The 123,383-nt window shown below is 34.6% G+C and overlaps 6 protein-coding genes across 8 annotated transcripts; 1 reads left to right on the top strand and 5 right to left on the bottom strand.

The window, feature by feature from the left end:
- Positions 1-22,126: 22,126 nt before the first annotated feature.
- LOC125825182 (uncharacterized) lies at positions 22,127-22,924 on the bottom strand. The gene has a single exon (XM_049504516.1). The coding sequence runs from the start codon at positions 22,922-22,924 to the stop codon at positions 22,127-22,129; it is 798 nt and encodes a 265-aa protein (XP_049360473.1).
- A 2,293-nt stretch (positions 22,925-25,217) lies between these two features.
- LOC125825221 (protein RTE1-HOMOLOG) lies at positions 25,218-105,973 on the bottom strand. Of its 2 annotated transcripts, none has more exons than XM_049504561.1 (3): positions 105,969-105,973; positions 26,591-26,877; positions 25,218-25,717 (listed from the first exon to the last, which is right to left on the bottom strand). In XM_049504561.1, the coding sequence occupies exons 2-3, from the start codon at positions 26,858-26,860 to the stop codon at positions 25,292-25,294; spliced, it is 696 nt and encodes a 231-aa protein (XP_049360518.1). In that variant the 5' UTR covers positions 26,861-26,877; positions 105,969-105,973; the 3' UTR covers positions 25,218-25,291. The 2 variants fall into 2 exon arrangements, with proteins under 2 accessions (XP_049360518.1, XP_049360516.1); XM_049504559.1 differs by lacking the exon at positions 105,969-105,973 and adding an exon at positions 29,297-29,351.
- LOC125825214 (protein EXPRESSION OF TERPENOIDS 1) lies at positions 67,097-70,034 on the bottom strand. The gene is made up of 3 exons (XM_049504553.1): positions 69,559-70,034; positions 68,576-68,929; positions 67,097-67,552 (listed from the first exon to the last, which is right to left on the bottom strand). The coding sequence occupies exons 1-3, from the start codon at positions 69,872-69,874 to the stop codon at positions 67,155-67,157; spliced, it is 1,068 nt and encodes a 355-aa protein (XP_049360510.1). The 5' UTR covers positions 69,875-70,034; the 3' UTR covers positions 67,097-67,154.
- On the bottom strand, positions 78,633-79,941 carry LOC125825224 (desiccation-related protein clone PCC27-04-like). The gene is made up of 2 exons (XM_049504564.1): positions 79,639-79,941; positions 78,633-78,891 (listed from the first exon to the last, which is right to left on the bottom strand). Exons 1-2 carry the CDS (start codon positions 79,843-79,845, stop codon positions 78,676-78,678), a joined length of 423 nt encoding a protein of 140 aa, XP_049360521.1. The 5' UTR covers positions 79,846-79,941; the 3' UTR covers positions 78,633-78,675.
- LOC125825220 (GATA transcription factor 5-like) lies at positions 90,195-91,523 on the top strand. The gene is made up of 2 exons (XM_049504558.1): positions 90,195-90,534; positions 90,623-91,523. The coding sequence occupies exons 1-2, from the start codon at positions 90,307-90,309 to the stop codon at positions 91,190-91,192; spliced, it is 798 nt and encodes a 265-aa protein (XP_049360515.1). The 5' UTR covers positions 90,195-90,306; the 3' UTR covers positions 91,193-91,523.
- On the bottom strand, positions 92,139-104,154 carry LOC125825207 (zinc finger CCCH domain-containing protein 44-like). Of its 2 annotated transcripts, XM_049504541.1 has the most exons (12): positions 103,574-104,154; positions 103,260-103,339; positions 100,694-100,881; positions 97,976-98,996; positions 97,752-97,879; positions 97,007-97,066; positions 96,871-96,921; positions 95,960-96,030; positions 94,968-95,122; positions 94,791-94,862; positions 93,434-94,708; positions 92,139-93,373 (listed from the first exon to the last, which is right to left on the bottom strand). In XM_049504541.1, the coding sequence occupies exons 1-12, from the start codon at positions 103,942-103,944 to the stop codon at positions 92,526-92,528; spliced, it is 4,320 nt and encodes a 1,439-aa protein (XP_049360498.1). In that variant the 5' UTR covers positions 103,945-104,154; the 3' UTR covers positions 92,139-92,525. The 2 variants fall into 2 exon arrangements, with proteins under 2 accessions (XP_049360498.1, XP_049360496.1); XM_049504539.1 differs by having other exon boundaries at positions 92,139-94,708.
- Positions 105,974-123,383: the final 17,410 nt, after the last annotated feature.

Genomic DNA, 123,383 nt, shown 5'->3' with positions numbered 1-123,383 from the left:
TTTTACAATTTTCGAATAATACTAAGTTTTTTTCTTGGGTTAATGAACAATAAATCGTTTTATAGATGTGAAAATTGAATAATGGTGTAATGGTAGCTATTATTTATTGTTTTTGAAAGAAAATCAACAAACCCAAAAAAACCCTAATTTTGAGGAAATGTATATGTATTGTTAACATTCAGTGAAAATTCATTTTTTTGTTGCTTTTGTTGTTCATTTTGTAACCATTTTGTTCATATGATTTTAGAAATATAGTCTTGTTCAGTTGTCCAACATATATTTCATTTGTTGAAAGATGTGTCGTATGTTGCTACATTTTAGTGATATGTTGGTATATATTCCAACAGAGTTGTCATATGTTGAAACATATCACCTATGTGTTAGGGCAACAAAATGGTCATCTGTAGTAATAGAAGATTAATCTGTGGCATATGAAGATTCATTTGTGGCCATAGAAGATTCATTCGTGGCAACAAAAGGTACATATGTGGCAACATAATATCCATCTGTGTCAACATAAGTATAAATTGCTATCCATTATTATTTTATAATCAATTGTAAACTCTCAACCTTTTTTTATTTACCTTGTGGATGAAATGATACAAGAAGTTTCATTCATGACAACAGCTCAATCTTTTATTAGTGTTGCTTCCTCTTCTAACATCAAATGCTCTTTTTGTCTATGCGAAGAATGTGAGCAGCAACATGATTATTTTATTAGTCGTGTTAAAGAACTGACTGATATTTTTAAGGAAATGACTTATAATATTGATGTCCATACATCCAAGAAGATTTCACAACCTTTGAAGTGTAGGAGGTTGAAAAAATCTATTTCCCAATCACTATCTATAATTAATGAAAGAAAAAAATCAATGTCTATTGCTCCAATATCATACTCAAACCCAAAAGGCAATGAGAAGGAGAAGGAGAAGGAGAAGGGGAAGGTGAAGGAGGAGGAAGAGAAGGAGAAGGAGAAGGGGAAGGTTAAGGAGGAGGAAGAGAGTGAAAGAGAAAGAGAGAAAGAAAAAGAAAGAGAAGAAAGTTGAAGTCGTCAGTGATGTGAAGCAACAATATCCATTTGAAGGTTTTAACATTGACGGCGAGGGTCCAACTAAACTAATGTCATCCATCTCGCAATGGATAAACGAGGGTCTTACAAGCATCATGCAAAAAAGTAAAGTCGTTCAACTATTATTAGTATTTTTTCTTGTTGTCCACTAAATATTTATTTATAATAATTACAAAATTGCAGAAGAGACAAGGACGATCACTACTTAGCCAATTACTCGGATCTTAAGTTCAAACAACTTGATTTTGTATTTGCATTTCCAAAGAAGAAAGACTGGTTCTACGTAATGTCTCAACCCAATAAGTGCTGGACTGATGAGGTAAATTCATGTCCATTTTTATCTTTTGATTAAGACATGAATACATACAAATAAATTGATGCATAAATACACTTGTTGATGCATCTGTGCAGTATGTGGATGTCATTTTATACTATTTGCGGAAGAAGTTGAAGCAACAGAGTCATTCTAAATATCGATATACCACTACTAATTGTTTTTTCAAATCATATATTGACAATACCAGTGTTGTTCCTGAATATGAGAATAAAATCGTTGGCACTATCAAAGGGTTTGGTATACCTGCTGGACTGCCTTGGCACCTCACAGATGAGGTTATGTCCCTGTAAATTGTAATGGGGAGTTTCATTGGGTCTTGGCAGTCGTTGTATTGAAGAAACGACGCATAAAGGTGTATGATTCGATGTCCTCATCTAAGACTAACAGAAAATTGTGCACCGAGATTCAAAAGTTATCTACAATGTTGCCAAAGTACCTTGAATCCAGGGGATTTTATGAGCAAAAAAACCGAACCAACTGGTCAGTTCTTGAATCTTACCAGGGCAAGAAAAAATCTCACACATTCGAAGTCATACATGTTACTGGTATTGCCCAACAAGCAAGCAATAGTCTGTAAGTAGTATCACGTTATTTTTTGTCTTACCACTATCGAAATATGATGTTAATATTAGGCTTATTATATTTTCTAATTGATGATATACCATGCAGTGATTGTGGAGTTTTTGTAACTGCATACACTGAGTTTTTTAGTGATGGAATACAAATACCATCTGATGGAATTATTTCTCAATCCCTTCGCTTGAGATATGCTTCACTCCTATGGAATTATGGAATTTTAAAGCCTCGGAGTGGCTATGTTAGTAACAATGAAGACTCACAGAGGACTAGACCTAAAAAGGCAAAGTTCGATAAAAATGTTGTGGTTACCACCATTGATTAGATTGATGGTTATGTATACCATTGTGAATTACTTTTTTGTTGATAAGTTGTATAAAATAATTGGTGAAGTGATCATTTTTGCTGATAATATTAATATTAATGATTATTATTATTATTTTATTTTGTTGGAACAAATGTCAATTATGATGAAAAGGAAGAATGTGGTGTATGTGGCAACATATATAACCTCGGTTGTAAAAAACACCACAGAATTATCTGCATGTTCCCCAACAGAAAGGATACATGCGGTAACATATTCCATAGAAAGAAGATATGTGGTAACATATGTCACAAAAAGGATATATGTGGCAACATTATATTGTCATCAATTGTTCATTTTTGCTGATAATATTAATATTAATAATTATTAATAATATTTTTATTTTGTTGAAACAAATGTCAATTATGATGGAAAGGAAGAAATGTGGTGTTTGTGGCAATATATATAACCTCTGTTGTAAAAAAACACCACAGAATTATCTGCATGTGCCCCAACAGAAAAGTATATGTGGCAACATATGTCACACTTTGAATTGTCAAAAAAAAATTTAAAAAATGAAAAGGTTTAAAACAATCGTTCCTTCATTTTTCTCTCTCTCCTCTCATCTATAAAAGATAAAAGGTCGTTTCATATTCCAAATTTAATTTAATTTTACTAATTTCCGTTTTCTTTTCTCTATTTTCCTTCATTTCTCTCGTTCCATTATTCCTTCACAGATCAAGGTTGTTGTTGCGATATTTTCTACAACATTAGTGGTAATCTGTTGCGATCCTCTTCTACAACAAGACATCGTTGCCCTCATCATTTTTAGTTTATCGTTGATATCTTGTCAGGTAAAATTTAATTAGAGTTTTGAGAAATACTTACTGGTATTAAATCAGGACGTTTTTAGTGGTTTTATCACTTGTATGGTTGGATAGTTATTCCTTAATTTGTAGTTCGTTGGTTAGGGTTTAGGGAGGGTTTTGTGGTTTGTTGGTTGGTTCATGTGTGGTATTGAATCGTATTTGTTGTTTGTGTTGTTATATTTGGTTGTTGTTATTTTTGTTAAGAAATATTTGATTTTTGTGATTGCAGATACAAATATAATGGCTCCTATCAAAAGAAAAATTGTGTTAATAAAAAAAACAACTGACACAAAGATCCAGAAGAGGCCTAGGACTAGAACTTGTAGGAAGAAGAATGAAAATTCGACTACCACTCTTTTAGAAGAACTAGAATCTGAAGCAGTTTCTTCTTCTCAAGTAAAAGCAGAATTTTCTCAAAAAGAATATGAAGAAAGAGAAAAAGAAAAAAATGAAGTAGATGATGATGGAGAAAGAGCAGAAGAAGTTGAGGAAGAAGAGGGAAATAAAAAAGAAGTTGAGGAAGATAAAGGAAACCAAAAAGAAGTTGAGGAAGAAGAAGGAAAAAATAAAGAAATAGTTGAGGAGGAAGAAGAAAAAATAAATGAAGTTGACGAAGACAAAGGAAAACAAAAAGAAGTTGAAGAAGATGGGATCAAAACTATCAATGCACACACTTTTGTGCATTTGCATCCTAATGCTACTGGTGATAGCATTATGAGGTCAGCAATGGGAAAACCTTTTGATACCTTCAGGATCACCCTCAAGCAGAATGGTTTGGAAGATTTTTTTGGAATAGTTGTTTTGGTCATTTTCTTGATTTGCCAGAGAATAATAATGCATGTTTTCAAATGACCATGGTCTATGAACTTTTGAAAAGAAGGTTCATTTTTCAGAATCCTGAAAAGAATGATGAGGTTTTGATTAATTATGTGGCATGCCACTCTTCTTTGGCAGAAGAGAGTTTGCCATAGTTTCAAAGTTAAAATGTCATCCTCCTTCTGAGCTAGTCCCTGAATTCATAGTAAAAAAAGAACCACAGAGACGAAAGAAAGGAGGAAAAGAAGAAACAAGACAGTCAACTGAGGAGCAGGACTTGATGTCCCTTGTTGGCACAAGCGTCAAAAATCCCGATTTGATATATTTGTTGAAGGTCGATGATACACCAAGGAAGCACAAGGAGTCATTGTGCTTACTTTGGTTTGTACATAGTGTACTTTTGGCCAAAGATCTCAACAACAACATATCCCTTAAATGGGTGAATTTATCTCAGGATATTGAGGCTTTCAACAACTATCATTGGGGTCATGAGAGCTTTGAATTAACTCTTGTTGAAACCTTTAGGACCAAAGACCAATAACTTATTTGGCTTTCCATGGGCTTTCATGGTAAACATAAATGTTCTTAATCTTTTTATATTATATTGAATAATTCAACATTTGATTTGTGACATGTTTTTCTTTTTTATAGGCTTGGGCATTTGAAGTCATTCCTCATTTGACCCATCAAGTAAATGCAGAAGAAGAGATCTTATCTGTAAGGATATTAAGATGGTTGAGATAAAAAAACAAAAGCTGCCAAAAATATTCCAGATCTTTATAACCCTCCTCATGATGCAGTAAGTTATTATTATATTACACCCATATATGTAGCAACATGTGACACAAATGTTGCTACATATGATCCATCTATCGCAACATATGATACAAATATTGCTACAGATGACTCATATGTTGCTACAGATGACTCATATGTTGCTACAGATGATCCCTATGTTGCAACATGTGACACAAATGTTGCTACAGATACCCATATGTGTCAACATATCACCCATCTGTAGCGACATATGACACATATGTGGCAACATTTGACCCAAATATTCCTAAAGATGACTCTGTTTATAAATTTAGGTTGTGCATCTATGTCTTGTCCCAACAGAAAAGGAATTGCAAATGCCATATCTAATTACTCTAAGGTTGGTTGAAACCTTATTTGATCCTGTTATGGATAGAGTTAAAATGGAATTGGTTGAAGCAAGAACCATCAAAAGAGACAGAGTTGTTAATGAATTAGTTGTTTTTTATGGGGGTGATGGTCGTGCTATTGATGCTAATGTTGGTGCTGGTGCTGGACAAGACCAAGGGGATACCTTTTGTAGAAGATGCTCTGGCTTTCTCTGTGAGAAGTGCAAGAAACAAGGTGAAGATTTTATCATGTATCTTCAAACATTGAGTCAGGCTATCAATAATTTAAAAACAAGAGGGGTGTCAAGGTCATTCCATCAAAGAATGTTCGGCATCCATATACTCCACAGGCCAAGAAGAGGAAAAAATCCTTTATCAAGGCAATACAAAATTTGAAGAAGAAGATCTTTGGAGAATTGCCAATGGCCGTAGGAGAGGAAGTGCTGGAGTTCAAGCATGTGAATGTTTATTATCGTGTGACTATAGCTGAAAAGAACAAACTGGTGGACCTGGCGAGAGCAAAGGATCTGCGTGCAGAAAACGACATGTATTGTTTTCGTGGAGAAGATTTCAGGATCATGACAAGCATGGACATTTGGTGGGAAGACTGGGTAATGTTTCTCTTCTAGTACCTTTAATTTATAATGTTCATTTTTTTTATCTTTTCAATGATTACTCTTCTTTACTCTTTGATATTATTTTTTATTTTAGTATGTTGATGAAATCCTTAGCCTCATGGGAGAGAGGCATGTGAGATACCCTGAGTACTATGATTCCACAGATAGAATCCTGGATCTCAACTTCTATTTCAACTTCAAACTAAGATATGAAGAAATGAGCGAGGAGGCAACAACAATTGGTGGCAGAAGCTTTACGCAGTTAATTATTGAGTTTGAATGGGATGAAGATATGATTAACTATGTCAGGGGAATTAGAAAATATCATGGAGGCATGGATTGGATTGGTGCAAAAAGGCTTTTGGTAGTCATGAACATTAACAAAACTCATTTTGTGACCCTTGAGATCCTCTTGCACGAGGGTCACATGAATGTTTATGACTGCCTGCTGATGGGTATGGAACATGCCAAGTTTTTGACATTCATACAACCTGTCTTCGAGTTGCTGCCAAAATTGTTGAAGCAAAGTGGAATAATGAAGCATTTGCCAAATAAGTTCCTCAATGAACCATGGAAATTTAAAGGTCGATTGGAACCCATGGTAACAAATGATAGCAAATTCACGTGCGCGTCATATTCGCTTGCATTTATTGAGCATTTGATTACCAGGACAATAATTCAACCTCCCAAAACCCCGTTGTGTGACAATGCAGTTCGTCGAATGCAATGGGTTTGGGCTGTTGGGATAGTATCTAGGAGCTTGGAGCTTGGAGCTTGGAGCCTTGATAATGTGTTTGTAATTAAAGACAATGTTTTATTTTATCACTTATGTTATTTTATCTTATATTGAGAGCAAGTACATAGTATGTGATGTTATATTGAGAGCAAGTACTTGATCAAATGTTGTTACATTTGACTTATATGTTATGTTAAGAACAAGTAAAAATGTTGGAACATGAGTGCAAAACTACGTTTATTTATTTTATTTCCACAACTATGATAATTTTAACGGTTGTACACAACTACATATGAATTTTCTATCCTCCACAGTGTTCTTCTTGGTAGTGCTTAAAAATAGAAAAAAACCACAACAAACAACACGAAATTTAGCTTCCAGTTGTTACAACATTTGGTCTTCTTCTCCTTCATCACACATTTGTTACTTCTTTTAATATGATTTTCATCATCAATTTCTAACTCCTTAATTCTACTCGCCAATCTCAGAATAACGAACTTGGATCGAATATCAACATCTTCACGATCCCTCCATCTAAAGAAGTTGCATGCATTATCCTAAAATACACACCACAAAGAAATTTAAATTTTAAAAAAATAAAAAATAAAGAGAAGTCTCCAGACTAAGATGTAGAAATATACATACACAATAGCGTGTACAAGACCAAAATTTTTGACCTGGATTGTCCTTCGACCATGAAGTTTGCATTGAAAGTAAGTCTCCATGTTTGCAACAGATTTTCACACCCAACATGGGATCATTTTCATCATTACAAATTCGATTCAATATTGCATTTGACATTATATCGAAAGTAACAAAAACAAACAAAACTCATTCATTAGATCTAGATATAGAGTACTGATCTATATTTAAAGAACTCAGAAATTCTTACCCAACCACTATATTTCAAAATTAATAATTTTATTGATTTGACAATACACGATAGTGCTGAGATTTAGTTTAATCAAAGGCCAATCAAATTAGTTGCGTGTTAAAAAACAAAGAGCAGAAAAGACTGATGAAATAAAAAACATCATTATATCCCATGCACTCCAGAGATCCGAGATCCATGCGAAGAGAGAGGAGAGAGAGAGAGAAAGTGCGAAGAGGAACCGAAGTGACAGGGAAGAAAATGAAAACCCTATTTTTGAAATGAAAATGGAAACCCTAGTTTATATATATATATATCCCTTCTAGAAATGAAATAATGGCCGATTGGGCCAGTTTTAAAGATTAGGCTTGCCTATTTTTAATCGGATTCCCCGAAGGGACAGGGACAAGTTGGGCTTGCTTATGACTTTTATAAAGTACTTACGTTTTTTAAGTTGTTGCAACATATGTCAATTATGTGTACATGCAAGTAGTATCACCATCAATAGAGAGGAGTTCAAGCACATAAACTTGGGAAACATTAAACATAAACATAAACATGTCATTGATAGTTGTTAGTTGAACTAGTGACATGCAAAGGCTAGGCTAGACTACATATCCATATTTACAAGGCACTAACGCCGACAAAAATAACAAAATTTACATCTAAAATGCTTTAGCCCTATACTTCTACTTCAGCCAGCAAAAAAAGACTTGACTGGAGGATCTAGAGTCAACATTGAGCGATTAAACCTAGAGGGGCATCACCATTCTTTCTTGAAGGGTGGTGGATCAGAGCTACCCATGCACTCTGTCACAAGACCACCTACAGAAAAACAAACAACCATAGTTAACTACCCAATACACGCCGTTACAGTAGACATGATGTTATATATAAAGTAAAAAGACTTACCAAATGATGAAGCTACCCTCCATTAAACAAGATCCGACAAAAACAAACAACGAACATCACCCATGCACTGAGAACACACATGAAAAAGATATCATATTAACTGAGAACAACATAATTATGTTGGTCACCCACAACAAGAGCATGCAGAGACTTAAATTTGTCCAAGGTGGTAGCATCTTCTCAGGGAAATTTGAGTGTGATGAGAGGAGGAGAGGAGAAAGAATAAAGGAAAGAAAATATAAAATGAGAGCTCATTTTTGTGAATTAAGGGAACCCTAATTAACCCTTTTATAATGAGTAAGAGTGAGTGTAGTGTGTGTTAGTGGAGTATTCTAGAATGATCTGTTACATTACATGTTGAATTAACCCCAAAAGACCCTTTTACGATATATACATGTTGCCACATGTCTGTTGCGATTTATTAAACAGAAAGTGCATATGTTGCCACAAATGACACTTCAATGATTGGTTAATCGATAAATTGAGCGATTTAGGAATGGGAAAATGTCAAATTGGACCAAATTTTAGTATTTTGAACCATAATTAAGCAATAAAAATATGTTATAACACTTGGAACAATGATTTACAAGGGTGTTATAGAACTATCATATGGAGTTACCTGGTCATTGTATGATGAACTAGTGAGAATATAGTCTTTGTAAAAATAATTGATAAAATTGAATGAAGGTTGTTGTATTAGATCATAATTCTGTACTTAGACATGTTGTAGGACTATATATTAGTGTTACATGTTGAATTAGGTGACAATTTAATTGAATTAACCCCAAAAAGACCCTTTTACGATATACACATGTTGCCACATATTACATGTCTGTTGCGATTTATCAAACAGAACGTGAATATGTTGCCACACATGACACTTCAAGGATCGATTAATCGATAAATTGAGCGATTTAGGAATGGAAAAATGTCAATTTTTTTTAAATTAAACATTTTATAAATAGCAAATTCAAAAACAGAACGTGCATATGTTGCCACACATGAAAATTTAACTAATACAAAAATTTAACTACTTCATCTATTTCTAAATCACACCTACATAATTCACAACGAAAGTGGAGGCTTTGAACAGTGCAACAAATTGATCTTTTTCCCAACAAATGAGGTTCTGACACCCATCCATATAAAGTATATCGCAACTTCTCTCGACATCTTCTGAGTTTTAGTGAAGTCATGTTGGCAATGAACATTAAGCCTTCTCTCATGGATTCAGCACCATTGAAGATTAAAATTATGGCAAGAACATAGGATGCACCAATGTGGCCACCATCTGCTGTTTGACTAAGAATTCCCAATCCATTTGAATCGCTACGTTTGAAAAAATCATACTACAGGAAAAATAACACATTTAAAATGCAAAATACATTGATAAAAACGTGAATACATTCGAAAAACATTAAAAAATTTCACGCCTTTTCTGTATAAGGCTTCTAAATTCCCCGCTGCTCTGCACATTTTCAGGAAAGAAGTGCATCTTTGAACAACTGAACACGGCCATATAAAAACAGGAATGCTGAGCAATATTACCTTCTGATATATAGAAGGTTCATTAGCGACTTGATTGAGTACACTTGAACTGAGAAATCAAATCAAATGGTTAGGAAATCAAATTAAAGAGCGAAAATTGTTCAATACACACTTACCTTAATTTAACCCTCATTAAATTTTTAAGGGAGTAGGAAGCAATCCTTTCAACGATATCAATTAGTAGTTCCCTCGGAAGGGATTCAATGTAGTTTATTTACTCATAGTCATTTTTGAAGATTTCTTATTCTTCCTTTCCATCTTGGAGAAAATTAAATGAAAGGACCTTCTATTGTTGTGTTCTTCTTATATAATATAATCCCAATGCAATGAATGTGAAAAGTCGCAACTTCTGAAGACGAAGAGGCACTTCTGACTTTTCAAATGCAAGTACTTAATTTTTTGAAAAAAAGGTAAAACATGAAGAGTTGTAATTAATGAAGGAGATTGTTATATTAGACCGTAATTCAATTGAATTAACCCCAAAAAACACATTTTAAGATAAACACATGTTGCCACATATGACATATTTATTGAAGTTTAAACTGTTAAATACAACATTTTATACCACAGAACGTACATATGTTGCCACAGATGATATTTCAAGGATGGTCAAATGAGAACACTATGGAAAAAAATAAATATTTTTTGAATTAAACAGTTTATAAAGAACAAATTCAAAAATAAGTACAAAACACAAAAAGACAACCTTTTTCACCATGAATTTGGTTTGCAAGTTATGTACATATGTTGCCACAGATGGCAAATTAATTAATACCACACAGTGGTATAAGGCAGAAATTTAATTACATAATCTAGTTCTAAATCACAACGAATATCATCTTCATTGTCGTTTCCATAGGCTAACCATTCCTGCGTCTGATTTGCTCAAATTGATGAACAGTGCAACAAATGGGTCTTCCTCCCAACAAATGAGGTTCTAGCACCCACATTCCACCTAAAATATTTCGCAAATTATGTCGACATCTTCTAACTTTTAGTGGCTCCGATTTTTTCATGTTGGCAATGAACATTAAACCTTATCTCATGGATTCATCGCCACTGAAGATTGAAATTATGGCAAACACATAGGATGCACCAAAGTGGCCACCGTCTGCTGCTTGACTAATCATTCCCAATGCAGTTGGATCGTTAAGGTTGAAAAAATCAAACTACAGAAGAAATAACACATTTAAAAGGCAAAATACATTGATAAAAACGTGAATACATACGAAAAACATAAAAATTACCACGCCTTTTCTGCATAAGGCTTCTAAATTCCTCGATGCTCTGCACATTTCCAGGAAAGAAATGGCTTCTTGAACTATCGACCATTTACGATAAGGAATGTTGACCAATGTTACCTTTTGATTGAGGACCCTGGAACTGAGAAATCAAATCAGATGGTTAGGAAGTCAAATTAAAGAGCGAAAATTGTTTAATACATACATACCTTAATTTAACCCTCATTAAATCTTTGAGGGAGTAGGAAGCAATCATTTCAACGATATCAATTAGTAGTTCCCTCGGAAGAGATTCAATGTAGTTTTTTTTACTCATAGTCATTTTTGAAGATTTCTTATTCTTTCAAGATTTCTTATATAATGCCAGGAAAATGAAATGTGTGAAAAGCTGTAACTTCTGAAGACGAACAGAAGAGAAGAGACACAACTTTTGACTTTTCAAATGAAGGTACTTATTTTTTTTGGAAAAAGGATAAAATATGAAGAGTTGTAATTAATTTTTTTCTTGAAAGTTGTTCTAATGACAGTAATTATTGATTGATGGTTCACACACCTTACACGTAATTATTTATTAGAAATATATTGGAACAAATGTGTTTTCTGTGGTACTTGTAACACATAATTGACATATGTTGGAGCATATGCAATATTATGTTGTAAGATCTAACACATAATTAATATATGTTGGAACAAATGCGTTATTCTGTAGTACATATAACACCTAATTGACATATGTTGGAACATATGCAATATTATGTTGTAAGTAGCAACACATAATTAAATAAATCACTCATTTTATATAAATAACATAACATAAGTTGATTCAAATTAAGATAAGAAGATAGGGAACATCATCCTCAAATAAAAAAGAACATTTATTAAAATTCAACAACACTTATGGAGCATTTCGATATGGGCATGTAGTTCTTTTATGGCCAAAGTCCCTACATACGGAACACTTATGTTTTCTTGTTGGAAATGATTCACCAACTCCACGCCGTCTCTTATATCTCCTTCTTCCAGGTTTGCTTTGATCAACATATGAAAGAGGTTTTTCTCTCTCTATGACATCCAAAGGGACAATCCAAGAATCTTCAGGTGGCACCGGGTGAATTTCTTCACAATATGTCATTATGTATTTTTCCACTGAATAATATAAAGAGGAGTACTCATAAATCTGATTTCCAAAATCGGCACCATATTGGGCTCGAAATGCTGCCATGCCATGTGGACAAGGTATTTTGTCCAAGTCAAAAATTCTACAAGTACAAGTTCTTCTTTGTAGATCCACCGTAGCAACATCACCTTGACCAGTGACACTGAACTTGTAGTTAGCGATTTGATGAGCCAACAACTTGTTGCCCACGTTGACATACTTTGATATGTCTTTGTCAATTGAAGGAACAAATCCATTTCTAGAGTTCACTAGCTCCATACGCCTCTAGTGAAATAAAAGTGCACAAATCTCCTGTTTATTTCATCAAATAGAGCGACAATGGGAAATTCTCTTTCAACATCAAACATATAATTCACCGACTTTGCGATGTTTGACGTCATAACGTTATATCTACACAACAAAAAATAAAAATCAATCAAAACACATAAAATTACAATAAAATCAAACGAGATGGTATAGACAATAATGTACCTATTTCTCGGGAAAAAAACCCTGCTCCATGTATGGAATCCAATACGTTCAAGAGTTTCTGCCGCCTTTGGTACCAAATCTCTTATTTGATTGAAATGGTCATTGAACTCACATCTATTGTATGCCTTTGCTGCTTTATAAAAATGGGTCACTACCTTTGAATTGTGAAAGTTATTTCGATTATTTTCCCCAAGGTGTCTCATGCAACAATCATAATGAGATGCAGGGTATATAGTCGAAACCATCTTTCGAATACTTGGATGCCTATCAGAAATAATGCACAACTCATCAGTATCATCTACAAAGCTTTTCATATTTTGAAAAAAATATTCATATGAGACATCGCATTCCTTGTCCACAATACAAAAGCCACTGGAAATATATGATTCTCAGCATCTTGTGCCACTGTCGATAGCAAAACTCCTTTATACTTGCTCCTCAGGAATGTTCCATCAACGGCTATTACTTTTCTCATTTCTTGAAGACCAGTTATGCAAGCGGCATATGATACAAAGAAGTACTTGAACCTCTCATTTTCATCAAGTGACAATGTCGTCTTGCTTCTTGGATTTGCAACTTCAAGCATATAACGATACGCATTAAGCACTGCATATCTGTGCTCATGTGTTCCCCTAACATTAGACTTATCATGTTCCATGCCCTTATAAATCTTCAAATAGCTTACCTTACAACCCAATTTTGTGTGGAGTTGATTTGACATGTCTCTTGTGGATGGGCCTTTACCATTGGGAAACCTATTTTCAAAGTCCTTACCTATGACTTTTGGCGTGGCATGGGGATTATGGCTTGTAAGATGCTCTGAAGCACATGTATGGTACTTTTCATATTTTCTAATGACAAACCTGTCGCTATTCGTAAATTTCACAACCCTCAGCCACCAATTGAACTCTGGATATGAACATTTAAAAGAAAACACATTACGAGAATTGATCACCTTTTTCAGTCTAAAATCTTTTTTTCAAGCAAGCAATTTTCAATGAATTTGTCAGTTCTTCATTGTTCTTGAATGTCATTCCATTTTAAAAATCGGTTTCATCATCTTGAACATTATTTACACGTGATGATTGAGAAGAACATGGAATGTTGCTGCCAACAATAGGTATAGGAGGATTGTGGCTCTCAAAGTTTGGCACGTCATCCTTTCCAATTTCAGCATCGTGATTATTCATGTCCACATCATCAAATTCATCATTTAACATATCTTGTTGGTCTTCTTCTAGATTATGATCCTCCTCGATAGGATTTTCATCCACGTAGACTCTTAATATGGGCGGTCTCTCTGCTCCTCCCAAATAAACAACCAAACTAGGCTGATCAGTTATTTTAAAAGGTAAGATCTTCTCATTATGAAAAAAAAAAGGAATGTAACTCATGACAAGATCTTTCAGTTGACAATTGTATCCATATTTTTTCATGACTAAATTCACAAAATCATCATACAAAAAATTTCTTTCGACAGTCATCCCTACCGACCCTCCCCGTTTCTTACCATCCTTCCAACGCCAAATGTATCGATTTTTCTTCTCGACTCATTCACCACGACAATCAATCCCTACAAGTAATCCCTCCATTTATTGTACCTGAAGAAATTAATTAAAAAAACAATTAGTACTAATGAAGAAATGTGTAAGTCATATATTGCAACATATGACTATTATGTGGCGACATGTAAGTCATATGTTGCTACATATAACTGATATGTTGTGACAAATAAATCACATATGGCAACATGTGTAAGTTATATGTAGCAACATATGGTTATCATGTTGCGAAATGCAAGTCATATGTTGCTACATATAACTATTCTGTTGCGAAACATAAATCACATGTTGTGACAAAATGTACAAGTCATATGTTGCAACATATATAGCTATTTGTTGGAAACACGAATGCAAATTATTGAAAAAATTGCAGCTACCCAGATGATGATGAATGATTTCAAAGAACTATTAATTTTACCTACCAAAACAATGGTGTGTGCACCCAATCACTTATAAAGTAATTCCAATTGATACAGAACGAAATCTGGTCCACTGATTAGATTAGCTAAATCTGATTCATGAAGATGAAAAGAGCTCAACAAGGACCAGTAGCTAAGACCAACAATGTACGAAAACTAGAAGAAGAAGATGAAGAGAATGGGAAGAAGAAATGCAAGCAACCAAGCAAGAACATAGCAGAAGAAGAATAAGAAGAGGAATACAGGGGGGGAAATGTTTTATTTCACCCCTTTTGGTACAGCTGGTGGCTTCCCTCCAATTTTGGTTCCCACCAAAATTGGTTAAATTAGGTTTTAGTCATTACCCTTTTACCCCTCATTTAATTCAATGGACCAAACTGTCAACTTATAAACTTGAGGGCAACTCCACAATCCTTAATCATTAATCACATAATTGTCACCTACACTCAATAATTAAGACTTATGTCACCGCCCCTTTATTTTGACACCTTAATGTCACCTTTAATTCAAAACCCCTTTTTACTTGTACAATTATTCTTTTTATTTGTTAATTTTTTTTTACGAATCATGAAAAAGCATTTTTTTTACTTATTATATTTTTAATTTAGTAATTGTTATATAATAAAGTATTAGAAATTAAATAACAAAGAAATGGAGAGAAAGAGTAGTAATGTTCTTCTTCCAATCTTTCAATGCATTTATGTCTACATATAAGATGAATACATATAGAAAGTAAAAGTATATCTATAATCCTTCAAAGTCATGAAGGAGATCTCCAAAGTCATGAAGTGTGGATTTGCCACATGACATCCACATTTCATTATTTACCACACTCCCCCTTGGATGTCCATGTACAAAAAAAATCTAGAAGAAGAAAAGAGAGTGTACATAGTTATTCTTAATACGCATTATTTGTTGCCTCATTAAAAACCTTATCAAGAAAAAATTCAGTGGGACAAAAATCTTGATTAAGGAAAATATCATTTAATATCTCGAAGACGACGCATTCCAATTTTGTATCTCAATTTCTCACAGGTTGAAATTGGCAATGCCTTAGTAAACATATCTGATAAATTATCACTTTAGCGAACTTGTTGAACATCTATATCACCCATCTTTTGAAGATCATGAGTGAAAAAGAATTTTGGTGAAATGTGTTTTGTTCTATCTCCTCTAATGTATCCCCCTTTAGTTGAGTTATACATGTAGCATTGTCTTCATACAATATTGTTGGAACATCTCTTTTCATAGAAAGGCCACATGTTTCTTGAATGTGTTGAGTTATTGATATCAACCAAACATATTCTCGACTTGCTTCATGGATGGCTATTAACTCAACATGATTTGAAGAAGTGACAACCATAGTTTGTTTTGATGAACGTCATGATATAGTTGTACCACCACATGTAAATAAATAGCATGTCTGCAATCGACCTTTATGGGGATCAGACAAATATCATGCATCTGCATAACCAATCAATTGTGACTTGAATTCATTTAAGTAAAACAATATCATATCAATAGTCCCTCTGAGGTATCTGAATGTATGTTTAATCATATTTCAGTGTCTTCGTGTTGGAGAAGAACTAAACATTGCTAACAAACATACCGAAAAAGCTATATCAGGTCTAGAATTATTAGCAATATGCATTAATGCATCAATTGCACTACGATATGATATTTCAGCACCAACAAGTTTTCATTCATTTTCATGAGGTCGAAATGGATCTTTATTAATATCAAGAGATCTCACAATCATCGGACTACTCAATGGATGTGTTTTATCCATGTAAAATAACTTTAATATATTCTCAGTATATGTTGATTGATGATCAAATATCCCATTTTCAAAATGTTCAATTTGTAGTCCAAGACAAAATTTTGTCTTTTCGAGGTCTTTCATTTCAAATTCATTTTTCAGACATTTTAATGCCTTTGAAAGCTCCTCAGGAGTCCCAATGATATTCAAATCATCAACATATACAACTATTATGACAAATTCAGATCCAGACCTTTTCATGAAGGCACAAGGAAAAATTGGATAATTTTTAAATCCTTTTTTCAACAAATATTCGCTAAGGCGATTATACCACATTCTCTCTGACTGTTTCAATTCGTATAAGGATTTTTTAAGCTTTATTGAACAAGTTTCTCGATAATCATTGTAATCTTCAAGCACTTTGAGTCCTTCAGGAATTTTCATAAAAATATCGTGGTCCAGTGAGCCATATAAATAGGCAGTGATCACGTCCATTAGGTGTATTTTAAGATTTTCATGAACTACCAAGTTCATTAAATACCTGAAAGTAATTGTATCTACCACAGGAGAATATGTTTCTACATAGTCAATGTTAGGCCTTTGTGAAAATTTCTGAGCCACAAGTCGTGTTTGATATCTAACGACTTCATCTTTTTCATTTCGTTTTCGCACAAAAACACATTTGTACCCCACTGGCTTGACACCTTCAGGTGTTCGAATTATTAATCCAGAAACTTCACATTTTTCAAGTGAAGTTAACTCTGTTTGAATTGCATCCTTCCATTTTGGTCAATCATTTCTCTGTCTACATTTATCGACAAATTTTCGTTCATGATCCTCATCTTGTTGCATTATTTCAGTAGCAACATTTTAAGCGAAAATGTTATCAAACATAACATCATTTCGATTCCACATTTTTCCTGTCAAGACATAACTTATTGAGATCTTTTCATTTTCATTATTTTCAGATATGTCAACATTTGTAGTTGTCTCATCATTTGTTATGTCTTGAGGCTCTCCTTGAGCACTCACTTTTATATTATGATCATTTTCTTTTTCGAGAATTTTTATCCTTAGAACCAATTGGTCTATCACGTTTCAGATGTGGTTTGGACTCATTTGCATTAACAGTTTGTTCTATCAGAGTATCAATTCGAACTGGAGCATTTGCAGCTGGAACATGAGATTTAGTAACCCTTGAAAGGTTAGTAAATGCATTTGACAGTTGATTTGCAATATTTTGCAAATAAATTATCTTTTGAACCTCTTGTTCACATTGATTTGTTCGAGGATCTAACTGAGATAGTGATATTGCATTCCAATCTATCTCATTTTTCAATTGCTTATGTTTCTCCCCTAATGTTGGGTATTCAGATTCATCAAAATGACAATCAGCAAATATTTCTGTAAATAAATCTTCAGTCATAGGTTCCAAATATTTTATAATAGAATGAGATTCATACCTAACATATAATTTCAACCTTCTTTGGGGATCTATCTTTGTGCGTTACGGTGGAGAAATTGAAACATATACCGCACATCCAAAAAATTTAAGATGAGAAATATTTGGCTCATTTCCAAAAGCCAACTGTAATGGGGTGAAATCACGAAAATTGATTGGCCTTATATGCACAAGTGCTGCTACATGCAAAATAGCATGCCCCATACTGAAAGAGGAAGTTTTGTCCTCATTAGTAATGATCTAGTTATCATCTGAAGACGTTTAATCAATGATTCTGTTAGACCATTTTAAGTATGAACATGAGCAACCGAATGTTCAACTGTTATTCCAATGGATATACAATAATCATTAAAGGATTGAGATGTAAATTTACCAACATTATCAAGATGAATTGTCTTTATAATATAATCTTGAAATTATGCTCTCAACCTTATAATTTGAGCCAACAATCTTGCAAAAATCATGTTGTAAGTTGATAATAAGCACACATGTGACCATCTTGTAGATGCATCTATTAAGACCATAAAATATTTAAATGGTCCTCATGAAGGGTGAATTGGTCCACATATATCACCATATATACGTTCCAGAAATGTAGGGAATTCAATCCCAACCATAGTTGTTGATGGTTTAATAATCAGTTTCCATTGGAAACAAGCAACACAAGAGATTTCTTTAGATTGATTTTTTTTTATTCTTCAAAGTGTGCCCATGTGAATTTTCAATAATTTTGTGCATCATATTATAATCGGGATGGCCCAATCGGTCATGCCAAATGATGAAATCATTCTGATTAATAAACCTTTTATTCATCATGACATGTGATGCAACCACATCAATACTTGTGTGGTACAACCTAGAAGAAGGTGCAAATAATTTTTCATGCACAAATCTTTTTCCTTCTTTTATTGTTGTAATATAAATGTAACATCTCGCAATTTGAAATAACTAGGAAGAAGCTTATAATTGGAAATAGTCATTTTTGGAAAGACTTAAAATCTGGAAATTTGTTTGAGTTAGGAAAAGTTGAGTTTTGGTCAACTTCAAACGACAATAATTCCTAGATCAGGATGAGTTAGGTGTACTTCCAGATATGGTTGCAAATCTCTTGGAAGGGTCTTTCCAACGCCGCCGAGTTTGCACAAATCCGAGTTCATATGAGTGAGTTATGCCCTTTAGAAGTTGGGATGTTGGAATAAGGAAAGTCCAATCCGGATTTTTAAAGGGTAGTTTGGTCTTTTCCTTAACCTCTTATTTAATTCGTTTTTGGGTAATTAATTAGGGGTCTAAGCTGAATTAGATCGGTTTACACTTTTACCAAAAGAGTTAAGGTTTGGAGAGAAAAGAAAAGAAAAGGAGAAAGGAGAAGAGGAAACAAGAACGTTCAAGATTCGTCGATTTCTTGGAGCTTTGCTTGTGGATTTCGTCAGGGGGGATCCCTACAAGGTATGCGAGATCACATAGCGTTGGGTTAGTTCACCCACGCGCCAACCATGTTTAATTCAACATATTTTCTTCCTAAAAAGATTGAGAATTTAATGTTCTTAATAGTTGTTCTTGAATTGATTTCGTTCTTGAACATGAGTTGGGATGAAGAAGTTTCTTGATGATTAAGTGTTGTATCTTTAAGTTTTTGGGTTAGATTTTGTGTATATGATTTGGGTACAGGAATCTAAAGTGAATTTGAGAAAAAGAATCGAATTAAAATGATTTAGGATCAGAAAACGAGATCAATAGCTTGTTAGAATTTTGCCTAAAGGGAGGCTGGCGCGACGCTCCCCCATAGCGCTAGGCAGGCTGGGGAGGTGTGCCAGCAGTGCGTTAAATTTGAGCCCCAGTAAGTTGGGGCTGGCGTAGCGTGTCTGGGTTGCGCTTAAATCGTCATTTTTCACCAGTTTTCGTCGTTTAGCCTATTTAAGTCCTTCTAAAGTGTATTAACACTTCCTACTGATTCTAACTACCTTAAATGACTTCTAAACATCTAGAAATCATCCAAAAACATGAATCATAACCTTGAATCAATAAATTCAAATTCAAGGAAAGTTAAAGAGCCAAGTTTAGGAAGTTCTTCGAGTCTTTTCAAGAAGTCTTTTGCAAATGTTTTTAACTTTGTTTTAAGACTTACAGTTCAAGTTGAGTAAAGAGTAAAGATTGAAGTTCATTTCTTCAAAAGTATATGGGGACTAAGTATTCCCAAAGAGATTTAAAGTATTTTCACATTTAAATAAGAACAGAAATTGAGATTTTCAAAGAGCCTTCGGGCTAGTTTTCAGAAAAGAGAAATAGCTTTCTAAATGAAGCAAGCAGGGAAACTGAGATTTCTGAGATAGCCTTTGAGCTAAGTTTTTGAGCACTAATCTCAAATTATAGAAGAAGTATGTTTTTAAACATAAAGAACTAAGTATTTTTAGGAGTAGTATTGAGCACCGATATGGGGATACGAGTTCATATTAACTCAAGTCTCCATAAACCATGTAGCTATCATGGGTAGAAAAGGGTCATACTTTTTAGATGAATCCTTTTCGCATAGACTAGTGGATCCACTTAGTGAGTTAGCTTCCTATATCACGGCAAGGTATAGGATGGGCCTCAGCAACGTGAGGTAAAGCGTTGTATCATCACTATAGTTCCTAAGTGATGGTTGTCGGTTAGAGAAACTCCCACAACAGTAGTAGCATAGTTCCTCGAGGGGTTCTGCTTAGTGTGAATGGGGGTATGGGACTTCATTCATGCATTGCACAAGTAGACTTTGAGAGGGAGCATGGTTTGTCATTTTATGATATTATGATTATGAATTGACAGCATGTTTTCAACAGTTTTTCTTTATATTGCACTTGTTTTAAACTGCTTTATAATGAAATGAGTTTATTTAAGTATTCAAGAGTTGAGAAGAGCCAAGGTAAGTGTTTCTTTGATAATCTCTTTCGAGCCTATATTGTTTTAGCATTCCAACTCGCATACTCGTACATTCAATGTACTGATGCCAATTGGCCTGCATCATCTTATGATACAGACATAGGTAACTAGGATCGGCATCCGGCGCATTCGTTGATCCAGTGAGCAGTTCAGAGTCTGTTGGTGAGCCTCTTTGCATTCTAGAGGACTCCTTCACATTACTTTCAGTTTTAGTATTAGTTCATTAGGATGTCGCGGGCCTGTACCGACATCCATTTTAGTTGTTTAGAGGCTTCATAGATAGTCAGACAGTCAGTTAGTGAATTCAATTGTCTTTACTTTTCATTTCATATGTTAAGACTTGAGTTGCCATTTTGGCCAAGTTGAATGTTGACTATTAAACATTCTAAGTTATTTCATTAGTTAAGTTGAGTAGTGTGTTGTTGATCTTTATAAATATGCATATAGTTTTCCGCTGAGTTAATAAGTCAAGCCAACGGTTCGCTTGAGGTTAGCAATGGTCTTCGAGTGCCAGTCCCACCCAGGGTGTAGGCTCAGGGCGTGACAATAAAGGTATTCAACATTTCCTTCATTAGCAGTCTCAATATGATAGCCATTTTGGCGAATAACCTTGAAACTTAACATGTTTTTTTGAGACTTGCTACAATACAAAGCATTATTAATTGGCAATATTGTTTTCCCAGGTAATAATAATAATGCTCTACTAGAGCCCACAATTATTTTTGTACTATCGGATATTGTATTAACATTGACCCCTTTCATAATTAAATGAGAGAAATATTTATTTTCTCTTAATATAGTAAGAGTTGTAGCACTACCCAGAAGACAGATATCTCCATTACTCATCTTGGATCCAATTGAAGATTGAGAAATTTTATTTATCTTCATTAAATAAAAGTACATCATAAGAGATAAGATAACTAGCAACATTGCAAGAAAACTTAGGTCTTTATATTATTTTATTTTTAAAATTTTTAAATAAGAGTAACATAAAAAATTGATAATCAAAAGTACAAAAAAACAACAACATATTGTACATCATAAAATAACATCAAACATCAGATACGATCTCCAAAGAAGTCTTCAACCTCTAAATGAGTAATATCATTGAGGTCATTAAAATCATCATTCTTCAAAGTCAAATTCGCTTCAATATTATCATTGTACATTTGCGAAGGTCTTTCCTCAACATTATTTTCAAATGTCAAGTGTGATTATATCCGAGTATTAGAAGAAGATGTACCATCTCTATTTGCCTTTCTTTTAAAGGAATTTTGATAAAGTCTGACAAAATGTCCAGGCTTCCGACATTCATTCTTTCAATGGTCTTTCATGTCACAACGATGACAGTTGCCTCTTAAAGGATTACTTTGAGAACTCATATTGTTCTCTCTTTTATAATGACCACTACCACGATGATTATTATATCGTTTCCTGCCATTGTCACGTTCACGCACATTATTATGACCCCGATTTTTATTTTGTCTTCTTTCAGACTGGCCATGTGCTTCTACCACATTTGCTTCTGATAATGGAGCAGTTTCAGTGGGATGGACTTCATGATTTTTCAACAAAAGGGTATTATGTTGCTCAGCTAGAAGAAGGCATGAGAACAAATTAGAGTACTTTTTAAATCCCCTTTCACGGTATTTTTGTTGTAACACCAGATTTGAGGCATGAAAAGTAGTAAGAGTCTTTTCCAACACATCCTCATCTTTTATATTTTCCTTACATAATTTTAATTGGGAAGTTATTTTATAAACATCAGAATTATATTCACATACAGTTTTAAAGTCTTGTAATTGTAAGTGTATCCATTCATAACGACCCCTTGGCAATACTGTTGTCTTAAGGTGGTCATACTTTTCCTTTAAATCAGTCCACAATTCAAGTGGATCTTTCATTGTCAAATATTCGGCCTTTAATCCTTCATCCAAATGATGATGAAGAAAAATCATAGTCTTCGCTTTGTCCTGACTCGATGCTGCATTACCCTCAGTAATGGTGGTACCAAGACCTTTCACATCTAGGTGAATTTCAACATCGAGTACCCATGACAAATATTTTTTGCCAGAAATATCAAGTGCCACGAACTCCAATTTTGACAAATTTGACATGATGAAAACTATCATAAAAATAGTCAAACTAGATTAAAATAATAAACTTTTAACCATTGAAAATTAAGAATATCATATGTAGTATTCTTTAATAAGAAATTTTATTTTAATTAATTAATAAAATTCACTATCATCTTATATTATTTAGAGAACATAAAAACTGAAAATATTCTGATGTATACTTGTGTTTAGATTATGAAAATAAAAATAGTTATATCACTGAAACATATCTTATAAGAGACTTCGTGATGATAACGTGTTATAAAATAATGTATTAGAAACTAAATAACAAAGAAATGGAGAGAAAGAGCAGTAATGTTTTTCTTCCAATCTTTCAATGCATTTATGTCTACATACAAGATGAGTAAATATAGAAAGTAGAAGTATATCTCAAATCGCCGAGAGGGAGTTGCTCGGATGGTAAGCACCTCTCACTTTCAACCCAAAAGTTGCGAGTTCAAGTCACCATGGGAGCAAAAGAGGTGACAGCTCCTAGGGAGGGATAAAAAAAAAAGAAGTATATCTCAAATCCTTCAAAGTCATGAAGGAGATCTCCAAAGTCATGAAGTGTGAATTTGCTGCATGGCATCCACATTTCATTATTTACAACAATAATATAAAATTAATATCTTTAGAAAATATAGTGAATAAAGCTATTTAAAATTATATCAATTAATAAGAGTAAAATAACAAATTCACTATAATAATCAATACTTTATTGATAGGTGTGCTAACAAATAAAAAGGACTAAAAGAATAGTATTAGTTGCTACCAAAATATCAATTAAAATAAGAAAATGCTTCCACTAATAATTTTAAATATAGAGTTTTGGTTTCGTATTCTGATTTATATCAATTTTCCTAACGTGTCAAGTATATCTATTTGTGCACGTAGCTCTATGTTAGATGCTCATACTTATCTGATTTCGTACCTTATCAATATCATATAATTATAATTATAATTATCAAATTATCCAATTTGATGATTTATTCCTTATTAATTTTATCAAAATCAAAAATAAATCTCTCGTCAATATCAACTCATTTCTCTGAGGTGTTCATGATTTCGATAAAAATTGAATTAAATTAATAAAATAAATCGATTTTATTTGGATTTGGTTTTAGATTTTAAAAAACCGATAGTATTTGGTTTGGTTATGATTTTGTTCGAAAAAGCCGAAGAAATAACCGAATCGAACCGATAAATTATATACATATATTTTATTATTATACATACTTAATATATTGTTTTTTATAAACAATTTTAAAGATATTATATATGTTTTCATAAAAAAAATCTTTGTAATTTACTTATTGAAAGCAAAAATGTCCGAGAACATTTATCTTATTGATTTCATGTATATGTGTGTCTATGACAATTCTTTGTGAGACTGAAAATGTTATTGTCTTTTCCTTCTAGATCAAAATAGTAAATTTTAAAGCTTTATTCATAGTAAATTTAGTGATAGAAAGTTCAATATTGTCACTCATTCTAATTATTTTTGGCTTTGAATAAATTGTTTCTTTTATTTTTGTGTATGGTTAATAACCGAACCAAACCAAACCGTAATCGATAACAACCAAATCGATAAATGTATATTATATTTGATATGGTTTGATTTTGATATTTTTAAAACCAATTAAGTTAGTTTGATTTTGATTTTGACTAATAACCAATCCAAATCGACCCGTGAACACCCCTCTACGGCTGTGAGAATGCTTCTTGGTAGCTCTATGGCTGCAGTCTGATGCCACGATAACAATATGATAAACAAGTAAAAAAATATTAACAGAATTCCAGATTAAAAGCACCACAAAATTTACAATTTTTACATTTACTTTTCCTTCCCTGGACAAAAAATCAAACTTCTTGTCTCTGCTGGGACATCCCATATGTTCAAGCCTCTCCGACATCACATCTCAATGGAACAAGAAACAGCTGCACTTTCAAATATCTTTTAAGTGAAACTGAAGCCAGGGTTGTGGTGGAGTGGTAACTCCATCATGACCGGTCTCAGGTTCGAGCCATTTTGGATATGGAGTCGCCTTTGTTAGGAAACACTTTACCCCTCCCAATGTGGGACTTTTCGGCGCGAATCCAAATTTAGTCAGGCTCCGATGTGGATACCTGACGGCTGACACAGGGTGGGAAACCAAAAAAAAAGAAGCCAGCTTTTTCAACGATCTTTGACACATACAGAACTTGAAGTAACCAGCTCTAAGTTATTTGCAGTGTTTCAAAAGACGCGAATTAGGCAAGACGTTTTATGCCGTACGGGAGTATATTAACTAAAAAAAGAAGTTACTTGTATCATGTCCAAAATTACAAGTGTTAGACTACAGGAATCAAATAATCTCGAGCGACTGACTACACATGGATCAACTTCTTGAAACAATATGTGCCAAGGAGAAACCAACCGATAAGAACAAACATGAAAATCAACAGGTAAGTAAGGAAAGTCCCTCCTCCAAAGATTAGTCCAAATCCAAGCACAACGAGAGGCGGTAAATAGGTTTTAACCATAGCTGTTTTATTTACCCAACGTCCCTTGAGATAAATGAAAATAGCCAGGTTGACTACATTCCATCCACCAGCCTGAAACCCCAGCCTGTTCAAACCATTAGCTACAAAAGAGTGGCAGTTGCAAGTGAAAATGCTGTAAGATTGGTGTTGGAATTCTTGAATGCTCTTTCTTATGGCAGATTCCCATGTGTCAACATCGCTTCCAGATTCATCATGGTTCTTGACATATTCACCCGTAGGTTCAGCTGAATAAGGGGAAAGGCAGCAGCACTGTCGGCCATAAAAGCGATGAAAACAAAGTAAAGATGCATTAGGATTTAGGACCAACCAACCAAATAGCAAAATCAATGAATCCTACTCAATCACATAATAAAAGTTACTACATCTGCTTGGATGGAAAATCTGCAGGAAGAACCAAGAGCAAGGGCACAACAAGCCAGTGACAGCTTGATTAGAGTAAGCAAGTCCTTAACAGAAACAAACCCAGTTAGAACTAGGGATGCCAATGGGGCGGGGCGGTTGCAAAGCGGGGCGGGTTATAGTGTTTGCGGGGCAGTGCAGGTTAATGTTTTTGCGGGGGCGGAGCGGATACAAAATACTTTTTTAGGAAAACATGTGGGGCAGGGCGGGTATGGGTAGGGTTTATTTTTCTTTTGAAGTTCAACTAAATTGGGTGAATAGCAGATGCAAATCAGTGGACAGTTGACACTGAATTTCTAAGCTTATTATGCCTATCTTTTGTCTCTAGTATTTATACAATATTTTATCAAGTAAAATGATGCATCACTTGTGATGAATTCTGATTCTAATTAATTTGTGTACTGACTAGGCTATATATTTTATTATTTACCTTCATAATCATGGTGTTAGAAAGTAATGTAGCAGATTCTTAAATGAGAAACTAAAGTGTATGAAAAACTTAATAAATTACAGCATTGTTTTACTTAAGTTAAGTGTCAAAATTAAGCACATGTACTGTTATGTTGAAGTTTTGCAGGGTGGGTATATGCGGAGCGGGTATATGCAGGGCGGGGAAAAATAAAAAATTATGCTATGTGGGGCGGAGCGGGGCAGAGAAAAGTCATTGCGGGTTTGCCCCCCACCCGCACCATTGCCATCCCTAGTTAGAACCAGCAGACATACCTGCTCTGTGCTTACTTGGAAATAGCGAGTTGGTGCGCCAAATGTAAAATTGTCAACAGAAACAAAGTTTGGCCCTGCAAAGTCCAAGATCACGCCATCCTCCCTGCAAATCCCTATATGCCCAATAAAGGGGATAAACCAAGACAAGACAGGAAGTGGTGACCATACAATGCAGCACGGAAAGCGGTCTCTTTTTGGATCAATTAGCATTGGATTCGGATAATTTTCTTCAATCATCAGAGCATGTTCTGGATCTACTTCAGGAACCATGACCAGAGCATAAATAACTAGCATAAGAACAAAACATCCAAAACTATTATGATTCATATACGATTGCATTAATGTATGTCCAGTTTCAACTTATGGTCTACATTATCCAAAAACAAATCTCTCACAGAAAAAATCAGTTTCCCTCTCAAAAACAAATCAACACTGGCTCAAGCCAGAAAAGACAAACAGCTTCAACATTTCATCAGCTTAATAAATACATTTCCCCACATTCCCAGCAACAAAAGATGTAAATTGCTCAAAGAGTTGCCTATGTTCATGGAAGTCTTCAGCTAATTATCTCAAATAAGTCAAAACAGCCTGCAAGGCATCACTAGCACTAGACTGAAGCACCAAATGAGTTCCCAATTCAGTTATTCCATGGTACCCTCTTTTTGATCTAGCAAAGGTAAAAATGTAATACTGGTCTAGCTGGAACCTGATAAGAGAATGTGCACTAAGGGACTTACAGGGGCGGAGCTCTATAGAGCCAAGGGGGTTCAACTGAATCCTCTTTGTGGGAAAACTATACTGTGCAAATAGGGGAAAAACATTTTTTTGGGGGAATTATATAAATCTCCTTGACATAAGGCCTCAAACAGGGCCATCTCAATGTCGGAATGATAATTGTTGTTGTATGCAAACTCCGTCAAAGGCAAAAATTGGTCCCAACGAGGCAACGACTACCAAAATCAATAACACATGCCCTCAACATATCCTCCAGAACCTGAATAGTCTGCTTAGTTATAATTCATATTAGAGGGTGGATTAGTCTTTATTGAAAGCTTCTTCTTTGTTCCTATAGCCATGAGAGCTTATGTATTTGACACTGTTTATGGCTTTATGCTACTTCTTATGTTGTTATGTATGTGTCTTTAAATTGTGCAATATAATTGAATACCTCTCTTGCCTTCCTATATACAGTAAGCTGCTAATATTTTTTAATTCTATGTTTGGCTTTATTTCTTTACTCATCTTGCTCTTTTTCTCTCATCTGGAAAGTTTAAGTTTCAATGTTCAATGGTCTTCTCGGTTGGCATTACACAGTTCAGGTTAGCTAGTTTTGGTTCTTGGATATGGAGACATGGGGTAGGAAGTTGGTTAACAGTGACAAGAGCATAACATCATACTTGAGAATAAGGAGCTGTAAAAAATGACATACACAGTAGGAAAATCTGGGGAACATCAAGAAGCATCTGAAAGAAGGAGCAGGCCCACTAGAGATCATTCTCAAGTTCCAGTGAACAAGGGAAGGAGGATCTGGTGTTTAGCTAACACGGTTTCTTTTTTTGCAGGAATTATAACCAAGGTATATTCACTATCAATGTATGGTAATCTGCATCCTTGGATGCTCATTTTGTTGTATGGAAAGAAAGTAAAATATACACTTTAGAAAGGAGAGGAAAATAGACACCGCAGGAACTTATGGTGCTTCGGTCATACAAGGAAATCATGCTGGTGAAACGTATAACAGCAGAACCTCATCAACAACACAGAACAGCAAGTACAATTACTCAGAACCATAAATGCACAGATGGATATACAAGTATAAATGTATAATCCATAGGACAATAGCTACTACCCAAAGACACTATGGAAAGTACTTGTCACACAGAAGAAATATATCAGTAAAAGGCAAGGCAAACATCAACAACAAACAGAAATCCATTTCGCAGGCAAGCAACACGATATCATTGAGCACTTAACAAGGAATAGTAGAAACAAAATGGAAGAGATATTGAAACAGTATATACCAAGAGACACAAACAGGAAGAGATAGTTAACCCAACAGAACCTACACAAACAAAGCCCAATTTGGGGCTTATATAGTTAAGGTTGGAGAAATTACTGTCTACTCTCTTCTCCACCTACTCTACATACTCTTTCTCCAGCCGTCCAGCACAATCGAGTCTCTCTCACTGGAGCTCTTATCCCCTCCCCTCCATTAAATAAATTTGGCATCACGAAAGGATTTTAGTTCTGATTTGGCTGATATTAAGTTTGTGGAAACTGGCAACGGTTACAATTCTAAGAATTCTTATTAAAAGGTTCACTGTTTGCTCGAATTCGCCTTGAAGATCTTCTTCTTCGAGTACATTCCCCTAAACTGCAATTTGAGTTTAGTTGTTAAATCTTATAGAACTCAAATGGTTGGATCATTAATTTCTCAATATACGCCTATTTTGGGTATGAAGATACATAAAGTTAGCATCTCTATAGAAATTGGATTTTCATAGTTTTGCATTGAACAAGAGTTAGCTTTTGACTTCATTTGATTTTGAAAGGAAAAATTAAGTTAAATCCCTTAACCCTAAAACACATGAACTCAATCTCAATTTGCTGAAAAAAAAATAACTTCTAAATCGAAGAAGAAAGATCATCATTCATCACACAGCTATGAAGTAGTTTTGGCGAAAAATTGAAGAAGAAGAAGCTGACCTGCAAATTGGAAGAGAAGCCGAGAAATACAAAATGAAGCTGAAAAGAGAAAAAGTAATTGGAGGAGGAACTACTACCGTGGGCTAATAAAACTGTGCCTTGGCACAACATGCAACAGATACTTGCAATGACTGAAACACCCTTTTAAAATGATTTTTAATGACACTTACTGTTGGTTTTCATGTCTTAATTACTTCTATGTCCCTCGCACGTTTCTTCAATTTGTGTGTATTACTTTTTCTTATAAATATATTTAAAAATTAATAGTTGTTCTCGTTTTTTGATTATTTTTTAGTTTTGTACTTTTCACCTGATATGTTTAAGAAATAAGACCACAAAGATTTCGGACATTTTAATACATTTTTTTATATATTTTTAATTTAAAATTATAAAAATTTCACTATGCCAAATCAAAATAAGCTTAAAATGTAATGTTTTAAACTTTAGTACTGATAATATTTATTGATTATTTACTTTTAGGAAGGTAATTTATGTATTTAATAAGAAAAAGTCAATTGTTTGAAGGTTAAATGTATAACTGATTTGTATCTCATGATAATTTTTAACACTATTGCATTGCTCATACTTGTAAGAATATACTAGATATTTTATTTTTTTAATGAAGTTTCTATACTTTTTGTGTCATCATAATACTTTGTTGAACTATAATTAAAAAATTAAAGATCCAATATGACTTACATCTTATGTTTTAATGCTTATGCAAGTCTATACTAAGTAGACGTTTGGTCATGCGATATCATATCACGATATGGTATCGTGAGATGGAAATGCGTTTGGACATGCGATTTTACGTTGATTTAAACTCATGATTTCATATCATGAGATGTGATTCGATATTCTCCAAAAACCATGATATGGAATTATATGGGAATTTCATATCATGATTTGAGATATTTTAATACAAAAATTAATCCACAAGTTTATATTTTGTTAAAACAATCCCACATTTATATCTACTAACCATTTATTTCATATGTAAATAAAATTTATAATCACATCATTACTTTTTAAAATTTATTATTCTCACCGACATAAAATTTATTATTCTCACCAACATATAGTCACTTTAACTCACACCAGCCGATTGTTAAAGTGATGAAATATTTATGGTCTATAAGCATGAAAATATAGTTGCGGATGATATTGACCAACAAATGGCTCAAAGTAACAATGTTGGTTCATCTTCTCGATCACATGATCGAGAAATGCAAGTTCAATGTGAGGAAATTGTATGTACTATGTGGGAGGATTATATTAAAGACTAGTACACAACAATTTATGTTCAATTTTTTTTATTAACTTAAAGTTAGATGAAACAATTATTTAAGTGGAGAACAAATAACTTTGTAATAATTTATTATGTGATTTTATAAATTTTTGTTTATTTGATAAGATTGAATAAACAATTGGACTATTTTAATAATTTTACAACTTATGGGATTTTTATGTTTATGAGAAAATATACAACACAAAAATTTCATATCTCATGTCCAAACAAAACTTCAATTTCATCTCATAATACCATATCATATGGCCAAACGGGCCCTAAATAAAATGTCTCGGTTTCTATCTCTGCCTTTTAAACTATTAATTTGAATCTTAAAAAATGGAAGTATCAATAAATTAAGACGTAAAAAATACATATATATTGAACATAGTCAAACCACAAGAGAGAAAAATGAATTGATTGAAAATGAAAAAGGAAGAAAAAGAAAAGTAATATAGAGATGAGGCAAGAACTAAGAAGGCCTAAAAAGTCACATGACAGTTCTTCCTAGATTGAAGATTCAAAAACTACAAAGCACGTGTACTCACATCACTGCACGGTCGAAGCTATCTTTGTTCGAGGGGTATCGACTGATATTCAATTCATCAAAAAGTTATATTATATATAGGTTAAATTTTAATCTTTTATATATATACAGTAAAATTTCTCTAAATTAATATAGGCGGGATCATAAAATATTATTATTTAATCGATAAATTAATATTTATTAATTTAAAAAGTGTTTCGAGACTGAAAAAAATGTCCAGGGATGAAATCTCAAAGAATTTGAAAGAACCCACTTGTGAAAAACTTCATTCATGAACTTGAGGTCATGATTAATGATTTCGGTTACCGCAATAAAATGGACGTTAATAACATATTTGATGGGTGAAAATGATACAGGTTCAAAGGTCCAAAGCTTAGAACAAATTGTGGATATCATTGGAAAAACAATGTTGATGATAAAGTTGAAGATGATACAATACTTTTGGAACCAGTTACGCGTAAGGAAACACTTGCATCTTGTCACGACCTAGACCGTCGCGAGTGGCACCCACACTAACCCCTCATGTGGGAGAATCATTACTACAACCTCAAACTACAAATCAACCAAAATACTAAGACATTTAAAGATACGGAAACGGGTTTAAATGTTAAGGAAAAGAAATATGGAGTTCCCATAAACCCCAAATAAAAGTCTAACAACCAAACAAACTAACATTGCGGAAAATAATACCTAGAACCTGAAAGTCAATGTAACAAAACATCTAAAGTTCAACAAGTCTAAGAAAATGGATGCAACCCCCAAACTAAACATAAGAAATCTAAAGAATTAGATGGTTCTTGCCCATGCTAAGCACGGGCCCAACAATTTTAAATTCTGATACAATTTTATTGTGTTTGATCTACCTAGGAAATATGTTCAAGACCTAACGTAGCAATAAACACTTTTAAATAACCATAGTTTCAAAAACACAACATGCATTATCTAGTAACAGATTATATTTCTTAACTTGCACAATAAAAATAAAAGAATCTAAGTCAAATACGAAACAAGCGTGTGGTGTCATTTTTCTTTCAAGGTTCAACAATTAATTCAACAGTATGTTGATCAAACATTCACAATTTAATATCCGCGCTCAAGGCTTATCGAACATATAATGAGCAATCAAATATCATTGCATAGATATTAAAATTGCACTTCAAAAAATCTACTTGTAAAGCACATTTAGTCGCTATTCTTTATGTACTGATAATTTATTTTATATATGCTACATAATCGCGAATTAATACATCATCAAGTAACTAATACTACTACAAAAATGACTTTTGTTACCATCTCAATCAAAATTCAAAAAATATTGGAACAAATAATGGAGTGTGGTTGTACTCCACAAGATGTGATTAACTTTTGGAGCAGTAGAACTCTCCAAACATACCTTGAACGACCACTTCCATCTTCCCTCTCCAAATAACCCTTGCAAACCACTTACATCTTCCCTTGCTCAAGCTCATCACAGAAGACCTTACTTTCTTTCTCATTATCAAAATGATTGGAAAATACCATGTATTGAGCTTTTTCTCTCAAAGATCGAAGTGAAGGTCATAAAATATTAATACGACATAACAAACTTCACAACATCAACTCCAATGAAAATACAAATAAGTCGGACCTTCAACTTTATATTTTTTGCATAATTGGGTAATGTGAAATGATAGCAGTAAAATAAACATGTGCATAACACTTCTTTTCAATTTTAAGACAACAAACATGTACATTATAAACATCTTCATTCCAGACATATGCAGCTAGCGTCAGATTACTCCACTCATGCTAGATAATCAATCCGCTTGCGAAGGAAATTATATATAAAATTGTGCATGCAGATTAGGCCCTTACCCATTACCTGGTACAAAATATCAATGTTTCACAACAAAGAGTAAGTAATATGTAGCTTTCTAATGCAAATATACGTTGATATCAAATGATATTTTGGTAATGAATGAGAAGCTAAATGCAAGTGCAGATAGAGAGCCAATTAAACACATCTATTATCTATGAACAAATTACATCAGGTAGCTTTTCTGCTTTATTTTCTCCTTTGTCTTGGAGAGGCAGATATACGTATGAGGAATTTTCGACGAAATTCTAAATAATACATACCTTGAGTGTGATTGCATTAGCATGAAGAATTTTATAAATATACTCCCAGCAACAAACTTCAATTTTTTAGTTACCTTTCGATCACCTATGACATGAGGGAGATCAAGCATGCACAATGCATTACAAGCTCAGAAAAGCTTCAACAACAACCATCACCACGGCGTTGCTGCCACCTCCAATGTCCACCAATGACGTCAAACCCTCAAAGATACCTGCAAAACAATAAGACATCAACAAATTGGAGATCAATCTCGAATCGCCAGCCATTGCACCATTGAAGACACTATTGAATTCTAGATCTTCATCAGTATCTTTTTTGGTGAATATTTTATATATCCTATATCTTCTCAAAATTATCAAGAACAACAACTTATAAGATTACAACCAATCCGTTGTGATTTTCTTAAAAATAGACATTAAGAATATTCCGCTTCTCCTAAGCAATAAAAAATAAGACAAAACATGATCTAATTGAATCTCTTCTTTAAGAAAATATGAACTCTCTCTTTCAAATGAGGACATATCAAATACACAAGAATAAAGAGAGCTTTTGTTTACAACCAACAAGTGTTATTAGTCTTAAATTATAAGCAAAGTGAATACTTGAAACATGTGATATGACATGGACAGAAAATGAATGCAAACACACATATTATATACTTGTCACTAAATACTTCCATTGCCTTTTCCTATACTCCAGTAATAGTCCTCTAGTTTTCCGCGCAATGTAAGTCGAATCTATGGATGAATATTTTACATTAGGGGCTTTAAATCTCAATGATCAGAGCATATATCATTATGGGCAGAATTAAATATACCAAGTGGAAAGAAAACAACAAAATGTTATTTATATTTAAAAAGTAAATAAATTAAGTTGTAAGAAAATATAGATATCTAGTGAGCTTAGAGCAATGAGAAAAAAAACAATGCATACATAGGAAAAATAGTTTTTCACTCAAATTGAAAATTTTAAATTTAGCGAATATGCTTAGTGGGAAAACATCTATGGATAAACTATTCGAGAACATTCACCAAAGGAGAGAGCCTATCACTCTTAAAAGAAGTACTAAACTTTCATTCAAATCTGGAGTACAAGTCACTTTTTAGAAGAAAAAAACTAAAAGAAAATTGAAACGCTAGAACAGAGGCACAATCCAACTTTAACAATTCTCATGATTATGCTTCCTCACCAGCCGTGACAGAGTTTTCTTCACTACAATATGAGACATATAAGAATCATAACAAAATGAGCAAACTTTGCAGCAACAGTGTTTCAAAAAGACCAAAATCATGTAGTCTTTTTCTATACGACTTGTTGAGACAAGTTTAATTTCAGCTATTAATTTGCCTATTTACTTTTGCTGACCAATCTAGAGAAAATAAATAGAAAGCGATAGACCAAACTAGCAGGAGAAAGCTCACAAAAATTGGGAAAACATGGTAGTTCATTTGGCGGAATGCTAACACCACGATGAAAATAATGCTCGAACAACAAACTCAACCTCCTTCTCCCTAAAGGAAACAAAAAGAATTATTAAATAAATTGTAGGAGGAGAAAAATAAATAAATGGAAGTGACAACCTTTAGCGAAAAAAAACCTTTTTTCCAGCTTATAATTCTTCATTAGCATCGAGACATTACAGATACTTCATAGCGAGTAGTACCAATCTTAATAAGATTTTTTTTGTCAGGTAAAATCTCCATGGTGCAGCAATCTAATGTGCTACTTTTAGTGAATTAAGAGAAACAGGGGGAAATGTACAAGCAAATCAACTAAAGTTACACTACACATATGTTGATGCCTTAAGTGGTCACAGTTGTTTTGTTAAGCTGCAAAAGTGGACATGCATATTGGATAAGCAAAGTAACATCACAAGTGTCATCATAACCACATTATATATTGATGTCAAGTGAGATGAAAAAAAAAATGAATGGAGTTATTTGGGTTATTTAGGAGTAAATTATGGTATTCATATTTGTCACAGATGGGAGAACCAGAGAAGAAGTACTTCTGCAAACCTCAAGCATAGAAATTCATAAAGACAATGTTGATATATAGAGAACTAAATTATGAAATTCTTTCAGGTGTCTTCTTTTCATTTTTATAGACAAAATAAAATTCTTTAAATAATAAAAAGAATTAGAAGAGGCACAAAGAGAAACAAAGCACCAACTGTATATACAAGCAAAGTAGTAGTAGAAGCAGCTTAACAAAAATTGAAAACATTTCTTAGATATTCTCATAGTGTTTAAAACTGAACAAAAAGGTCTTGTACCACAAGAAAAAAACAATACTCATAAGATTATTCTTGTTCAATTGAGAGTATTTCCATATTCATATAAGAAAAACAAAGTAACAAATATCAAAGAATACTCTGATTGCCTTATAGATAGAGATGTATGGGAATCAAAGTAAATTTCTGAGCTAAAAATTAACAAGAACATACCCAGTATAATCCACAAAATGGGGTTTGGGGAGGGTAGGGTAGGGTATATAAAGACCTTACCCCTAAGGTAGAGAGACTATTTCCGATAGACCCTCGGCTTGAAAAAACATTAGATACAAAATTGCAAATATATCAAGAAGATACAAAATCAATCTGAGACGTCTAGCCAACCTAAATACTATAAATCAAAAGATAAGTTGCCTCATTATATTCAGTTTTAAATAGTTACGATCATTACTTTCATTACACATTTTGATTATATAGTTAATTTAAGAGAGAGTATGCTTGATGGAAGATGTATGTATAGATGTTGTAAGTATCTGTCATCAGTAGATGTAATAGTTCCTTTCTCATAAGCACGTATTTTAGTATTTGAGAGGAAGAGAGCTCAATAAATCATTATTCTTAATGATAGCGTGTATTTTATTTTAGGAGAATCAAGTAGAAGAAGAGATATGATGTGCAAGTTAGAAGGAATAGTTAATTGTCTAATTATTGAAAAGTAACACCACAACCAGATAGTCACAACGGACTATTTCAAATTGTGTCCAAGGAAAAAAAACATACACAATTTTTTTCTGGCAGGATATATTCCATATTATTTTTGTAAAAACAACAACTACATATTGTTTTCTTACATTATAAGAAAAGTGAAATCAACCGGTTAACTCTAACAATAAAAATCACGCCAATAAGAAGATTTGTTAAAAGGTTCAGATGTATAAACTACCAACCTGATTAGACCGCATTGAGAAGGTCATTTGCTACATAAATTTTAGTCTTCAATCACAAGTTTCATCCGTCATTGGAGGATCTCGATCCCTGAAAATATAATGAAATGTCACAAATAACTTTTTGAAGTAAGACTTTCTAACAAACATTTGATAATGTTCTTTACACTAATATAAGAAATTATATAACTTTCCATAATTTTATGAGATGTAAGATTGATTATGGTTGGAACATAGAAAAAAGAACTTGTGGTACTCAATAGCCCTCACCTATTGTATGACATAGTAAGAAAATCACATAACTGAATTTTGCTTGCTCAAACAAAATACACAACCTATTCTTTCCCGTTTCATTTCAATAAATTTCTGAAAGTATACAGAAAGATGTCTTATTTTCTCAAACGTGATCCCTGCTTCGACTTGAATGACCATGTAATTGTGCCACAAAGATGCAGACTAGCTGGAGCAAGTGAACCAGGTCAGTAAAATCATTTAGCAGTGTTAATCTCCACAGATCTGAACTACAACAACATGAACATCAATAAGTTACAAAGTATTTGACACAAAGAGGCAAGATTGAAAAATTAGAAGGTAAACATATTCATAAACAACTTGTTATTGACGACAAAAAATAAAGGTTTTTGTCTATCAACATTAATGTATCAAGATCAAGTCTTTACCATATTTCATTTCAAAAAAAAAGATCACATCATCAACGAATTATTAATATAAAAATAAAAGAAATAAAAAGATAAGAACCCAAAAACGCAGCTCTCAAGAAAAATAAAAGAAACGTTACCAAAGAAATAGTGGTGAAACACATCCCTTGCTAAGAAAACAAAGGAAAAGAAATAAGGTGTCCATTTTTCCGCTGGTTAGTAGCTACAAACTGGAAAGTCACTGCTACATATAAATGTTGTCCCATGATTTCTGTCAAATTTAAATTGTGGACTCTTTACACACTCATATAGTTAAAGCTCTAAAAATCGTTCGTCACCTCTATATAACCATAAGAAAAGTAGAACAGAATGAGTTAGAATAAGCTAAGTGTATCTAATCGTCTAAATACATATATTATTAGTTTGTAATGTACAATATTATAGAAAAAAATAATCACCTCTGTCAAATTAGTACACTTATAATCACCTCCAATGTTCATGCATTCAACATTTGTTAGACAGCTTCATACAACCAATCATCTATTGTGAGGTGTCATTTATTTGCCTTAAGACCAACACTGATGCAACGAGGAAAGAATTTAAAAACTAAAGATATGTGGGATTCCATACGGTGAAAACTGGTGTACATCAGGGTCACTAAACAACTGCTGGTGTACTATAATATCACCGATTCAAAAAAAAACTTAATTACAATAATTGAAAATCTATATAAAAAAAACATTTATGAAAAGTTCATGACAATTGAAAACATACCATGTTTCAGTGAATGCAAGCATATGCAAAAAGTCGCATATTAGCGAAAAATTTAAGTCGTTAAGCAATAAAAATTCATCTCGCACTTGGAGGAGCTGTGCGGATATACAAAGATTGGTGTTGGCTATGAGAACTCAATGTACTATGTACAATAAATAAAATTCAATAAGTAAAAACATATATTAAAAATCAAATACTCAAATGTCAAATCTAAACTCAGAACTCTAAGGATGCATACTAATTAAATAAGAAGTCACATTATGATTCGCATAGAAAAAGGTAATAAACAGAAATATAACGAAGATTTTAACTAAGAGGAATTAGTATGAAGAATTTCTAAGTAAAATATAAGAAGAGAGAGGAAAACATGGTACAGAAAGACCTTAATACCATGGCAGCAGAATGAAGTCGTGAAGCTATCCTTCATATTAGAGGCTATTTCATTTGCGTTTGGAGCTATCTTATTATATTCTTTTTGTCTTCTCCAATGGCCATTGAGTTCGTCTCAGAAGTAGTTGTTGCAGTTGAAGGTCGTATGGTATGGGTCTCGTTCAGTTGCCAAAGTTGCTTGACCTTAGCCTTCATCTCTTAGGTTAGAGAGTAAAGAAGAGGAATCAGAGAGGAAGAATGATCGAGAAGCGTGTAGAAGAAAAGATCTGATATAAAGACGAAAATACCCTCACTTTTACATTTAAATAACTAAAAAGTATAAATTTGTCCAACTTTTGCTGTGAAATGTACAATATGGTTATAATGGACCTAGTGTTGACAATGGTGAACATTACGAAAAACATTCGGGTCCAACAGTGAAGACAATACAAGGCGGCTAAATAAGTTTGAACTTCGGGCTTCACAAACTTGGGCCTCCCTCAGAGAATTGGTCTAATTATTCTTCAGCCCACCTGATAATTTCCTTTTCTTATTTTTGTACAGATTTTCTTTCCTTTTATTCTTGTAATTATCCCTTTGTTTGTTAGCCATAAACAAATAGAAAGATGACAGTTGTAGAAGTTTGTTATAGCTAGATTCCTTTTTGCTTATATAAATATATATAATGTAGAGATGATTCTCATTCAAGTTTATACAGAGAAAGGAAAATTCCCAAAATTTGTTCTTTTAATTCCTCATGGAATCAGAGCAGGTTTAATCTGCTATAACAATTTCTTTATTTTTTTCGTTTTCCTTTAGTCTTGTTGTTTTTTTTTTAAGATGAGTATTAGTGCTTCTTCTGATTCAACAATTGGGGCAGTGTCAAGCACTCAAAATAATGGTGCCCTTGATGCTGCTCATCCCTACTACATTCACCCTTCAGATTACCCAGGTATGAACCTGATTTCAACTGTTTTCGATGGAAAGGGTTACGGTGGGTGGAGAAGAGCTGCTGTCATAGCTCTATCTGCTAAAAACAAGCTGGGATTTACTGATGGATCCTTGCTTATTCCCACTGATCCCATACTTCAGAAATCATGGGCACGATGTAATTACATGGTGCTCTCATGGTTGCTCAACTATTTATCAAAAGAAATTGCTGAGAGTGTGTTTTATTCTAACAGTGTTAAAGACCTCTAGAAAGATTTGGAGGAAAGGTTTGGCCAAGCCAATGGGGCTAAGCTTTTTCAATTACAAAAAAAGCTTGGTGCTTTGGTTCAAGGTAATTCTAGCGTGTCTGGGTATTTCACTAAAATGAAAAGTCTCTGGGATGAGCTTGATGCTCTCAACACGTTTTCTGCTTGCATTTGTAACTGTGAATGTAGGGCTAAAATCAAGAATCTCAAAGTACATCAAGATGAGAGACTTCTTCAATTCTTGATGGGCTTGAATGACATCTTCATCGGCGTAAGAAGCAACATTCTCATATCCTCTCCCTTACCATCTATTGGACAAGCCTATTCTCTTGTGATGCAGGATGAGAAGCAAAGGGAGATCAAATTATCCCCTGTTTATCCGACAAACTTGGCTTTCTTCACTGCAGCTAATCAGCCACCTGTAACAGAAAGTCTGGTGAATATAAGGGACAAAAGGGAATTTATACTCCAAAGAAGAACACAGACATCTGTAACTACTGTAAGAAGGTTGGGCATAACATAAGCCAGTGATACAAAATCCATGGATTTCCTCTTGATTTCAAGTTCACAAAAGGAAAAAGGACTCAAACTGCAGCTCTTGCAAGCAGCAGAGTTGACCCTGAGCAGGCAAGGCCTAATGTAGCTGATCTATTAAACCTCACACAGGAGAATATAGGACAACTATTGTCTTTACTTCATCAATTCAAGCAAGGGGGAAACATTTCTGAGGATATGGCAACTGCCAACTGTGATGGTATAGATAATTTTTTTAACTTCTATGCATGTTTTGCTCATATAGATAATTCTTGGATTATAGACAGTGGTGCTTCTGAGCATATGTCCTTTAATAAATCTTTTCTTTCTAATTTAAAACCTCTACCTAGATCTGTTATGATCACTCTTGCTAATTCTCACAAAGTTCGAGTCACTCACTATGGATCTGTTTCCCTTTTTTCTAATATTGTTCTTGAACATGTTCTTTATATACCATCTTTCAGATTCAATCTTCTGTCTGTAAATAAATTGTCTCAACAATTATCTCACTCTGTTCTATTCACTTCTACATCTTGTTTTTTGCAGGGCCCTTCACTGAAGAGCCCTCTGGAGATTGGTAAAGCAACAGGAGGTCTTTACATTGCCAAGCCAAGTCTTGCCGTTTTTCCTTCCAAATCTAGTACTAAGTTAGGCAAAAATCTTGTCACGGGAAAGAGTAATACTATAAACTCTATTCCTGCTTTAGTTTCTAGTTTCAGTCTTTTTAGTTTCAATGTAAAAGAAAATTTGTGGCACTACAGATTAGGCCACATGCCTTTGCGCAATATGAAAAAAGTTTCCTCTATTCTTGTAACTTCTAAATCCAATTTTATTGTTCCTTGTGAGATGTGTTCCATGGCTAGGCAACATAAGCTTCATTTTCCTTCTAGCTGCATTTCCACCAAATCTGTTTTTGAATTAATCCATGTGGATACTTGGGGTCCTTCTAAGCATCACACATATGATGGTTTCAAATACTTCCTCACTATAGTCAACGATTTCAGTCGAGGTACTTGGACACATTTATTGACCAACAAATCCAATGCTTTCACAGTTCTCAAATATTTCCTAAACATGGTTGAAAGACAATTTCAAGTAAAAGTAAAGACCATTAGGACAGACAATGCTTTTAAATTAGGATCAGGAAAGGTTCATTCTGAATATTTTTCTGCCAAGGGCATCATCCACCAAACCATTTGTGTCTCTTGCCAATAACAAAATGGCGTCGTCGAAAGAAAACATAAACACTTGTTGGAAACCTCCAGGGCCCTCCTTTTCCATTCTAACTTGCCTATAAAATTTTGGGGTGATTGTCTCTTAACGGCAACTTACTTGATCAATCGATTTCCTTCTAAGGTTCTTTCCTACAAAACCCCTTATGAGTTGTTGTTTCACACTGTGCCCACTTACACCAATTTGAAGAGTTTTGGGTGTCTTTGTTTTGCTTCTACTTTATCAACTCATAGGATAAAGTTTGATCCAAGAAGCGTCTCTTGTGCTTTCCTAGGGTATCCTCATGGCAAAAAGGGGTATAAATTACTTAATCTCAAAACTATGAGACCTTTCGTTTCAAGGGACGTCGTTTTTCGTGAAACTATTTTCCCATTTTCCTCCATCAAGCCTACTGTTTCAGATTACTTTTTGCCTCAACTTTCTTCTCCACATCACATGGAGCAGTCCCTTGAGGTTCCTCCTTCTATTACTCCTACTCTGCCTTTAACTGATCCTTCGATTCCTTCCCCTCATTCTGTGTCTTTGGACAGCCCTTCTTCTCCTACTTCAGCTTCTCACAGCCCCTCAAATATTTCCCCTGCTCCATCTTCTGATTTTATTCTTGATACACTCATTCGAAAATCTTCCAGACCAAACACTGAACCTTCTTACTTAAAGGACTATATTTGTAATGCCCTCCAACTCACTGATCTCACTGCCTCTTGTTTTCTTTCTCCTGTCACTCCTTCCCTTTTCTCTTTCGCTGCTCTATCATCTTCCAACCAACATTTGTTAAACACTCTTTCTCATTTACACGAACCTACTAGCTATACTCAGGCGGTTTTACACCCAGGATGGCACGATGTCATGGCCAAGGAAATGACAACACTTGAATTGAATAACACATGGGACGTCGTAGAGCCTCCTCCTGGAAAGAAAGCCCTACCTAATAAGTGTGTATACAAAGTCAAACACCATTTTGATGGAAGTGTGGAAAGATTGAAGGTGTGATTGGTGATTCGAGGGGATATTCAACGAGAAGGGATCGACCTTACTGAAACATTTTCACCGGTTGTCAAGATGACCACAGTGAGGTGTATTTTGTCCATCGCAGTTAAGAAAGGTTGGGGTCTATTTCAATTAGACGTGGACAATGTTTTTTTACATGGTGATCTAGAGGAGGAAGTTTACATGAAATTTCCAGCAGGTGTCACTCCTCCCTCCTCAAATCATGTTTGTCTCTTAAAGAAATCCCTATATGGTCTTCGGCAAGCCTCTCGACAATGGTATGCGAAACTGACAACTGCTCTCACTTTCAAAGGATATACACTCTCCCTCAACGACTACTCTCTGTTTTACAAAAAGACAGACTCCTATGTTTCTATTGTCGCCATCTATGTCGATGACATTTTAATGACGGGAAATGACATGAATGAGCTTAACAATCTCAAAGCTTTCTTGCACAATGAATTCAGGATTAAGGATTTAGGCAGTTTACATTACTTCCTTGGAATGAAGGTCCTGCGTGAATCTCAGGGTCTTATTCTTAGCCAACAAAAATTCACCCTGGATTTACTGGAGGAGTTTCATTCTTCACATCTTACCCCTGTTTCTTCACCTCTTAATACTTCCACCAAACTTCTTGCCAAAACAGGGGATCCTATTCCTAATCCTACGATTTATCAACATCTATTGGGTAAGCTAAATTATATCACCCATACACGACTAGATTTGGCTTTCACTGTCCAACATTTAAGCCAATTTATGCAAGATCCTCGTCTTCCTCACATGCAAGCTGCTCTTCGAGTTCTTCGTTATCTCCTTTGCGACCCTAGTCTAGGTTTATTCATGTCTTCTACTCCTGATTTCAAATTATTAGCCTTTTGCGACTGATTGGGCGTCTTGTCCCAATTCGCGCAAGTCGGTGAGTGGTTTCTACATTTCCCTAGGTTCTTCTCCAATTTCTTGGAAGTCCAAGAAACAGACCTCTATTTCCTTCAGTTCTGCTGAGGCTGAATATCGCTCCATGAGATGGGTTGTGGGTGAATTGACTTGGTTGGTTCGTTTGTTCTCTGATCTAACAATTCCTATCGAGCTTCATGTTCCTCTTCTTTCATATAGCCAAGCTGCTATTCATATAGCGAAAAATCCCATTTTTCACGAACACACCAAACACGTTGAACTAGACTGTCACTTTGTGCATCAACAATTTCAAGCTGGTCTGATTTCCCTCTCTTTTGTTCGTTCCTCTTCTCAATTGGCTGACCTTTTCACAAAACCTTTGACTGACCCTCTTCATCACACTCTATTGGGCAAGTTGGGTGTTCTTTTATCCCCTCCAACTTGAGAAGGGGTATTGGAACCAGTGTTGACAATGGTGAACATTACGAAAAACATTCGGGTCCAACAGTGAAGACAATACAAGGCGGCTAAATAAGTTTGAACTTCGGGCTTCACAAACTTGGGCCTCTCTCAGAGAATTGGTCTAATTATTCTTCAGCTCACCTGATAATTTCCTTTTCTTATTTTTGTACAGATTTTCTTTCCTTTATTCTTATAATTATCCCTTAGTTTGTTAGCCGTAAACAAATAGAAAGATGACAGTTGTAGGAGTTTGTTATAGCTAGATTCTTTTTTGCTTATATAAATATGTATACTGTAGAGATGGTTCTCATTCAAGTTTATACAAAGAAAGGAAAATTCCCAAAATTTGTTCTTTTAATTCCTCAGGTTAAGTTGTGGTCGTCCTACTCTTCATGCTTCTATATAGTAGAAACTAGTCTAAGTTCAAAATGTGGACATAGACGGAAAGAGAACTCATGGCAACCTGGAAGAACTGACTCACTCTTGAATTTGATAACAATCACTGATCTTCTAAACGAGGTCGGTTAATAGCCACTTGAAGATGACATGTACTCAATACGGAAAAAGCAAGTGCAGTATCAGTACACAACCACATTGTACTGGTAGGATCACGCGGCTATCCCACTAAGTGCACTATAAGCAAGTAATTATAACAGCATAAACATGCATACACTGAACATATACAATATCAATATCACTTACAAACAATGTACAATATCATGATATACAATTACGTCAAGTTAATGGTCCTCTCATGGAACCCACACCCAAACTGTTAGCGTACCGGTACGTGGTACCCGTTCCAAGTTAGTGTGTCGGATCGTGACTACCCGTTCCAATAGTTATGCCGGTATGTGGAAACCGATCTCAGTTAGTGTGTCGGAACGCAACACCCGATCCATTCAACAAGCCACAATCACAATCACACGGTACATTCTCATAATCATACATTTAAGTCATGATACATGGCATGCAATCATTTATCTATCATCAGTTATGATTAGTTTGATCAATAATGCAACATTCGTATACATAAATGTATCATAATGAAGCAAGAACGAATATATATCACACAACATGAAATCACAACTATCACCTACCTCAAACAAAGCTTGAATCCCCTAAGAAACTTGATTCTTCCCTTTTTGGATTCATTCCGCTTGTTCTTGGTCTACAAACAATTAATATAACACGAGAATCAATAAACGAGGTCTAATTACCCGGATTGCAATCAACTATATCAACCCTAGATTTAACCCATAATCCCCATATCTAAATTAAGGCTTTTCCCACCATCCAAACAGTTCCAAAACCCTTCCCCAACAATAATCACCCAAGAAACTAAGTTTTATGATCGAGAAAACGGATTCGGGGAGTGAAAACCTTACATTTAGCCTCAAGAATGGTGGAAAACTAACAAGAAAACACATGGGGTCGTCTCCTAGCTCTCAAAGTCGAAAAGTGCAGAATAAAACATTTTTGGGATTTATTTCCGACTTAAGTCACGACTGCTCCGCCATAGCGGGTCTAATCCCGCTACAACGGACCCTTCCTGGCGGGAATAATTCTGCCAAAGCATCTTGCACGGAACCAGTAAGCAATTTTAAGAATTCCAAAACCCCTATTTCACAACACACCTTCAACCAATGACACTCAGAAACTACCCGTTCACACTAAGATTAGTTTCGGGAGTTCTACTCACCCGAATTCAATTCTGTAAAGTCGTATGGGTTCCTTAACGTCTTAGCTATCTACTCATGTGATCAAAATCATAATTAGATCACTCAATTGTTACCAGATTTCTCTAGACCTTACTGACTCTGATTTCGTCCAAATTTGGACTAGGTTGAGAAATTCCAAGTTACTACGAAAAAACTTTCTAGCCCAAAATTTTCGCCCATTGGATTTTCTATAAAGACGGGAACAGGTCGTTTCACATCTACAACTCTTCACAATTTTATGGTGCAATTAGAAAAGATGCAATAAGAAAAGTTAGAGATGAGCTTCAACTAGATTTAAATTTAACAAAAAAAGAACATAATAGAATCATATTTCGCTAAATTTTCTTAGATATATTTGTACTTTTAAAAAAACATTAATGGGACCATATATTTATACATGGGTCTTCTGGAAATATATTATCTTATTAACTTATCGAAATGAGTGATTTTTCCATTGGCTCAAGTCGGGACTGGAGGAAATTATTATTTTAGAGAGATTATTAATTAACCGAGTATTAATTTAGTGAGATTTTACTGTAAATGAATATTAACACCTTTTAACACAAGGTGAAGATTTAATATTATATATAGTTAAGGTGCTGTGAAATTTCCTTACCTAGTTGCCTTATAATATTACTTTTTGACTATAATTATTGATATTCTTTAATGAAAATTCTAAATCTCTCATTTATTGGGAAAAAAAACATCTCACTCTCCCAGTTATATTGAAAATATATACATATATGACTATAATATATATGATATGGTTCATTTACTCTCATATGGTCCCAAAATTATCATGATAAAAATGGCAACAACCATTTACTCTCATATGGTCCCAAAATTATCATGATAAAAATGGCTACTTTTAGTTGAAAGGGTGCTTGTCATATAGTATCTAATAAAAAATCTACGTGCATTATTGGACCAAGCCAATACTAGTAGATGTAGCTCTTGAATTACGAATTCAATCCATCCTAATATTTTTATTTTTCTATATATAAAATACAGATATATACATGAAAGTTTACAAAACTTCAATAATAACAAATTTAATTTTTCAAAAGTATGATGAAATTTATTTTGAAGGAATATGCCTAGTTGAAAATTTTAAAAGTAGAAATTTAAGTCATTGTAGCACTTAATGCCCTTCCAACGAATAATTTTTTTAAAAAAATAATATTTAAGATCCATCAAATATCATTACATAAATTAAGACAAATTAAATAGTGACATTCGAGTGCTGTTGAATTGGTTGTCCAATGTACTAAGCTTTCACCATTCCTAGTTTCGAATATATCTTACTTTGCTCAATATGTGTTTAATGTTGGTTCATTTTTTATGTTTTTAAAGCAAATGAGTCATTGCAACAACGCCAAAGTTTTATTAACAACTTGATTTATGTCCTCAATCAAGAAGATGATGCCGAAAATTTTCACTTTTGGGGTAAACTGTTCTCTTTAAACACGGCTTTTTAAAAAAAATTTAAATCTGAAAACTCTAATTAAAGACCAAAAAATACTTACAGTCCATCACAAACTTTTAGTATATATAAATATCACTACTAAAAAACTACCAAAAAATGACGAACAGAAAAGCGACGGACTGCGTCGCTCCCAAAATCGACGTCATTTGCCACACTGTCCGTCGCTTTTTAATAAAAATAATTTTTTTTAAAATTATTTTACAAAAGCGACGGACGGCATCTCTTAGTCCGTCGCTTTTTTTCGAGGATTTTTGCGCTAAATATATATATAATTAATAATTATTTAATTAATATATATAGAGACGTCGTCCGTCGCTTTTTAATAATAATAATTATTTATAAATTAAACAATAACCACGCTGTCCGTCATTTTTAATTTATTTTATTTTATTAATTCGTTTTTTTAAAAGCGACGGACGGCATCTCTTAGTCCTTCGCTTTTTGGTCAAAATATCTAGTCAAACATTTTTAAAAAGCGACGGACAACATCTCTTAGTCCATCGCTTTTTAGTCAAAATTTTGTTCAAAAATTTTTAAAAAAGCGACGAGCAAAGAGACGTCGTCCGTCGCTTTTTTAAAATTATGTTGAACCAAAAAACGAATTTTCCCACCATTTTCCCATCTCTCTTTCTCTCTCTTCTCTCCCTTCTCTCTAAAACTTAAATGTTGCACCGCTGCCCCACGCCGCCGTCACCATTTTCTCCTTGAGCATTAGTCCCCCTGCTACCTCGCCCCGTCGGAGCCACCACCCGTCGTTCCCACTGCCTCTTTTCCTTAGCTTGTTTAAGGTTAGGGTATAATTTTAGTTTTTTTCAATTCTAGTAATATTTGATTTGTTATAAATTAGTATATTGTTTTAGTTTGATGAATTGTGTTATTCAATTGTTAATTTGTATATTTGATTATTGTTAGTTAGGTAGAGAATTGGGGATTTTTGATTTTAGGGTTTTCTTCTAAATTGTTTTTTTTTAAAATATGATTGTGAATTGAGTATTAGAAGATAGAACTAACAAATAATTAGAAGTTATAAGTTAGATTAGTTGCATTTTCCAACTTTGAAATTCTTGAATTTAGTATGTTTGACGGTTGAAGTTAGAAAGACATTCAATTGTATATGAAAGTTAGATTACTTTGAAGTTAGAAAAATATTAAATAGTATATGAAAGTTGAAATTAGATTAGTTGAATTTTCCAACTTAGAAGTTCTTGAATTTAGTAAGTTTGAAAGTTGAAGTTAGAAAAATTGGGGATTTTTAAATATGACTGTAAATTAAGTATTAGAAGTGAGAACTAACAAATAATTAGAAGGTAAAAGTTAGAGATTAGTTGAATTTTTCAATTTACCATTGTATTTGTGCTTATATGTATTATATTGTTGTTGAAAATTGGGTTACTTGAATTATATTCTTGAACTTAGAAATTCTTGAACTTGGAAATTCTTGAACTTACAAATTCTAGAAATTAGATATGAACTTGAATTTTTGTAGGATTTTAGAACTTTAATTAGGTTGTGAACTTTAGAAATCTTGAATTATTGTAGGATTTTAGAACTTTAGGTTGTGAACTTTAGAATTGAATTATTGTGAGATTTTAGAACCTTAAGTTGTGAACTTTAGAAGTCTTGAATTATTGTAGGATTTTAAACTTTAGGTTGTGAACTTTAGAAATCTTGAATTATTGTAGAATTTCAGAACTTCAGGTTGTGAACTTTAGAAATCTTGTATTATTGTAGGATATCAGAACTTCAGGTTGTGAACTTTAGAAATCCTGTATTATTGTAGGATTTTAGAACTTAAAGGTATGAACTTTAGAGAACTTGAATTTTTGTAGGATTTTAGAACTTCATAAGGTTGTGAACGTTAGGAATCTTGAATTATTCTAGGATTTTAGAACTTTAGGTTGTGAAACGTTAGAAATCTTGAATTATTCTAGAATTTTAGAACTTTAAGTTGTGAATTTTAGAGAACTTGAATTTTTGTAGGATTTTATAACTTTAAATTGTGAACTTTAGAGAACTTGAATTTTGTACGATTTTAGAACTTTAGGTTGTGAACTTTAGAGAACTTGAATTTTTGTAGGGTTAGAACTTTAGGTTGTGAAGTTTAGAAATCTTGAATTATTGTAGGATTTTAGAACTTCAGGCTGTGAACTTTAGAAATCTTAAAGTATTGTAGGATTTTAGAACTTAAAGTTGTGAACTTTAGAGAGCTTGAATTTTTGTAGGATTTTAGAACTTTATAAGATTGTGAACGTTAGAAATCTTGATTATTGTAGGATTTTAGAACTTTAAGTTGTGAACTTTAGAGAACTTGAATTTATGTAGGATTTTAGAACTTTAGGTTGTGAAACGTTAGAAATCTTGAATTATTGTAGAATTTTAGAACTTTAAGTTATGAATTTTAGAAAACTTGAATTTTTGTAGGATTTTAGAACTTTAAGTTGTGAACTTTAGAAAACTTGAATTATTGTGGGATTTTAGAATTTTAGGTTGTGAACTCTAGAAATCTTGAATTATTTTAGGATTTTAGAAGTTTAGGTTGTGAACTTTAGAAATCTTGAATTATTGTGGGATTTTAGAACTTTAAGTTGTGAACTTTAGAAATCTTGAATTATTGTAGGGTTTTAAACTTTAGGTTGTGAACTTTAAATATCTTGATTTATAGAATTTATGAAATAATTATTAGGTTGAACTTTAGAAATCTTGATAAAATATAGTCTTTATGAACTATTTGTAATTTTGAAAGACTTTATAAGTCTTTAAATTGTGATTAAGATATTTTTGAATGTTAATTTATGTTTGTTGTTTTATATTTTGTGTAGCTTCTTTATAATGTTTTGTGTTTGATTGGGGGCTGAACTGAATTGAATTGCTTTTGTAGGTGGGCAGCAGAAACTGCCAGTTTCTGCTGTCAAAAAAATTGCAGAAAAAGCGACGGACAGGGTGGTTTTGTCCGTCGCTTTTTTGGATTTTATTTTTTTTTAAACCCAGAAAAGCGACGGATAGAGTCCTTTAGTCCGTCGCTTTTTTTAATTTTTAATTTTTTAAAAACCCAAAAAAGCGACGGACGGCGTCTCATTGTCCGTCGCTTTTGAAGATTCTAAAAAATAAAAAATTAATTAAAGCGACAGACTTCGTCTCTTTTTTAAATTTTTTTTAAAAATAAAAAATAAAAAAAGCGACGGAAGGCGTCGCATTCTTCAAAAAAACTATTTTTTTTAAAAACGACGCAGTCCGTCGCTTTTGGAAAAGTGTCGAGCCAAAAAGCGACGAGATTGACTGCGTCGCTTTTGGCCAAAAAAGTGACGCAGTCAATCGCTTTTTTCCGTCTTTTTTTGACAGTTTTTTAGTAGTGTATATATGAAGCATGATGAACAGAATACCAAATTTACTAATTCAAGAACATATGTAACTAAAAAAGACATAACATACTGGGACAATATATCCTCAGAAAAACATATGCCTTGTTTAATTCTGATTAGAGAGTAACATGCATTAGGTAAGCAAAAAAAATAATATGAAGATTAAGCATGGTATTAAATGATGCATCAACCATGGTTATAATAACCTACAAATTGAATTGGACTCTCTTGTTATTACAATTATATTGAGGAACAAATCGACCAACAATATGAAGATTAAGCACATTGTGGACAGAATTGATGTAAACTTTAAGCTTTTATGATAGAAGCCATGGAAGCTACTCTTCCATGGAAGCAGTTATGGAAGGAACAGATGAATTGAAGAAGAGAGGAAAGAAGATTTTTATTTCTAATGATTTATAATAAAGGAGAATGTGCTCCTTATATAGATCACACATTGTACATTCTCTAACAAACTAATACAGATGGTAGAGTTAGTTACATAACAGAAACTTAACTAACAAACTAACTACTTATTCTCAATATTCCCCTTTAGTCTGAGTATATGTTGAAGACTCCAACCTTGGATAGTAGCATGTGATGAGAAGTTGCTCCTAGACCCTTTGTCAATATGTCTGTTGGTTGTTGTTTGGTATTGACATAAGTAGGTTGTATAAGTCCACTTTTGATCCTTTCCCTCACAAAATGATAGTCTATTTCAATATAACGTTCTCTCATGAAAAATGGGATTAGCTGCAATTTGTAGTGCTGTTTTACTATCACAAATGCAGCCTTATAGGAGTTGTAACTTGCACATTCTATTCTTTCAATACCTCAACCAACCAAGTAATTTCTGCTACTGCACCAGCCATACTCCTGTACTCAGCCTCTGCAGAACTTCTACTCACTGTGTGCTGCTTTTTTGACTTCCAGGAAATCAGTGAATCCCCTAGTTTAACCATGTAACATGTCACAGACCTTTTTGTGTTTGGACATGCTGCCCAGTCTGAGTCACAAAATGCTTCAAGTTCCAAGCCTTTTTTTACTACTTAACAGTATTCCTTGCCCAGGACAATTCTTGATGTACCTGACTAACCTCAGAGTTGTTTCCCAATGTGATAGTTTTGGCCTTTGCATGAATTGTGATTAAACCTGGACTGCAAAACTAATATCAGGCCTAGTAATGGTAAGATATAGTAATCTACCAACCATCATTTAGTAGTCCCAGTTAATTCATCATATTCTACTGTTGTAAGTTTGACATTTGCTTCCAATCGTGTTCTCACTGGCTTGGCACCACTTAGACCAGTGTCTGATATAAGTTCAAGGGCATACTTCCTCTGATTGAGAAGTATGCTTGTTTTAGACCTCATGACTTCAATGCCCAGAAAATACTTAAGATTATCAAGGTCTTTCATTTTGAACCTATCGTGAAGTGAGTCATTTAACTCATGTATCATCTTACTGTTGTTACCTGTGATGAGTAAATCATCCACATATATGAGAATCACTGTTATCTATTGTCCATCATTTTTTATAAACAAGGAATGATCATATGGACTCTGTGAGTAACCAACATCTAGGAGGACCTTAGTGAGCTTTATATTCCATTGTCTTGAGGCCTGTTTGAGTCCATATAAAGATTTCAACAACTTACACACCTTGTACTCCTCTTGCCTCTGAAAACCTTGTCGCATGTCCATATAAACATCCTCAAGAAGATCACCCTACAAGAAGGCATTATGGATATTCTTTTGGTAAAAAGGCAAGTTGTGTGATGTTGTACACTAATGACAGTTCTGACTGTGACTATCTTAGCTACAGGTGAAAAACTCTCATGATAGTCTAGACCCTCATGTTGGCTGAACCCCTTGGCAGCTAGTCTTGTTTTGTATCTTTCAACCTGACTATTATCCCGAAGCTTAACTTTGTACACCCATTTAGATCCAATAGCCTTTTTGCCATGTGGGAGATCCACACAGACCAAGTGTTATTTTACTCTAATGCACTGATCTTTTCTTGCATTGCAGCAACCCATTCCTTGCATTTGGAGGCATCTTTGAAACTAGCAGGTTTAGATACATTTGAAAGAGCAGTTAGGAAAGTTTTATAGGGAGAACTAATCTTTGAATATGCTACATAATCAGCAATGGGATAAAAGCATGCAATGTGAGCTTGTCTTGCAGGATTGGGCATAATATAATCCTTATGCCAAATAGGAGGTTTAAGGGATATATTTGGTCTTGCATGTTTAGGGATTACAACAGCAGGTTCTGCAACTGGGACAATATGGCAGTTTTCTGGAGATGCCATTGTGACCTCTCCATGATCATTTTCATCAGTTGACACTGTATCCATAGACTCAGTATGACCAGGTATGTTATCTTTTACTTCAACATCTGGCAAGTCCACAACTGGTGCTGGAGGATGCTTATCAGTGACAGGATCCAGAAAAAACTCAAATTGTGGCAACTAAGATGAATCAAACAATTCATGAAGCTGAGCTTTGGAATCAGACTGTAAGGAAACTAGTTCTCTACAAATCTCACATCCCTACTAACATGAAAAGAATGATACTCCAAATCCAATATTTTATACCCCTTTTGTGTCTCTGCATATCCTATGAAGACTCATTTCTTTTCCCTTGGAGAAAACTTATCAGTTCTGGGCAAAATTGATGTAAAACAAAGGCAACCAAACACTCTCAAGTGATATAGGTCAGGAATAGAGCCATAGAGTAGTTCATGTGGAGATTTACCTTGTAGCATTGCTGATGGAATTCTATTTATCAAATAAATTGCTGCCTTAATATAATGCCCCCAATATGAAATAGGAATAGCAGCCTGAAACCTCAAGGCCCTAGCAGTGTTTAGTATGTGTCTATGCTTTCTTTCAACCATCCCATTCTGTTGGGGTGTGTAAGCACAGGATGTTTGATGCACAATTCCAAGAGAAGAGAATAATTCTTTACATTTGGAATTCATAAATTCAGTACCATTGTCAGTTCTTAACACCTTCACTTTCAAACCAAATTGTGTGTTTATCATTATCAAGAAGTTCTTTAGTACAGATTGAACTTCAACCTTAGATTGAATAAGACATGCCCAAGTGAACCTGTTGTAGTCATCTACTATAGTAACAAAGTATTGCTTTCTATCATAAGTGGGAGTTCTATAGGGACCCCACACATCTACATGCAGAAGCTGAAAAATAGTACTAGAATTATGTAAACTAGGAAGAAAAATAGGTCTACATTGCTTGGGTTGAGGACAGACATGACATCACTGTTGGTCAAGTATAAGTCCTTTAAGAGAAGAGATATGTTGCATAGCAGGAAGAGAAGGATGGCCAAGTCTCATATACCACAAAGAAGCTAGTCTATCATTTTTACTACAACATTGGCTACTGCTTGCACTGTATCTTTCAACAAGTAAAGACCACCATGTTCTCTACCAATCCCAATCACTTTCCCATTGGAGAGCTCTTGCATCACACAAAATTTAGGGGAAAATCTAACACTACATAACAGGTATTTGGTCAGTTTGGCAACTGATAACAAGTTAAACTTGAAGTCAAGCACATGCAACACATTTTTCACTATATAACTCCCAAGAATTATTGAATTGCATGTGTTAGTAATGTGTGCCTTTTTCCCTATTGGTAATTGCACAGTGTTTGACCTATGATCAGTTATACTACTCATCTCAGCTAACAAGTCTTTAGAGGATGCAATGTGGTGAGTTGCACCCGAATCAATTATCCAGCTATATTTATAACAATCAGATGTCAAGGACACATTAACTGCTAGGTTTGCCTTACATTCACCATCATTCCCAGTGTTTGTGAGATTATTGTTGTGTTTGAGATTCTGTACATGATTATACTCATCATCAGTCAGATTGAATCTATGTCTTTGTCCTTCAGTGAAGGCAGAATTTGCATAGGATTTGAAGCCTGTAGTGTCACGCCCCAAACTCAAGGGGCACAACTGACTCCTAAAGCCAAAACTCAGGCCCGAGCCGACCCTGCTGAACCATTTGCTACTAGCGCATGGCAGTCACATGCAATTAAGAAAACAAACAAGTATATCTCGGCTTAAAACTAAGCCCTCGGCCGGCAAGGCCCCTGTCAACAGATCTACAAAAAAACCAGCTACTCCCAAGAGTTTATATAAAGAAATATCCAACTAGCACAGAAGTCCTGATTGGGCCGTCGAGGCCACCATGATATCTATACCAAAACTAGAAACAGGTAAATATCAGTACAATACATCAAACAGCTCACAAGCTTCAGCAAACCAACAACATAGGCCAGCATGGCCATAACGTAGCTATAAACCCCACTCACTAGTCTGCAAGCCTCTAAGAGTAGTAAAAATTGGTGGGACAGGGCCCCAACCTACCCATGAGAATATATACAACAAAATGTAACAAACCTCCCAACTCTGGCAGCTCCGGAGGAAAGGGGCTGACCAATCGGATAAAAGTCAATTCTGCTGATATGGAGGTCTACTCGGTCATCTGTCAGGACCTGCATGCATGAATGCAGCGCCCCCAAGGCAATGGGGCGTCAGTACAAAATAATGTACAGAGTATGAAAGGCAATAGACTATGATGAGGTATCCTGATATACTGGAATAATCTAACAAATAAATTAAGGATAAGATAATTGTACTGACCTGCTTCTAAATCTAAATTTATCAAAAATAATAAAACAACAACCTAACCAAGCCCCCATAAGCTCGGTAGGTACAAACAGCACACAAGACCACCTACTCAGGCCCTCATAAGCCCGGAAGGTGCCAATCAACCTGTATACCCCTATCGGTAGTCCCCTAGCCCTCTTAGGCAGTCACATAGCCCTCTTAGGCATCAACATATCTTATAGACAACTCATAGCCCTCTTAGGCAACAACATGGCCCTGTAGGAAGCACATAACCTTCTTAGGCGTCAATATATATCCCTGTAGGCAACTCATAGCCCTTCTAGGCATCAATATAGCCCCGTAGGCAACTCATAGCCCTTCTAGGCATCAATATAGCCCCGTAGGCAACTCATAGCCCTTTTAGGCATCCATATAGCCCTGTAGGCAGAACATAACCCTGCTAGGCATAGATCACATTCCTGCAGCTAACAACAATAGCCCAAAGGCAACAATAACAATCCAACAGCTAAAAGTGAGCAATTTAGTTATAGACAACCTATACAAATAGCCTCTAAGTCGTGTCCAACATACGAATGTTACTACTGAATAAGAATCTCGATAAGAAAGGATTATACGCACTCGAGCAGCCAACAATCAACAATAATAGCTATAAGTATAACAACGATAACAACTCAATAACATTGCTCTTGAGCTTTAAGGAAACATGCCATAGGAAGAGAATAGCCTTAACATACCTTTTTCGCTAAATTCACGTGGCCTAAAGACTTTAACTCATCACTCCCTCAATACTACAACAAGGTAGGACCATAATCAACACATAAAATAAAAGATACCATGACAATACAATAAAAGATATGTATTTCCGTCGCAAATTGCTATTTGCTGCTTATAAAAGCTAGAGTCAATGAAAGAAGGGTCTTACCTCGATCTTAGGTTCGTAATTCACCTCAAAACCTTCAAATATATTCAAACCCCTGTTGTCCCAACTCTAAAATGCGATATGCTACGCAATCGATAAAACAAATTATACCACGATGATGAGCCCAATGCGTAGAACAACTTTCGTCAAGGACTTATGTCGAGAAAATCTATATTTCACTTGATCCTAAAAATGGGTTTCTATGTTTTCTCTGTATATTTAGCTTAAAATGAAGAAAAAACTTGTAGAAGAAGATATATACACTTTCCACCGACCTAGGGCCCCACCTCACGCGCTTGCTTGCGCAGTCCCACGAAAATGCGAATATCTCTCTATTCTGAAGTCGTATGAATGAACGGTTTGATGCGTTGGAAACTAGACTCGTAGACCTTCGATTCAATAGTTTGTGGGCCCCATAAATCTTTATAGATTGGGAGAAAACCTCCAAGACATTTGACCCAAATTTCAGAGAAATCTTTAAGAAGGAAATTACGATAACTTCCGCCAACTTTTATTTTGCCACTTACCTAACTTGAGATGCAACACTTGAACACTTAAAATAGGACATACCACATCATTCTTAATTTATTACTCACCCTCCTTGTCTTTCCACGAATATACGAGTTAATTTAGACGTTTTGAAAAGTCGGGGTGTTACATTCCTCCCCCCTTAGAAACATTCGTCCTCGAATGAAAAATCTGAGGCACACTATTCAGTCCTTAGGACTTGCCAAAATTTAGGCAGTTTATCCTTTGTAAATGTCACTATCCAGGAACCTGAAATGCAAAATTTCTAACATAGGCGTCTCACATGACAACATAAATAGCTAAGCGTTATAGCTACACCACAACAATGCGAGCAGACATACAATGACAATCATAATAATAATAAGCAATAGTATATATATATATATATATATAGGTATCTTACCTTACTGCCCTAATATAAACTGATATAACATCACCCTGGGGTATGAAACAAGTGAGGATATTTGGACCTCATGCCATCCTCAGCCTCCCAGGTCACTTCTTCTCTATTTTTATTCCTCCATAATACTTTAACCGAAGCCACCTCTTTGGTCCTCAATTTACGGACCTGCCGATCTAATATAGCAACTGGAGTCTCCTCGTAGGACAACTCCTCTGTGATCTGAACATCCTCAATTGGGACAACCCGAGAAGGGTCTCCTACACACTTCCGTAACATTGATACATGGAAAACTGGATGAACAGATTTTAGCCCTGAAGGCAATTCTAACTCATAAGCCACACGTCCTACCCTCCGAAGGATCTGGTATGGCCCAATGAATCTTGGACTAAGCTTTCCCTTTTTGCCAAATCGCATAACACCCTTCATAGGTGAGACTTTTAAGAATACCCAATCATCGACACAAAACTCTAAGTCCCTTCGTCGTACATCTGAGTATGACTTTTGTCGGCTTTGAGCTGTTAACAACCTCTCCCGAATGAGCTTAACTTTCTCCACTGTCTGCTGGACTAAATCGGGTCCAATCAACCCTGACTCACCTACCTCAAACCATCTAATGGGGGATCTACATTTTCTCCCATACAAAGCCTCATAAGGTGCCATCCCGATGCTAGAATGATAACTATTATTGTATGCAAATTCAATAAGAGGCAAGTGGTCATCCCAACTTCCCTTGAAGTCTAGCGCGCACGCCCGTAACATATCTTCGAGTGTCAAAATTGTTCGTTCAGCCTGGCCATCTGTCTGAGGGTGAAAGGCGGTACTAAGATTAACTTGTGTCCCTAATCCTTTCTGGAAAGACTTCCAGAAATTGGCGGTAAATTGTGCTCCTCTATCAGAGATAATAGATACTGGGACACCGTGTAGCCTAACAATCTCTCTAATATAGAGCCCTACATAGTTTTCGGCCGAAAAAGTAGCCTTGACTGGTAAGAAATGGGCTGATTTTGTTAGTCTATCAACAATTACCCAAATAGAGTCAAACTTGCGATGAGATCGAGGTAATCCTGTAATAAAATCCATATTAATTGCTTCCCACTTCCACAAAGGAATGACTATCTCCTGAACTAGCCCAGCGGGCTTTTGGTGCTCAACCTTCACCTGTTGGCAGTTAGGACACTGCGCCACAAACTCAGCAACGTCCTTCTTCATCCCCTGCCACCAATAGATCTCCTTAATATCATGGTACATCTTCGTCGAACCAGGGTGAATAGAATAACGGGAATGATGTGCCTCTTCCATAATTCGATGTCGAAGCCCTGCAACATTAGGAACACACAATCGACCGTTATATCTGAGGACTCCATCTTCTGCTATATCAAATGCTAAAGACTGTTGATCCTGAGCCTTAGCTCTAAGCTGCTCTAAGCTAGGATCATCTTGTTGTCGTGATTTTACTTCTACAACTAGAGATGATACGGCCGTATCCTGAATTGTGACCCCACTATCATCTGCCTCTAATAATCTGATGAAGCTCTCGCACTAGCTCCCGCTTCTCAACACCTAAATGGGATAAACTACCCATAGATCTTCGACTGAGGGCATCGGCTACTACATTTGCCTTTCCTGGATGATATAAAATATCCACGTCGTAGTCTTTTAGTAACTCAAGCCATCGACGTTGTCGCAGATTTAACTCCTTCTGTCTAAATATATATTGAAGGCTTTTATGATCTGTGAAGATGTCAACATGAACACCATATAAATAGTGTCTCCAGATTTTTAATGCATGCACAACTGCAGCTAACTCTAAATCATGGGTCAGATAGTTCTTCTCATGTTTCCTCAACTGTCTTGAAGCATATGCGATAACCTTACCATGTTGCATTAGAACACATCCCAACCCAACCCCAGAAGCATCACAGTACACCGCATAGCCTTCTGAACCCTCTGGCAATGCTAGAACTGGTGCTGATGTCAACCTGTCCTTTAGCTCCTGGAAACTATGCTCACAAGCCTCAGTCCACTGGAACTTAGCTGTTTTTTGAGTCAGCTTCGTTAATGGTGCTGAAAGTGAAGAAAACCCCTCTACAAATCTTCTGTAGTACCCAGCTAACCCCAAGAAACTACGAACCTCAGTTGGAGTCATATGTCTGGGCCAAGTTTTTACAGCCTCAATCTTTTGTGTATCAATCGCAATACCTGCATCTGATACAATATGGCCTAAGAAAGCGACAGAGTTCAACCAGAACTCACACTTAGAAAACTTTGCATAAAGTTCTTGATCTCGAAGAACCTGAAGGACTGCTCGCAGATGATTTGCATGCTCAGCTTTTGAACGTGAATACACCAAAATATCATCAATAAATACAATCACAAACAAGTCTAAATACGGCCTGAATATACTATTCATCAGGTCCATGAACACTGCCGGGGAATTAGTTAATCCAAAAGACATCACCAAGAACTCAAAGTGTCCATATCTAGTTCTAAAAGCTGTCTTTGGAATGTCTTTCTCCCGAACTCGTATCTGGTGGTAACCTGATCTTAAATCAATCTTCGAGAAGCACTCAGCACCTTGTAACTGATCAAACAAGTCATCGATCCTCGGAAGGGGATACTTATTCTTTATAGTCGTCTTATTCAGCTGTCGATAATCGATACACATTCTTAGTGAGCCATCTTTCTTCCTCACGAATAACACTGGTGCACCCCATGGTGAAGCACTAGGTCTGATAAAGCCTTTATCCAGCAAGTCTTTTAGCTGACCCTTCAACTCTTTTAGTTCAGCAGGAGCCATTCTATAAGGAGGGATAGATATGGGTTGTGTACCTGGTAGCATATCGATAGCAAAATCAATTTCTCGTTCTGGAGGGATACCAGGAAGTTCGTCTGGAAATACATCTAGAAACTCATTAACTACCGGAATAGACGAAAGCGTTGGTGGTTCTGCATCTATATTATGAACACGAACAAGATGATAAATACAACCCTTAGTAATCATCCTCCTCGCCTTAAGATAGGAAATAAACCTACCTTTTGGCGTTGCTGTAACGCCTTTTCATTCCCGAACTGCCTCTCCTGGAAAATGAAATCTAACAATCTTTGTTCGACACTCAACATTAGCATAACAAGACGCTAACCAGTCCATACCCATAATGACGTCGAAATCGACCATCTCTAATTCTACAAGATCTACAGAGGTCTGACGGTCTATAATTTCTACCGTGCAACCTCGATAGACTCTCTTGGCAACAATAGACTCACCAACTGGGTAGATACAATAAGGGGTCGATCTAATAACTCTGCTACTATACATAACTTCCCCGCAATAAATGGAGTCACATAAGACAGAGTAGATCCAGGATCTATCAAAGCATAAACACAATGGGAGCAAACAATCAATGTACCTGTCATAACATCAGGTGATGACTCTGAGTCCTGTCGACCGGCTAGTGAATATGTACGATTCTGGCCACTACTAGAACTAGATGCTCCCTCTCTGCCTCTGCCTCTACCTCTACCTGCTGAAGTCTGGGGTCCACGCTCTGTAGACTGTGCTGATGAAGAGGAACCTACTATTGACCTGGTCGACTGACCTATACCACCCTGACCTATGGTCGGGCAGTTTCTCCACACATGCCCCTCCTGTCCACAAGAATAACAACTTGTGGAACCTTGTTTACACCTCCCAAAATGCAGCCTACCACAAGTTGCGCAACGCGGCGGTTCTGTCCTAACTTGGCCTGAGCTTCTCTGCTGATGAGAGTCTGATGCTCGTGAGCCCTCACCTAGGCTTGACTGTCCTTGACTATAAAATCTACTACCCTGGAACTGCTGTGGTGGAGGTCTAGGTGGCCTAATAAAATATCGGGGTCTGGGACCACTCTGATAATCTCCCTGCGAACCAGCGGGCCTAGCCCTCTTCTGTCTCTCTCTCTCGACCCTCTCACTCGTATACTGTCGATGTCGGCGATCCTTTATGCCCTGTGCGAAGGCCTGAATCCGCGAGATATCCATTTTATCATTTAGCGCAGCGGTAGAACAAGCCTCAATATAGTCTGAGTCAAGCCCTCCCACAAATCTACGCACCCTATCATGCATCGTATCAACAAATGCTGGTGCATATCTAGCCAATGAATCAAATCTCAGCCCGTACTCTCGGACACTCATGCCACCCTGTCGGAGGTTCAGAAACTGGTCCACCCGGCCATCCCTAATCTCTCGAGGCAAATAGTGATCTATGAAGGCTTCTGTAAAGCTATCCCAAGTTGGTAGAGATGTATCTTTTTCCCTAGATCTCTCCCAACTTTCATACCACAATAGTGCAACATCACGCAATCGAAATGCTGCTAACTCAACTGACTCAGTCGCTGAGGCATGCATGACTCTGAAGATCCTATGAAGCTGATCAACAAAGTGTTGAGGGTCTTCTCTGCGATCTGTTCCTGTAAACTGTGGAGGATTCAAGGCAAGAAATTCACGAACTCTCGAACTTCCGGGCCCTTCAGAAGGTCCGACAATATCTGGCGCAACTGGTTGGCACTGTGCAGCTACTAACTGTGCTAACATATATACTGCACTCTTGAAATCCTGATTAGATGGAATAGGAGGAACTAGAGGTGGTACTGCTGGTGGAGCCGGAAGTCCTGTAGCCCTCGGAGGCTCCTGAAGCTGTGGAGAAGCTTTAGGGGGCTGAGAAGATGTCTCCCCCCGGGTCTCACAATGGGCCACCTCCACTTGTGGTACTTTGTCGGTACCCTCATTTGCAGTTGTATCTAGCCTCTGGCTAGTTGTGGTATGTCTACTGTCAGTCATCTCTATCTGCATACAAGTATCAATTATAAGCTAGAAACCTCAACCCTTAAGACACCGCTCTATAGCACGAGGTGAGCAAAAGAAGGATAGTCATTCTAACATGCCCGGCAGCTTCTTGCTTATCGAATGTGGTGCACAACACATTTATAAACAAGACTCTACTAGACATGGCTTGCAGACTCCCTAGGATACGACGTTGCTCTGATACCAAGTTTGTCACGCCCCAAACTCAAGGGGCACAACTGACTCCTAAAGCCAAAACTCAGGCCCGAGCCGACCCTGCTGAACCATTTGCTACTAGCGCATGGCAGTCACATGCAATTAAGAAAACAAACAAGTATATCTCGGCTTAAAACTAAGCCCTCGGCCGGCAAGGCCCCTGTCAACAGATCTACAAAAAAACCAGCTACTCCCAAGAGTTTATATAAAGAAATATCCAACTAGCACAGAAGTCCTGATTGGGCCGTCGAGGCCACCATGATATCTATACCAAAACTAGAAACAGGTAAATATCAGTACAATACATCAAACAGCTCACAAGCTTCAGCAAACCAACAACATAGGCCAGCATGGCCATAACGTAGCTATAAACCCCACTCACTAGTCTGCAAGCCTCTAAGAGTAGTAAAAATTGGTGGGACAGGGCCCCAACCTACCCATGAGAATATATACAACAAAATGTAACAAACCTCCCAACTCTGGCAGCTCCGGAGGAAAGGGGCTGACCAATCGGATAAAAGTCAATTCTGCTGATATGGAGGTCTACTCGGTCATCTGTCAGGACCTGCATGCATGAATGCAGCGCCCCCAAGGCAATGGGGCGTCAGTACAAAATAATGTACAGAGTATGAAAGGCAATAGACTATGATGAGGTATCCTGATATACTGGAATAATCTAACAAATAAATTAAGGATAAGATAATTGTACTGACCTGCTTCTAAATCTAAATTTATCAAAAATAATAAAACAACAACCTAACCAAGCCCCCATAAGCTCGGTAGGTACAAACAGCACACAAGACCACCTACTCAGGCCCTCATAAGCCCGGAAGGTGCCAATCAACCTGTATACCCCTATCGGTAGTCCCCTAGCCCTCTTAGGCAGTCACATAGCCCTCTTAGGCATCAACATATCTTATAGACAACTCATAGCCCTCTTAGGCAACAACATGGCCCTGTAGGAAGCACATAACCTTCTTAGGCGTCAATATATATCCCTGTAGGCAACTCATAGCCCTTCTAGGCATCAATATAGCCCCGTAGGCAACTCATAGCCCTTCTAGGCATCAATATAGCCCCGTAGGCAACTCATAGCCCTTCTAGGCATCAATATAGCCCCGTAGGCAACTCATAGCCCTTTTAGGCATCCATATAGCCCTGTAGGCAGAACATAACCCTGCTAGGCATAGATCACATTCCTGCAGCTAACAACAATAGCCCAAAGGCAACAATAACAATCCAACAGCTAAAAGTGAGCAATTTAGTTATAGACAACCTATACAAATAGCCTCTAAGTCGTGTCCAACATACGAATGTTACTACTGAATAAGAATCTCGATAAGAAAGGATTATACGCACTCGAGCAGCCAACAATCAACAATAATAGCTATAAGTATAACAACGATAACAACTCAATAACATTGCTCTTGAGCTTTAAGGAAACATGCCATAGGAAGAGAATAGCCTTAACATACCTTTTTCGCTAAATTCACGTGGCCTAAAGACTTTAACTCATCACTCCCTCAATACTACAACAAGGTAGGACCATAATCAACACATAAAATAAAAGATACCATGACAATACAATAAAAGATATGTATTTCCGTCGCAAATTGCTATTTGCTGCTTATAAAAGCTAGAGTCAATGAAAGAAGGGTCTTACCTCGATCTTAGGTTCGTAATTCACCTCAAAACCTTCAAATATATTCAAACCCCTGCTGTCCCAACTCTAAAATGCGATATGCTACGCAATCGATAAAACAAATTATACCACGATGATGAGCCCAACGCGTAGAACAACTTTCGTCAAGGACTTATGTCGAGAAAATCTATATTTCACTTGATCCTAAAAATGGGTTTCTATGTTTTCTCTGTATATTTAGCTTAAAATGAAGAAAAAACTCGAAGAAGAAGATATATACACTTTCCACCGACCTAGGGCCCCACCTCACGCGCTTGCTTGCGCAGTCCCACGAAAATGCGAATATCTCTCTATTCTGAAGTCGTGTGAATGAACGGTTTGATGCGTTGGAAACTAGACTCGTAGACCTTCGATTCAATAGTTTGTGGGCCCCATAAATATTTATAGATTGGGAGAAAACCTCCAAGACATTTGACCCAAATTTCAGAGAAATCTTTAAGAAGGAAATTACGATAACTTCCGCCAACTTTTATTTTGCCACTTACCTAACTTGAGATGCAACACTTGAACACTTAAAATAGGACATACCACATCATTCTTAATTTATTACTCACCCTCCTTGTCTTTCCACGAATATACGAGTTAATTTAGACGTTTTGAAAAGTCGGGGTGTTACATGTAGACCCTGCAGCAGACCCTGCAGGAGTAGGATTATAGGACCTGTAACCATTTCCTACTCCATTTCCAACTCCTGGAGTAACACATTGTCCAAATTTCCTCTTACTCTTGAAATCTATGGGATAGCCTATGATCCTATAGAAATCCTTAGTGAGATGATTTTTATACCCACAGTACTCACAAGCAGTATCTAATAATGGTCTCTTCCCCTTGAAACCTTGTCTTCTATTAACTAACATAGTAAGAGGCTCTTTGTTAATGTCTACAACACCAAGTAATCTCTGACTTTCCTCTTATATGACTGTGGCATATGCCTGATTAACAGTAGGCACAGTAGATTTAAGCAATATATCACTCCTTACATGACTATATGACTCATTCAGGCCCATAAGAAACATCAACAACCTTTGTTGACTGAGATGATCAATGTAAGGCCTAGCCTCATCACAACTACACAAAGGAGAAGGAACCAACACATCTAACTCATCCCATAAATCCCTCAATTTCGAATAATAGACTGTGACAGAGTCTGTACCTTGCTTAAGAGAAGATACATCTGCCCAAAGCTGATAAATTCGAGTAAGATTAGACTTGTCAAATCTCTCTTTAAAATCATCCCACACTCTTTTAGCATTTGAAGCATACACGATCGTAGTGATCAATTCCTAAGCCACAGTGCTGCTAATCCATGAAAGCACCACAGTGTTACACCTTTCCCATTGAGCAACTAATTCTCTTTTGTAGGAGCTTTTCAAGCAAGATCCATCAACAAATCCAAGCTTGTTTTTCACCAAAAATGCAAGACGAAATGATCTACTCCATAAGCTATAGTTTGCTGGACCAGTGAGTTTTATTGCAATCAACGCCGTACCTGGCATGTCTGATGCATGAAGATACAAATGATGATTATGTTCGAGAGTTGCGACTGTTAACTCTGCCATTGTTGAGAGTTATTTGAACGATTTTGAATCTAATTACAAAACTTGTACGCAACTAGAAAGACAATCCCAGTGTCGCTGCTCTGATACCATGTAAACTTTAAGCTTTTATGATAGAAGCCATAGAAGTAGTTATGGAAGGAACATATGAATTGAAGAAGAGAGGAAATAAGATTTTTATTTCTGATGATTTACAATAAAGGAGAATGTGCTCCTTATATAGATCACACATTGTGCATTCTCTAACAAACTAATGCAAATGGCAGAGTTAGTTACATAACAAAAACTTAACTAACAAACTAACTACTTATTCTCAATAATTACCAACCTCTTGACAGGCACAAATCACCATTTTTCTCACTGTTTAGAGAAGCTAATCAAGTGGCGGATTTCTTGGCTAAAAATGTCTCTTCAAGTGGAAATAGTACCTTCTATCACCCTTTTCAAGAACTCCCAGGAGAGGCAATGGGATTATTTCAACTCGATAAATGGCAACTCCCTACAATTAGAAGAAGATTTGAGAAATGTAATTTTTTTGTAGCTAATTATTTGTTGTACTCCCGGAAAGGAACTTGTATAGGCTACTTCCTTTCCTTTAGATTGTTTGATCAGTCTCTTTTGCTCGTTAGAGGCAAGGTCCATGCCCCCTCTAATCTTTTATAAGTATTTCTACTGATATTTTACATGGTAGGGGTCTAGCCAACCCCCTATACTCGTAGGCTCACAACCTATTGGTGATGGCTTTTGTTAAAAAAAAAAAAATAGTAGACATATATTGATATAAATATTGTGTGAATGCTCTTAAATTTTGCTTTTGTTATCTTTTTTCACGTTATATATGTTTTACTCCTACTTATAATTGGGCTTGTGGGCAACACATTTAATCAAAATTAAACTTCATTTAATTTAAAAAATGGGTAATGAGATATTCAAAGATGTGCAGATTTGCTAACAATTAATCAAGGTCATATATAGATATGACAATTGACAAAGTCTTCCTAATATGGAATCAAGAGCCAATCGATCAACGATATGATCTTTTTACTCCAGTAGATTTCAGTAATGTAGCTTACGAGCGATTTCAATACTTCTATCAAAATTTTCCAATGTACCAAAAGGAAAGAAGAAAAAAACTCATATTTCCTCTATGCAAAAGATCATTTTAAAATATATGATCCACACAACGTATATCTAGAGGTTGCACAAAGACTAATTCAAAATTCAAATTTGATGAATTCTGTTGAATAAAAGAGTACTCATCTCATTAACTTGGAAGTCTAAGGTTTTAAACAAAATCATACATTAATTAGTAATTTGGAATATATTTCTATCTTGCACTCATTGTGCAAACTTGATTCTTTTTTATGGGCCGAATAAACATTTTTTTTTTTAAAAGTAATATGTAGTCGTGAGACTCAACCCAAAATATCTTGTTCTAATGTTATATTGAAGTGTGCCACCATCTCATTTTATAGTTGTATCCGCCAGTAATTAGGGTGGGTGAGTGAAAAGTCTTAGGTAAAATAACAAGGAAAACACATATAAATGGGTCATTAAACTCAAAATAATTACAAGTTCATATCAAAATCTAAAGTGATTCCCAAAATACCCACTCTCTCATAAATAATTGCAACTCATACCCATCATTCATTAAGGCTTATAATTTTCGCTTAACTGATAAGGTTTCTTATTCAGAAATAACTCATTAGTCAATGATACTAATGAGTAATTTCTGAACAAGAAACTCTAATGATACCGATACAGTATATATATATATATATATCGATTTAGTATCAATTAAGCAAAAATTATCAACTTTAATGATACCAATACAATACATGATACTGATTTAGTATCAGTTAAGTTAAGCAAAATTAGTTGGGGGTATATAGTATAATTATTTAATGGGGTATGAATGTAAAGGGTTATATATTTGTAATTATTTTACTTTTATGGAATATATATTTGTAATTATTTTGCTTTTATGGGGTATTTGCTTAGTTTCCCTAAATAACAAAGCAAAGAAACAAGATGCCAGTAATTCAGCCCAAAGAAAGAAAAAAAAACAACTTTATGTAGAATCCAAAGAGAATTAATGTAAACAACTCAATTCTACATCAATATTTCAACTAAAAACAATCCATCATCCCTTCCTTTTTTTCCTATTGTTCCTAGAATCTCTTCACATAAAATAAAAAAGAAACCTCAATATCAATATTCAGTCATTATACTATATTGATGATGATTAGGGAGATCTTGAAGGTGGAAAAAATTGCGTACCAGCTACCATAAAAGTGCTAAGTGGAGCTGGAAATAAAGAAGGGTCTAGAAAATTTGAGGGACCCACTGCAGTACCATCGCCACCACTTGTAGTAGTGGCGGTAGCCACTGCAGCGGAATTATGGTGGTGGTGCTGAACTCCAGCACTACCACCAGAAGACGTATCGCCTCCGGCTGCAACCATGTTATTGTACTGACTTTCATGACCTTGATCATATAAAATTCCTTTGAACACATGTCCACCAATGCTCACAGCAGCTTGATATGCTAATTGATCTTCATCATCGTCAATTGAGCTCATTTGAATACACTGAAATACAGCACTTGTACGTACTTTTGCTGGAAATTTTCCCACTTCTAACCCTAAAAAAACATTAATAAAGGTACATTACATACATTAATTTCCATATACAAAATTAGGTTTGGACTAATGTATTGCAAATAAATATCTACCATAATATTGTTTTACCTATTTTGACTTGACACCAAATTTAATAAAGCAAAAAAGACTTTTAAATTTTGTTGTCTAAAACTAATAATATGTCAAATGTACCAAGATACCTTTTAATCTTGTGGTTTTAAACATTTCATGTGAAAAGTTGAGACTAAAAGAGTTGTTAGAAAAAGAGTCATTTTTTTAATCGAACTAAAAAGGAAAGTAGGTCAAACAAATTGAAATGTAGAAAGTAGTACATTTACTATATATATATATATATAAGTTAATTCCAATACTAATGACAATGATATATAACACCAATTATTATACATAAATTATATTGGAGAGTATTATTTCAGAAAATTATTTTCTTTATTGAAGAAATTTGAAATCAAGAATAAAGATTATTTTTTTTAGGGTCGAGATAAATATAATATGCTTAGGTCTAGGAGAAAGAAATTGTGCATACACAAGGGTGAAACTAGAGTTTTAGTTTTGCTAATTTGTAAATACATATAAATCATTTATTCACACTTTGTATAAACTAGAATTAAAAATTCATAAACTCAAAATTTTGAATATATTTCATTACGGATTTTTGTCAATCTTTTGTAGAGAAAAAGAAATAAAAAAGAAGAGTGATGATGGGAGAAGAGAATGACAAATAGAAAAAGAAAAAGCTGACGAATTTACAATAGGGTCTCTTTTCTCTAGACTTACTTTATATAGAATTCATTTAGGCAATCAATTAATCTTCTTTACATGATGAATCTCAAGACTCTATGTTTTTCTGTGATACAAAAAAAAAAAATATTACTCCCTCCGTTTCAATTTAAATATTTCTCTACGTTTTTCAATTTCAACATTCTATTCATGTTAAGTCAAATTAAGATACTTAAATTAAAACAGACGGAGCAATGAAAAGGGAAGAAAGACATGAAGTACTTTACCATTAGTGTTTGAAGGCAAACGAGTAGACACAAGAGAAGAAGCACTTGGATCCTCTCTTTGCCTTTTATGCTTATTATTATTATTATTATTATTATTATTATTATTATGTCCTTGTTGTTGTTGTTGTTGCTGCTGCAAAGCAGTAAGTTGTTGTTGCCTTTCTCTCCTTTTAGCTGCTGGAACCCAAGTACTTTTCACATGAGTTTGACACTGAAACCCTCTACTCTTACAACAAGTCCTACACCTCATATGTTGACAATCTTTCTTAGCTTGGTTCCCACAATCTTGGCAACTTATTCCTCCTCCACCACTCCTCATCATCACGAATCCCGACCTCGACGCCTCATGATCACCTGCACAATAATAATCCCCATCCCGCCTTTTAGCAACAGATTCAACTGAACTCAATATGTTTTTACACATTATGTGTATATATATAGAGAGAGGTGTAACAAATAGCACTATAGTTTCGTTGCTATGGTTCTATAGTGAGAACATAAATATTATAAGATCCTCAATTTTAAATCATAAATCTAGCTAACTCAACATATACTTTAAAAAGATATAACATCTAGTCTAACTCAACCCCAAAATCTAGCTAGCTCATGAAGGAAGGATTGCTCAAGTCTTCCGAATTCTTAACACTCTCCCGCACGCCCAGACCTTACTATAATATCGGGGGCCAACATCAATGAACAAAGAATTGAGATGAGTCTAACTCTGATACCATGTAAAGATATGATACACAATCCCAAAAGCTAGCTCACGAAGGGAAGATTTCCCAGGTTCATAGACCAAATTTCCATTCCTTTTCAGACGTGGGAATTCTTAACATACTTCAGTAAATACGTTTAGAAATCCATAAGTGCAAAATGTTGTGAATTCTTTAGAACATAAATATTAAATCTATCAAATTTAAATTATAGATCTATAAGTACTGAATAGATAAAGTTTAAATTCTGAATCTGTTTCTGATTATCACCTGCAGATATATCAAAGCCACTTCGGCTTGGCCCGACACCTAATCCAACATCAGTGGAATAAAGATCTTGCAAAGGATAAATTGGATGACGAAACTGTTGTTGTTGTTGTTGTTGTTCTGGTTGGTGTTGTGGAGTGTTACCACTTTGCCACAACTCGAAACCTTTGTAAGTGTTGGGTATTTCTTGATTATGATGATGATCATTTCTGTACAAAAGCCAATTATTACTCTGATCTGTGGGTACTATTGCTTGGCTGCTGCTAATTTCTTGATGTTGTTGTTCTTGGCTGCCACCTAATGAAAAGAAATTAGCCATGTTGTTGTTGTTGATTATGATTAGTGATTAATCACAATCCATAGCACAAAAGTGCACCAACTTATGACACAAATATAATGTTTGTATCCCTTGGATTTCTTCATTTTTTTTATCTCAAAAAAGTTTTTTTTTTTTTTTTGGCTTTACAAAATTAGAGTTGAAAAACAAAGTAGTGCATTTGTGTTTTTTTGCTGTATATGTATGTGTATATATAAAGAATGTGAATTTAAAGTAGAGCAAGTTTAGAGAGGTGGAAGAGAAAAAGGATTGCTTGTAAAAAGAATTATGGAGAGGAAGTGAGAGAGGGAACATTAATAGAAAAGGTAGAATTATATATATTACAGCTCTGCAAACGCCGCCAAGGCAAAAAAGCACCACAACTCTTCTCTCTCTCTCTCTTTACTGCTACAGTTGCAGTACAAACTTAAAAGTTTCTCCGATCGTTTGGTAGATTGTATAAGAATAAAAGAGAAGTATTGAAAATATTTTTGAATTTAGTGTGAATTGTTAGTTTCGTTTTTGAATTATAGACAATTTTAACTACACCGCCGATCTACTATATGATATATAGTAAAAGTGGTCTCAAACTCTTGTAGGAGCGTGAGACTTTTAATAAAAAGTCGAGAGATCAAGTGTTGAAAACACTCTAAACTTGGTGAGAATTTAAAGTGTATTTCACCCATGTGGCAAGTTCAAGTGTGTATTTAAGTTCTAAGACTATCAATAGTTTAGGGATCAAACTAATAATTCACGTCAAATTTATGGGTGTTTTCAATATTTATTTTTAAGAATAGTGGTGAATATAATATATTATTAATATTGATATTAGTTATTCCTTCTGTCTTACTTTATATGGCACTTTTTGGATTTTGAGATTTAAACAAATCTATCTTTGATCATGAATTTTTCATATATCTTTTAAATATTTTGAATTCAATTATTTTGTCTTATAGTACTTTTTACATAATTTATATATATATATAAATTTCATTTTTAAAAAATTGAAGATTTCATGCGCAAATTCATGGTCAAACTTAAACTGTTTTGACTCTCGAAAAATGAAAAGTATCACATAAATTGGGACAGAAGAAGCATGTGAGATTATTTCTAATACAATATTTCATCTGTTATATTAAAAATAGCATGCATTACAATATTTATATAAAAAATATATTATTTTTAAAATATCCTCCACAAATATGATAGTAAAGATATAAAAAACAAAGTTGATAAATAATTATACCTTTAATCATACTAACGTATAAATAACTGAATAAGAACTTTTTGCATTGCAATTGCCATAAACTTGTATACATTAGTAATACATAACATAATATCAAAAACAGTATATAACTAATGATAAATTTAAAAGTATATCAAATAAGATACTAATGATATGTAAAGCTGATACATATATTAATGCACTCTGGCCCTCTCTGTCATTATCATCCTACTTTGGTGTAACGTATCGGCCTTGTTTAAGTTATATGCATTTTTCATGAAAATATGTCCAAGAAAGTTTGTCATGAAAAATTTAACTAAGGTAAAATATATAAATAAATATTTAAATTAATTTTGAGCTGGTAATTAAATATTTTTAATTCTACGAGTGCATATATAAACACCTCAATTTAGCCTCAATCAAAAACTACCTATTCCAACTTATTTCCATTATGTTTTGAGGATACCCTAGAAAAATATGACATATAAATTTTGAAAATGTCAAAATAATCAGTTTATAAATTGAAGTGTTAACTCAGAACAAGTTAAGATATCGATATTACAAAGAATGTTAAAGTACACAAACTTAATTTTTTAATGAAATCAATTATAGATTCCAATTTAAATTAATATAAATTTTCATATGTCTCTTCATAATACTAGCGAAAATAGTAAAATAATAATTATATTTCTCCTCTAAATTGGTATAGTAGAATATTATAAAGGAAAATATGTTTTCATTTTATGCAACTTTTTTTTTTAACCCAGAATAATCTGCGGCCGCTACAATCTCTGTCACAGTCTCTGCCCTTCGGGTGAGCACTCTATGGTGAACACTTTGTGCGCACCGGATAAACCTCTACTATGTAATAGCCTACAAACCACTTTTATCAAATTTTATCAATTGCAAAAGCTATTAGATGACGTTTAAAAAATTAAAAATTAACCGAACATACCTAACTCAAAGAGAAACCAAGATGATTAGGACAAATTAATTTTTTTAATTTTAATTATTCATCATTGAAAATATGAAAAATTAATATGACACAATTTTTCAAAATAATCCATCAAATCAAACGACTAATTAACACCCCTTCATCATCTACATCTAGGACCATATCAACTCAAATATCCTTCAATTTTTTCAGAAATTATTATCACATTCGAATTATACATAGTGTTGGCACCTAGTATTATAGCAGTAACTATTGATGACTAACTGTTGCCATAAAGTACAAGACTTATTTTTATAACTTTTTTTTGGTACAATTTTATTTTTTCCTTTCAAGCACGTAACACTAATAAATGAAGCAGCCGCAATATTAATTTCAATTTTCAACAGTCCTTATATATACAAAACCAACTATTTTAGGCATTACATAATTGTTTCGGTTCTTTATATTTTCTTGTCTGATTTATTAATTTTTTCTTACCTAAATATAACAACGGACAATTATTTTAATTCTATAAAACTAGGTAAAATTGCCTATAACTAAATAAAAGACCTTCAAAAACTCAAACAATCGAAGCTAAAGATTAATAATAGAGAATTTCCAAGATAAATATTAGTATGTCTTAGCCCGTAAAATTGTTGGGTATATAATGCCACATGTCAAGTATTTTAAAAGTATTAAAACTATTTAAAATTTTGAGCAAGAATTTTTTTTATTTATCCACATTTTAGATATATTAGCTCTTGATATATTCCTATACTATGTACAAATCTAATGATAATTATGTCAACCTAAAAGAAAGAAGATCATGATTAGGGATTTTTGTTAAAATAATTGAATTGTGATGAGGTCAAGAACATATGTTCTAATTTAACTCGTTATTAGATTCGATTATTCACAATATTTGATAAAAAAAATCCCTTTTGATTTTTAGGAGTAAGTGAATTTCTTAATTCATGTACCCAAGAATAAACATCAAATGTTTTGGTTTGGAGGAAGTATATATATGTTTAATATGTATATGTGATTACAAGGTAAAATTACTTATATTTAACTTGTCTCCATCCATATTATATTGTTCAAGAGCTAATATATTAAAATGTGGATATTATATTTATTTATACTGAAAAACCAACAGTATGTTGTGTTGTAACATTATATTGTAGTAGACAATATTTACAGTTTATGTGCAATTTATTAGTCCATGTGGGAAGAAAATATTTCCTATAAACAAAAAAAATTTGATAAACTACGAGGTTTGATAAAATTCTCTCTCCGTTCTATATTAGTTTCCCACTTTCTCTTTACACTCCTCTTAAAAAAACATAAATACAAAGAATAATTCTGATTCATACTTTCAAAAAGAATTACTAATTGTAAGGATAAAATTGAAAAAATATAATAAATTCTATCTTAATTTTATAATTAGGTCAACTATATTTAGTAACATGAACAACTAATTAATATGCGATGAAAGAACTACTTCCAGGTGCATAAACCCTAATTAAGAGTATATACAATTTGACTTGCCATGGCTTGATGATGGATTACATATGGAGATATACATAGGGTTTTTTTAAATAATTGGTAGTTAATATACTAGGAACATTTATCTCTTGGTGTTACTAACACTAGACACTTTATTTAGCAACATAATTCTGCTTTTTTCCCCGCAAAGGCCTTTTCTTAAAAATAAAAAATAAAAAACTCACGAATCAGTACAAACAAAAGGGGCTAGACCTTACTTTACCAAACATAATTCTACGTTTACCCTTCTTTAAACTAGAAAAAAAATAAAGGGAGGAGTTAATGTTTCTTTTCTGTATGCAGGAGGTCTAGGACTATCTTTTTAAAACAATTTCTGATTTACCAATTAATTTAAACCAGTCTTTCCCCTTTACCAACTCTACATGTTATGTTAGGACGAAGAAGGCATTTAATTTTTCTGTCTTGGTTCTTTTCTGAGGGAGTTATATGAAAGTTGGAAGAGAGTTAAAGTGTTGTTTCATGAATTATGACTTTAGTACTTAATTAGAGTCGTTTGGTAAAATGTATTAGCGAAAATAATGCATATATGAATTTTGATAGTATATATTAATTCCTTGCTTGGTATAATTTTCTACTATAGCCTATTTAGGTCCTTCAAGATGTTTCAGTTGATTTAGAGGGTGGTCATCCACATAGATGTTCCAGGATTGATCTATCTTCATGTCTTCTAAATTGAGTCATGCCTAGTATAGTTTACGTCCCTTTGTAGTTTGCAGATCATTGTACGGTGACGAACAGAGGTTGTAGCGCAAGCCATTACCCGGTGACTCAGTGATGAACATAGTTATAGCAACTACGTGTATTCTGGAGTTTCCAAAAAAATATAATAACGTACTTGGTATTATCTTATGTATAACTAGTACATTGAAAGTCATGATTTTGGCAATACAAGAGTTTTTGATACACGCATAAACATATTTTTGTGTACAAAGCTAACTATATGGAGGATATATAATTGTAAGCAAACAATTTTAAAAATATCTATTTAATGCATGTTATTTTTAATATACTAAATCAATAAATAAAATGGAAATTATATGGTTAGGCAAATATATAATACTAGTTAATTAGTTATCATAGTCATAGTTTTAGTTAATTACCACTCGAGACCAACATTCAGTGATAATTACGTGGGCTGGGGGTTTTGAGTTTGTATAATTCGCACATTTGTATAATTCAAAAAATTTAATATAATTTGTATGACTTTTTTTGTAATATTTTGTATAATATAATTTGTATAACTATTTAAAGTTCAAATGTTTGTGTTTGTATAAATTCGTTATTTTGAGTTTATACAAAACTAGCTCAATTATACAAGCGTACCCACGAATCTTACAAACGAGACAACGTAAGTTGTAGCTACTCCCAGTAAATATGCAAACCATAGCTACAAAGCATAATTAAATTTATCATAATGACTATTTGCGAAAATTCCCCATAAATAGACAATAACACTAATAAAAATAGTCTCTACATTATTAATTCACTTTATTCAACGAGTTTCATACACTTTATCAAACGACCCCTAAACAAGTCACAAATAAATGTTTAAGTTGTATCTTTGACTTGCCCTCAGTATCGACCCCCACACTAAGGTCTAAAAATCACAAAGCATTAATGCATCACGGATTTTTGTGCCTAATTCACTTAATTAACATCTCTACAAAGCTGTAAAAAGTAGACCAAAACAACTAAGTAGGCTATAGTAGGATGCTGAATATTATAAAATTCACTTAAGGCAAAGTGTATATATATATATGTGTGTGTACTAGTTCTCAGTTATTAAAATTCATTAATTATTGTGTGGACGAAATTAAATCCTTTTTATGTTAATTTTAAAGAAAAAAAACACAGACCTGGAAATTATTTACAGTAGGGGGCTACTACTTGGTTGTATATCATCAAGTTGAATAAACAATTAAAGGATTTTGATGATGGAAATGAATAAACCAATAATAAATGTAATCTAATTATTATAAGTCTGTTCAATAATTCTCAATTTGAATAAATCCTCTCTAGCTCAATTATGCTATCTATATTCCTTCTTTTTTTATAATATGGTCCATGTATACTAATAAATAATTTTTGACCTCACAAGTGCAGGTTCAAAACCTCTTGTTATAGTACCTAAGTAAAGGAGAATACATAATTTAATATGTGTTTTTAAGTAATAATCATCATTTTAAAAGTTACTAACATTTTACCACTTTTTGATATATAGAAAAAAAGTTTTAGATAAAAATGCCCTCAACTAAAACACGGTACAACTCTAGGAAGTATAGTTGGAACTCGAAGGATTGATAAGTACGAATTCTATGATTTCGATCTTTAGATATATCATAATATGTTATTTGATAATTCTTTTAAAATCTGTAAATATACCTAGCATTTGATTCGGCAAGTGAATAATCTTTATACTTTTTGCCCATAAATAGAAATGTGTGAATCAAGATGAGACAATGATGATTTTTTCACAAAATTTTCCTTTTGATTTTACTATTTTCTCCCCTTAATTTTAAAAAAGTGTCTCATTAAATTGTCAATATGCAAATCAAGCAATGACCATATCTACGGCCTCTTAATGATTCAAGGTAGCGAATAGTGAAGGCGATTCAAAACCAACATATATTTTTAACTTTCTTTGGACTTAGTGTGGTGCTATAGGCACGTATACAACGCATTCAAAAATTCTTAGATGAAGTATACTAGAATTTTAGCCCGAAATCAGTAATAATGCATGGATAAAACTTGTAATAATTTATCGGTCCAAGACGAATAAGTATTGCAGCATGCAAAATTGTGTGACCCTAAATAAAAGTGGGCAACCTAATTTTCATAAGAAATGATCTTGCTATCAACTGCAAATATTTAATTAATGACTCAGCGAGATTATTTTGAGTATAAACAAGAACTACATGGTGTTCAACGTTTATCCCAATCAATAGACAATAATTATTAAATGCTTGGAATAAAAACTCTGCAGCATTATCAAAGTGAATAGACTTCATCTGATATCAAAAAATTGTGTTCGTAATCATATTATTTGTACCATTATATTTGCAAACGTCAAGTTGCGAAATGACAAATAGACACACATGAGACATTCGAAGAAGCATATAGGATCATAAAGTATCTAAACGACCCACTTGGTGGGTGAATAGACCCATAAAGATCCCTATGTATACGTTCCAAGAATGCAGGGACTCAATCTCAATATTTGTTGGCGATCATCACACAGTTAACTTTCGTTGATTACATGTAGTACAATAGAATTCATCATTTAAAAGAATCTTCAGGTTCTTTAATGGATGCTCATTTGGGTTTTCTATAATTCGTTTCATCATTATAGATCTAGGATGTCCCAGTCGATCATGTCAAAGTATAAAAGTATTGGACTTAGTATACTTAAAAATGACTATAGTTAAAAATAAAGATAAATTAGGAACTAAATGATAAATTATCTCTTGATTTTCTAAATTCCACAAGTAAAAATGAATATTTATTTTTAATATAGTGAACAAATCACAAATGAAAGTGGACGGAAGGAGTAACATATTGGGATTCAATTTTATGCAACAGAGGTCACCCTCCTGTTAATTTGGAAATATATGCTTATGTCATTGTTATTCTCTTTTTTTTGTAGGTAGCGCTTACCCATAAAATGGAATTTCTCTATACAAATGCCAAATTTTTTAATTTCAAAGCAAATATCGAATATCGAATGAATATTTTTTTTTGCAATTTTGGGTGAAATATGTACTGTACAGGTTTGAGATGCCCCTGTCCATCTTCTTTTCTTTCCCATTTGGGCCTCCTCCTTTTGTTTTTCAATTTGGGCCTCCTTTTCAATAAGGGTAGAGTAGTGCTAAGGCCTATGTTTCAATTTAAATCAGATTGAGATATATAATTAGTATAAAGTACAGAAATTTCATACATTTGGGGGCTAATTATATCTTATTTCAAAAGTTTTTATAATTATAAAAATCCTGGATTTTTCATTGCTCTTGGATATATATTCTTTGTGGTTGTTGAATACATTGCAATTTGCAAATGATACATACTTAATGGAAGGGATATATCCGAGAGGGAATTTTTGTAATTTTTTTAGATGGTAGGGAATTTTTAGAGATTATGATATCTTAATTTGTATATTTATATAATTTTTCCATAGTTTTATTCAACATACAGTGTGAGAATCACAAATAAGTTTTGATATATGTTTCAGTGGTAGAATCAATATTTTAATTGATGGAGTTCAAAATATGAAAAGTAAACATGCGAAAAAGTCAAAGGAGGTTCAACATCTACTATATATAAATAAGAAATAATTTTAATCATGTGTAAATCATGTAATTTTTTTGTTGAAATATATTTGAATGGACCCCCTTGACCCTAAATATACTCGTCAGTTTTTTTCGTCGAATTAATTTGACTTTTCGATTTAATTTGTTCACCCTAACTGATAGCATAATTTTTTTCTTGAGGACCATCATAAACTTAAAGGAGACTCTATGGATCTTTAGCATAATTAACATTTCTCTTCCTTGGTTTCATAATATGATAACTAGCTTTATTAATTAGGTCAATATTATTGTTAGAACTAATGATATTTACTATTTCATATATTAAAAGTCAGTTTAATAAGGAACAATCATCAGGGATATCAAAATTTAAAATCTGAATTACTTAACCATTTTGAAATCAAAATTTGTATAGAGATTAAAATGTACTAAAAGTCTAAAACATAAATAAAAAAGCAACAACATAACATATATACTAAATTAGAACCAAAGTTATTAAATAGCAATATATACGTAATTATACAAAATGTAGGATATTTATTTCCAAAACCACATTAGACATATACACAATAGTACATTGACACTTCATAAGAAATACGGCACCATGCTTCAATATTGCTAGAGATACATATCACTCTACCTCAACAAAACACATAGAATTTTGTCAATCGAGTGGAATTTATCTTATTTATTTACGATTCTATTTTCTTGGACCATTATAAATGATCGTGTAGGCTTCAATTGTCAAAAATCGACACACTTGAAATGTAACATTCACTCAGTGCATCCCAGGGATCTTCTCCTTGATTTTCTCCATCATTCCTTTCTTTTCGCCCCCTCCGGCTTCACAGGTGGAAGTCGGAGTAGGAGTAGGAGTAAGAGTAGGAATAATAGTTTGTACACCTTCGTCAGTGCCTCCGGTCAACGTCTCTTTAATCTTCTCCTTTATGCCCTTCTTCTTCCTCCTCCTCCCTCCTTCTCCATCATCCTCAGACTATATGTTCAATATCAAATAAATATCACATTAAATAAGAGTAGTTCTAACTTTTTAACCTTGCACATGATAAAAATTACTACTACGTATGTCTATGTATTACTCCATAAATTAAGATAGTCAAATAAATAAATGGAGCAAAAGAAACAGTTACTTCATCTATTTCTTTTTATGTGACACTTATTTTGTTTTAGTTTATATATGTATCGGAAGAAATGATAATATGTTTATATTTTAAAGACATAAATTCAATATTAAATTTCTTAGTCCATCCTTAATTGAGCGTACTTTTTCTATTTCAATTTATGCATCATATTCTCATTTTTATTTTGTTTCAAAAAATTGTCATGCTTTATATTTACTATATCTTACCTGACATGCTTAAAACTAAAAAATTTAAATGACATTTTAATAAATCAAGGTCATGAACTACATGTTCAATCGGTCAAACTGAAATAGATAAAATAATTAGGGAGAGTATGTTTCTATAGGCGACATAAATATCATGATAGGTTTAATACATCTTCTAATAGGGAAGGGATTTTGACAAAGTCAAAGAATCAATCTTAGACCGATAAAGTGAAAATTCAAATAATCAACCAACTGAACTAAAATTTCGAAGAGATCTAATACATCAAGTTTCAAAAGTTTTTTTAAATACAAAATTTAGTGCCCAATCAAACAATTCCCGATACAATAAAATAGAACAGTACTATATTGTGATTTTGTACATAGATAAAAACTTACAGAGCTTGAACTAGAGCTACCGGAACGACGAAGTTGTTGTTGTCCTTCGTCATAGTGATCTTTCTTCATAGTATCAGAGCATGTACCAGCAGGGGCGAACCCCATAGCTATACCTTGGATTGCATTGGGTTCATCAATTTGATGAACTCGATTTCCATGTTCATCAGTTAGGTGCATTTGGCCTTGGCTAGTTCCCTTATGTGCCATATTTCTCTAATCAAACACAAACTATGTAATTTAATTTGAAGAAGTTTGATAGTATTTGTGATTGAATTTGCTAATTAGATTGGAGACTTTATATAGGAAAAAAGGAATACAAGTGTCAATTGAAAATTGGAGTAAAGGATTTTAAGGTAAGAAGAATGAGGAAGAAATCATATAATATATATAAGACGTGTGTAGGCAGAATTAGATTTTTTTTTAAAAGTAGATGGAAAACGATTTATAACTCAAAATTTTCAAACTGGGACATCCCATCATAGTGATGGTATACAATTTTTATACTATCACTACTTATAGATATATATATTTTTTTGGTAAGTACTAATAATAATCTGGTCAAATTGTAACCAATTTATCATCAGTACATGTTATCACTTATCTCTATTTATAATTTGGCGGGATATTGTTCGCTTTGGTTTAAATTTGTATACTTTTTCTCAAAAGGTCTCACATAATTAAGAGATCTTGCACTTTATATAAAGTTTCTCAATCTTTTCAGTTATTATTGTGGGATTTTGTTTACACCGCACCTATATCATGATCTTAGTATTTTATGGTAATTGAAGCTCGCAATTACTACCTTATTTTTGTATGTGTGCGTCTCTAAGCTTGTATATATGGGGAAATCAATCGAGCCCCACATAATCATTTGCCTTCATTATACTCGTCCCTCTTAATCTAAACTTTGATACGAGTTGCAGGGCTAAATTAACTCAAAGATACTCTTAACATATTGTGGAATATTGTCTGCTTTAGACAAAGCTCGCACGATTTTTTTTCAAAAGGTCTCACACCATTTGAAAGATCATACACATATTACACCCTCCTGTTATACTATTTGGTTTTTGTTGACTTGACACATCTCTTAAGAAAATTATAATTAGAGATATATTCTACTAAACTAACTTTATTAATGAAAAACAAGTAAAAAAATTCTTTTGATTCTGCTTAAATGGAAAATCTATTTTTAATGTAGGGGCAAGTAAAATAACAAAGCGAAGGGAATGTGTAACTTCCCAAATTTTTTTTAAAACTTATCAATGTATAACTTAATTCTCACACTAAACGTTACTCATAGTGTAAAACAAACTTTGTAGTATCAATCAACATTTATGAACTTAGATCTATATGGAAACAGAAAGATCCATTTTAGAATTAATGGTATACTCATAATTTTGGACTCTGAATTAAACCAGAAGATTTAATTAATTAGCCTCAAACGTGGCATAATAACGAGGATTACATATATAAGCTGACTTAGATAATTGTTGCTAATAGAAATACAATATAGTAGTAATTATATATCCACTCCACGAGAGATGGTAACAGAGGAAATAACCTACAAGTCATCCTCCTAATATAAAATGTAGGTAGAAAATAAGGATAAGCTCTCAATCCTTTTTGACCATTTTAGTGTATAAAATGTTGAACTACATGGAATTTTGTGTGTACTTCAAGTAGAGATAAAATAATTTTTTTTAAAAAATTTCCATTCAGTATCTACTATCTATCTTAGAGTCCGACTACATTTGGATTCACGTTAAAAAATCTCATATTTGAGGTTAAACCATTCTCTAACCTCTGATTAAGAATGAAAAAATACTTACCTCTCCATCACAATCGTTATAGCTAGAAATAAAGAGATTGTGTGTGTTTACCCTAGTGATGGCAAATGAGGGGATTGGATAAAATTTGGGCGGGTTGAAAATGGGTCAACATAAAATGGGTAATAATTCAACCCGCTCATATTTCATATGGATAAAAATGGGTTGGGTAAATACAAGTTCACCCATATTTTCATGAGTAAATACTAAATAGTACTTTACTTTAGAATTAAATATGGATAAAATATTTTAGTCTTTTTTAGAGGCAAAATGTTGAAAATATTTTATTTAGTTTTTTTGTATCATCAAAGTCAGAAAAAAATTCCTATAACTTTTCAATATAAAATAAATTTATGTAATAACAAGGAAAAAATATTTTTAATTTCAAAGAAATTAATATTTTTATTTTAGAAGTAAAGAATGCTTAAGGCACTTTACGCAATATCAATACTAATACATGATTTGCTTACTTTACACTATTATTTGTTATCCAATTTAAAATTAAACAAATAAAAAATATAATTATAATTAACAAAAGAAATGTACATGTAATATAGTATATATTTTTTTTGGAGGGTCAAAGATTTTACCTTTTCAATTATAGAGAAGAATAATTAGAACATAAAAAAGAATAGAAGTTACAACACATTTTGATGATATCATGAATTTTGAGTGAATAAAAGTTGAAAGCTTAACCCATTTGGCTAACCCATCTTTTACCCATGAATACTCATATTTCTATGGTTTAAATATGAAATATGCATATAAATCCATATTTTACCCATCTAAAAAATCACTCACCCAACTCATTAAAATATAAACGGGTTAGACGGGTTGCCAAAATATGGACTCATTTTATCGACACTAGACTTTACCCTATCAGTGAGTTGTAATTTGTACTTCTATTTCTTCTTCTTCTTCTTTTTTTCTTATTTAAAATATACGTTTAGTTGGGTGTTCCAATTGTTATAACAGAGGTATCACGGTATGTGTAATAATAAAAAAAAAGGGAAAAAAGATAAATATATTCCCGAACTATCGTAAATGGTATGCAGATATTCTTTGTCATACTTTTGGGACATTGGTGCCCCTATCGTCTAAAAACTAGAGCATATATGCCCTTCACTCTAATGAAAGAATAAATAGGGACACGTGACACAATCTTATCTGTCCATCCGATATTTAATAAATGTCGGATCAGTGGATAAGCTTATGACACGTGTATGTCCATTAGTATAAAGGGTATATATGCTCTAGTTTTTGGATGGCAGGGGCACCAATGTCCCAAAAGTATGATGGAGGGTATCTGCATACCATTTACGATAGTTCGGGAGTATATTTATCCCTTTTCCCTAAAAAAAAGTGAAACTATATGTACTTACTTTTACCAAATCAAATTCTTAGTAAAGAATCGAGTGGGCTGAACAAACTCCGATACCCTTTAATTTGTTTCATATCAAAACTATGATATAGTAGATGTTAATCGTTTTGAGTGAATTATATTAAAAAATTTAAAATATCAAAAACAAATCATATCTATAATTTGAGATGATTTAGAGGTGATTCAAGTTGATCGAGATTGAATAGTCAATACATACTTCATGTATAATTAAACTATATTCAGTTTTTTGGATTGTATGATAATGTATAGTCAATGTATAGCTCATGTATAAGTAAGTTATATTGTATAGTCAGTGTCTACGTTCTATGACTTTTAGCCAGCTATATTATATAATCAATGTATATTTTCTATGACTTTTGGCAAGATAAATCATATAGTCAACGTATATTTTCTATGATTTTTGAGTTATAACTTTTTTATGTAATTTAAATTATTTATATCAAAAATAGGAGTGCACAAATCAAAATATATATTTCTATTATATAGAAGAGCCAAGTTGAGGACGACCAAGGGCAAATTTGTCATTTCATAAAAATTCTAGAATGTTTGTTTCTATGTTATGGCATCAAAAAAGTGGTAATAGATTTATAATGATAGTACAACCAAATATATTTTTCTAAATGTCATGTGTATCCTAATGATATGACATAATATGGACCCATATTTTCAATCACATTTTTATATTAAGATATTATAATTTATTTTAAGTAATATTCTTCTATATCATAAAATAAAGAACTTCATACTATGAGGTCACATAAAAATATTCATATCAATTTTTCATAAAACATCAAATTTGTAAATTTTCATAATAAAATAAATTACATATTATAATAAGTAAATAAATTTATAGAGTGAAATTTCTTTACACTAATATGTCTATGACATAACTTATTTAAATGTATAGTTTGTACTCCATTTTTTTCATAAGTAATTTTCAACTATAAGTAAATTATATCTTATAATTTTCATGTTGTTTCATTATGACAATTAACATTTTTATTATATAGAAGAGCCATGAGAAGGACAATCAATGGCATTTTAATAATTTTAACATCACTTAAGAGTAAAATAATAATTGTGTAATTAGTGATCAAAATGAAAATCTAGAAGAATTCATATATTGTATGTCTTTACTTTTGTTATGAGCCCATAAAGATATTTTTGTAATTTTGTTAAAATGAAGAATTTCCATTAGTTAACTTCTTACAAACAATAATAAATGCTAAGCTTATTTTGACATATTTTAGAAAGAAAATTTTGAACTAATTTAAAATAAAGTGTGTTTGAATAGTTAATATTTTGTTCCTAAAAATACTTTAAAGGATATTGTGTAAACATATTTTTAATATAATAAACTATTTAACAGAGAAAATTTGACAAGGAGAAAGTTTAACATTCAAATTCTAAGGAATATTAAAATACAAACTAAAGAAAAATGAGTAGTTAAAAAATAAAGAAGAACGACAAAATACAAAGTCAATAGAAAAGGACTTTGTTGAGAAATATAGAGGAACAAAAAAACTAAATAAATAAATAAATTAGGGGAAAAAAACCTGAAAAAGAAAAACAAGTATATTGGTTATTTTGTGGGGGGTAAGATTTAAAGTTTTCTTTTACGGCATGATATTAAGAGTGTAGTATCAAAAAAATTTATTAATGTAATCTAGAATATAACATTATGATAATTGTTATTGCATATAGAAAAAAAATGCTTTCATGATTGTTTTTATTGGTGTGGAATTAGAAATAATTTTTTAATAAATAATTTCAATATTTAGAATATAACATTACGATAATTGTTATTGTATATAGAAATAAAGTTGCTTTCCTGCTTGTTTTTATTGTTGTGGAGTTAGAAATCCATTTTGATTAGTACTTTCAATATTAAAATCAAAATAAATAGAAGCATTTCTATTTATCGAAGACAATAATAAAATGTATCACAAAATTCATCGACAAAGCAAATTACAAACACAGTATACTAAAGTTGAACCAATAGAGATTTGAAAGACTTTGAATCGATCTTTACAAATTGGTTGATCAATGATTAGATACCACTTGTGAAATATATGTAGATCGATGAACTTTTTCAAAGACATCAACATTTTATATATTCCTCGAACACAATATGTTTTAACTCATAATCTAACACAATTCTCTATTTCCTTGCTGCATAGAATTTTTCAGAATTCAACTTTCTCAATTTGTGTTGTAAACGACGCATTTATGTCGTATGAACATTTGAAATAGATTATTAAGTAATATATTGAAGTTGTTTACTGAAGAAAAAAAATAGTATAAAGTACAAAAATCTCATATCTTTGGAGGCTAATTACATCCTATTCCGGAAGTTTTCTCAATTACAAAAATCTCAAATTTTTCATTATTTTCGAATACATTCCTTGATTTTTCGATACATTGTAAATGATATATTACTCTATGAGAGGGATGTATCCGAGAGGAAATAGGTATTGTAATGACCCTCTGGGTCATTTTTAAATTAAAGCATTCATTCCATCGTTTAAAGCGTTCCTGTAGCGACCCCAAGTCATTTATGACTTGTTGGCACTGACTGTTAGGTCGCCTGGTCGTTTGTTTGGGTTTTAGGCCCATTTCCTTGTTTTGGAGATTTTATAACTTGAAAAGTTGACTTCGGTCATAAATTCAGGTAAAAGACCTCAGAATAAAATTCTGACGATTCCATCAGCTTCGGAATGGCCAAATTTGGCAAGTAGCATGGTCAACACGAGTATCGAGGCAATCGGTACGAGTTTAGGGCCATTTGGCCTATAGTTGACTTTGGTCAACCTTCTTGAAAGACGTGCTCAGATGAAAATTCAGACAACTAGGTTAGCTTCGGAATATCGATTTTGGTCTAGAACGACCCTTTGTTCACTTCCCGAGGCTTTAGATGCCCGTTGTGGAATCTGGCTCAAAACGATACTGGGTGTGGAACCCACTTTTCATCGAAGCGATCTCCAATGGAAATTCCAACTTCACCGTTGAGTTCGAAATATCATTTCCAATCAGATTCCATATATGGTTTGTGTTTTTCCGACTCCGAACGAGTCCGGAACATCGAAATTTAAATTTGAAGAGTTGTTGAATTATAACGCGGTGGTGACGTGGCAGAGCCACGCGACGCCACGTGGCAGCGTGTTGAAATCTGGAAATTTCCAGATTTAAGGACAATTTTCGTCCTTTTTTTTTCTTTTTTCTTGCTCATCTTCAAACATAAATATCTCCTCCATTTTAAGCTCAAATTAGGTGATTCAAAAGGCTAATTTCAAGAGAATTTCGTGGGGTATCTAGAGGTGAGCTCAGAAATGCGAGGGGAGGCTTCGTTTGAGGTAAGGAATCGAATTTAACTAATGCTAGAATGATTTTCGGAATGAATTTTTGTTGAACTTTGAAAGGTTAGATCTTGATCATCTTAGGTCTGTTTTGAGTCATTCTTGAGGCTAACTTGTAGAGTTTTTCGCAAGGATCGTCGTGGTATAATCTTTTTGGGTTGGAAGGGTCTCGTTTTTCCAGAATTTGGTGATCAAGGGGCTGCCAAGTCGTAAGTCAAGACTTATTAATGATTTTAATTGTTGAGGCTGATTTTCTATGTTATAAGAATCTTTTTGTGCTAAATTTTGGGGTATTAGTTTAGTAAGGTATTTGGGACGTTTTCACGGATTTATTTTTGGAATTCCAATTGTGGGCCCACAATCCCATTTTAGACCCAATTTTGGGTCTGTCTCCAAAAAATATAATTTTAGTGTCAACATATTCGTAATGACGAGGTGATTAACCTTTTGATAGTGGGGAAGCATTTGGAGACCGTTCGGAGGAGAAAAGCTCTGGTACCGTGAGTTGGAGCACGCACAATCGACTTTCAGGTAGGCTATGGCTTTCCCCTCGTGAGATTGAGCATGTTTAGGCAATTGTTTATTGATTTGCTTGAGTACGGAAGGGTTCGGGTGTCGAGCATGCTAAATTTCTATAATTCCTGCCTTAGACCTTATTTCGGGAAATTGTTGGATTATGAAAGCATGACTCTTGATATTATTGAACATCCATACCTTGTGGTGTATATGATAATATTGATTTGAAGTATGTTTGGCCTTAGTCTAAGCTTAGACTAGTGTTACCATAGACTTGCGAGGTTTCGAATGTCGTTGGGCAGTGGAACTTTTTTCGACGTCGTTTCGGACGGTCAGCTCCTTGTAGACTGATATAGCAGACTTGAGTCTGATAGTCTGAGCCTTAGCTAGGCGGTAACTCAACTTATGACCTTGTATCCATAATGCCCTGTTTTTCTATCGGCTACAGATACCCGGTTAAAGTCTGTGATCTAGCTTACTCACTATTGGATACTTCTTCGGCGATTTGGGGTATATGAGGGTCGGACTGAAATGATTATTTACGGTAATCGGTTTGGTGATATTTCCCGCGACGTATGGTTGAAAATTGATTCTTAGCTACAGCACCCGGTTAGAGTCTGTGGTCCAGCTTACTTATGTCCAGGCTTAGCTATAGTACCCGGTTAGAGTCCGTGGTCCAGCTTACCTGTGATCTGATTTTGGCTACAGTACCCGGTTCGAGTTCGTGGTCCAGCCCACCCGGGCCCGACCTTTGGCTACAACACCCGATTCGAGTTCGTGGTCCAGCCCATATAGGTTGACTCATTAGCTATAGTACCCGGTTTGAGTCCGTGGTCCAGCTTGCACGTGGTGCATTCCCAATTCCTTACTGAAGCTTCAGTTTAGTCTTTGATTACTCTCATCTGTAGGTTGAGGTTTTGGAGGTTGGAGATGTTCCGATAAAGTCCGGGACGTAATGAGATCTTGGAATATAATTGGGAATGGTTCAGTTAAAGTCTGGAAATTGGTAATATTGTGATAGACTTTCTAGCTCCATTCTTTTACTTCAACTGCCAGTGCATCTGTCGGGCTTATGGGGGTCCGTGCAGGTGGTTTCTTTTATTGTGCACGAGCGTACCCGTCGGGTTTATGGGAGCCCGACGGAGTTAGTTAGATTCCTTGTCTTTGTTGCCTGTACGTTCATGTACATACCCATATTTACTACTCTTTTACCCTTGATTGTGACCCTTTATTCGCATTTCAGTTTACTTTTGCTTATCTTGCTCAGTCGGCATGATGCCTACTGGGTACCTGTTGTTTTGGTACTCATACTACACTCTGCATCTATTTTCGTGATGCAGGTCCGAGTACTAGCTACCGATGTTGATTCGAGCCAGCTGAGGTCGTGATCGGAGGCAAGGGTGAGCACACAACGTCCTGGATTTGCTCGTCTCCTTTTGTACTTACTTTTGCTTGTCTTTTGCCTTTTTAGACAACTTGTTTCTGTAGTCCACTTTTAGGACTCCCGTTCATTGCATGTTCTTGTTATATTTATTACTATTTTAAGTTGATTGGTTGGTTTTCTACCCTAACATCCCATTACTTCGAGTTCCGGGATATGGGTCGGCTTGCCTACTGGTGGGTCATATAGTAGGCGCCATCATGACCTGAGAAATTGGGTCGTGACAGGTATGTATCCGAGAGGGAATTATGATATCTTAAGTTGTAAATTTTGTAATTTTCCAATAAAATATGCGAAATTATATTGGGCCCGTATTACAGGCCTTAAATTATCTAGTAAATATAAAATTACAATAGAATAGAATTAAAAGATTATTCAACATTAGTGCAGCTATTCTTTTCGAAAAGAAGGTAAGCGTCACCTTTTTTTCTTTTTTCTTGGTTTCACGGTCTTTGATATTATTTTAGAGCCTCAATTAATTTAAATTGTTATTTCACAGGGACGGCTCAACCTAATTGAAGGCCTAAATCAAAATTTCAATTTGAAGCCTAAAATATAAATAAACTTCGTATACGTATTTATTCAAAATTTATTTTTCTTACACTATTTAGATGAAAATTATTACTCCATCCGTCCTATTTTATGTGATGTAGTTTGACTCGGTACGAAGTTTAAGAAAGAAAATAAGACTTTTAAAATTTGTGGTCCACAATGAATTATAGGAATTTGTGTGACTGTAAATCATTTCATTAAGGGTAAAATAGACATTTTATACTTAAATTGTTACTTAATATAGAAATGTGTCATTTTTTTTGGGACTGACTAAAAAGGAAAGTAAGTCACATAAATTGGGACAGAGGGAGTAGTATTTAATGTTGTTTTTTCAGTTATTGATTTTAGGTAAGTTTTGATCTACTCAATATTGAAAAATCCTTTCAGTGAGGTAATTATTATATGAATTGTTAACATAATTCTATAAGTAAAGTTGACAAATATTAAATAAAGATAAGAGTTAGAACCGTAGAATCTGATCCAGGAAGATGATGACTTGAATTACCCCATTTCTATATGTTTGTTGTAATGCTTGAAACGAAATAAAAAAGAAATTGTAATTCTCTTTGTTCAACACTCTTCACTATTAATTCTTATTTTTAACAAAGAACAACATATGTTAAACTGAGTAAAATATACTTTTTATCATAAATAATCAATTTTTTCTATAAAATTTTTAACACATAATTTATTTTTGATAAAAATTTGGGACCCCCGAAATTTGGGGGCTAAGGCATAAGCCTTATTTTACACAAGCAAGAGTCGTCCCTGTTATTGCATAGAATTTATTTAAGAAAAAATACTTTCCAAAATGACATTTTTTATACCCAAAATTTGAATCTAAGATAGCATTTTGCCATTGAGTTTAAATTAGATTTTGATAATCTATCTCTCAAATTAAAAATTGACCATGAAATTCAACTAGATTTTGAAAATATCTTCCTTGTAAATATTTTTCAAGTTCTAAAAAACAGCTTAGATTAGCTTTGAAATTTCCACTTTCAAAGCTTCAATATTTTTTCAAGCAAAATACATATCCAAACATAGTTTCACATTCCAAAAGATACAAGTAACTTTCAAAACTCATATTTTAACTTTAAAATCTATGAACTAACTAAAGAGGATGTTTGAATCAACTTATTGTAAGTAGTTCTAATTTTAAGTTTTTTTCTATTATTTGTAGTGTTTGAAAAAGCTAAAAGTTGAATATAATTGACTTATAACTTTTAACTTATAAAATAATTTTAAAAAAATCAATCCAAATATCTTCTTAATCGTCTAATTAACATCCCATCACAACTCATGTTGCTATGCGGGTATGGGTGAAGTAAGAAACGTTACCCATAAGAAAAAATATTTGGGCAAGTAACGTTTTCAAGGTCAAGAAGTGAGTAACTTTCTTGTGTTCCCTCCTCCTCTCCCTATCCCCCCATTCAATTCTTTACCTAACGCAATTCCCAATTCAATCTCCCTTTTACTTCTTCTTCTCTCTCACCATTTTCTTCTACTTGTTGTGACCCTTTCTTTTCAGATTTTGATACTGTAAGTATAACTAACTTTATTTTTGAACAGGAAATGGATTACTCCGGCAACTGTCAAAGCTTTGTTTCCGGCGATGACTTGTTCGTTGACGACCTTCTTGACTTGTCTAGTGGTTTCCCTGACGACGAAGGAAATCAAAATGAAAATGAAAACAAGTGTTCGTCGTCGCTACAGATTAAGGAAAGTGATAAAGAAACTGTTATTATTCCTTCTGTGAAACAAGATTTTGGTTCTCTTCTTGGTAGTGAACTCAGTCTTCCTGTAAGCTTTGTCCCCCTTTTTTTCCTTTTTTTTTTGTGAAATGAAAACAAATTTGTTTTATTTTGAATGAATTGAACCCTTTTTTCAGGGGGCTGATTTGGATAACCTAGAATGGTTATCTCATTTTGTGGAAGATTCATTTTCGGAGTATTCACTTACATACTCTGCTGGAAACCTACCGGAAAAAGCTCTCGAAGTTCATTCAGACGCAGAAATTCCGGCCCGAGAGAAGCCCTGTTTCACCGTTCCGTTTAGTGCTGAACGAGAGAAAAGTAGTAGCCGAATTTGGCCGCCGTCAATGTCATTTTCTTCGTCTTCCTCCACTACAGCCAACAAATTTTGGGGTCAGTTATCGGAATATAAACCGGCGGTGAGAAAACTGAAGAAGAAGATGGAGAAACGGGTAGGAATTGGGGCAAAACAGTGCAGCCATTGTGGGGTGCAGAAGACTCCACTATGGCGGACCGGTCCATTAGGTGAGAAAACACTTTGCAATGCATGTGGGGTCCGGTTTAAATCGGGTCGGCTGTTACCAGAATACCGGCCGGCGAGTAGTCCGACGTTTTCGACCGGATTACATTCAAACAGTCACCGGAAAGTTTTGGAAATGCGGCAGAAGAAGGAAACTGAACCGGGTCCGCCGGTTCAGAGTTTTTAATTAGTAGAAGCAGAGTTTTTAAGAAATTATTATTATTATTATTTTAAAGTTTAGATAATTTTATTTTTCAAGGTAGGGTTTTGAACTTCAAAGTGTTAGTGCAGAACAAATTTAAAAGAAAAAGGGAGATTATGCTTTTTATGCTTCTTTTTCTTTTTGGTTTCTTCATTGATAATTAGTATATATACGTGTCAAAAGGGGATTGGAGATTTTTAAAATTTATTGGGGAATTAAAGGATAGACTGACCTACTTTGGGTTTAGAATTCAATATTGTACCTAATTTTTTTGAATCTTTGAGTTTAAAATTTAGTACTATTTGCCAGAAAATTAAAAAGTTTATAATATCTTCTTTTTTTTTAAATAAACTGTTTTTTTTTTTTTAATTAAAAGGTATTAAAATTAAAAGGATAAAAATGTTCAAAAAGGTAAAATAAAATAGTATGAAATATGTTATTTTACCATTCTGACCAAATTTTCTAGCCAAAAAAGATTTTTCCATTTGTATAATTTTCAAACTATACGATTTGCTGAGTAATACATGCAACAATTAACTGTGTGTGTAGTTCTCCGCAGACCTAACGTAAGCAAATCCTAACTCTCTTTCTATTTTGGCCTAAATTCGAATAAAGCTGAAAAAAGTTGGATTGTTGGCAGTATTCAGAGAATCGATATACATAGGCTTCTTTCTGGTAAAACTGGGGAAATTTATGTTACCAATATGTAAAAATGTCAGGTTAGATAGATATGATTTCGGACGCCTGTTGTCAACTAGTTTATCGTCAACCTGTCTACAACTGTGCTAATTTGATGTAATGCAACTACGGTACACCCCAAGTATCTTGAACTAATTCCTTAGAATTGGCAACAAGATTGAGAGTGAAAACTAATCAATCTCGAAAGACCAAAAGCTCTCATCTCTAATGTATACGTACAAATTCTTGACTATCATCAATTCACTGCTGTAGCTTGTACATAGAGCAACAATTTCAGGATCAAATACAAGAATGATACAATTATTTTTGTCTGCTTTAGTGTACTAGTTTCTACCTGGTTACCATTATGGTTCAGTGGGAATTCTTTTTGTATCCTGCCTTCTTTGACTGAAATTTGATCAGCTAAAAAATTATACTAATATTTTAGCTACATCTTGATCATCCTACTAAAAAAATGGTTGTTCGAATTCACCTTTAAATTCATACCTTCTCAAAAGTGCAAATAGTCGCATAAAGCCCCCTTCTTGCAAAGTCCACTCTCATAAAATTTGCCAACACATTGTCATTTTGGGGGAGGTTCAGAGTATCCCCTGCCACGAAATGGCTGTCTGCACTACAATTACCTATCCCTTCCAAATCCCGAGTCCCCTACTGGAATAACCCAGTCTCTTGGACCACCAGACCTCTCCCCTGAGTATATACACTGGCTTTCAGACAATGTATTCCCGGTGAAAGGGGAATCATTCGTGTTTGAATGTCCGCATGCAGTCCCCATGCTGCTACCTTGATTAACATTTGTGAATCCCTGAACTGGTCCACCATAAGTCATGTTTCCAGGTGCTGCACGACAGTCAGTGGTTATAGTTTCCAGTTCAGTACTCTGGTTGATGACTGAAAGTGCAGTTTTCCCCGTGGTGCAGGGTGTAGGTATGTTGAACCCAGTTTCTCCCTGGGAAAAGGAAATATCAGCTGACTTTGTTTCTCCCTCACTGCTAGTAGATGAAGTCCTGCTAGACCTCTTAAAAGGATCAAAAGCTTCAGCCTGTGATGTCCTCGCTAGTTCATTTGTCAGAGAGGATTGACAAGGTAATTGCATATCTTCAGTGGAGCTCAAGGCATCATTTTTTGCAGGGTCAGGTGTGGGACTAAGCTCCTCAAAAAAGCTGAAAAAGTCACTTCTACATACAGATATCGTCTCCTCACAGAACCTCATGGCGGAGGTTGGTGAACCCATACCACTTTGAGTTTGAGATTCCATTGCATCAACTTCAGCTAATAGGTCTGACACGGATTCCTCATATAAAGTGCTGAACTCTATTGGCTCACCAAAGATTGCTCGCCAATCGGAAAAGTTTGAGATTGGATGAGATGAGGAATTATTATTGAGTTGGTTGGCATCTGATGTAGGTGTGTCGACATGATCACCCACTGCTTCAGCTGGTTTCAGTTGGTTGACATCTGATGTAGGTGTGTCAACATGATCACCCACTGCTTCAGCTGGTTTCAGTTGGTTGACATCTGATGTAGGTGTGTCGACATGATCACCCACTGCTTCAGCAGGTTTCAGTGCAGAATCAGAGATAAGATCAGAGTCTATAGATGGTTTCGCAGCTGGTCCACCCAATCCATTAGCTATTTCAGGAAGTTGGGCCCCATCGATCACCAGACTAGAAGCACTGCTCCAACTAGGACCTGAATCCTGAACAGGAAAACTAGAAGTTAAAGAATCTTTGTTTGCTGCAGCCTGCCCAACTGTAGCTTCTTCTTCCAATTCTGGTGTAGGACTTGGCAAATCTTGAATATCTGAAGCACAAACTGGAACAACCAAACTCAAAGAAAGTAGCTCTTCAGCAGCCTGAGCATCAACATCGTCATAGCTTGTTTTGGGGGTTGGACTTGGCAGATCCGGATAACTCGTGATACCATTCTGTTGAAATGAATCACTTGACTTGGTAACTGAAGCAAAACTAGAACTTCTATTACTGTTTGAGGGTTCCCAGTTCTGTCCACAAGACTGCCCTAAATGCCTCTGACTGTGGGATTGCATACTATGATTGCAGCCGTTTCTACTTGAGTCCTGAACCATATGACCTGTGTTGGACTGAAAATCAACAATTTCATGGCATCTTTTCCCATGGGAAGGAGCTCCGCGCACGTTCCCATGACTGGATGACGGTTCAGGGCTGGATGAATGGGGTTTGTCAGAATAAGAATTATTCAAGTCCAAACATTGTGGCGAAGATGAGGACAGCCCATCCATCCTCGCAGTCTCAGTGTTACCATTAGAATGATTATTTGTAATACGGAGGTGCCAAGGTACCTCCTTCTCTCCACATTCTCTCCCTATTCCAGTTGCACTTCCACACCACCCAACACTACTGTTAACAGAAGTAGCACCAAGCTCCTGAGACTGGTGTGAAATCTCACCATGAACCTGAGGGGATTTATCGAACAGCCCTTTTAGTGCATTAGTTAAAAGTACCGAGTCATCATGCTCACCTTTTATCCATATCCTCATATCAAGTGGGAAAAGCCCTGATTTATTCCATTTCCTCAACTGCGTCACTGAAAATGGTCCTTGTATTCTACCACTAGGGTCACGGTAATGCCAAAGCTTGTCTGTGTCACTATTGTTGGTGAATGTTGAGTTCACTGTAGAGAAGCTTGTAATTGAAGTTTCAGATGCAGACCTATCCACAACCTGACATGCAGTACCTTGATTCCCTAGTTTCTTCATAATATTTCCATGAGCCTCTCTTTTTTCACTAACTTTACATCGAGCCATGATAGATCCCTCTTTATCTGGATAAAAAAGAATAAAGATTCTACTTAGTTCACGAAGAATCAACTTTTGGAAGACTTACTAGTACAACCACCACCTCACCTTTCCTCCATGAAGACATAGGCTTGTCTTCCCTTCTACAAAATCTAGTGTATCTTGGCCCCCCATATTCAACTGCATTACATTACCATCAACAGTAAGCAAATCTTTCAAATAGCGCCCAATAAAAAAAGATCACCAATAAATTGGAAAAAGTTACTAAAAACAAAATGATGTAACCTTGTTTTTTGTCGTCAGATTCTCTAGCATCTTCGTCAGTTTCATAATTAGGATCCATCTTTGGATCAGCATGCACTTCTGGAGTTGCAAGTAGCCTCCGCTGATGTTCCTCAGGAGTCTTCAGAAGCTCTAGTTTCTCTACACATTCTCTGAGCGTGGGAATTGTCAAGGAAGTCCTCATACCATGCTCAAAGTCTTATCCAATGTTCCAATTTAAAATGATATCCATAGATATTGAAATCATATGCTCTTATCCAAAGAAGAATATTGAAATCATTTTTTACAGCGAGATCTAATAAATCTCCCAATTGATTTAGATGTTGAACTGAAAATTGTGAGTTAACAACAGCACTATGATCCAGCAGCAATTTCATGGTTCACTCTAATTCATTGTAAAAGATTCAGTTTGTGCATTTCTATAGGTTAAGTAATTTTTGTATAACACATATCATTTGTGCTAGTTATAAGAGGTGATTGCAGAAAGAAAAAGTGAATACGAGTGATCCAATTTTAACATGTGTTTAGAGTTCATAAAAAATGGTAAATACTACTAATATATGTGAAGATCCTGACTAACAAAAATAGTCAGAACCTCATCAAAATAATTATTGAATTTTGAGAAGAACTCCTATTTATACGAAGTAAATTTATCCATCTGATTATAATAATGAGAAAGAAAAAAGTACTTGGCATTTTACTTGGAGTTTAGTTTTTTTTTCTTTTAAGTAACTTCAACTCATTGTAAATGTAATTCAAATTAGTAATATCCCTACTTGGGACCAACCTTCTCATTGCCATTTAAATTAGTTCATGTCCCTGTTTCTGACCTACTCCTTTTTTCTTTCCCTCATGCTATAAACTAAATTATCCATTTGTTAAGGTAATCAGACAGAAACATATGGAACTGTCAAAAGAAAGTGTGGAGCAAGAGAAAAGCAGAAAAACACAAGTTCTAAAATAGAGGTTAACTGTTTCAACAGAGGAAAGGATATTCTTTCTTACGCCCTTTCTCACTTGCTCTATCACGAAGATTGTTGAGTCGCAGTATCTCTTCTTCCAAAGTCTGTTCTTTTTTTGAAAATAAGGAAGCAAAAGCCCATCACAAGACAGCCTATATAACATCTTTTTAAAAAATAATAACAGTGACAGCATACATAAAATCTTCGAATACAAAAATATTGAAGTTCCACGAGAGTAGCTAGCTACAACAATTTACCTACGTTTGTTTACTAGTCAGAATAGTTTACATTTACCTACTTTGGAATGTAGAGCAACAAAATGTGTGGATTAGTTACCATTTAGAAACCAATACCTTTTCCTTCTTTTGGAAGCAGTTTCTTTGTGATTTAGACACCACTCGATTTTGAAGCACAATAGAATTCGAGAAGGAAGGAAATATTTAAACACAATTTTAAAAGATCCAACTATACCAATTTCTCTCTGTTGCAATTGAATTCACATGACCAAGTGAAATATTTCTATCTCCCAATACTAGTTTCAAGCTTTCAATACAAAATATTACTAGCAAACTATGTGACATGGCCTCTTCCTTGCCTAAACATACTCTGCCTAACAAGATACATAGGTATTAGAACTTCATTTAGGCCCTTCAAAGCCATGCAAAAGCTTGCTAAAAATAAAATAAAATGTATTGAATTATACCCAGATGAAATGCTCATATCGAAGATCATTAAATATGATCTAAAGGAAAAGGACATCTTAAAGACTAAATCATGCTCCTCCCATCCCAATTTCTTGTGGGCTGTGGCCCATTCATTATCATTCCAATTAAATTTGCATAACCATTTTACTAAAGGAAACATGTCCATCTACATATTCTGATAGAGAAAATTGTGATGAATAATGAAAAGGTGTGATCAATATTGAAAAGTAACTGACATACATCGTTGAGTTTTACTGCACGGAGTTCCATTGCTTTCTTCTGTATGTCACCCTATGTTGAAGAATAAGCATCATTTAGTCAGTCATTGTGATATCCTAAAGCAAAACTTAAAAGTGACATCAGGTTCAACACTTACTATGGTCAGCCGCTTTACAAGCCCACATTTTATAATCTGACGTAATCTTCTGCATTCATCCTGAAGATATGCCAATAAATGATTAAGAAACTATCCGAATCAATAGCAGTCACCTGCTGAAATAGCCGTATACCCTATACAGGGACAACATATTAAGGTGACAGAGTAGTAGTTGAGAGTACCACTCTGTTGAAGGTATGTGTGGTAGTCACTTCAAAAAAAAATAAAAAATATTATCATATAGGAGACAATTAAAGAGAAAGGGAACAAAACTAATTGAACCCACACCTATTGTGATATCACTAAGCTTAAGTATTGGTGGTAGTCTTTTCATATGGTTCCAAACAGTATTCCTCACGAGTTAACTTTAGGAATAGAGTTAGGTCCAAGGTCCATTTTGCTTGACATATAAAAGTCAAACTCATCCCTGATACTAGACTAACCATTGTAGGGACCCAAATTATGTTATCATTACTCCAACAACTCTGAGCATACAACCAAAGGATGTTAGAGTGAACAAGTTGCATGGACTGTAATTTTTTTATACGGTCGTGGACAATCCTGATCTCTTGAGCAAACTTTTTGGGATTGAATTAGGTCCAAAGTATATTTTTCTTCACAGAACTAAGCACAAAAAAGGTTTATGTACCATTTGTAGACATGAAAATGAAGCTATTCATTAATAAATGCAACAATTTTGCAACTCAAAGTAGTGAACAAGGAAGAGTCACTTGTATCCAATTACCTCAGAGAAATCTTGATTTGAAATAGAATCAATAGGAACAATCTCTTTCTTGTTTAAGTTTAAGACTTCAAGCAGTACATTAGCAGTCTTATCCCCAATCTTATATGGAACAAATACCTTGCTTGTACCTGAGTTGAAGAAATTATGTGCTCTGGAAACTAGATCGAAATCTTATTTATACCATCATGAGTGGTTTAAAAAAGCTTTTAAAGAAATATCAGTACCTACGACATGGACAAGCCTGTACATATCTTGCTTCTGATTGTTACCAGATATTCTTATCCGGACAACTGAGCCAGTAACTCTGCCTTGGAACTTTTCCATATCTTCAATAAGACTCTCCATCAAATCACGGCGCAAATATATGAGATTGATGTTATGAGCATCAATTGCTGCATACTCATCTAGATTTATCTGCACTAAACTTTCTTCGGTGTGTCTACGCGATTTACGTTTCTTAGTTTTATTCATCAAGAATGAGATATCATTATTATCATCAGCCTCCACACGACTAGTAACATTTCCAACAATTCCAGCTGGTATAAATGCACTCCCCTGCGAATCCTCCTTTATCAGAAAGTGAAATTCAAGAAGCTTTAGCATTTCTATGTGGCCAGCACGATGTTTTCCAAATAGACTTCTGAGCCTCGAATCACAAATTATTTGACTTTTCTGATGAGGATCTCGAAGTTTATTTCTCTTTATGTACTCTAGTAATAGGGCCTGGACCTCAAAATGTGATAGAGCAGAAGTATCACCATTCTTCATGTGTGCAACAAACTCCAAAAGCTCTTTGGACGCCCATTCCATGCATCCATTCAATGATGTCCCCATGGAAGCACTTGCTTCTTCTTTCTTTAAAGAACCATTCCTCCGTAACTCTAGTTCTATGGGCTGCATTTTCTCCAACTGTGGAGTACAACCAGGACCACATAAATTTTCAGCCTCAGCAATTGTTTGGATTTCAGTGATTGGAGGATCCTTGCAAGGTGGCTCCAGCAATTGTTCGGGTTTTTTCAGCTCCAGATGGTCAAAAGACTTGCCCACAATACCTTTTCCATCAAATGCAACAGGATGAAAAAAAGGTAGTCGCTGTTGCTTAGCATGTACTGTATCTGATCCTTTCCAAGGTTTTTTGGCTTGAATAAGTTCACTTTGTGTTAATGATAATTTTTCTTTTAAGTACATCCAATATACCTTGAAGAGATACTCCCAGCTACTCTTGTCATCAAAATCTACTTGAACCTGAAAAGATTTCAGGCACACAAAGTTAAATACATATGGCAGACAAGTATCAAAATCAAGATTTCTTCTTCTTTTTTTCCTACAGAGGAAAAGAAAATGAAAAAAGTACATAGTAATACTATCTGAGAACAAAATTTTAATCAAACAATTTTTTATTTATGTAATTATTTACAAATCTGGCATGTCTGCAAAAGTTCAGTAATTAGAACTGATGATCAGATGTGTTCCTGGAGAATGTGACATGTTTTACATGTTCATAGGTAAATGCATTAATTGTCAGGTGAATGTCTCTTACTCAAATAGAAAAAATTAATGGAAGGTCAAATACCTAGGTAGCCCCTCAAACTTGGTACGAATTGTTTAAACACTCCATTACCTAGTGACCATTAAAATACCTCTACCTGGCAGAGGTGTGTCTCGTGGACACCTATGTTCACGCGTGAAAAGATTCACTGTTGATGTGATGGCCGAACAAATCAACAAACGTCACATGTAATATTTTCCTATATAAATGCCTCCTATAAATTATATTTTAAAAATAAAAAACCACCTACAAATATTCTATTGAACCTCAAAACAACTCTAAGCATCGCCATGAATTTTGGGGAAGGAAAAGACTATGTTACAGGAGAGAAGTTGGTTTGTTGCCAGAGAACATTTTCTGGCCATGTTTTCTAGTTGTTTGAAGGTGGCCATTATTTGATATCCATTGGTGGTTTCTTCACTGTTTAAGCCACCAATGAACTTTGGGATGTTCCCAGAAAGTTGATTGTTCAAGGTATTAATTGTCTTGTTGGTTGGTTGTTTGCTTAACATCTTTAAAAGAGACCCAAAAAGCTTGTTTGAACAGAGGTCAAGAGATGAAATTCCATGGAAATTTGAACCCAGCAACATCAGTTTTAAACTGGTTGTGGGATATCTTTGCCTTTTGCAAGCTTGACATATGTGCAAAGAAATTTGATATACCATCCATGGAGAAGTTAGCTGATAGGTCTATGGTGTTAAGGGAATTAAGCATTGTAAAATTTGGAAGTGTCCCACAAAGCTTACAGTCTGCTAAGTTGACATCAGAAAGTTCTCTGTTTCTAATCCATTCTGGCACTGTTCCCAAATTGAAATTATACAAATTGTTATATGAAAAATCTATTGACAGAGTTGAAAGGAGGCTATGGTAACGGCAATAGGCAAAGGATCTAAGAGAGTATTTCTAGATAAACTAAAAGTTCCGAAGATTTGGTACTCCTGCAATAGAATCTGGGATTTGGCCTATCAACTTGTTAAAAAACAGTGACAGATGGGTGCTTTAACCTGCAGATTTGACTGAAAGTTCTTCCTGTAGTCTTATTGTTGTCGAGTGATAAAATAAATGTTTGAGCAAATTGCACAAGTGAATTGGAATAAGCCATGAAAGTTCTCTAGTAAAAGGGTGGATGTATGAGGTCCATGCAAAATTCAGTATTATTCTGAAAAAGGAAGTAGAGAAAAACCATGATTAAGGTCTCACGCGCTCAGATTTAAGTGGAGCACACCAGATCACAATTTTTTCAAATAGAGGTACCTATCTGGTCACCAGCTAAGTGTGGGTGTCTAACTGACAAATCCCGCAAAGCTTGAGGGGATATCTTGGTATTTAGACTTGATGATATCATAAAATGTCAAATTAATAATCAGCAATGAGATTATGGGGCACAACATACCATCTCCTTGATCCCATGGTCTATATTCTCAATCAGCATGATAATTTTCATGCATGTTGAACAAAAGCCTTTGCTTCTTCGAACACAGAAGAAATCAGCATCTTTTGTACATCCTTTGCACACCGAATATGTACAAGTATAGCACATATAGTGGGAAGCCTTTTGACATACACTACAAACATGCCAACCTGAAAATAAAGGTAATTTGAGAATGTTATGTCATGCAAACCATTTGGAGGTGGTGATGTGATAATCAATAGAACATCATCTGCATTTTTAATCATATTCTATTTCATTTTAACTTCAAGCAACAACTTCAAGACTTATCGTTTAAGAATCTTTTCATTTTCTATTATTAACTTAATTAATTGTTCATGAACATTGCTGACCAAAAACTCAAACATAACAATCTGGAGAAACAAATCCTTTGAAGTTCAAAAAAAATTGTATTAAAATGAAATAAAAAAAACACTCAGCACTACACATGCTAACCAGCAACATTCCCATGTATATTTGGTGTCTAATATATGTTTGTGACTGCACCCTGCTGTGAATATATATTCTCCAGATATCATGCACATCATCAAAGTGTCTTCGATTACACACACACATTCATAGACAATCAGTGTATATGTTGTGCATGTTGAATGTACATACATATACTCACACAGAAAATAACAATGTATGTCAGTTCCACTGCTCAACAAAGAAAATGCCTTCGATCACATTAACTATTAGTATGGCATCCTACATAATATTTCAAAATCAGTCTTTATCCACTTCATACCAATAGATTCTTTGCAGCTTATTCTAACATTACAATGATGAAAACTAATGGTTCTATCGAGTAAGCTACACCAAGGTTTCTCTTGAGCAATCCAAAAAACAACACCATTCAATGAAATTTACAGTTTAGACATAGTTCAATTTATCATTTTCCTATGGTACCATTTACTCGGATTGCTTAAGGTTTAGTTTAATCAAATAATCCAACCCTTGTTCATTTTTTTATTTTTTGTATTTTTAAAAGGAATCTGATCCTTGTTTCTCTCTGTCATGGAGATTTAGTTTCTTTTTTTCTTTTTCCAATTTTGCATTAAGATTTTTATTTTTTTTTGAGATTGCCCCAAAGTGAACATGTTTTCAAAATTCTTTATGAAGAGTGAAAAGATAAAGGAAAACGGAGCAAAGAGAGTGAGATAGTTATTGAATATAAATGGAATGGGTCCAGTTGGAGCGAAATGAATAGTGAGGATTCATATAATCGATTCTAACTTCAACTAGCTTAGAATTGGGAGGCATAGTTGGTAACTAGGTGTTGGACTGTTGGTGTTGTTGTTGGATAAGTAAGGTTATCAGCAACAGTAAGGCAGGGCGGTGAAAGATTATGTTCAGGTCTTCACATCCCAAAAAACAATGTTCGGAAGTAGCAACCATTTCGAACATGTTACAAATTTAGAGTACAAAACATGTGAACCGATCATGATTACAACAGAAAATATACACATGTACCAGTTAGTAAGTCACTATGGTGAACCATGTCAATATTGATCGATTTAGATGGATTGAATGGATTGGGACCTGCTCTTTCAACTTTGGAAATGCTAATTGCAGCTAAAAATTCCAATATGCTTTTGACATGATGGCTACTTGCACTGCCCTCTATTTGTGTATGTGATAGGACTACAAGAGAACGAACTAGGATACTCTTCCTAGTGTTCCTCCTTCTACCCATTCCTGAATGAACTCCAAATTCTTTCTTGCAACTGCATATGTGCCTTCCTTTCTCACTCTCTCTACTGACACAGACACCATGCTATTGGCTGCTTGGGCACTCACTGCTCTTTGTTTCCATTTCAAATTTTCACTCTAATAATTTTATGACTTTTGTATGTAGCTATTGGCATGCACACATGTTTCCATTTTAGGTGTTCGCTAAATGTTTAGATGTGAATATATGTTTGTATATACAGAAGTGATAAATAAGTACTAATAATTGTCAAAAAAAGTATAAATAAGTACTAATCTTGATTGTTATGATGAGAAATAATGATTTTTGCCACAATGATTGATATGCAGTTCTTTCTGGCCAACTTATGATGATTTACGAAGCAGCAGTAAAATGAAGGATCCAGCATCTCACTTCTTAGATATCTACAAAATAGCAGCACGAGGAAGTAACTGAAGTGCTGCTAACCATTTTCATTGTGCACAACCCACCTGCCTTAAAATTTATTTGCACCTTATCTATGTGTTTTTGGTGACACTGCAGTAGCATGGACACCTTTATATGGAGAACACTTAACTAAATGCCAGATGCACAAGTGATATGACATTATTGCCTGTAATGTGTCACTCATGGATCAAATCTACCATCAAACAGAAATCTGCATGACCTTGCCTGATACTTAAGTCCATGTTCCAAATGGACTAACTAGCAATTGCACATCCAAGACAAAATTGATAAATGAGGTGCAATAAACAGAGATGGGAACAACAATCCAAGCCCGGAGGACTAAATGAAGTAAACAGGTTCTTTAGTTAGTGTAGAAGCAAAGGTACATACCACAGTTCCATTTAGCTTTGGAGCGGAAAAATGCCTCATCCCGCTTAATACAAGCTGGATGGTATGCCTTCGGACATCCCCTTTACAGTTAAATCAATACAATCAATCAGCTACTTCTCAATCTCAAGCCATTAAGAAAACAATTTGGAATAAATTAGAAAAGCACTTCAACTTTACCATTTATGAAGAACTACTATATCAATTTTAAACTGAAAGCCAGTAAACTTGGGGACAAAACTATTCAAAATGGAAAAGGAGGCAAAAAAAATAAAAAACAATTAGAGCAAACACTGAAAAACGCCTATTTTACTCACTTGCGATCGCATAGGACAAGAGAACCACCATCGAAACAAATAAAGCAGACATCTTCTCCTTCCTCCTCCTCTCGCTGTCTCTTCGGTTGCGGAGCTTTAACTACTGCTCCACGTGGCGGCCGTCCTCGCTTCGTCTTCTCAGCAAAGCCGATCCCGTTCTCCATCGGCGTCTTCAACTTCGCCGGAGAATTAGAATTTCCAGTAGCAACCTCGGACATCGTTCCCGGAACTCCAACCAGCTGCTTCCCTTCCATATCCTGAATTGATGTGCAGTTTTCTACAGACGAAGCGGCGTCCTCGAGCAACCTTTGACTCTGAGGTTCTTCTACACAAGGGCGGCACATCTGCGGGCTGGAATTATCATCGTCCATGAGAAATTGAGCTCCGAGATAGAAAGTTACGAAAACCTAGTTTGGTGAATTGGCCGGCGGGAGGAAGTGTTCGGAAAAGTGATCATTGACCATGCGAAGGAAGTTGTTCGAGTACGTGGAAATTTCTGAGACGGGAAGGGAAAGAGTTAGAGAGAAAAGGGATAGGGGACGGTGGTGTTGGGCCCTGTTTGGCAGAGTCAAGTGTGTAAAATGTGTATATGCGCGAGAGATAGAGAGAGAAAAAAAAAAACAAATAGGAAAGTGGTGGGGACCCAGCTGAGGGCTTAACATTTGGTGAAACACGACTTGTGAATACACATGGAGATACATGACTTGTAAAAACTTATATGAATATACATAGAAATACGTGGATCCAGAATTTTCACTAATAAAATTTAAAATTTGAGATAAATTTTGAATTCTTAAACTATTAAGTTAATTTCTAATTTTATGTTTATGAGATTCAAAATTTATACATATGTATTCATCTGCTGCTAATGTGAAAATGAAGAATTTGAAGTTTATGAATTTTAAATTATTAATATATTAAATTCAGCCAAATTTGTAAATGATACTTTATTTGTGCTCCTGCACGTGAAGAATGGGCAAGGCTCCTCGAGCACAGCCTGATTGTGAAAACACTGGGGGTATAAAATTGTTACTTCCTCTAATTTCGTTTTTACGTATTTAAAAGTGTTTGATTATGCATTATTAATAATAATTAAAGGTGAAAATGTTCTATGGTTTTAAATTAAAATCGTATGCAAAGGTCCGTTTAATTTAAAAATATAAATCACACAAATAGAATTATTTAAGATCTATTTTAAAAATTGTATTGGTTTTAGAAAAAATGTAATATCAACTAGTAGGGTGTAATTTTAGTACTATCTTTATTTTAATTATCTTGTTAAATAATCTACAAATTCTTATTTACATTGATAATCCGTTTGTCTAGGTTTACTTATTTACTTTTACTAAATTAAAAATAGATATTCATTTTTAATTATTCAAATTGAAAATTATGAAACAATTTATCACTTAATTACTTTTTTATCTTTATTAGTAGTACTAACTACTAATCATAGTCATTTCTCAATGTACTTTCTAAAATATTGATTTTAATATATTAAAAAAAAATATATAGTGAATGTATTATTTTATTAATTATTTCCTAAAAGATACTTCCTATGTTTCAATTTCCTAAAAACAATTTTTTTATTTCAACATTTTACGTGACATGTAATATCACAAAATAAAATGTATTTTGGTACTTCTATTTGTCTTTTTAACTTAATAGGGTTTTTTTTTACTTTTATAAACTTCATATCAAATAAAATACAAAAAATTAATTAAAATAAAGAGAATATGTCAATCAAACGTGAACAAGCATAAATGAACGGACAGATAGAGTATAATGTGTGTTTTGGCCATAAAAACATGAAGAAGAAAAAAACCATTTTACTAGAGAAGTTAGAATTATGTTAAATTATATTATTTTTTAAATTAAAATGTATTTAAAAAGCATAAAATATTATTTAATTGAAGTTGTTTTATAAAAATACAAAAAAAATAGAGTAAATTATTTTTTGAAAAAAACAAGTAAAATAAAATTTCAAATATTTCTCAAATTTTATTTGGAAGTGAGAAAAAAATCTGAGGGTTGTTGTTTTGTGATGAGTGGGTTATGGAACACGTGAACAAGTTGAAACTTTTTAAGAAATGGGGTCCACTCTTGCCTTTTTTAAGTAGTGGAGGTGATAGTCACAATAGTTAATTGGGTCGGGGGCAAGTGAGTCACCCCAATTTTATTTTATTTTTTAAGTACGAAATTTGACGCAAATTATTAATTTTATCTTAGAATTATTGATAGTTTTAAAAATATTTTTCTACTTGACTAACGAAATTTAAATATATATTTATAAATTCGATGAATATATTTAAGTTCAACTAATTAAGTAATGAATTTTTTTAAGGCAAAGATGAAACTAATAATTCGCGACCTGTGCACCCAACAAAAATCGAACCTGCAAATTGGGGATAGCATTCTCAGCTCAAATTGCACAATCCAATGGCAGTGAGTTATCTCTTATTTGATTGACGTGATTCAACATTAGTATATATACAAAAAATATTTAAAATATGTCTTATATTTATAGTATAATTGTTTGCTAAAATATTCTGATAAACTTGAACATCGAAATAAATTCGACCCTGACAACAACTCCCTAACTCATACTATTATGATCATGTGCAAATTTAGCCAGTCATTTGCGGTTTGCGAAAACCCAAACTTTACTTAACACAAGATAACTTGTATTACTATCATTCGTTGACATTTATCGATTTGCAATTTTGACCCATCACATTGAAAAAGGACAATTATCCTCCTCCAGATGGAATTTAGAATATAAAGTCGGCACATATGCCCCTTTGTGTTTTATTGATGGTAAGGTTTATACTTCTCAATATTTTATTAAAAATAATTAAGACTTTATTTTGTTAATATTTGAATATAAAAAATATTTATTAATTTAATATTATATTAGTATATAAAAATAAAAAAACTATATGTTATCTGGTGGTAGTGTAGATAAATTTTGGTAATTGTAGGTAGATATAATAGACAGGTTAGACTGAATTTATGCGGGTCAAATTTGAAACTCTCGAAGAACATTTTCTTTAAACAATTTTAATTATTTTTAAATTATATTCTCGAGATTTCAATTTCTTCACAGGAATATCTTCATTGAGGGGTGAATTTGCGTGGATCAAATTCATCACCAATCATTCAACGCTCACTTGTCCATATAGTTCATAGCTTTTGCAATACATAGGGACATAATCACATTTAATTTTTATTCATTGATTTCACCTTTTATGAAATTTTCATCCTCCCCAATATTAATTCTTTGTGGAAATTTTGTAGCTAATCCATCTTCATTTTAATTCTCGCATAATATGTTTAATCTAATTGCAGGTTTGTAACTTGAACTAGTAGTTTGATACTAATCGTTGGGATGTTTTATCTAGTGGCAATTCTTGAACATTCATTAGTTCAATACCACTTAGTGTTAAACACTTTTAATATATTTTTATATAAAGTTGATACATTATTTATGATTGGTGTATGATGTTGTATGTAAAATTTTATAAATATTTTTGCGTTTTTTTTTTTTTTTAAAAAAAAGCGAGTATGAAATGAAAATATAGGACGTGGATGCAAAGTGCTGAGCTATATACTTTTTTTTTTAAAAAAATAATCCTAAAATTGAACAAAATGAAAGAAAAGGAATAAAGTTCTTTGTACGTGTAATTATGGTCATAGTTAACGTGACATAATATCTCTCTTGGACTTAAAAATCATTTTATCTTTTGTTGTTTTGTGCCTTTTTCTCTTCTCATTTATCCATTTAAAATATTATTTTAGTATAAAGTCTACAATTACTTAACTTTCCCCCTTGCCCAAACTTATTTATTTATTATTAGAGTCATTTTTAACAATTCATTTATGTACATGCCCCCAATACATAATTTTGATATATATATATGATAGTAAATTTACTCGCGCTTCGCGCAGAAATTTAATATCATGAAATTTATAAAATAATATTTAAAACCTATCATTCACTAAAGGGAAAAGGGTCTGAAAAATGCTCCCAACTTTGGCCGAAATTGTTATTACGATACCAAACTTTATGGAGGACATTTTACCCCCCCCCCCCCCCCGAGGCCATCTTAACCACTAGGCCACTAAAGCCAGGGCCCCATATTTTTTGAGGCCCCCATTTAAAAAAAAAAATACTTATACATATTATTAAAAAAATATATTAATTTTTGAAAGAAAAAAACGTGTAAGAGGTTTTATAGTTTTTCTTGAAAAATTGTTATTGTTGATATTCTTAATTCATAAGTATATGCAAATTGTTTTAATTATTATAAAGAATTTATTCAGTTTTAATATGTCAACTAGGAAACATGATTCTGATTTTAAAAAAAGAGAAAAAACTTGAAGAATTAGATAAATCTTAAAAAAGAGCCCTTGATAGATTTTTAACAATAATAAAATTTTTGAATAAAAAATATTGGAGGATGTTCTTCAAATGATCAAGTAACTCAATTATAAAATTGAGTTAGATGATAATAATATCCAAGAAGAAAATCTAGAAGAAGTTGGTGAAAATGTGATATTGTTCCCGATATCAAGAACTCTTAAATAATTTAAATAGTCGCATCCCTAAAAATATATATGATCCAAGTCAATGGAATAATGTAGTTACAAAATTAAGAGACCTATTAGTAGAAAAGGGATCATTTAGAGTGACTGATATAAATTTCCACAAGATAAATACGTACGACATTTTTCTACAACACACTATATTCAAAAATTCGTAAACAGAGAAAAGCATGAAAGAAAATGATTAATCTACTCTACAGATTTGGATTAAAAAAATTTATTTTTGTTGTAAATTATTTAGCACAACTTCTATTATTTGTAATAGAAAACTAGCTAGTGAAGGTAGTAATGAGTGGAGAAATCTTAGTGTTAAGCTCAATGTCCATGAAGTAAAGAATGAACATATTATTAATAATATGAGCTCATGTATTGATTTAGAAATGAGATTGCATTAAAAAACAATTGATAAAGCTGTGCAAGAACAAATTGACAGAGATAAAATTCAATGAAAAAATGTATTGTCAAGAATTATTGACGTGATCAGAACTCTAGGGAAAATAATTTAGCATTTAGGGGAACAAATGGAAAGATCTATCAAGAAAGTAATGGTAATTTTTAAAGCCTAATTGAAATGATTAATAAATTTGATTATGCTATGCAAGAACATATTCGAAGAATAAGCATGACGAAATTCATAGTCATTACCTTGGACATAATATACAAAGTGAATTATTAAACTTATTGGCAAGTGAAGTCAAGAATAATATTATTAAAGAGATTAAAGAAACAAAATACTTCTCAAAATATTAGGGCCTCTCTTTAAGATTTGGTTTTAGGCCCCGATCTTGTTGAGTTGGCCCTGTGTCCCCCCCTGCACTATTTAATAGTGTATTTTAAAGGTATATATGTGTCCACGTGGACACGTTACTATTTATAATGATGAAATATTTATGATGTCCACGTGGGCACATAAATACCATTAAAATACACTATTAAATAGTGCAAAGGGTAAAAATACACTATTAAATAGTGCAGGGGGGGGGGGGGGTAAAAGGTCCTTTCCAAAGTTCGATATTGTTACAGCAATTTCGATCAAAGTTCGGATATATTTCAGACTTTTTTTCCTTCACTAAAAGTAAAACACTTGTCGCGCCCCATTTTTCTCAAAACGGGTTTTGGTGCACGACCTAACAACTCTTTTGGGCTTTGGGTGATTGAAGAGTTGCCACCTAACGAATTAAGGCGCGTTAGGGCACCTATCTAACCTAACTAAGTATAGCTAAGGTCAACGAACCAGAGATCAGGGTAAGGGTTCAAATTACCTCGAGGGGAATGTGTTAGGCATCCCTCGAGGTCCACAAATGTGGGTCCCGGCCGTGTCTCATGCAATTTATGGGGGTTACAAATAGCAAGTATGGTCACTTCATTTATTATTTATTTAATTAACATGATTGCTAAGTGATAACTAATATTAAACAAATAAGGGCATTTAAATTACTTTAATTAGTTTATCATGCATAGCTAGGTGACAACATGAACTTAAGCAATTTAGGACATTTTAGTTATTTTAATTAATTAGCTAGGCATGCGAGACTAAATGATAATATAATAAATAAATATTACACAATAAATAGAGAGATGAGCAAGGAGATAGAAATTTGCACAATTAGATAAGCAAACCAATTTTATTTTAATTAAACTACCCCAAATAAATATAATTATAAACAAATAAAGGGACAAAAGGAAAGGGAGACTCTGAAGGACTTTAGGATCAGCACTCGACTTTTTTTTTTATTTCGGTTGGCTTCTCGTAGGGACAGACAAAACCAAGGTTTGTCATTTAGACCGAGTCGATGTCATCATATCCATAGGGCCTAGACTACCCCTACCCCACCAACGCATGCTTTTCGTCTCTAAAAGGTGTCTAGCGTCCCCACGTAAGGTCCAAGAGGCATTGGACTACTATTAGAGTGAATTTAGACAAAATAAAATAAAATATAATAGGCCCACCTAGACACCAAGTCAAACAATTAGGACGACATTTAGCACATAAATCTCCAAGTTGGCCTCTAAGTTTTAATTAAATATGCTTGCAAACAACACAATTAGTGAAGGTCTCCTGCTAAGTGTGGCATACAAACATTAGCATGGTATTAAAAAGTGATTACTTAATTAAAAGTGACAGAAAGTTATTACAGAATGCATAAATATATTAAACATGAATGGAGCAGAGATCAGCCACGTATAAATTAATTTTATTCAGTGGTAGCAGGCTGGAGAAAGCTAACTGGTTTATTTTAATTGGTAAAAAGATTAATTGTAGTGCAAGTACTGATTAATTACATATTAGTTTAAATAGACACATATGTTCAGAAATATTGAAAAGCAATGGCAGATTTAATTAGGACATAGGATTTAAACCGGATTTAACATGCTTGATTTATTTGACTGACAAAAAAAAAGGTTTGTTGCACAACTCAATTAACAGTGAGCGGGAAGTATACAAAATTTACTTTACTTGCTTAATCATGCTGAAAATTATTAGAGAAAAGTTTTTAACAAGCCGATTTGATCTTATTAGTTAAGTCCTATGAACATGATATCTAAGTGTAAACATGCTGAAAATAGTATCAAAATATAGGCATGACATCTAAAAAGAAAATAATTATTTAAACCTAATGCAATTACTGCACACAATAATACCAAGGTTATTTAAATCCTATAGACATGGTATTTTTGTAACGGAGTTTACGCCTTTATGCATACATACTACACTTTAAAAATTATTTATATCCTATAAGCATGCTTTCTACCTTTATTTTACTATGCTTATATTTTGTGTATATAATAGGACAAATGTCAATTAGTGAGCAGAACATATTTAAAACGGACTCACTTCAATTATTTAATATGCTGAAAGGCTGATTAACGATTCTATTAATTGAGTCATGTAGTCATGGTTTCTAGATGAAATAAAACCCAATATACAACATATATGCATTCTTCTACACCCACATGATATAATTAAGAATGTTTAAAACACTATAGGCATATTCTAGGTATACTATTAATAAATTTCAACATATTAACAATATTAACATATGACTTAAGGCTTCGAGAGTTCTAAAAATCACAACAACACACATTGGTGATTAAGCTGATTAATGCCATAAAGTTTTAAAAAAACGACAAAAGTTGATTTTAAACCATTATTCAAAAGAAAAGTTCTGACATGCTTCATTGATTGACATTTTTAGTAGTAGGTTGATTATCTAAAACAAATCACACACGTGGTAAAGTAAAGCTGAAAAATAAAACAATTAGCACGTATTTCCCCCTCCCCTTTAGCCGATCCCCCAAATATATATTATATATCGAGAGTTAAGAGTTTACAAATTATTCCAACAATAATAATATACAAAACATAAGTCGAATCAATTCATCTATTCCCTCCCGTGGCGACTCTTCATGTCTTGAACTCTACGTTCAATCCTGCTAAACCAAAAGAAAAGAATACTACGAATACACATAAACATAACCAAAGCAAATAATATATAAGATCAATTATATGGGCAGATTTATGAAGCAAACACATAGTCATATCGAAGCACACAACGGGAGGAAGTGGGGATAGGAAACATACATGGGTGCTTCCTTTATTTCATTCAAACATACAACAAATGCATAATGCAAAACAAAAAAAAATTAAACTAAGGCAAACACTAACCAGTTATGCAGAATTAATTATCAGCAATGAAGATAAACTTAATCCACTATTCGACCCGAACACAGCTAAACCGATTAAAGATAGCCCCTCTAATGCTCACCGGAATCTTTCTTTTAAGTAAAGAGTAATATATTTTTTTAGTATTCAAAAGTGAGCCATGTGAGAGCAATGTGTGAATGTCTAGAAGTGATTGTGAAAGTTAGAATGTCCGGGTGTAAACAATGAAAGGGAGCCTTGTTTATATAATAAGTGAGAGGGGCACGGTAATAAGGGAAGGAATAATCAAGGAGCCAATTATAACATGCTTTCCTTAAACGAAAGGAGTATAAAAATCAGTCCCATATTTATTTATTCCTTTACCAAATATAAACAAGTAAGAAATATGCCTACCTATAATTATAAAGTAAAAGGAATCAATTAACATACAAATAACACAATTTTTTTTTAAAATAAAAATCAAGTAAAATAGAAAATAATTAATACGGGAGGGTGATAATTATAGCTCAAGAATATATTAATATGCCTTTACCATAGCTGAACGTGATTTCACCAAAATAAACAAATGCATCTTTATTAATTAAATTATTTAAGGTAAAAAAAAATCAATTAACACAAATCAGCAAATTATTCTTTAGCTCAATCAAATATATTTTTACTAAAAAATACAACAAGTAAGAATCAATTCAACTTTAATTAAGGCAACTATAATCAATTAACAAAATAGAGTAGTAAATGAAATAATAAGTAGAATTTACCTTATCAAGCCACAAAATCTGCCCGGATTCACTTTGGTGTCAAATTAATCAATACCACATAAAATCAGTATATTACCATTTAGAGAAGGAGATAATCAGGATGACAAGATTAGTCAAATCACTCAAATCATGTTCGAATTTTTGCCGAACTCATTCAATGGACAGCCACAAGGTGATAACAATGAAAATACATATTAACCTATTAGCATTTGTTTCAATAGAAGACCCAAATCATTAGTTAAATGAATAGGAACACCGAGTTGCACACAAATCAAATTAGAGCATGGTCATGGCAATACTTCACTGGGGATAATAAAATTGAACAAATGCATGATATTGAAAAATCACCAAAACAATAGCACAAACAACAAACAAGAGATAATCATACATTTCATAATAAAAATAAAAGTTAAAAATAAAATTAAATCAAGAGAACATACCCAGACGGATCTGTTCAACCTATTGGAGCTTTATCTTAACTGGAGCTCTTGGTGCCTTTGCCGATCGAAGATGTTGTTCACCGGAGTTTCTGTCTCGCCGGTCACTGCTGCTCGTAGCAAGAGGTTTCGCTGCTGCTGGCTGCTGGATTTTTGCTGGCTGCTGTCCGGCTGGAGCTGCTGCTGGTTGCTGTCCGGCTGGAGCTGCTGCTGTTGCTGTCGTGCGCCTCGCCAGGTGCTGCTGCTTCGCCGAAAATTGCTGCCTGGTGGTTCGCCGGTCGCTGGTTGCTGCTGCTCCTCGATGGACTGCTGTCTTCGCTGGAAAAAGGAGAATAGAGGAAGAGCAGCAACCTCGTTGCTGCTGCTGGCGGGGAGATGAGAGAAAGGAGAAGAGACGAGGGGGAAGGGAGAGAGAGAGAGGGCGCCGGAGAGGGGAGGATCTGCCTCCGATGGCTTTCGCCGAAAAAAATGGCGAGGAGGAGGGAGGTGCGGCGCTTAGAGAGAGTTGAGAGGAAGAGGATGAATGAATGTTTTTTAGGGTTTTGGTCTTTTAGATATTGAAATAGGAAGGTTAAGGATTTGATCTTGACCCTCGATTTTAGAAGAGATGAGGGGCTAAGATTCTATCTTGGACCTAATTTAAAGGATGAACGGATGAGATTAAAATGAAAGGGTCTTGAGAGTTGAATTGAAATGGCCAAATTTGAAATAAAAAATTGGCTAGAATTGAAATAAAATTGGATAGTTTAGGCTATAATTTAAATGATTTAAGGGAAACTTGAGGAGATGCTATTTAATTAATAAAATACTACATATATTATAATATTTCTATATAAATTATACACATTTAAGTTTTAAAATAGTTAAATAAAGTAAATATTTCGAGTTTAACTATCGATAAATATAATAATAAAAATGATTACAATAATTTTTATAAATCAAGCATGATTAAATTACAAACTTTTAGACGAAATTGATTAAAAAAATTTAAACTCGAAACATATAAAAAAAATGTATTTAATCGAATAGCATTCCAAAAAGGTTATAGGTCGGTCAAAATTGGGTGTCAACAGCTGCCCCTTGGTTGCTTGGGAATGAAGAATGAATTGTCGGGCAACCAGCGTTGACTTAGTAGCCGATTTTGTCCGACCGACGAGAGATGTCAGTGGGATCAATTGAAATGATGTAGAGTTGGAAAAGGGTACGACCGAGACTTTGGTATTAAGCCGCCTACATATCTCTGGTTATACGAGAATCAGGTCGTGTGTAGTTCTAGACTCAGGAGCAGACAAAACTCCTAAGAATTGAAAGAGCGGTACGATATTCGAACGGGAATGATATCGGCTTGAATGGATAAGATTAGAGTAGCGAGAAATGCATGAACATAGACTTTAAATATAAGAGTGTAGAATCCGATGAGAAACGGTAATATAACTAGCCAAGGGTTAAATGAAAAATGACAATACGAGTAGAGAAGAAATTGATAGGGCCTTTGTTGCGATGGACGTAAGCACGATAATTGTAGCCGAGAGGGAGATTGATCTCGCCTGCAAAATGTTAGTCTCTGCAAATCTGTAGCTTATAATATTATTAGTGCAAATATATCAAACAAACGATAAAAGTAAACATGATGCAATTTCCCATATCGACAATGATGTTTGCCATAAGACTATGAAAAATGATGTCTTAGGCTATGATGTCTAGGGCCATGATACGCAAAAATTATATCCTCAGGTCATGAAAATGTTGTCTGCGGGCCATGAAAATGATGCCTTTAGACTATGACACCTTTGGATCATGATAAGCAGAAAGTAAATCCTTAGGCCATGAAAAATGATGCATTTAGACCATGACGCCTTATGAATATGAGCAATGAGTAAAGAAAGCGTATTTGTAATTCGGGCATCTGTTGATACTTGTAGCTTGTTTGGAGTTTATTCAGACATATGCAATTCTCGAGCACAATGCAATCTCGGGCACATGCAATATCGGGCATAATGCAACCTCGGGCTCAATGCAATCTCAGGCACAATGCAATATCGGGCACATGCAGATGATGTAATTCTCGGGCACATGCAGATCTCGGGCATAATGCAATCTCGGGCACATGCAATATCGGGCACAATGCAATCTCTGGGCACATGCAATATCGGGAACAATGCAATTCTCGGGCACATGCAATGATGTAATTCTCAGGCACATGCAATATCGGGCACAATGCAATCTTCGGGCACATACAGATGATGTAATTCTCGAGCACATGCAATATCGGGCATAATGCAATCTTCGGGCACATGCAGATGATAAAATTCTCGGGCACATGTAGATGATTCAATTCTCGGGCACTTGCAGATCTCGGGCACAATGCAATCTCGGGCACATGCAATATTTGTTTGGAGGCATAGACCTTCGTCTTATTGAAAGGATTGAGTGTCATTTGTTGACGAATTCAAAATATTGTAGCTTTGACCCTTCGTCCTATTGTGAGGAGTGAGTATAGTTGAATGTTGATTTGTCGAGCTTGATATAAAGTAGCTTGACTATTTCGTCTGATTGGAAAGATGTACCAATAATTAGCGATTTGTCGGGCTCAAAATAATTTGGTCCTTCATTCATGTTAAAAGGATAGGACACCGTTTATTGGCGATTTGTCGAGCTTAATAGCGGTTGTCTTTTGCATCTGTACTTGTTTTTCCTGTGTTCAAAGAAAAATTGTGAGTTTAAAAATGGGGGAGGTTGATCTGCTCCGACCGGTGTGCTCCCTTTGGCTTGCCATCCAGACCTTTTCGGGCATTTGCTTTGAAGAGAAATGTAAGATAGAAGGAGAGAGAGTTTTTCGAAAAAGCTTTTGAAAATAATAAATTGTAAAAAGTAATGTTGAATCTTTGACCATGGCATAGTCTGAGACTTTACAACATCTGACTCAGTATCAAATCTGTTATCTATCTTTGTTGAAGAATGTAACTTGATCGTAGTGAATTTTTGAGACCCTCAAAAATTCTGCCCCAGTCTTGATTTGTGCAGGAAATGCTCGTTTGAATGAATTTTTGAGACCCTCTAAAAAATTTTGCCCCAGTTACTGATTTGTGAGAATAAATGTTTTTGATGGAATTTTTGAGTTCCTCTCAAAAATTCTGCCCAGTATCGTGATTTGCAAGAAGATGTCCTCTTGATGGAATTTTGAGACCCTCTCAAAAATTCTGCCCCAGTTACAGTAAAAAAGGGAAAATGAAATTTTTATTATGATAAGACCGAACTCCATAGGAGCGCCTACGTATCCCCTCTTAAACAGGAATCAGGTCTGACGTAGTTCCAAATACAGAGTAAAAGAGCATGAACAATTTAGATGTAATATCTCTTCACATCATCTGAGTTGATGGGTTTAGGCCAAACTTCTCCATCCATTTCTGCAAGTATGAGGGCTCCGCCTGTTAATACCCGAGAGACTATGTATGGACCCTGCCAGTTTGGCGAGAATTTACCCTTTGTTTTATCTTGGTTTGGAAAAATCCGCTTCAGAACCAGTTGCCCAGGTGAGAAATGTCTGGGTCTAACCTTCTTGTTGAAAGCTCTGGCCATTCTATTTTGATAGAGCTGACCATGACAAACAGCGTTAATCCTCTTTCCATCTATCAATGCAAGATTTTCCGCCCGAATTTGTATCCATTTAGCATCATCCAGCTCCGCTTCTTGAATAATCCTTAGAGATGGTATTTCCACTTCGGCAGGTATCACAGCTTCATTACCATATACCAGAAAATAAGGCGTAGCCCCAGTAGAAGTTCTGATGGTTATACGATATCCCAGCAATGCAAAGGGTAACTTTTCATGCCAATGTTTGTTGTGATTATCGATCATCTTGCGCAATATCCTCTTGATGTTCTTATTTGCAGCCTCAACAGCTCAATTCATCTGTGGTCTATATGCTATAGAATTTCGGTGATTGATCTTGAACTTCTCACACAATGATCTCATCAAATCACTATTTAGGTTGGCTCTATTATCAGTGATGATTGACTCAGGAATCCCGAACCTACAGATAATATTATTTTTGACAAAGTCATCCACGACCTTCTTTGTCACTGATTTGTGAGAGGTGGCTTCGACCCATTTGGTGAAGTAATCAATTGCAACCAAAATGAATCTATGTCCATTGGATGCCGCTGGCTCAATTGGACCAATGACGTCCATGCCCCAAGCTGCAAAGGGCCACGGTGAACTAGTAACATGGAGTTCGTTAGGAGGAACTCTGATCATATATGCATGAGTCTGACATTGATGACATTTTTGAACATAGCGGATACAGTCTATCTCCATAGTTAGCCAGAAATATCCTGATCTCAAGATCTTCTTCGCCAATGTAAAACCATTCATGTGAGGACCACATGTTCCTGCATGTATCTCTTCAATCAACCTATTGGCTTCTCCAGCTTCGACGCACCTTAGCAATCCCAAATCGGGAGTCTTCCTATAAATGATTTCTCCACTTAGAAAGAATTGATTTGCTAACCTCCGAATTGTACACTTGTTGCATCCTCTGTATACTCACCGTTCTTCAAATATCCTCGAATGTCATCGTACCAAGGCTTTCCATCAGGCTCTTCCTTAACATGAAAACATTATGCTGGTTGCTCGTATATGTGGATGTGAATAGGATTAATGTAGTTATGATCAGGATGTTGAATCATGGAAGACAAAGTGGCTAAGGCAACTGCGAATTCGTTCTGGATCCTTGGTACATGTTTGAATTCTGTTTTGATGAACCTTTTACACAGCATATGCACGTACTCCAAGTATGGTAATAACTTCCGATTCTTAGTAGCCCATTCGCCTCGAACCTGATGGATCAATAGGTCTGAATCCCCTATTATCAACATTTCTTGGATATCCAAGTCGATAGCGCGTCGGAGCCCCAATATGCAAACTTCATATTCAGCCATATTATTCGAGCAAAGGAACCTGAGTTTGGCTGATATCGGATAGTGTTGCCCTGTTGGTGAGATTAAAACAACTCCGATGCCGGATCCGCTCAGGTTCTTAGCTTCATCAAAGAACATCCTCCAACCATCATATTCTTCAGAAATGTCTTCCCCGACAAAACCTACTTCTTCGTCTGGGAAGTCTTCAACAGTCTATAATCATCATCTACAGGGTTTTCCGCCATATGATCTGCTTATGCCTGTGCCTTCACTGCCTTCTGTGTAACATACACTATGTCAAACTCGCTCAGTAATATCTGCCATTTAGCCAGTTTACCTGTAGGCATGGGCTTTTGAAAGATATACTTCAGAGGGTCCATCCTTGAAATCAGATAAGTAGTATGCGAGGAGAGGTAGTGTCGAAGCTTCTGAGCGACCCAAGTTAAAGCACAACAGGTACGCTCCAATAGAGAATATCGAGCCTCATATGATGTAAACTTCTTACTCATGTAATATATCGCCTGCTCCATCTTTCCAGTCTCATCATGTTGCCCCAAAATGCAGCTGAAAGCATTATCCAACATTTATATGTATAACAACAACGGTCTACCAGATTCCGGTGGAACCAACACAGGTGGATTGGACAAATAATCTTTGATTTTGTCAAACGCTTGTTGACATTCATCTGTCCATTTCACTGCAGCATCCTTCTTCAACAACTTGAAGATAGGCTCACAAATGACAGTAGACTGGGATATGAAATGACTGAAGTAATTTAGTCGGCCCAGGAAACTCATTACCTCTTTCTTACTCTTCGGCGGAGGTAGATCACGAATGGCTTTGATTTTCGATGGATCCAGTTCTATACCTCAGCGGCTGACAATGAAACCCAAGAGCTTTCCAGCAGGAACCCCAAAGACACATTTTGCAGGATTCAACTTCAAATTATACTTGCGTAATCTGGCAAAGAATTTCCGTAGATCATCCAGATGATTTGAACCCTTCTTTGATTTGATGATGACGTCATCCACATAAACTTCAATTTCCTTGTGGATCATGTCGTGAAACAGAGTAGTCATCGCCCTCATGTATGTGGCACCAGCATTCCTTAACCCGAAAGACATTACCTTGTAATTGTAGACACCCCACGGTGTGATGAAAGCAGTTTTCTCAGCGTCGTCCTTGTGCATCTTAATTTGATGATATCCAGCAAAGCAATCAACGAATGATTGTGTTTCATGCTTAGCACAATTATCAATCAAGATGTGTATGTTGGGCAATGGAAAATTATATTTGGGACTATCTTTGTTGAGATCCCGATAGTCCACACAGACTCTAACCTTTTCATTTTTCTTTGGCACTGGAACGACGTTTGCCAGCCAGGTCGGGTACTCCGTCACTTGAAGGATTCCAACATCTAATTGTTTCGATACTTCTTCCTTGATTTTCAAACTCAACTCAGGCTTGTATTTCCTCAGCTTCTGCTTCACAGGAGGACATACTGGATCAATAGGTAATCGATGAGCTACGATTGAAGTGCTTAATCATGTCATGTCTGCATAGGACCAGGCGAAGATATCCTTATTCTCCATGAGACACTCTGTATACTATTTCTTGTCCTCTTCCGTCATATGGATGCTTACTCGGGTCTCTTGTACCACTTCTGAATTTCCCAGATTTACCACCTCTGTTTCCACTAGATTCGGGTTGGGTTTTTCCTCGAATTCCTCAACCTTCTGATTAACTCCTTAGGGACCTCACTTTCTTCGACTTTCTCTAAGTTATTAATGTTAAGTTGTGCAGTCTCATTATATGCCATAGTCTCAGATTCAACATTTTATAATAGATTTTGCTGGAAAAAGAATAACGCACAAATAAATATAAGATATTAAATAGATGAGAAAAGAACTTTATTTATTAAAACTCAAGAGCTTCATAAAACTAATATTTAAAAACAATAACATAGAACTGGAATTTCAAATTGTTTATTGAAAACTTTAAAATTTGATAGAAAAATTTCTTCCACAGCTACCCAGATGCCCGACGAGGTCTGGATGGAGTTGAGGTCCAAATGCTGATGTTGATCCCTGCTTCATTGCTTCCTCTAGGGTCCCCTTTCTCCTCCTCGTTGATCACTACATTGCAACCCTTTCCTTCCTCCTTGGTCAGAGATAAACCCTTCATGTCTTCCAAAAGATCACCAATGATACATCTCATGAAACCTGGTGATCGGAATGATTGGTGTAATGGTGGTATTGGTTTCTTCAATGGATAGTAGTATTCATCTCTAGGTGGTTGCCAATCAAGCCACTCCTCAGTAGTATATTTATATCGCAGGCCAAAAGTGGTTGAATGACGAACAAGTTGTATAGGTTCAACTATTACTTGCAAATTAGCTCCCAAACCTTTCCCGAGCTCGAAACCAAACCAGGCCATCATATCTATGATCTTCTGACTGAACCACGGTTGCACTTCAATGTTGCCAACAAGCTCAACTGTATGGTACACATCTCACCATCTAGATGACCCCTTCCTTCTATCGCATATATATGATGTCCCTTTTCTCCATGGACTACAACCTCTTCATGATCTCATTAAAACTTCAAGCATTGATAAAGAGTAGAGGGAACTGCTCTAGCCATATGAATCCAAGGACGACCCAATAAGAGGTTATATGAAGACGGAATGTCCAAGACCTGGAAAGCTATTGGGAAAGTAGCAGGACCAATGAGCATGTCCAAGGTTATTTCTCCAATAGTACCCCTCTGAGAACCATCAAAAGCTCTCACATTCATCTTCCAGGTTTGAATCTTTGCACCATCCACGCCTAGCCTCATCAACGTGCTCAGAGGGCAGATATTCAAACCCGAACCTGAATCAACCAAGGCTTTGGTGATTATCTTGTCCTGATATTGAGCTGAAATGTACAAAGCTTTATTATGGGTTGTTCCTTCAATTGGCAACTCATCTTCATGGAAAGATATTCGGTATGCCTCAAAACCTGCCCGACCATTTGGGCTACCTCTCCTTGAGTGATGCTAGATGGGACATAGGCTTCACCCAGGACCTTCAATGGAGTATTCCGATGAGTTTTGGAAGATTGCAGCAATGATAGGATGGATATTTGAGACTGGGTTTTACTCAATTGCTCAACAATAGAGTACTCTTTTGCTTGCACCTTCTTCCAAATTCCTTGATTTTCAAGTTCTACAATTGGTGCCTTGGATTTGCTGGAGCTTCCCTGCACCAAACTTTCAGAAGTGTATATTCTTCCCGATCTAGTAACTCCTGCTGCGGTGTCTACTTCTTCCACTTTTGTTTTTCCTTTCTGTAGTCCCATGGAATAGCATGGGTATCATACTGGACAGGGGAAGACGCCTTATAACAGTGAATGGAGGCTTGGGCATGGCGATCTCAACCTCAAACGGAGCACGCCTTTGCACTACCATTGGAGTCTGGGCGGTAGCAGTCATTGGTTCTTCTGGCTCAAGGACCCAAATGAATTTCTCCCAATCTGAGGTATCCTCGGCTTCTACCATGTTGACCTGATGGTTAGGCAGAGGGTTATTTGCAACATTTGGTGTTGGATCTTTGAGTTGGATGACCTTAGTATCAATCAACATTTGAACCCTATCTTTCAGGGCTCTGCAAACTTCAGTAGTGTGACCTTTCATCCCAGAATGGTAGGAACAAACCTTGTTAGGGTCATACCATTTTGCGCGACATCTACAGGCAATGCAGGAACTGGGGTGACATAGCCAGCCTCTTTCAGTCTCTATAAAGCTGGGCTATAGGCTCGGCTAGAGGGTATAGTTCTTTGCAGGTCTTCTTTCATATGGTGGTCTATTTCGGTAGTTTGATATTTGAGTAGGTGGTGGGGTTTGGAAGTATGATGGCTGGGCATTATAGACAAGATATGAAGCTTGTTGATATTGATGAGGAGCATTTTGGTAATATACTGGCAGGGGGTTGGGAGATATAGGTGGTGGAGCTGAAGGGTATGGAGTTTGGGGATATGGAGATGGAGGTGGGGTTGTTGATTGGTACTTATAAGGGGTTCTGGTCCCCTGAGCCATCATGACTGAGCCTGTTTTCTTTCAATTTTCTGTCATTCCTCCGAATTGCAGAGCTTTGTTGGTGGCTTGCAGAGCCTCCAGATTGATGATAGTCCCATTTTTTATGCCCTCTTCGATCCTTTCACCTAGCTTGATAATTTCAGCAAAACTTTTCTCGGCTACAAGCATTATCATATCATAATATTGTGGTTCTTGAGCACGGATGAAGTAGTCTTTCATCTGAGATTCTTCTATGGGAGGTCTGGCCCTAGCCGCCTCAGACCTCAATCTTATCGCATAATCCCTGAAAGATTCACTGAGCTTTTTCTTCAGGTTTTGGATGTAGAACCAATCAGGTGCATTTTTCTACATTAAATCCAAACCGGTTCATGAAGTTTGTTGCCATGTCTACCCACTCATCCCATTTCCGCGGGTCTTGTTCAATATACCAGGATAATGCCTCTCCGGTGAGACTCCTCATAAACAACTTCATAAGTATCCTCTCGTCTCTCCCCACCCCTACAAGCTTGTCACAGTAACATTTGCAAGTGAGCTTTGGGATCTCCATGCCAATAAACAGTTCAAACTTTGGAAGCTTGTATCCTTCAGGCAGTTCTACGTCGGGATGTATACATAAATCCTCATAGCTCAGTCCTCCTAACCTCTTGCTTCCTTCTACATGTTGCACCCTGCTGGCCAAGTTATCTAATCTCTCAGTCAGGGTTTTTATCGAATGTCCTTTTGAGAGGATTCTGATTCATGGTAGTTATGGGTCAAGGGAGCAGTTTCCACATAAATGGGGTTGAGGTTGTTATTTTCGGGAGTATATGAAGGATTTGCATTTGGAACTGGTTCTGGAATAGTTGGCTTAGTTTGTTGGTGGTAGTGATAAAATGGGACTTGGGTATTTTGGGCATGAAGTGGTGGGAAGATATTTGGATGAGTGGGTTCAAGTCGGGGTACATTGGTTGGGGGATTGTTTGGCATGGTTGTTGGTTAGAGTGAGGAGGATTGTCTATATTTTCACCAAACTGGGTTCCAAGAAATATAACTTGGCCAAGTCGCGCATATGTGCTACTTCTTCTTCCAAATCTAAAATCTTGCGCTCGAGTCTAAGGACGAGGTCACTTGGAAGTTGCCTCCCTCAGAAGTTTCTACTTTTCGTTGCTGCTGTTGTTGTCAACCATTTTACCCTTGTCTGTTCTTTGGGATGAGGAGAAGGGGGGGTCCCTTTTGATCGTGTATGTGCCAGAATGAAGAGCAGATCAACCTTAGGAATGGGAAAACAATGGAATCAACAGAAAACAATGTTTAGGGGATTAGAGCAAATTAATATTAATAATACACATTGTTTGAAATAAACCCTAGATGC

The sequence above is a fragment of the Solanum verrucosum genome, unplaced genomic scaffold (assembly GCF_900185275.1).
Source record: "Solanum verrucosum unplaced genomic scaffold, falcon-dt-bn FXZP01000113.1, whole genome shotgun sequence".
In the NCBI taxonomy this organism is placed as follows: Eukaryota; Viridiplantae; Streptophyta; class Magnoliopsida; order Solanales; family Solanaceae; genus Solanum; species Solanum verrucosum.
This window is presented reverse-complemented; position numbering and strand designations above follow the sequence as displayed.

What these genes read in the sequence shown, in the direction of transcription:
- LOC125825182 (XM_049504516.1), bottom strand. Translation starts at nt 22,924, where the DNA reads ATGTCAAATTTGTCAAAATTGGAGTTCGTGGCACTTGATATTTCTGGC.
- LOC125825221 (XM_049504561.1), bottom strand. Translation starts at nt 26,860, where the DNA reads ATGGTTCCTGAAGTAGATCCAGAACATGCTCTGATGATTGAAGAAAAT. An exon ending in TCCAAGTAAGCACAGAGCAG is followed by an intron (nt 25,718 to 26,590) that starts GTATGTCTGCTG and finishes TATGGCCGACAG; the next exon opens with TGCTGCTGCCTTTCCCCTTA.
- LOC125825214 (XM_049504553.1), bottom strand. Translation starts at nt 69,874, where the DNA reads ATGGCTAATTTCTTTTCATTAGGTGGCAGCCAAGAACAACAACATCAA. An exon ending in TGGCTTTGATATATCTGCAG is followed by an intron (nt 68,930 to 69,558) that starts GTGATAATCAGA and finishes ATTATTGTGCAG; the next exon opens with GTGATCATGAGGCGTCGAGG. An exon ending in TTTGCCTTCAAACACTAATG is followed by an intron (nt 67,553 to 68,575) that starts GTAAAGTACTTC and finishes ATGTTTTTTTAG; the next exon opens with GGTTAGAAGTGGGAAAATTT.
- LOC125825224 (XM_049504564.1), bottom strand. Translation starts at nt 79,845, where the DNA reads ATGGCACATAAGGGAACTAGCCAAGGCCAAATGCACCTAACTGATGAA. An exon ending in GTAGCTCTAGTTCAAGCTCT is followed by an intron (nt 78,892 to 79,638) that starts GTAAGTTTTTAT and finishes TTGAACATATAG; the next exon opens with TCTGAGGATGATGGAGAAGG.
- LOC125825220 (XM_049504558.1), top strand. Translation starts at nt 90,307, where the DNA reads ATGGATTACTCCGGCAACTGTCAAAGCTTTGTTTCCGGCGATGACTTG. An exon ending in GTAGTGAACTCAGTCTTCCT is followed by an intron (nt 90,535 to 90,622) that starts GTAAGCTTTGTC and finishes CCCTTTTTTCAG; the next exon opens with GGGGCTGATTTGGATAACCT.
- LOC125825207 (XM_049504539.1), bottom strand. Translation starts at nt 103,944, where the DNA reads ATGGACGATGATAATTCCAGCCCGCAGATGTGCCGCCCTTGTGTAGAA. An exon ending in CAAATCAAGATTTCTCTGAG is followed by an intron (nt 97,067 to 97,751) that starts GTAATTGGATAC and finishes GCATATCTTCAG; the next exon opens with GATGAATGCAGAAGATTACG. An exon ending in GAGAAAGGGCGTAAGAAAGA is followed by an intron (nt 95,123 to 95,959) that starts ATATCCTTTCCT and finishes GACAATTCCCAC; the next exon opens with GCTCAGAGAATGTGTAGAGA.